The following is a 144,179-nucleotide window of genomic DNA, read 5'->3' as shown; positions in this document are numbered from 1 at the left end:
ATGTTATGAACCTCTGTCCATAATTCTTCAGGCACACGACCAAATCTAATCCTTTGAATGTATTTGTCACTTCCACTGTATAATTGTAAGGGATTTGATTTAGGTCATACCTGAATGGTCTAGTGGTTTTCCCTGCTTTCTTCAATTTAAGTCTAAATTTTTCAATAAGGAGTTCATGATGTAAGCCACAGTCAGCTCCCAGTCTTGTTTTTGCTGACTGTATAGAGTTTCTTCATTTTCAGCTGGAAAGAATATAATCAATCTCATTTTGATATTGACCATCTGGTGATGTCCATGTGTAGAGTTGTCCCTTATGTTGTTGGAAGAAAGTGTTTGCTATGACCAGTGTGTTCTCTTGGCAAAACTCTGTTAGCCTTTGACCTGCTTCATATTTTACTTCAAGGTCAAACTTGCCTGTTACTCCAGGTATCTCTTGACTTCCTACTATTGCATTCCAGTCCCCTATGATGAAAAGGACATCTTTCTTTGGTGTTGGTTTTAGCAGGTCTTGTGGGTCTTCATAGATCTTTCAACTTCAGCTTCTTCGGCATTACTGGTTGGGGCATAGACTTGGATTACTGTGATATTGAATGGTTTGCTTGGAAGCGAACAGGGATCGTTTTGCCATTTTTGAGATTTTACCCAAGTACTGCATTTTGGACTCTTTTGTTGACTATGAGAGCTACTCCATGTCTTCTGATGAATTCTTGCCCACAGTAGTAGATTTTATAGTCATTTGAATGAAATTCACCCATTCCAGTCTATTTTAATTCACTGATTCCTAAAATGTCAATGGTTCACTCATGCCATCTCCTGTTTGACCACATCCAATTTACCTTGATTCATAGACCTATGATTCCAGGTTCCTATGCAATATTGTTCTTTACAGTGTCAGACTTTACTTTCATCACCAATCACATCCACAATTTGGCGTTATTTTTGCTTTGACTCAGCCTCTTCATTCCTTCTTGAGCTATTACTCCACTCTTCTCCACTATCATATTGGGCACCTACTGACCTGGGGAACTCATCTTTCAGTGTCATTTTTTTTTTTGGCCTTTTCATACTGTTCATGGGGTTCTCAAGGCAAGAATACTGAAGTGGTTTGCCATTCTGTTCTCCAGTGGACTATGTTTTGTCAGAGCTCTCCACTATAATCCATCCATCTTGGGTGGCCATACATGGCATGGCTCATAGTTTCACTGAGTTAGACAGGGCTGTGATCAGTATGATCAGTTTGGTTAGTTTTCTGTGATTGTGCTTTTCATTCTCTTTGCCCTCTGATGGATAAAGATAACAGGCTTGTGGAAGCTTCCTGATGGGAGGGACGGGCTATGTGGGAATCTGAGACTTTCTCGGGTGGATGCGGCCATGCTCAGTAAATCTTTAATTCAATTTTCTGTTGATGTTTGGGGATGTGTTTCCCTCCTGTAGTTTGGCCTGAGCCAAACTATGGTAGGGTTAATGGTGGTAAAGGCAACCTCCTTCAAAAGGACTGTTGTAGTCAAGGCCCCCATCCTGCAGCTTGCCACTGTTGACCCACGCCTCCATTAGAGACTCCTGGACACTCACAGGCAAGTCTGGCTCAGTCTGTTGTAGGGTCACTGCTCCTTTCTCTTGGGTCTTGGTGCACACAAGATTTTGTTTGTGCCCTCCAAGAATCTGTTTCCCAGTCCTGTGGAAGTTCTGTAATCAAATCCCACTGGTTCAAAGTTAAATTCCTTGGGGTTTCTCAGTCACTTTGCCAGGTCCCCAGATGTGAGAATCTGTTGTGGGCCCTAGAATTTTTGCAACAGTAGAAGAACTTCTTTTATGTAATGGTTCTCCAGTTTGTGGGTCATCTGCTTGGCAGCTCTGTGGCAGGGTGACCTCCTCCAAAAGGATTTATGCCACACGTTGTGCCTCCCAGGTCTGCTCTAGCCAGAGCCCCTGTCCCCGTGGCAGGCCACTGCTGATCTGTGCCTATGCAGGAGACACTCAAACACTCAAAGGCAGGTCTGCTTAGTCTGTTGTGAGGTCTCTGCATCCTGATGTGCACAAGGTTATGTTTCAGCCCTCTGATTGTCTCTGGCAGGCATGGGGTTTGATTCTAAACATGATTTCGCCCCTCCTACCATCTTGTGGGGATTTGCCTTTGCCCTTGGATGTGGGGTATCTTTTTTTGGTGGGACCCAACACTCTCCTGTCAATGGTTGTTCAGCAGTGAGTTGTAATTTTAGAGTTCCCACAGGAGAAGATGAGCACACGTCCTTCTACTCTACCATCTTGATATGAATCCCATGGGATGCTCTATACCCTCCCATTGACAATGACTACCCACACTCCTTTCCTGTGCACCAAGCTCTTTCTTATCTATTTTACCTTGTCCATATCAAAACAGGATGTGGACATGTGATTGACCCTACTGTGAATGGTTTGGAAACACATCTTCCCAAGGCATTTCTGCTGAATTTCAAGCAATTGCCCAGTAGCTGGTGCTGATTTACTAAATACTCTAGTATTACAAGATTCTAAATGTTCCTTTGGCATGTACTACCCTACATGCTTCATGTACCCAAAGATCTCCATTCTCTTCATTCCCTTCACAAAAGCGTTGTGCTTGGGTGACTGTCAAAGTACCTGAATGCTTCGACAACACATCTTTCCAAGGGCTTTCTGCAGCAGTTTAAGTAATCCTCCAGTAATGGCTCTGCTCCAATAGGCTTTTGAGTTATGGGAGACTCTAAACATTCCCATTGATGTCTACTTCCCTAGCTTCCTTGCTGTGCCCTAATAGTTCTTTTCTTTTTCTTCCTTTCCCTTCACACAATAAGGTGTTTTGGGGTGAATATCCATGTCGATGAAGGTCTTGGCAAAAACTCTTCCCAAATGCTTCCTGTTGCTGTTCAAGGAATCCGGCCTAGGTGGCACTGCTCCAATAGGTTTTCCTTTGATTCAATAGCTACTGCCTCACATTGACATCTGGTCTACCCACTCCCTCCCTGTTGAACAAGACCTCGTTTCCTGTTGTTCTCTTGCGCATAGTATAACTGGCTGTGTATGGATGAGTCTTCATGTCAGTGAATGACATGGCAATACCATACTTCCATGGCTTGTTGAAGTAGTAGAAGTAACCCACCAGGCAATGATGCTCTTCCATTAAATTTTTGAGTTCTGCAAGGCACTACAGACTCACATTGGCATTTTCTTCTCTCACTCCCTACTAGTAATCAAGACCTACTTTGTCTTCTCTTGCTGGTATTAAAACTGTCCATGCTAGATGAGTAACCCTGTGACTGAACTGCTAGGCAAAAAACAAAAAACTACTCGAAGGGCTTTCTGATGTAATTCTAGATTACACTATTATATGGCACTGCTCCACTACATTTTCAAGCTATGGGATGCTCTACACTCTCCTGCTGACATAGACTATCCCCGCTAACTTCCTGTGTACTGGGCCCTCTCTCATCTGTTTAATCGTAACCATATAAAAACTGGGTCTTTTCAAGTGATTGTCCTGCTGTTGAATGCTTCAGAAACACATCTTCCAGTGGGATTTCTGCTGAATTTTGAGGCATTCACCTGTAGATATCATCACTCTACTAAGTTCTCAAATAGTGCAATTTTCTAAACGTTTCTATGACATCTACTGCCATACATCCTTCCTGAGGTGCAAGATCTCTATTCTCTTCTTTCCCTTAGCAAAACGGGCTGTACTTGCATCACTCTCCAAGTCTCTGAACGCCTTGGTTACACATCTTTCCCAGGGCTTTCTTTTGTCATTTAAATAATCCACCAGCAGATGGCTCTGCTTCACTAGGATTTACAGTTATTGGAGACTGCACTTTCCCTTTGACATCTACTTCCACCACTCCCTTCCTGTGCCCTGATAACTCTGTACCTTTTCTTCTTATGCACTTCACACAGCTAGCTGTGCTTGGCTGAATGTCTACAGTGATGAACGTCTTGGCAACACCTCTTCCGAAATTCTTTCTGCTGCAGTTCAAGCAACCCAGCCTTGGTGTCCCTGGTTCACTAGGTTTACTGCCTCACATTAGACATCTGGTCTACCCACTCCCTCCCTGTGCAACAACATCTCCTTTCCTGTAGTTCCTTACCCATGTGGTAACTGGCTAGGCACGGGTGAGTCTATATGTTGCCAAACAAATAACAGCACAACACTTCCACAGCTTGTTGAGATAAGTGGAAATAATCCACCAGGAAATGACACTGCTCTATTAAGTTTCCTAGTTCTAGGAGGCACTAGAATCTCACACTGACAGCTTGTCCTCCTACTCTTTACTAGTGCTCATGACCTATGTTCTCTTTCTTCCCCTCTTTGTATCAACACTGTCTGTACTGGATGACTAACCCTGTGAGGGAAATGCTAGGTGAAAAAAGCACTGGAAGGGCTTTCTTATGTAGTTCCAGAGATCCACCAGCAGATTGCACTGTTCCACTATGCTTTCATGTTATGGGATGCTCTACATCTTCCCATTGACTTTGACTTTCCCACTTCTTTCCTGTGCACTGAGCTCTCTCTTATCTATTTTAACTTTTCCATATATCAAAACAGGCTGTGAATGGGTGATTGTCCCTGCTGTGAATGGCTTGGAAACACGTCTTCCTGAAAGGTTGCGATTGGGAGCCGTGTGGTACAACCTATTCAAGCCGTGTGGTACAACCTATTTGTGACCTCCAGAGGAGAGGATTTCTTTCCAGGGCCAGAGACCAGGCTTGACCACTCAGACATTTTTATGTAGTCAAGTTTTATTAAAGTATAATAGAGATAGGGAAAGCTTTTTGACATAGACATCAGAAGGGGACAGAAAGCATGCCTGCTTGCTAGTTTTTAGCAAGGCATTTAATGTCTGTTAGTGAGCTTCTAATCAGATAAGTGAGACACCTCTAGGCTAAGAGAGTTTCACCAGGCCCCTTTTCCACAATATACATTTTTAAGCTAGAATGGCATGAGGTGTGTCATCCCAGCCATAAAGCAGTTGATATGAATACTGGTTTGTTGAGCCATTATCAGCCCAAGGTTTGAGAAAAAAAAATCTGCTAATTGCAGTTTATTTCCCTGCCACTTAGGGACCTCTGGCCTACCTACTGAGGCTGTTAACACTCTCACTCCCCCGTTTTCTTTTAGGAGAATTATGTTGCCAGGGGAACGGGTCCATGTTCTTATTCCATAACTGCTTCTGAACTGGTAAGGGGCATCATCCCTCAGTTGTTGAGGCAACATTTTCTCCTAACCCTCATATTGAGGGTCTGTGATCCAGGGGCCCCAAGTGGTAGTTGGAGGAAGCTGTGGCACTTGTAGGAGTTCGGACAACCATTTGTAACTTAAAAGCCTTCATGCGGCTAGAAATAAATCCAACTACACAGTTACAGATGCAGGGAGCAAACAGCAAAAACAGAACAACCAGCAAAGTTAAGTCACTTTATGTATGTAGCTAAGATACAAAGTGTTACACCAGTCCATTTTAGGGTTGTTAGATGTCATCAGATTAAGAAGATGCACCACATGTGATAGTTGTTGGCAAAGGTAGTCACAGACTTGGAGAAGTCCTTTCCCTGAAGTGGAGATGCCCACCAGGGGAAAGCTTTCACTGATGAGGAGTGGAGCGCTCTGCAGACCCAGCAATTAGACCGATTGTGGAATGTGGTTTAGGAATGAGCACAGGACAGGAAGGTGTTGTCTTGAGGGTCAAACAGCAGACTCGGGAATTTTGAAGTCAGCAGAAGCAGGCCCACATAGATTATCAGGCCCATTTGAGAAGTAAAAAGTAAGAAGTAAAAGTAAAAAGTAGAGAATAAAGACATAAAATGACATCACTTAGTTTGGGTCAGGATACACCCACAAATCAATTCCTGGAACCCTGACAGTTGTGGGAAAAGAAAGAACAACCTGGTAAGGGACTTTCAAGAGGAGCTCAAGAGGTTGCCTCCCAGATCCCAATTTCTTTACCTCAGTTCCTGGCTCAAAGAGCAGCTTGTTTGCCTAGAGGCCAGGTCAGGAGTCACCTTCTGTAGTTCTTATAATGTCTGCTGAAAAGCTGAAAGTTGAGTTACATAGTTAATATCAAGGCTTTAGGAAAGCCCTGGTGTAAGCCTTTAAGAATTTTTTCATTGAGTATTTTCAGAAATTCTTAATCATCTGCCCTCAGACTATAACCATCCTTTATCAGTACTCTTTGTTCCACTTTTTTATATCTTTCTAATTCTCAGTATATTGCGGTTTCCTGTTGAACAGGACCTGTCCAGATTAAAGGCGTCTGTAGTGAAAGGGGTTAATTAAAGTGCCACTTTTCTGGCTTGGCTGTAAGTCAGCTGATTACCCTGGGCTACTTTACTCTGGTCCTTGTCTCCTTTGTAATGCATAGCAGCTACTTCTTTAGGACAATATACATCAGTTAAGTCTCTCATTCTCTTTGAAATGTTTAATAGATTCTCCTGTTGCAGTTTTAAACTGTCTTTCTGTCCATATTGCAGCATGAGCATGTAAAGTCAAATAAGTGTACTTAGAATTAGTATAGATATTTACTCATTGCCCTTTGTTTAATTCTAGAGCTTTGCTTCAAAAACCTGTTCAGCCATCACCACAGTGTAATCTGCTTTCTACTTCCCATCCTGAAGAAAAGAACTGTCATCTATAAATGTTTCCATGTCAGAATTGTCTAATGGGGTATCCATCAGATCTTCCCGAGCTGCATAGTTTAAAATTAGAAATTGGGAACAGTCATGATCAGGTGTTTCATTTTCCTTCTCAGGAGGGAAAGTGGCAGGATTTAAGTTTCCACAAGCTTTAAGCTTAGTTATTGGTCTTTCTAACAACAATGGCTATTTAAGAAACTGACTGTCTGTCATCCAAACATTAACCTTAGAGTTTAAGATTCCACTCGCATCATGAAAAGTCAGTACAGTAAGATTTTACACTGTTGGTGGGAATGCAAGCTAGTACAGTCACTATGGAGAACAGTGTGGAGATTCCTTAAAAAACTGGAAATAAAACTGCCATATGACCCAGCAATCCCACTCCTGGGCATACACACCGAGGAAACCAGATCTGAAAGAGACACTTACACCCCAATGTTCATTGCAGCACTGTTTATAATAGCTAGGACATGGAAGCAACCTAGATGCCCATCAGCAGACAAATGGATAAGAAAGCTGTGGTACATATACACAATGGAATATTATTCAGCCATTAAAAAGAAAACATTTGAATCAGTTCTAATGAGATGGATAAAACTGGAGCCCATTATACAGAGTGAAGTAAGCCAGAAAGATAAACACTGATACAGCATACTAATGCATATATATGGAATTTAGAAAGATGGTAACGATAACCCTATATGCAAAACAGAAAAAGAGACACAGATGTACAGAACAGACTTTTGAACTCTGTGGGAGAAGGTGAGGGTGGGATGATCTGAGAGAACGGCATTGAAACATGTATATTATCAAGTGTGAAACAGAGCACCAGTCCAGGTTGGATGCATGAGACAAGTGCTCAGGGTTGGTGCACTGGGATGACCCAGAAGGATGGGATGGGGAGGGAGGTGAGAGGGGGGTTTAGGATGGGGAACACATGTAAATCCATGGCTGATTCATGTCAATGTGTGGCAAAAACCACTACAATATTGTAAAGTAATTAGCCTCCAACTAATAAAAATAAATGGAAAAAAAATAAAAATTAAAAAAAAAAAAAGATTTTGCCCATTAGTAAAGTTAAGAGTTTTAGGCACTAATAAAGCAATATCTGAAATTACCCTTAAGTTCTTTATTTAGATAAGCTACAGGTTGTTGGTGAGGCCCTCGGAGTTGTGTCATAACTCCCAAGGCTATACTATTTCTTACAGTAACAAACAAATTAAACTCTGACCCTGTGGGCAAGCTCGAAGTGGAAGCTTGCAGGAGAGCAGTTTGAAGAGCCTTAAAAGCTTTTTGAGTGTCTGGAGACCAAACCAGCTTGTTGGGTTGGACTTGTTAAGTTTTAGTTACAAGTTTATATAAAGGCGAGGCAAGTTTCCCATAACCCAGAACCCAAATGTGACAATAGCCTGTGAAGGCCAAAAATCCTCTCAATTGTCTTAAAGTCATAGATAGGGGATGATTTAGTATAGGCTTAATTCTTTTGGGACCTATGGCCCTCATCCCTTATAGAAGAGAAAGCATCCTTCAAATCAATGACTGAAAAATATTTGACTCATTTAGGAATTTCAGACTATAGAGTATAAGGATTAGGCACCATGGGGTGTAAAGGATCTACAGTCTCATTTATTATTCATAAATCTTGAGCTAGTCTCCATTTATCATTTGACTTCTTTACACCCAAAATAAAGAGTGTTGCATGGACTATCACAGGGAATTAATAACCCCTGCTCCTTTAAATTCTCAATGGTGGGCTTTAACCCTTCCTTAAACTCCGGTTTCAGTGGATACTGCTTTTGATGTGGAATTAAGCGTGCGTCTTTGAGCTTAACAATGACAGGAATAGCATTTTGTGCTCGACCCTGTTTTTCCATCAGCTCATACTCTAAGATTTGCATTTTGTTCAATTAATTGGAGAGAAAGGGAGGGCTCCATATTCATGAAAACAGAAGCATGGACCTTGCTCAGTATATCCCTCCTCAAAAGGGGTGAGGGAGACTCTGGCATGATCAGAAAACAGCACTAATGTGAAAATAGCACTGAGTCCCAGTTGAAGCTTAGAGGACAACTGAAATAATAACGTTTGGCTTGAACAGACAGTCGCATCATGGAAGTGAATTGGGGAGAAGTGGGCCAGGGGATTCAGCAAGCACAAAGTAAGTTCCCCTGGTGTCCAAAAGAAAATCAATGGATTGGGTCCCCACAGTTATTAATACCCGGGGTTCCTCAGGTGTAATTAGGACAGGAAGTTGTTTGGGGACCCCCGAGCACCTTCAGTCCTGACTGTCTTGAGAGTCTGACCCCTGGGACCTACACCTCTGGGGGCAGTCTCTCCTCCAGTGTGGCTGCTTGCAGACTGGACATGGAGCCAGGGCTACTTAGATGCTTGAGGTCAATCTTGCTTGAGGTGCCCTTCCTTTCCACAGTAATAGCAAGTCCACACCTTTTCACCTTGGTCCCTCTGTGCATTTTTCTCAGGCTGTTTAAGAATAGTTCTGAGAGCCATGACAAGGGCTTCTGCCTCTTTCTTGGTCTTTCTCTACCTTTATTTTTTCTCCTCATATTCCCTGCCATAATAGACTGCCTGAGCCAGTTGAAGTAGATTATCTAAAGACTGATTTGTTCCATGTGCCTGTTTTAGTAGCTTACGGTGGATATCTCAAGCCGACTGAGTGAGAAATGTATCTTTTAAGATCACTCTTCCCTCTTTGCTTTTGGGATCAATCTCAGTGAATCTGTGAAGGGCTTCCCTCAGTCTATCTAGGAATTTACCAGGTGCTTCCTTCTCTTCTTGTTCTGTGTTTGCCAATTTGGCATAGTTTAAAGTCTTAGCACATGCTCACCCGAGTCCTTCAAGAATACATCTGACAAAATGACTCTGATCCCATCTTCCTTTAGCCGTGTTATAGTCCAATCTGGTTCTATAGTTGGGACTGCCTGATTCCTAGTGGGGAGGGTGGCTATCTCATTCTCCCTCTTCCCTACTGATTCATTACTAAGCCATTCATCTCCACAGGCAACAGCTTTCCCTAAAACTCAAGTTTTTGAGTCAGGAGTTAGCGTCTGTCCCAGGATATACATCACATCCTTCCAGGTAAGGTCATAAAGCAGAGTAACACCCTTAAAAGCTCTAATATATTTTTCTGGGCCCTCCAAATAGTCTCCAAGATCCTCCTTGATTCTTTGTATTTCTTGATAAGAAAAGCACTTATTAACTCTCATAGATTAATTATTTCTCCCAGTGGGTGCTTCATGAAGAGAAAATAGCTTGTGTAGCTGTTCCTCAGCCTCTCTGACTGCCCTTTGCATATGATCCCAGGGATAGATTGGAGAAACCTGTTTTTCTTTATCTCTTTGTCTCCTGTCTTCCATCTCATCCTGTATTTCACCCTTAGTTTTAGTTGTCTGGGCTTCCCTTACTTCTATTGTCTGAGTTTCTATTGAAACCAGAGTACAGTAGGAAGACAGGAGGGAGCTAAAGGTTTCATATCCAAATCTAACCCTTAGGACATAAATCTGGCATGTCTAGTAGAGAGAAAAAGGGCAACACACATGCTACTTCTACCAAGGACCTGTCAATTATGAAACTATTGTAATTAAGAGATCCTCTAGCTGGCCACTGTTAGCCATCCTCCAATGAATACCGTGGCCATGCAGTATCACATAGGAAGATCAGGCATGTCTTCTTTAAGCTCTGGGGATCAAATCTATCCCAGTTTTTCAGGATACAGTTCAAAGGAGTGAGGCTGGAATTGTTATCTCCCATCTGTAAGAGAGAAAACAGCAGCAACCAGTGCCTTTTTTTTCTACAGAGGCACCCCTCCCAGCTCTAGATGGGAGTGGAGACAGGTCTTCCACCTAAGCTTCCTTCCCTGACTGGAGTTAACCTGTCTCTTACCAGTGCAGGTATCCCATTACTGTCCCTCCCTGTTCTACCAACGTGGTGGGGTGGAGATGCATCAGGGGTAGACCTGGTGGCATCCCAGACTAATATTCAGTTCCTCACCATTAAAACCTCTGATGTCACCCAAGGTGCAATCAGAGTAACCTTCCAGAATGCCTCCCAAGCTAAGACTGCTAGGGAAACGTTCATCTCTTGGGTGCCTGTGTATGACCCTGAGTATATTCCTGACCACAATAAGACCAGTAAATCATAAAGGGGCAAACATAAAACCAAGATGTTCCTTCCAAGTGTCATCACACCAGTATAAGTGATAAAAAGATGATGAAGGGCTGGCCAGTGAGGAAAAAGTGATTTTGGTCCTTGAGTTATTAGGGCCAGTCCTTCCAGTTCATTCCCACAGAGTCCAGAGAAAGAATATCTAAGGAGTTGGGACAAAAGCCACTGGATAGCCTCCTCTGGTCCACTAAGAGCTAGTGTTACCAAAGGAAGAAGCCTGCTGTACTTCCTATCTGAGTAACCTTTAACCTGAGAGACGCTCTTGGAGGCAGAGCTCCATTTAGCTTCCGAACATGCTCCTGTTTTAACTTTCGACTTTTAGCAAGTCTAGGTGCTTCCTGTCTACCAATCCAAGTTTGGGACCTAAGTAACAGAATACAGTAATAGAATAGATCACAAGTCTCTTGAAAGTCTACGATCTGACAGATTAGGTTAGTAGTTCTAATTCTCAGGCAGTTATGAAATGGCCAAAGAGATTGGAAATTTTTACTGAGAAAGGAGAGTTCAGTTCACATGCTTCATCCATCTCTGGCCACTCCCCCAGAGGAGATATTGGGTGCTTCTTGACATTAGCAGGTTGGCATAATCCCCCAATAGGGTTTCTGCCATAAGCTGCATGAAGTCACTGTGAAACCACAGTTTAGGATACAGCTCTTGTTTTGCACATGTGCGTCTTTTCCAATCAATCACACACACAAGCACACCGTAGAGTTCAAGCACACAGCAGAAAATGCATTTGCTAGAACAAAGAACTAGAGCTCCAAGTATCCTTACCTTGTCTTGAAGAATCCTGGATGAACTCCCAAGATGAAAGGTTGCCGCTATGAGCCATGGACAATGCCGGGATTCTTAGCCTCCAGAGGAGAGGAATTCAATCTGGGGCCAGTGGTGAGGTTTGCTTGTTCAGAGCTCTTGTGTAAAAAAGTTTTATTGAAGTATAAAAGAGATAGAGAGAGTTTCTGATATAGACATTGGAAGGGGGCAGAAAGAGTGCCCCCTTGCTAGTTTTTAGCTAGGAGTTATATACCTATTAGCAGGCTACTAATTAGGGAAAGGAAATGTCTCAAAACTGAGAGAGTGGCACCATGCCCCTCACCCACAATCTGCATTTTGAGATAGCATTGGCACAAGGTGAGTCATCTCAGGTCATAGAACAATTGACATGAATCTTGAAGAAAGGCAGATTTACAAGCAAATACATAATTCATTAACATAGCTTAAGAAAAAGCATTTCCAAAAGAAAAATGAATTGGTTATCTCAAGGTTTTGGAAAAGTTAAGTTCAGATGGAACCAGGTGTCATCATGACAACACGGAAGTTTAAAAGTAACCTCCTTTTAATTTTTCATACATAAGGAAAAGAAACATCTGACACTTGCAGTCTATTTCCTGTGCTTGGGGACCCCTAGCCTTCCTGCCTGTTACCCTCTCAGTTCTCGACTACTACAAGGTTCTAAATGTTCCCATCACATCTACTGCCATACATCCTTCCTGTGGTGCAAGATATCCATTCTCTTCTTTCCCTTAACAAAACATGCTGTGCTTGCCTGACACGCCAAGTCACTATACACCGTAGTTACACATCTTTCCCAGGGCTTTCTGTTGTAATTTAAGTAATCCACCAGCAGATGACTCTGATTCACTAGATTTTCCAGTTATGGGAGACCCTACACTTTTCCCTTGACATCTACCTCCATCACTCACTTCCTGTGCCCCAATACCTATCTACCTTTTCTTTCTTTGCCACTCACACAACTGGCTGTGCTTGGCTGAATGTCCATGTTGATGAAGGTCTTGGCAACACCTCTTTCCAAATGCTTTCTGCTGCAATTCAAGCAATCCAGCCTCAGTGTCACTGCTCCACTAGATTTCTGGTGATAATGCCCTTTAACACCTCACATAGACATCTGGTCTACCTACTCCCTCTCTGCCATAAGGCCTCATTTCCTGTTGTTCTCTTGCCCATATTGTAACTGCTGGGCAAGGGTGAGACTCCATGTTGCAGAATGACTTGACAACAAAACACTTACACGGTACCTTGAGGTAGTGGAAGTAGTCCACTAGGAAATGACGCTGCTCCATTAAATTTCCGAGTTCTAAGAGGCACTACAGCCTCACATCGACAGCTTGTCCTCCCACTCCCTGCTTGTGCTCAAGACCTACCTTCTCTTTCTTCACTTCCTCCTATCAAAACTGTCTATACTGGATGACTAAATTGTGCCTGAAATGCTAGGTAAAATAAACACTGGAACAGCTTTCTTATGTAGTTCCAGAGATCCACCAGGAGGCGGCGCTCCTCCATTACGTTTTCGAGTTATGGGATGCTCTACACCCTCCCACTGACATCGACTACCCCCACTCCATTCCTGTGCACCGAACTCTCTCTTATCTATTTTAACTTGTTCATATCAAAACAGACTATGGATGGGTGATTGTCCCCACGTTGAATGACTTGGAAACACATCTTCCCAAGGGATTTCTGCTAAGTTTCAAGGAATTCACTGGGAAATGGCACTGCTCCACTAAATTCTCAAGTACTGCAAATTTTAAATGTTCCCATTGACAAGTAATATGCCACCTCTGTCCTGTACCCCAAGATCTCCATTCTCTTCTTTCCCTTAACAAATGTGGCTGTGCTTAGATTACTGTCGAAGTCTCTGAATGCTCTGAGAACACATCTTTCTCAGGGCTTTGTGCTGTAGTTCAAGGCATCCTCCAGCATTGGCTCTGCTCCTCCAGGTTTTCGAGTTATGTGAGACTGTACATGTTCCTATTGACATATACTTGCCCAACTTCCTTCCTGTGCCCCAATAGTTCTCTTTTTCTTCCTTTCCTTTCACACAATTAGGTGTTTGTGGGTGAACGTTCACTTCAGTGAATGTCATGGCAGCACCTCTTCCCAAATGCTTTCTGTTGCAGTTCAAGGAATTCAACCTAGGTGGTGATGCTCCACTAAGGTTTCCTTTGATATCACTATCTACTGCTGATAGCTCATAATGAACGATGTTGGATTCATGAGCTTCAAAGAAGATTCCAGCTATGGGATCAGAAACCAGGCTTGATCATTCAGAGTTTTGTGTGGCAGAAGTTTTACTATGTGAAAAAGGACAGAAAAAGTTTCTGACATAGACATTAGAAAGGGGTCAGAGTGCCCCACTCTCTAGTCCTATCAAGGCCTTAAATGCTTTTACCAGACCCAATCCCACAACATACATCTTAAATTAACAAAATTAGAACTACCAATAGAAAGGTATTACCAGACCCACTTCCACCCACAACATACATCTTAAGATAACAAGACTAGTCAGAAGGTTCTTGTTAAGATGGAGAAACATGTTCTCAAGCAAGATACATTGTTGTTATATAATCATTAGTATAAAGCTTAAGGAAAAACATACCCTTGAGCAAGATGAATTGTTTTGTTGTGTAATCATTAACTCTGGGCTTAAAGAAAGTTGGTCTTATAGATTGTTGTCTTAACAACTCAGAGTTTAAGACAAAACATCTTATATGTGACTCAGACAAAGCAATGTAGAAAAAACATTTGTCCCTTTCTCCTTTTTGAGAGCCCTGTACCCCTTTCTCCCCCTTGGGGACCCCGGACTTCTTATCAAACTATCTGAGAATTAACTCTCTCATTCTCCCCTTTTTCTTTTAGAGAATATGGCTGCCAAAGGAAAAGGGGCATCACTCTCTTTCCATAACTACTTCCTGCTTGGAAGGGGTATTGTCTCTAAATTGTTGGGTTCAACACGCAGCCCCACACGGTTTTGGTGCTCACTGCTTTTGTCTAGGGTAAGATAACATCGAATTTTCAATCCAGTAAACTCCATTGCCATTATTCAAACAAAAGAAATACTGGAAGATATTATTAAATTTTAGGAAACAAATTCTGGGAAACCAAACAAGGGATTTTGTGCTTTACAGTTCAATGCTAACTCTATTTGCATCAGGGCTGAACTAACGCCCCAAGAGGTTGTTAGGAGAAATTATCTTGAAATATGTGTTTAAATGAAAGACAGGATTAAAGCCCTCGTCCTTTACAGAGTGACCTGGTTCAAAGGAAGTCCATTTAGATGTAATGAGTGGATTTACATGAGTTCGTAGATTTACCCAGAGTCAATCTGAAATCTTCCCTCAGTGTACTACTTTAATCAATTCACCGGGAAGGCTTTTCTAAATAATTAGATGAAAAATAATAGAGTAACACACACCTTTCAGTTCAGTTCAGTTCAGTTGCTCAGTCGTGTCCTACTCTTTGTGACCCAATGGAATGCAGTACGCCAGGCCTCCATGTCCATCACCAACTCCCAGAGTTTACTCAAACTCATGTCCACTGATGTGGTGATGCCATCCAACCACCTCATCCTCTGTTGTCCCATTCGCTTTCTGCTGTCAATCTTTCCCAGTAACAGTGTCTTTTCAATTAAGTCAGTTCTTCACATCAGGTGGCCAAAGTATTGGGAGTTTCAGCTTCAACATCAGCCTTTCTAATGAATATTCAGGGCTGATTTCCTTTAAGATGGACAGGTTGGATCTCCTTGCAGTCCAAGGAACTCTCAAGAGTCTTCTCCAACACCACAATTCAAAAGCATCAATTCTTCGGTGCTCAGCTTTCTTTATAGTCCAACTCTCACATCCATACATGACTACTGGAAAAACCATAGCCTTGACTAGATGGACTTCTGTTGGCAAAATAGTGTCTCTGCTTTTTAATATGCTGTCTAGGTTGGTCCTAACTTTCCTTCCAAGGAGTAAGCGTCTTTTAATTTCAAGGCTGCAGTCACCATCCGCAGTGATTTTGGAGCCCCCCAAAATAGTCTGTCACTGTTTCCACTGTTTCCCCATCTATTTGCCATGAAGTGATGGGACCAGATGCCATGATCTTAGTTTTCTGAATGTTGAGCTTTAAGCCAACTTTTTCACTCTCCTCTTTCACTTTCATCAAGAGGCTCTTTAGTTCTTCACTTTTTGCCTTAAGGGTGGTGTCATCTCCATATCTGAGGTTATTGATATTTCTCCTGGCAATCTTGATTCCAGCTTGTCCTTCACCCAGCCTGGCATTTCTCATGACGTACTCTGCATATAATTAAAATAATAAGCAGGGTGACAATATACAGCCTTGACGTATTCCTTTTACTCTTTGGAAACAGTCTGTTTTTCCATGTCCAGTTCTAACTGTTGCTTCCTGACCTGCATACAGATTTCTCAAGAGGCAGGTCAGGTGGTCTGCTATTCCCATCTCTTTAAGAATTTCCCGCAGTTTGTGGTGATCCACACAGTCAAAGGCATTGGCATAGTCAATAAAGCAGAAATAGATGTTTTTCTGGAACTCTCTTGCTTTTTTGGTGATCCAAAGAATGTTGGCAATTTGATCTCTGGTTCCTCTGCCATTTCTAAAACTACCTTGAACATCTGGAAGTTCATGGTTCACGTAAACCTCCAAGCCTGGCTTGGAGAATTTTGAGTATTTGCCAGCATGTGATAAGAGTGCAATTTTGCAGTAATTTGAGCATTCTTTGGTATTGCCTTTCTTTGGGATTGGAATGAAAACTGACCTTTTCCAGCCCTGTGGCCACTGTTGAGTTTTCCAAATTTGCTAGAATATTGAGTGCAGCACTTTCACAGTATCATATTTTAGGATTTGAAATAGCTCAACTGGAATTCCATCACCTCCACTAGCTTTGTTCATAGTGATGCTTCCCAAAGGCCTCTTGAATTCCCATCCCAGGATGTCTGGCTCTAGGTGAGTGATCATACCATCATGATTATCTGGGTCGTGATCTTTTTTGTATAGTTCTTCTGTGTATTCTTGTCACCTCTTCTTAATATCTTCTGCTTCTGTTAGGTCCATACCATTTCTGTCCTTTATTGAGCCCAACTTTGCATGAAATCTTCCCTTGGTATCTCTAATTTTCTTGAGGAGGCCTCTAGTCTTTCCCATTCTATTGTTTTCCTCTATGTCTTTGCACTGATCACTGAGGAAGGCTTTCTTATCTCTCCTTGCTATTCTTTAGAACTCTGCATTCAAATGGGCATATCTCCTTTTCTCTTTTGCTTTTCACTTCTCTTCTTTTCACAGTTATTTGTAAGGCCTCCTCAGACAGCCATTTTGCTTTTTTGCATTTCTTTTTCTTAGGGATGATCCTGATCCCTGTCTCCTGTACGATGTCACTAACCTCTGTCTGTAGTTCATCAGGCTCTCTGTCTATCAGATCTAATCCCTTGAATCTATTTCTCACTTCCACTGTATAATCGTAAGGGATTTGATTTAGGTCATACCTGAATGGTCTAGTGGTTTTCCCTACTTTCTTCAATTTAAGTCTGAATTTGGCAATAAGGAGTTCATGATCTGAGCCACAGTCAGCTCCAGGTGTGTTTTCTTGCTGACTGTATAGAGCTTCTCCATCTTTGGCTGCAAAGAATATAATCAATCTGATTTTGGTGTTGACCATCTGGTGATGTCCATGTGTACAGTCTTCTCTTGTGTTGTTGGAAGTGGGTGTTTGCTATGACCAGTACATTCTGTTGGCAAAACTGTATTTGCCTTTGTCCTGCTTCATTCTGTACTCAAGGCCAAATTTGCCTGTTACTCCAGGTGTTTCTTGAATTCCTACTATTACATTCCAGTCCCCTATAATGAAAAGGACATCTTTTTTGGGTGTTAGTTCTAGAAGGTCTTGTAGATCTTCGTAGAACCATTCACCTTCAGCTTCTTCAGCATTACTGATTGTGGCATAGACTTGGATTACCGTGATATTGAATGGTTTGGAAATGAACAGATATCATTCTGTCATTTTTGATATTGCATCCAATTACTGCATTTCAGACCCTTTTTTTGACTGTGATGGCTACTCCATTTCTTCTAAGGGATCCTTGCCCACAGTAGTAGATATAATGGTCATCTGAGTTAAATTTACCCATTCCAGTCCATTTTAGTTCACTGATTCCTAAAATATCGATGTTCATGTGCATCTTTACTATTTCCTTTTGACCAATCAATGAGCAGAAGGTAAATAAGTCGGCAGGCATGTGAAGACTGAGACACCCATGGCCCTTTAGACCTGTGGTTCTGGCCTTCAGCTACAAGCTGAGGATCACGTGGCAATGAAGGTGATTAAACACTACGGTGGTAGACCCCTGGCTGACTCACATAAATCCTTTAAACCAGCAATGTTTCTTAGGATGAATGCACTAATAGAAAAATGATTCACAAAAGATGCGACAGAGAAATAGCTTCTGTGACAAAATCTTTCCTCTTGGGGCAAAGACAAATGATCCTGTCAGCAAACCAGCTGCAGATGTTACACGCATGGTCAGGTGAGGCCTGGCTAATGCATTCATCCACAGACTTATCCCAGGGCTCTTTATTCCAGAACTGCGGGCCTGGCTGTAAACAGTTTTCAGGGGTTTAAGGGAGCCTAGAAGGTTGAAAATTACTCAATGTGGAATGTCCTTAGCATTGTTCTGTGGTCACTGAGAAGACCTCAACCATTGACATGTTCAACACCAGCCTGTGAGTAACGAGAAAGGGCTTAGGGTCAGCGGGCTTTGCAGAAGCTTTACTGAACACCAGGGCAGCTTGCATCATTCCTTAAGAAGTCTGTTTCTCTCATAGTCACTTGGACTCCTGTTCAGAAGCAACTCCCCCAACTGCACCCACACAGACCAGGAAAACTTCACAGCAGGTATTAGAGCAGCCCCATAAGGAAACATGTGGCTCAGGCACAAGAGAACTTATTAAAACCACTCCACTCTGATGCAAACACCCCTAGCCATCATGGAGATGTGATGCAAGAGTGCAGGCTAAGCAAAGCCAATAAGGACACGGTCGAAGGAGAGGAGGGAGAAGGTGAGATGCATGGGAGAGTAACATAGAAATTTACAATACCACATGTAAAATAGATAGCCAATGGGAATTTGATGTATGACTCGGGGAACTCAAACAGGGCCTCTGTGACAGACTGAAGGGTGGGATGAGGAGGGAGATGGGAGGGAGGGGACATGCGTGTACCTATGGCTGATTCTTGTTGATTTATGACAAAACCACAGATTCTCTAAAGCAATTACCCTTCAATTTTAAAAAAAATTCTTAAAAAGTCCATAAGTACTGAAAACTTAGGGCTTTGGTGTTTATAGAAAAAAAACATGCAGCATAGTGGATTTGACTCAAAGGCATTTCCACAAGGCAGGACTTTAGAACACCCTTTCCTGCAAGGAGAGGCTCCAGGGTTCACCAGTCGATGAACCACTTACCACCTTACCACAGAAAGAATTGGATGCAGTGTTGTTTTTTAATCACTAAGTCATGTCTGACTCTTTCATGACCCCATGGTCTGTAGCCCACCAGTCTCCTCTGTCCATGGAATTCTCCAGGCAAGAATACTGGAGTGGGTTGCTATTTCTTTTTCCAGGGGATCTTCCTGACCTAGGGACTGAACATGAGTCTCCCGCTTTGACAGTCAGATTCTTTACCACTGAGCCACCAGGAAAGCCCCAATACAGTATATTGTACAGCTGCATCTTTAAATATGGATGTTTCATATGCACACACAGGTAGCTAGAATGCAGGTGGCCCTACTTTTGGTTCCCTCAGGGTCACATCCTAAAATAAGAATTCTAGAGCAAGTAGTTTCCTTGGGAGATGTGCTTTGCAGAGGAAGGATGGAGAGCTTCCATAGAGATAGGAAGGGAGCCAAGAAAAGGTGCGTTTCAAATAAGATTAAGGGAGCTTAACCCTGCTGGAGAACTCTGCAATCCTATGGAGGGTTACCTGAGTTATCATGTTTGAGGTTGAGGGAGCTGGGGTATTTATACTCCAGTTCCTATGGGTCATAAAGCATCAATTCCCTGACATTTTCAGTCTGTCCTGAGCACTGACAAAGTAGGTTTCAGGCACGAGGGAAAAACCTCCAAGCCACTGACGAGATGTTAGCAGTTTAATGTCTGGCTGGTATGTGCCACAGCCATGAGGCAGAAAGGACATGGGCAGGATCTGCCACACAGGTCTTCCTCAGAAAATCTCCCAAATATTAGGCCAGGAAACAGAGCTTTTAGGCAAACATGTTGTTTCTCCCTAAGTGTATTTTTCTCCCATTTCCTTCAAGCAGATTCCCATCTCCATTTTCTGGAGTTTCATCACTAGGAAGAGGCAAAGGTCCAAAAGAAGAAGCAGGTATTAGTTTGCTAGGGCTGTCAGAACAAAGTGTCACAGACTGGGTAGCATGCAGAATAGAAATTCATTTTCTTTTCTTAAAAAATAATTTTCTTTCTTTCTTTATTTTTGGCTGTGCTGGGTCTTTGTTGCCGCACAGGCTTTTCTCTAGTTGTGGCATGTGGCGGTTACTCTCTAGTTGTGGAGCACAAGCTTCTCATTGTGGTGACTTCTCTTGTTGCAGAGCATGGGTTCTAGGGCACACAGCCTACAACAGTTTCAGCCCTCGGGTTCTAGAACACAGGCTCAACAGTTGTGATGCATGGGGTAGTTGCTTCATGGCATGTGGGATCTTCTCAGATCAGGGATCGAACCTGTGTCTTCTACATTAGCAGGCAGGTTCTGTACTACTGAGCTACCAGGAAAGCCCCAGAAATTCATTTTCTGACAGTTTTGAAGGCTGGAAGTCCAAGAGTAAGGTGTCAGCAGATCAGGTTTCTCCTGAAGCCTCTCTCCTTGGCTTGTAGATGGTAGTCTCCATCCTGAATCTTCAGGTGGCACCTTCCCTGTGCATGCCCAGCCCTGTGTCCCTTTATGTCTCCAAACTTCCTCTTCTTAAAAGAACCACAGTCAGAATGAATTAGGGCCCACTCATATGACCTCATTTAATCTTAATTACCTTTGTAAAGTCCATATCTTCAAACGGAAGCACATTCAAAAGTGCTAGGGTTAGGGCCTCAACATGTGAATTTGGAGGGGGACACAAAATTCAGCCTATGACAGAGAGTAATGAGCACATTCATCACTTAGATTTGTAAACTTTCTGTTAAGAAGGAAAGCAGTGTTTTTACCAGGCTCAAGCAAACAATTACAGGCAAAAAACAAATAGGTGGAACTTTAACTGCTGTCTTAATTTGGAAGAGACCTTTCATGAGTTCCTTGGGATCTCATGTCAGGATGGGAGGATCACCTGCAATAATACCAGCCTTGCCTTTCAGTAAATCTTAGCTCTATTGTGTTAAATCATGAAAAGCAGAAATGCTAAGGACCTAACAGAAGCAGAAGAGATTAAGAAGAGGTGGCAAGAATACACAGAAGAACTATACAAAAAAGGTGTTTATGACCCAGATAATCAGGATAGTATGATCACTCACCTAGAGCCAGACATCCTGGAATTCAAAGTCAAGTGGGCTTTAGGAAGCATCACTACAAACAAAGCTAGTGGAGGTGATGGAATTCCAGCTGAGTTATTTCAATCTTAAAAGATGATGCTGTGAAAGTGCTGCACTCAATATGACAGCAATTTTTGAAAACTCAGCAGTGGCCACAGGACTGGAAAAGGTCAGTTTTCATTCAAATCCCAAAGAAGGGCAATGCCAAAGAATGCTCAAACTACTGCATAATTGTGCTTATTTCACATAATAAGGTAATGCTCAAAATGCTCAAAATCCTTCAAGCTAGGCTTCAACAGTATGTGAACCGAGAACTTCTAGATGTATAAGCTGGATTCAGAAAAGGCAGAAGAACTAGAGATCAAATGACCAACATCTGTTGGATCATAGAAAAAGCAAGAGAATTCCAGAAAAACATTTACTTATGCTTCATTGACCATGTTATAAAGCCTTTGACTGTGTGGATCACAACAAACTGTGGGAAATTCTTAAAGAGATGGGAATACCAGACCACTTTCTTTGCCTCCTGAGAAACCTGTATGCAGGTCAAGAAGCAACAGTTAGAACTTGACATGGAACAATGGACTGGTTCAAAATTGGGAACAGAGTATATCAAGGCTGTATATTGTCACCCTGCTTGTTTAACTTCTATGCAGAGTACATCATGTAAAATGCCAGGCTGGATGAAGCCTGAGCTGTAATCAAGATTGCCAGGAGAAATAACAATAACCTCAGAAATGCAGATGACACCACCCTTATGGTAGAAAGTGAAGAGGAACTAAAGAGCCTCTTGATGAAAGTGAAAGAGGAGAGTGAAAAAGCTGGTTTGAAACTCAACATTCAAAAAATGAAGATCATGGCATTCGGTCCCATAATTTCATGGCAAATAGATTGGGAAACAATGGAAACAGTGATGGATTTTATTTTCTTGGGTTCCAAAGTCACTACAGATGGTGCTGCAACCATGAAACTAAAAGACACTTCCTCCTTGGAAGAAAAGCTATGACCAACGTAGACAGCAAGGTAAAAAGCAGAGACATTACTTTACTGACAAAGGTCCATCTAGTCAAGGCTATGGTTTTTCCAGTAGTCATGTATGGATGTGACAGTTGGACAAGAAAAAAGACTGGGTGCTGAGAATTGATGCTAGCCCAGCTCCTCCTGGGCTAGATCGTGCTCTCTCTGTGTGTTCCAGCCCCCTTGCTCCCTGTGGTTTGCACCCACTGACCTCACTTCTTCAAGTTGCCTGCCAGGGCCCTGGTGCAGCAGGGATGCTGTCACTTAGCTGAGTCTCATGGTGAGTCAGAGGACTAAAGAGGTCAACAGGTTCTGTGCTTAAATCTTGTCACTGTGATTTAACTACCTGTTACCTTAGCTTCCTCATCGGTTAAGTGGGTGTATATAGTATACTCAAATCTATAGGAACCACTCAGTATGTGTAATTTGCTTAGCTTAGCATCTGGACCCATGAGTTCAGTTCAGTTGCTCGGTCATGTCCAACTCTGCAATCCCATGAACTGCAAAACACCAGGCTTCCCTGTCCATCACCAACTCCTGGGACCTGTTCAAATTCATGTCGATCGAGTCAGTGATGCCACCCAAGCATCTCATCCTCTGTCACCCCCTTCTCCTCCTGCCTTCAATGTTTCCCATCATCAGGGTTTTTTTTCCAATGAGTCAGTTCTCTGCATTAGGAGCCAAAGTATTGGAGCTTCAGCTTCAGCATCAGTCCTTCCAATGAATATTCAGGACTGATTTCTTTTAGGATGGACTGGTTGGATCTCCTTGCAGTCCAAGGAACTCTCAAGAGTTTTCTCCAACACCACAGTTCAAAAGCATCAATTCTTCGGCCTTCAGCCTTCTTTTTGATCCAATTCTCACATCCATACATGACTACTTGAAAAACCATAAGTTTGTCTAGACAGGCCTATGTTGGCAAAGTAACGTCTCTGTTTTTTAATATGCTGTCTAGGTTGGTCATAGCTTTTCTTCCAAGGAGCAAGTACCTTTTAACTCCATGGCTGCAGTCACCATCTGCAGTGATTTTGGAGTCTAAGAAAATAAAGTCTCTCACTGTTTCCCTTGTTTCTCCATCTATTTGCCATGAAGTGATGGGACCAGATGCCATGATCTTAGTTTTTTGAATTTTGAGTTTTAAGCCAGATTTTTCACTCTCCTCTTTCACTTTCATCAAGAGACTCCTCAGTTCCTCTTTGCTTTCTGTCATAAGGGTGGTGTCATCTGCATATCTGAGGTTATTGATATTCCTCCCACCAATGTTGCTATGTTAACTGCTTAAAAACAGCTGCTTAAAAACAGTCCCCAGAACCCCAGAGGGACATAATAGCGGCCTGGAGACAAGGTGGCATGGAGCACATTTTTCTGACCTTGTCAGCCAATGGTAAGTCCCAAAAGCAGATGAAAGACTCCAGCATAATTTTCCTGGTTCTCTGCCCCATAACATCTTTGTGCACCAAATTTATCCCAGCCTTTCAACTCATGGAACCCTCCCTGTTGTCCTAGCGACTGTGTAGTTACTACATCCAGCATATAGATATGAAAACTGAGGCTGGAAAAGGGTCATCACTGGCTCAAGATCTAAAGCCCTGGCCTCTGAGCCATGACACCACAATGTCAAGGACAAACCAAGGCAAGGACACTGATCTGGGCTGCTCAGCCCTGTGCTGCGAGACTGATGGCCAAATGCCCTCATGGGTAAGCGAGGTACCTGGAGGGTCACTGGGGCACAGAAGCCGGGGTGGGCAAGCAAGTGACAGCTGACAGAAAACCACAATTTTGCTCAGGAAAAACCTGGCCTTTGCAATTTAGGGTCCAGGTTAATCCTAAGAATCTGGTAAGCTACCAAGCATGCAGCAAGTGAGGCTCGGGTGCCACTCCCTAAAGGCAGGTTTCAGTCTTGTCCAAAGTTAACACACAGACTTCTTTGAGACAGAGGGAGCCACCCAGCAGGGCAAGCAGCACCAGCAGCAGCACAATGGCCTTTCCCCTCATCTCCTCTACCTGCATTTCCTATCGGTGCCTGAGAAGTATGCTATGAAAGCAAGTCAACCAGGTGAGCCTAATGCTGCTGAGCTTCCGGTGTCATTCCCTGTATCTCAAAACCAGAGACTGCTGAATCACATTAACACTCCAGAATTGTGTGGGTGGACCCAGGTTTTCTGGGGCTGTACTTGGAGACCACACAGGGCTCCAGATATCCTGAAACAAGACAGTGGGCAGGTTTCCAGAATTACAAATTAGTGAATACTCGTGCTTGCCAAGGGTCCTTCCTTATTTTAACTCTAGGTTCCACCCATTTTTACCACAGAAGACCATGGTTGGTACCAAAAGATTCCACATCCTGGAGCAGTTTGGCAGATGGTGGGGTGTGTCATCATTCAGGTTGACCTGGGGCTGGCTCTCAGTCCTGCCTGCCCCAGGAAGGGCATCCCTGCAGGCTGAAGGCTGGAGGAAGTTAACACATCCAGTACCCCTGGGCCTCCATCAGTCCTCTGAAAATGTTGGCTTTTATTGGGGCTAGGATCACTTGTTCCTAATGCTTTTGTCCAAAAGCCTTGGTGGCCACAAGAGTCAAGGGATTTAGAAATCATTAATAGGGACACAGATATCATCAACACCCAGGCAGGGGCTGGCAAACACACTGACATGGCTTCAGTGAACCATGTGACTGTTAATACCAAGTGGGCTACATAGAGAAAATTTGGGACACTATAAATAGCTTCTTGGTATCATTCACTTTTGGTGTGACTACCAAAAGGATTTTGGTCAAGCTGGTGAAAACACTTGGCTGCTGAAGTATTCTGGGTGACGGAATAGTGGAAAGCAGATCATCGGCCTGGGGCAGCAGGCAGATGTTGACTCCTGCACAGTTTAGGGAAGAGGCTCCCAGCTTTATGGATTCCTGGTCCTGCTACAGCCCCCAGTTCACAAAGCCTGTCAGTTTGACTCAGCTCACACTGCCTTCTGTCTCCAGGGGCCACTACATACATCTTTGCTCAAAATCCACTGATGGCCCTCAAGTCCCAACCCAGACCACATCCAATAAGACCTTTGGGACTGGAGGCCAATGGTGTCCATGTTCTCCTCCTTTCCTAATTGGAGGCTCTTCACTGTCTCCCTGTCTCCCAGCTGCAGGCTTCAAGGAACACGCCTGCATTCCCACTCATTCTGGGGAAAGCTCTTGGAAAAAGAGATGCCTCTTCAAACACTATTTGTACTAGGTAATTTCTGGTTTACAGATTGCTTTCGTGTGAGTCATCCTGTGACTTCTCACTCCCTTCAGATACACCAACAAATAGGATTACTCCTAATGGGGACATTTCACCCTGTGCTCATCCTTCAGATAAAGAAATGGAGACTCAGAGAGGGTGTGATTTGCTGTGACTCAACACTCTGGCAGTGGCGGTGCTGTGGATCAATCCAGGTTTGAGATGGCAGAGCAGTGTTTGCTTCCTCCGCCACTGCCTCTGTGGAGGACCAGAGCCTGCCCAGCCTACCTGGGTAGTGCTGCACATACCTGCATGCAGCCTTGCCTCTGCCGGCAATGGATGAAACTTCACAGCACAGCAAAGTCTCTAGGAATCCTTTACCAAAATTCCCCCTGGGGACTTGAACAGATGGTGTCAGGCTGGGGACCCTCCACAAACTCACCTGCTCCAGCTACACACCTGGGTTCAGTTAGTTCCATGGGTCTGACCCTTCTGGGGGCCCTCCCCCCATTTCCCAGTCGAGGAGACCCTCTTCACTCCAAGCCCCAGCCCACAGGGCCCTCCAGGCTGAAAAGCCCTCCATGGTCCCTCAGTGTGAGTCAGGGGTTGGCTCCCCACTCCTCATGCTCCCCAACCTCTGCCTCGTTTCAGGCTCTGCACTTTACAGGTCTGCCTGAAAGATGCACTCCAGCCTCCCACCCTCCAGCCCTGAGTGATGCAGGGTGAGTGGACAGCTTACACCCTGCATGGTGGAGGAGTTTCTTGCAAGATGGGTGTCCTTGGACTTGAATGCGCTTTGCCTTGTGAGGTCTGGCACCCCGACCTGCCCTCTCCCATCAGGCTGTGCTTACAGCAGGGCTAGCAGATGGCTAGGTGGCCAGTGCACTGGAAGCAGTTCTCCTGCTCAACCCAGCAGTTGTCTGATGGAAAAGATGCCAAGAGCCCCTCCCACCAAGCTGCGTGCAGGGCAGAGTATGGTGCCACCCAAGCAAAGGCACTTGGAGTCCTGTGTGTACACACAGCCACCACTCAGTCACCAATTCCTGGTTTCAGTTCTCCTGCTCAGTCAGTAGCGATCACGAGGCCTCAGGCACTGTGAGGGCCTGACCACCAGGGCCCACTGTGGACACCTCCAATGCCTGTCCGTGCTCTGTATCTCCCGATGGGCTGGCAGGAACTGTCAGGTCAACATCGCAGGTGAAGGGATGCTCTGCCCAACCCTGCCTGCTCCCTGTCCCCTTGGTGGTAGGTCCCCAGCCAGACTCTGGCACCAACTACCACCCCCACTCCTGCAACTTGTGGGAACAGCCTAACGAAGGACCCATCCCAAGAAGGCTGGCCCTGGAGTGGTCTGAGGAGAGGTGGTGAGATGGGGCCTTGGTACAGGGTTGATGTCCCCTGCCCCACTGGTTATGAGGACCCATCCTGGGGATAGTCAGGGTGCACTCAGCCCTGGGCTCAAGGACACAGTCCAGCTGCTAGAACTTTCGCTGGGCTGGCAGGGGGAGAGGAATTTCCTGGCAAGTGAGAAGATCCAAGTGTGTGGAACTTGGGAGGAATAGAGGGGAGTGACTTCTTTGCTTTGCTGTCCACAGGGGGATGACCAGCTTAGGGTTAAGAACAGTAAGAACCAAGTGGGGGGCAGGGTCTCCCCAGTAGCTGACAAAGCTTCAAGCAGTGGACAAACATCAGCCCAGGATTCGACAGGAGTGGCTGAATCTCAAGGACACTGAATGTTCTGCCAAGGCAGGCCTGACCCGCTGGCATAGGAGGTCCTCTTGGAAAACATGCATCCCTGACACGAGGGCCAGGGAGACCAGGAGGCAGGCCCCAGAAGACTGGGACATCTGAGACATCTGTGAACTTCTGAGCCTGCAGCAGCAGCCAACCCACCCCATCCCATAAAGACCTGGTGTCCCCTCCCCACCACCAAGGGAGCAAACGGGACTGGAGTCCTCCCTCACAGGTCCCCTCCATCCCAGGAAGCAGGGGAGCTGGCTGCCCCGATCTATGGCAGGACCCACAGAACTACCAGTAGGAGAACCAAGGAACCACAGGAAGAGTTGGTCACCTACTGCCCAGCCGCCAAGCAGAGCGAAGTCACCACACAACAGAGGCCAGGCTGGCTGGGCCTGGTGATGGAGGAGACTGACAACACCCCCTCCCCCTGTCCCCACTGCTCAGGGACTGCAGCAGAGATCATGTGGTTTCACTGAGCAGCCAGGAGCCAGGGACCATGATCAGGGTTTCTGCCACCCAGGAGTCCAGACTCACAGAGCAGGGCAGGTGGTGAGTAAAACGCTGCTTCCAGGAGGCTCGATAGGTGGGCAAATGACCAAGGTACAGTTCAAAACGACACTGAGGCCAAGGGCAAGGCACCCCAGTAAACAGGTCTAGATCCCTCATCCAGGTTCAGCCCCCAAGCCAGTTCTCAGGTCTGGAACTGAGGAACAGGGTTGGGGCGGGGCCCTGGGAGAAGGATGCTGCCACACCACAGCAAACAGACATGTGAATGACCCCAGTCCCTCCCAACAGGACCTTGGGCTCTGTGTCGGTGACTCCACACAGGGCGGTGGGACCATCAGAGGGGTGGAGGTTGCCAGATTGGGTCAACTTGACAGTGATGTGAGAGGCCCAGTTAACTCTGACTCTGCAGCTGCTTCAGGAGGACCCTCTGGGCTGGGGTTTCTGAGCACAGGGAGTCAAGGGGCAAGGGACATGGGGCCAGTCCCGATGATTCATCCATCGGTCTTGAGCTGGGAGAGCCTGGAATGCAGTATCCCCCAGAGCCAGGTGCAGGGCTTGGTGAGACATCTGTTGAGGAGTCCTTCAGAACCTGGGGGAACATGTAATGTGAGGGAAAGATGGTAAGCCCAAACAGAAACCCTGTATGAACTCCAGTAAGTAAAAGAAATGCACAGAAAAAGAAGGGGGATACTCGCCCCGCTCACAAACTGGAGAACCTTCTCACTCCTGGGGGCACCTCATGGGCGTCCTCTGCTCCTGACTCCTCACACCCTCTCTGCGCTTGGCCAAGTCACCAGGGTGGGCATGCAAGTACTCAAAGAGTAGCTGGATGGGGCTCCCGCCCAGAGCACAAGAGTCCACTCACTGAAGTCCTCTCACCATGGGTATGGGATAGCAATGTGCACTCCAGACCACCTACCCTGTTCATTGATCTCACAAACAAAACAGCTGGACCCATTCAGTGGGCTGCAGCCTGGTTTCCAGAAGCTTCCTCCAGCGGTGGGGGGCCTGGTGCCTGGGTAGTGGCCAACCTGCCCAGATGGAAGAGCATGTAGACCCCAGAGCTTGGGAATAATGGACACATGCAAACCAGCATCTCCCAAGCCTGGGTCAGACGTGATATAAAGGCCTGTGATGTGAATGTGAGTGAGGCAGCGCCAGAGGGTCACAGAAGCTCCTGAGGTCTACCTGGGCGGTATCCCATCCTCTGGGCTGGCAGCACCCAAGTAGCAGCAGTAGAGTGGCCCCCTGTCCACAGGTCCCATGTGTGCCGTGTCCTCTCAAAGAACTGCAGCGGAACTGAAATGAAATCAGAAACACATCCGGTTCTCAGGCTGGCCCCTCGATCTGGGCCATATGGAGAGGGGCTCAGCCAACAGGAGCTGCCCTTGGGACAGAGGGGAAGGCTGGCCAACCTCCTGAACCTACACGGCTGCCCCTGAACTTGTCTGGCATGTGGGAGTCCAAGGCCCAGAACTAAAGCTAGCCAGGGTCTGAAGGACTGACATGGATGTGAAGGAGCCCTCTCTGACGGGCAGAGTGCTGGATGCCAGGAAAGCGTCACCTCGGAGACTGTTTGCCACAGGTGCCAAGCCTGGGGGTGGATGGCAACCCCTAGACAGAGATCCCGAGGGACACACACTGACCTCTGGGCACTTAATGGTTCCAAGAGACCAAGCGAATACTGAGTCCGTTGCTAGCCGCAAATAGAAGAGGACAAATCTGAAACACAAACAACCAGGGTGGGATAAGCACCCAGACCCCAAAAGAAGTGTCCACAACTCAGCATAAAAAGGACACATAGCTCAATGGAGAGGTGGGCAACAGGCATTTCAGAGAGGAAACCACATCGGCCAAGGAGGACATGAGGGAAACTGAGAATCTGGGTTGAGTCCATCCCAGGTCAGTGCTGCCTACAAACGCACAGCAGGAGAAAAGTGGAACCCTCACCAAGCCTCAGAGACCCAGGTAGGGTGGGAGGCAGCACTCCCCGTGGCTTGGTCTGCACATCTTGGCACGTGAGGAGAGCTGGGTTCAGCAGCAGGGAAGGGATGGGTGTGGAGAAATGCCACAGAGCAGGTCCTCACAGCTGCCCCCATCAGCAACCACATGTCATAGGTCTCCAGTTTACTGGGCAAGGTCTTGTTCGAAACCAGGATTTGGGAAGAACAGCAGTAGCCCACCCACCATTCACAGGACTCTCCCTCATGATGTGAAACCAATAGCGGAAGGTTCTGGTATTGGTTCTGGGGTGTCTGGAGGCAGCTGGCAACCATACTTGGGGTGAAGAGCAGGGTGCCAGCATGAGGGAGTCGGGTGTGGTGATCACTCGGGTCCCTACAGTGCTGAGGCCTCAAATCCAGGAGGCAGCCTTTGCCCCTCAACTCGTGGCTGGAAGGCTTCTGCAAGGAGAGAGCAGGCTGCTCGCTGGGAGAGAAAGTTCTGCTCCAATTCAACATTTCCACGGCAGCAGTTGTGTGGGTACCCAGCTAATGGGAACCAGTGAGATACCAACCCTGCCTTCCTGGGACTCGGTGACCCTCAGGGGGTCCACATTCGTGCACATCAACCACAGCCTGGGAGGACGAGGGGGGCAAAGGTGGCAACAGGAAGATGCAGGGTGCCCCAGAACTCCCAGATGAGAGGACCTGACACTCAGGCGGACAGAGAAAGGGATGTTACAGTTGTGCCTGGAAGGAGGACAACAGGTTTTCAAGGCAAGAGGAGCCAGCGGTCTAGGGGTGGGAACTGCATGAGCTGAAGTGTGGGGTCCCATGTGTGCTCTGCACAGACCACAGGGCCAGCACAGCCACCTGGAGTGCTGGGTGATGAAGAAGGAGACCTGGGACCACTGGAAGCCACACACCCCCCCACCAGGGCAACACAGACAGGTTGGGGCTTAAACAGGAGAGGGCTTGGCTGCACTTTCAATCTGGGGTTGACAAGGACAGATGTGTGTGCAGTGTGACACAGAACCGATGGTGTGCAATACCAGCTGTAGGAGAAGAAACAAGAGGGATCCAGTCCAGTGGGGAGCCTAGGCTGATGACACTGGCCCCTGGCCATGAGGTCTGAGCTCAGCTATACCAGTGGGAACATGAAGAGGAGCATTTACTCTAATCAGGCACTTGCGAGGCAGGGACACAGCAGGGAAGGCAGTGGTCAGGAACAGAGTCAGGTAGCTACCCTGGGTGGGCTGAGCTCCGAGACGAGAGGAAGAGGAAAGGAAACAGTTTTGAAGGCAAAGCTGCCTTTCTCTGGGACATCTGAGGTCCCAAGGGCAGCAGGAAACACAGTGAGGATTTTCCTTGTCATCTGCAAAAAAACAAAAACAAAAACACACACAAAAGGACTGTTACTCAGCACTGGGCCAGCAGTCCCAGGGTGGCTTGGAGGGGAGCCGGCCCAGGCTTTCAGCCCAGAGATGGGGAACTCCGCCCAGAGGCTGCACCTCCCCCCGCTTACCTGGCCCCTGGGGTCCACTCTGAACCACAGATGCAGTCCCTGAGGACACTGGGTTGCAGTCACTTTGACTTTTGCTGAGTCTCGCAGACTGGACGCCTATGGCAAGGGCTCAAAAGGGCAGTCTAGCCTCTGCCATGGAGCTGGACATGCCCAGCCTCCGTGGGTTCCCCAGGGCCACAGCTCCATCCCTGTCAGCTCTGCCCCACTCCCCTGGTGGCTCTGCCCCAGCCGCACCTCAGCCCCGCCTCACCCTGCTGGTGGCTCCACCCCACCCCGCCCCAGGCCCGCCCAGAAGCTCCTCCTCACCCAGTTCTTTCCCACACTTCAGCCCCTTACTCCTTGCCCTGCTCCTCCCACCTGTGCCCCTCTCTTCTGCCAGGCCGCTCACTTCCTGGTCCTCCTCCAGGTCCCGCTCCAGGTTGCAGGTCTCAAGGCTCCTCCTGGCCTGGCCTTCCGGATGTCTCAATTTGTGGCAGCTCCTATTTCTTTTCCTAGTGGACAGGGCCGGGGAGAGAATGCGCTTTTGTTAGCACGTGCGTGTTTGTCTAAATGCGTACCTGCATGCATAAGTGGATACGGGAAGCCATACACACCCGAAAAGAGGGGCTGCAGGGTTTGTGGGTGTGGCGCGGTTAAGGCCAGCCACTGAAACCTGTCAGCAGTCTCGGGTCCCAGTGGCGGACCAATGTCCTGCCGACTTGCCACAGCCCAGCCATCCCAAAGTGGCCTGCTACTCACGGCTTGCAGGAAGGCAGGGCCTGCTTTGTGCGCAGACAGTACCTCCAGGCAGGGGTTTCCAGGCTCTGTGACCAGGAGCACCTGCCAGGCAGCTAAGCTGCACTTTCTGGTCCCCTCCACAGCCACCGTCCCCGCCCACCATCCTTCCATGTGTGCATCCCAGCAATGCCCTGGGACACATGAGAAGACACCTGCAGACCTGCCCTAAGCTTCCTGCTCCGCCCCCGGACTGTGACCTCACTGGAGCCCCACCTGCCCACGGCGAGCCGCCCAGACCCGGGCTTGACCCTGCAGGGCTCAGCTGCTTGTCCAAGGTTCCCCTCCTGGTGGGGCCCAAACATGAGACCATGGAGGACAGCCGACTGACTGTGGCAGCTTCCAGATCCTTCCAGAGTGGCAGTGTGAGGGGAGGAGTCATTTTTTCTTCTTCCTTGCAGGGTCTCCTGGGCTGTAAATCACCTTCACTCCTGGGGGATGGGTTTCTTTGCTGTGGGCAGAGGCATCCTGGGGCCCCTGTCCCAGCCACGTGAGGACAGGCCAGCTGCTGTGATGAGCAGTACCCACCCTGGAGGAACCTACACGTGTGTTTCTTATCAGTTGGGCCCTCCTGGGTCCCCATGGTCTCAGGCACCTGCTGAGGAGACCGTGGTGGTTTGTTGTCCAGCACTGCTGTCTTGTCACAGGAGATTTTCTCCCTGTTCTTCTGGTCCTCATTCAGATACGCCCAGACAAGCAGGTGGAAGAGTGTTTTCTCCTCTGGCCACCAAGTAGGCACCCTCTGCTTTGAGAGGTAGGAGCACTTGCAGCCCCTTCTTGCTCAGGGATCCCACCCACACAGTTGAGATTCCTTGGCACCCAGGAGGAAGAGGTTGGGTTGGCTGAGACACTGAATGGCGGAAACTGGGCAAGCCTGGGATCCAGTCAAATACCCCAGTAGAAGACAGCAATTGCCATGCCCCAGGGGTCAACCAGGCTCCCTGATAATTAACCCAGACCCAGTGAAGAGAGTAACCCTTTGTCACGCAGCAGATGGGCAATGGTTCAGCCAAATGATGATGCTCAGGGCCAGCTAGTGTGTGAGGACATGGCACCCTTGCTTGTGGTTGGGGGAGTGGACACGAGGGAGCCTTTGCAGAAGATCATTTGCTGGTGTGTGTCAGCACCTCGGATGTGTGCCCTGTTCCCCGGGCCTCCTCCTGCATGGCTCTTCAGTGAGTGTGTGGTCACGTCGAGGGGCAGAATGAGTTTTCCCTTCCCTTCCATCAGGAGAGAAGCATCAGTAACTTGTGGGACCCCTGACACTGGGAGGTGTAAACAGACCCCGTGTAAGGGTGTAAACAGATGTATGAAGATGTGCAGATGCGGAGGAGTGTGCCTGAGGTGCTGGGAGTGGAGAAGCCATTCCCCTACTCCCCGTTTTCCCCTGCAGAGAGATATCTCGACAGGGCTGACCCTCTGTCTTCATTTGCCGGGAGTCACATCAGGATCGTACCGGATGGCTCAAACTATGAACCGTGTTGGTTCAGGAGGCCGGCAGCTGAGGTCGAGGTGTCAGCTGACGTTGGCTCTCACGAGGGCTATGAGGAGAGTCTGTCCCATCTCTTCCCCATTGTTTCCAGGGCATTGTTGGCCATGGTGGATGTGTATGGGCTTGGAGAGCTCCACCTTCCTCTTCACCCCAGTTCTGTGTGCCTGTCTGTCTCTAACTGTCCTTTGTATGGGGACAGCCATCCTGTTAGAGGAAGGTTCATTCTAATGAGCTCACTTGATCTCCATCAGCTCTGTGAAGACCTTTACTTTGTCTGTAAGGTCACGTTGAGGTACTTGGGATTGAGACTCCAGCACCTGACTCTGAGGGGACATGATGTGACTCTTCACACCCTACAAAGGCTCTGAGGTAGGGACACATGGAATGTTCTAAGGATGGAAGGATGGCCTTTATAGCTACTGGGGATGAATCCAGGGGCGAGGAGAGCAGGCCGCCAGGGTAGGAGCCAGATCACGTGGGGCCTTTGGGCCTGTGAGAACTGTGACCCTTCTGTGCTCGGGGAAGGTTCTAGGCCCAGGAGGTTCTAGGCTGGGTTCCTCTGGGACCTCATTCCTGTCCTCACTGCCTTGTGGAAGCGGAGGCTCCCTGCTAGGTGCTGAGACTCTGCTGAGGTTCAGGCCTGTGGCTGTGCTCCTCTGCCTTCCCACCATACAATAAGCAGAGACCCCACTCCAGATACAAGTATAAAGGTGAGTATGGATTGCCTGTTGTCAGGTCCCCTGCAGTCATGGGCTATCTCTCTATCCCTTGGTGCCTCCTCAGCCATCGAACGAGGTGACAGTAACCTAGTGGGTTATTTGAGGTTTGAATTCTGTGATCCCTGCCATCCCAGGCCCTGGCAAGGACACGGAACGTGCCTGTTTCAGTAGATCCTGCTCTCCTTCATTCTTTCTCTAGGCTCTGGGCAGGGGCCAGGGCATCTTCTGACAGTGGAGGAAGTGGTTCAGGAAGGACTGGGAGGAAGGGGGCTCCCAAAGTCATGGGGAAGACATGTGGCAGGGCTGTCTGAGGTCCAGGGTGGCCCCAGGGCCGAGGCCAGATTGGTTAGCACGGATCTGCATACAGCAACCCTGGGCTGAGATGGGGGATGCAGAGCATGGGTAGGGATGGGGCTGGGAGCTGAAGGGTGGGGGAAGCCAAGCCCAGGACTGGGCCTGTCTGTGCTGGGAGAGGACCAAAGCCTGGCCACTGGGCTTTAAAGCCAGGGGACCCACCCTCTCCTCAGTGCTCCCAAGGTTTTGAGCCCCTCTGTCTTGGATCTCACCTCGTGCCTCTCTCCTGTTATTCAGCCCTCCTTCCCAACCTCCCCACAGACTGCATGTGATGGATGGGTCCTCTGGGTCACCACCCTCCTGTCAGCAGACCACGTGGAGATGGATGGAAGGAGCCAGCCCTCTGTGACCCTCCCCTCTGTGTCAGCAGTCGTGGAGGATGCTCAGACATGTGGGGCTGATGTCCCGCCCAGGGCTGTGAGCTTGGAGGCTGCTGTGTCAGGCTCCTGACCTTTGTGGTTCTGTGTTTCCACAGCCACGTGAGGCCCTGGGAAATGAAGTTCAGCTGTCTGTCCTTCTGACAGCCTTATGCAGGTTTCATCTTTCATCACATGGGTGTCAAGACCTTGTAGACGTGGTGGCGGCCCATGCTATGTGGACCTGACACTGTACCCTGGCTGCCCACATCAAGCACTGGGACTGGGAGGATGTGGCCTGATGGGAGCTGCTGGAGCAGAGCCTGGGGATGAGCCCCGCCCAGATCTAGGCCTTGATGTGGGACAGGGACAAGTTCAGCCGTGGAGTGATTGCTGGCAAGTGACGCCCTGCCCCGTGCCACTTGCATGGCCCCTGGTGCTGCCCTGGATCTCAGCTGGGGCTGTGCTTGTTTGTTTTCTGTTGAACCGGTTGGTGAAGGGTGGGGGTGGGGCTGAGGTTTCCTCAGTGGGGCAATGAGTGTCCCTGGGCTGGGAAACTGCGGCCCAAGGTCCCTGACCACCACTGTGGGCCTCAGTCCGTGTTGGTGCTCTGAGAGGCAGAGGCGTGTCCAGGTCCGCACGTGGCACTTGTCTTTCTGTGTGTGTCCCCATGTGTGTGTGTGCCCAGCAGGGATCATGAGAGGCTGCACAGCACCCAGCCTGGGTTCCCCACCCCCACTGCCTACAGCCAGGCCTGAACAAGTCTCCTGACTCCCCAGGGGTGAGGCCCCACAGCAACACCTGTCTGCTGGTAAATCACCTGAGGACCTGATATCTGCAGGCTACATACTGGGGCCTTCCTGCTGTGTCTCCGCAGCCTGTAGTGGTCAGACTGAAAGCTGCCCGTGTCCTTGTGGGTTCGTGGAGTACCAGGCCTCTCCCTTTCATTTTGCTTCCTCCCTCGCTTGGCCTCGCCCCAAATTCCCTTTGCTGAGGTGAGCCCATCTGAAAGGCTCAGCCAGAGGATCAAGTTCACCCTGGTTCCCCTCCAAGATATGGTCTTAGTCACTAGTAGGCATGACTGTGAATCACCTTGTTCTCCTTCTGTGTCCTGTCTTGCACACAGGTCTCGTGGACATTGGGGTCACTTTGCTGTGCCCAGAAAACCTAGCTCCCAAAGAGGTGTAGAAATGGGAGAATCAAGCCCTGCTGCCCGACTTGTGACAGAAGTACCTGACTGCGCTTGCCAACCCCCGCTGGCTGCTGCAGCCCATCCCAGGGAGGGCTGGGAAGGACATCTTCCAGGTGGACATTCCCGAGCACCTGATCCCCTTTGGGCAGGAGGCCTGTCCAGACTCGGCTCTCAAGTGGAAGGTGACCAAGAGACCAACTCTTGGTGACACCATCCAGTTGCCATCGTGCCCTGGACATGCCCATCTGGTTTGGTCTGAATCGGCCCCGCCCTTGGGTGCACTACCCACTTGGTGTGGGGCTGGGTGACAGGACTCCCCTCATGCAGTGCTGCTCTGGACTCAGCGAGAGTCTGCAGGAATTTGACCTTTATGAAGAGATGGCGTCGCCACTTGTTTTGGCCCTGCTGGGTCTGGGTGGTCGAGAGAAATGTGTTGTTAGGAAACTGGTTACTGGTTTTCCCTCTCTGTTCTGGTCCAAACTCCCTGATGTTTGGAATGGTGTCCAGGGGGTGATGAGGAAGGCTGGGGGCTGGGCTGAGTGTGAGCAGCCAGTGAGGCCTCTGGCAGGTGGAGAGGCCCACAGGCCCTCAAACACGCTGAGGTGTGTCCTTGCAGGTGACCCTTGCCCTGCTCTAAAGTGTCCCTTGGCTCGCAAAGTGTGTGTTGGTCACAGTGTCTGGCCATTCCCAGTCCAAAGACAGGCTCCTAAATACAGCTGTGAGGGCAGAACGACAAGGGCTAGTGTTCACCCTGTGGAAACCTTTTGGGTTTGGGGTCATGTGTTTGCAAGGCCCTTGATGGGTGGGGTGACCCTGCTTTCTGGTGGGCCTCTTCTGGAGGCCCCTGGATCGGGAGTTGGAGACAGATGCTCAGTGGCTAATCAGAAGCTTATGGCATCATGGGAGGCCTAGGAGGAGCCCCTTCTGCTTCAGGTTGCATGACTCATGGAAGGTGACATCCCCACAGTCAGGAGCTGGACAGGGTCTTCTGCTGTGTGGCAGGCAAGGCCCAGGGACCAGCCTGTGCTGGGCTGGCCTCAGCACTCGGCTCAGGAGCCACACTCTTGGCCGAGGGTGTGGAATGCTGCTGCTTCAGATGAAAACAGACCATGGGGACAGGACTGAGGCCTGCCTGGGGCATGGGCTTCCAGCCTCATCTGGCTTACCCAGTGCCGTGTGTGAATAGCATGGACAGATAGAAAGAACACAGACTCACAGTTCTTATTCGATTCTTTATTTACTCCCATGGAGTTTTGCTGTACTTTATTAGAGCCGGAAATCTATTTTTTATTACAGGAGAGTGCTTTTGAGCATCCCTGGGATCCTGGCAGCTCAAGGATTGTGGTTGTTCTTGAACTGCTCACAGAGGGCACATTTGTAATCTGAGGACTCCTCCTGCTCCTTCTCTGCCTCAGGGACCTCATTTTGGGCCACAACTGAAACAGCCGCCATCATGATGGAAAAATAGGTGTTGTACATAGTCATCACTGAACCATAACCTGGGTACTCTGGGGGGCTCTCGGGCAGTTCCCCTGCACTGTCCCTTCCAGCAGTAGCCGGAGGTACACATGTGGTGTTATTGGACATGCCCTCGCCACTGGGGCCACCCTGCTCACTGGGGAGATGGTTTGCCCCAGCCCACATAGCTACACTGCCCATAAACCAAAGGCCACAGAACACAAATGAGCACTGGCCAGGGATTCCGTGAGCAGTTGGCATTCTCTTCTGGGCCTTCTTGTCAGCATCTTGGGTGGATTCATGATGGAATCAAGGAAAGCATCTGGTCACCACTGCATGCTTCTTTCTCTTTGAGGTCGTTGTTGCGCTGGTGATGGGCTGAGCAATTATTGTGGGGTCACCGTTCCTCCAGATGTTCTGCAGGAGGAGAGGCTTGTCTCTCTGAAAGTTGGAGTTGTGATAGATCTGAAAGGAAATGAATCACTTTAGCCATCTTTGGGGAGAACAGCTGTTCCTTGCTGGCCCCCTCCCTGCCACCCTCCCAGCTTTGCCTAACTATGAAGACAAGGTCTCTTCATTCCTGGCAGGTTATGAGGTCTTAGCGAGTGTGCTCCCTAGAGCTCCCCCAGGGCCAGCCTCACTTGAGGTGTTACTGGCCCTCCCTGACATCAAGTGGCCTCTCAGGGTCTGGAGTCACCCCTGTGGATCCTGTCTAAGGGGGTTCGTGGAACATGATAGGCCCTGCTTTCTCCTATTTCCTTAACCACTCTCTCACAAGAAAAAACTCTCCTAAGAAATGAAACCTGTCCAGGACTCGGCTTGTCAAGTCTAGTCTCCCTGGAAGGGCTTTCTACATCACCATCATCTTCTTCCCTGCAGAGCGACCCAAAGGGTGGATTTTACTGAACCCATACAGGTTCAGTTCACAGATGAAGCTCTTGATGCTGTCTGTCTCAAAGATCTGGTTTGTGCCTCTGCACTGGAGGACCTCCATCTGGAAGAGATCTGCCTTGATGACCACCATGCCTCCCTCATCGTTCCAGCACACAGAGGTGAAGGCCGCATCCTCCACGATCATCCAGAGCTTCCTGGGGAAGGACAGCCCAAGGACAGCGTTGTTCTCTTCCTCATTGGCCATTTCTGGGTTTGGGCCCTGTGGGGTTGGGTTGTCTTGGGAGCCCGGATCTGGGCACACGGGTTGGTCCCACTGCTTCTCCAAAGCCTCCCCTGAATCGACGTTTGGATCCAGGGAGATATCAGGGTGGTACCCTGCTGTGGACTCCCCATCAGGTGGTGGGGCCAGTGGGGCTGTTCATGCCTCATGGGAACTCTGACTAGCCATGGAGTCAGTCTAGCTCACGAGCATTCTCTATCCAAGCAGTGAATGGTCAGGGCAGAAGGGCCTCAGACCAGGGTCAGGGTGCCCCATAAATACTCTCTGGAGATTCTAGAATCTGGATCGTGGGCCAAGCAGCCAATTAAGTGGTCAGCTTCCTTAATTGTCATGATGTCACAGACGAGATGTAGAGAGGCAACCCTGGCCCAGTGTGGGGGAAGGGGTCTGGGGATAGAGATGGGATCCCCAGCTTCTCTCTTGTCTGAGAGTAGAAAAAGTCTGTTTCAGGTTGCCTGCAAAGTCTCCCATCTGCTGCCAGGCGCCTTGTTTCAGGGGTCCAGGCCTTGGATGGGTTGACAAATGTGCCCCTGGCCCCACCCCCCTCCCTATCAACTTGCAGGCCTGTGGCTGGCTTTTGCTGAAGGGCCAGACCCTGGCAAGTTCTGGCTCGGCTACCACTGTGAGAGATCCTCAGGGGTCAGATGGGCCCCTGGCGACTCTCCCTCCCAGAAGATGGGATCCATAGCAGGCTGGTTGGCCTAGCCTGAGTTGGTGGTCCTGCCCCACAGCAACCCCACCAGCCGTTGCCTTGCCCCTCTTCTGGCTTTGGTCTCTTCCGGCTGGTGCTGCAGGGTTGGTTGGTGCCACTCAGATGGCCCCAAAGTCCTGTTGTCCTGCCCCAACCACTCCCCAGGTCGAGCTCTCCCCAGAATAGGGCTGTGCTCGAGCATAGTGGGAGCGACTTCCTGTTCCCCTTGATTGTTCCCCAGGCACCTGAGACACAGACTCCCCAGGACACCATGTGGGAGGGCACAGCCAGGCTCTCTGCTGAGCTTGCAGCCTCCCGAGCTCTGCCCACCCCCAGACGGCATCCCACTGCAGATCACAGGCTGCTGTCTTCAGTTTCCATTTCTTCCCATAAAGACTGCTCTCCTGGCCCTAGAATGCTCACTGGGAACACCTGTGTGTGCTTTTCTTATTCCCCCGCCCAGAGCCTTGGATTCAGCCTGCCTGGAGGCTGCCTCAACATTACTGTTTCCTTCATCGGTGGGTTGGTTAGGCTTCTGCTACTCCTGGTCCTGGCCTCCCACGTCCAACTTGGGTGTCTGTGGATACCTGCCGTTTGAAGGACTTGATTGGGAGCTCAAGGTACAGCCTGTTCTATTGAAAATAAGAATTTCACTGGTCCTCTTTGAGTCCAGTTCTGATCTTCCCCGCCCCCGCCCCTGGCCCCACCACCACTGTGGACATGTTCTGTCATACCCAGATGGCAGGTACATCGAATGATTTTGTTGGCTCACTGGTTAGGCGCCTTTCAAGGGGTGTCCTTTACAGATACTCACTCCCAGGGACATGTCTGACCTGTTGAGCTAGATGTGACCAGAGTAAGCCCCTGTCTACCTGTATATGAAAATGGATGAGAGTCCGCGTGGGGGAGTGAACGAAACCCCAGTAAGAGTCACCTGTCTTCACCGCACATGGGTGATAGGGCACTGCGTTTGGAGATGCGTGTTCTCTGTCCTTTGTGGGCCACTCTTCTTCATAATTACTGTGTAGGGAACAGATGCACCTTGGAAAGGCCCGTGTGTGAGGACCCTAGGGCACTGTCTCCCTAGAGACAGTGTCCCCCCAGTTCTGCCACTCAGCAGGGTCATTTGCCCTGTGTGAGGGCCACTGCCTGGAGTGTGAAAGGGGAGAGCTAAGAGGGTGTGGAAGAGGCTCTCCCAGGGGCCTTTCAGCCTGAGGGCTAGAGGCTAGAATGGAGCTCACAGGCCTCAACCTGTCCTTGCTCCCTTGCCTTTGCACTCCTAAACAGGTTGAAAAAGCATTCCTTCAGGTTGGTTCGTCTGACTGGGACATGACCCTAGAGGCTGTGATCATTGGTGGGGGCCTCTGGTGGCTCCTCTGAAGGGGACTGAAGACCATGGTATCTGTGGGCAGCCTGGCTAGGTGGCCTTTCCTGCCCCCACCCCACCCCCACTTGGGGCCCCTCCTCAACCCCTGGGTTCCGAGGGAGCTGCCTTTTCTGGTCCCCCTCCTCCAGTCACCATGTGGGCCCTGGCAGGGGGTTTGCGTGGCACCGAGGAGTTTTTGTCAGCTGTGGCTCAGGATACTTGTGTTGTGTACACACAAGCCCCCATGACATCCAAGGCCTGCCCGTCTCAGCCTGGCTCTCCTGCTCTTGCACTTGGGGTCCCTGCCCCAGTGTCCACAGCCCAGAGGCCCTCCATCTGCTCCTCACCCTCACTGCGGCTGCAGAGACCTGAAGCCTCTGGGATATGCCCGTGTTAACTTCCCTCCTGTATTGGAGGAGACTCCTGTAGGGGCCTTATCCCAGTGGACACTGGGACCATAAGATCAGACCCTCCGTCCCTCCTGCTCGGTGAGGAGCTGGTCAGCCTGGCAGGTTCAGTTGGGCAGGAGGCACCACCCTCACGCAAGAGGCACTGGGACTGGACAAAGACGTCGGCCCCCAGCAGAGTCAGTTCTCAGCAAACCATAGAGCAACCCCACAGCGCTTCTGATTCTCCTCATCCACTTCCTTCCGCGGACCTGCTTTTTGTCACCTCAGAGGCATCGTGTAGCACTGAGAAGTGGAAGGCATGAGAAGTTGAATTTCAGGTGTTTTCCTGGGGTGGGTGGAAAGGGAGGGGGCTCCAGAGGAACTGAGACCAGGGCTCTGGGCCCACCCTGGCTCTCACTAGCACGTGATCCTGGGAAGATGCCCAAGCCCCATGGCCTAAGTTCTTGGTCTCTGAAGCCAGCCAGTTTGAGGAGCCCATATGGGATGCAGGATGTGCCTGAAGGACGCAATGAAGCTGGCAGGGCCTGGCAACTGTTGGCACTGAGATGGCGGGGCAGGAATCTCTCACACTGTTGCCCACAGACACTCCTCCACTCTCCACTGTGGGAAGGAGTTGGCTGCTTTGTGGTCCAGGGCATGTCACAGAATATGCACCTCAATAGGATGTGGAATAGCTAATCAGCCAAACATGATGATTCATAAATAAAATTAGGTAACTTTTCCAGTTAGACCATAGTGAACCACAGTATTTTTTGCTCAGTCGTGTTCAATTATTTGAGACTCCATGGACTATATAGACCATCAGTGTCCTCTATCCATGGGATTCTCTAGGCAAGAATACTGGAATGGGTTGCCATGCCCTACTTCAGGCGATCTTCCTGACTCAGGGCTCGAACCCAGGTTTCCCACAATGCAAGCAGGTTTTTATCCTTTGAGCTACCCCAGAAGGCCCATTTCCAGTTACAGGGCCTGTTAAATTTGGGGGTTGAGTGTTCCAGCAGGAAAAGCAAGAACCATTCTTTGCCTCTGCCCCAGCTGGTCTTCCATCCAAACCATTATATTCCTACATTGCAGCCCCAACAAACATCAAGTGTTTGATTAACGGCCAATTACAAAAAGAGATAATTTAAAGCTTATTAACACCTTGGGTTCTGGATCTCTGGTACCAGGAAAGAGAGGGTAGTTCCATAGATTGCTTGGGCATCACTTCAAGGGAGTGCAACCAAAGTTCTGCAGGATTCCTTGCAGATATGGGGTGGAAAACACCTCCTTTACCCCTGTGGTCAACAGCAATGTGAGAAGAGCCAGGACCCCTTCCTTCCTGCCCCAGAAAGAGATCTCTCTGGGGTTTATTCAAGATGCAAAAGGACACCTCACAGCAATGATCCCTTTCAGACTTTCCAATCACCCCCAAGACACAATGCAATACTGAGGGGTGCCACTACCCAGCCTCATCACAATCACCTCTCACAGAAGGAACCCAGCTCTCCAAAGCCCCAAACCACCCTGGCTCAAGCACCAACCCCGGGGTGCTCTTTCTGGAGCCCCACCGCCCCGCCCCATGTTGCCTTGTTCTGTGGGGCTAGGGGACATCTCTCCAACTTCCCTGTGTGACTCTGGCTCCTAGACCAGCACTCTAGGTGTTGGGGGTGTCCTGCTTCTCCTAGTGTCCCCACTGTTAACACGGCCTTTCAGGGAGCAGAGGCTCTATAAAGGTCTTTGGAATAAATGAGCCAGTGGGCAGGGGCTCAAATTCATTGTCTGCTACTTCCTTAAATAACCCAGACAAATCCAAATAAACAGAGATAACTTAGTTTTTGAGAAGATACCCAAAAAGGACAGATACATGAATTCACTATGATCACCTTTATTATTATCTAAATCTTATTCCATCAATATTGCTGCTAAGTAAGCTCACGTTTCCAAAACAGTTGTTATTCCAATTCCAATGTATCCCTCTCAGGGTCACAAAACAAAATGGAAGAGTGCCCAATCTCTTTTACAAAAGAGCAAAAGTATTGTACTTGAACTGGGTAACCACAAACACATTTTGATCTTCATCATTCACAAACTAAGACATCAAAGGTTACTTAGCCTTCTATTAAACTATCAAAGTTTGGAAATTTTCTAAAGAAGACAGAGATGAATCTCCATGTCATCGAAGAGAAGAGGAACCCAAAGATGCTACACACCAGTTCTCCCAACTAGCCCGGTCCCTCATTCTGAGAAAGTTGACCACTCCATCTTCAATCACAGAGGGAAGGATCACCTGGCTGCTGCTCTGACTCAGGCCCCTTTTTCCTCCTCTCTTGCCACCTCTGCAGACAGGGGTGGGAAGACCCTCAGAGCACTTTGATTGACTCTGAGCAGAAATGCCATGCCTTGCCACTTGCTGGTCTCCACATAGGCCCAGGGACCCCGCAGGAACTCATAGCGGGCAGGGTGGCTGCCCTCCCCAGGGGTGGAGAGGCCGAGGGGGATGCAGCTTCCCCCACCTCAGCCCCCAAGAGCTGTGCCTCCACTGGGCCCTGGGCCTTGCCTGGGTCCTGAAGGTCTTACTCGGGCTTGCTTGGCTTCTTAGCTCACTCATCTTGACCATGAGTGCAGTGCCTGTTATCAAACCACAGATAGGAGTGATACAGGAGGACAGATCAGTACCATGGGCCTCGGCTGAGAAATGTACCTGGAATGGTCTGACACAGGCCACTTTAAAGTCTCCTCTTGAGGGGTCCCCTCAGTCTTCCCTCAGGGTCCTCACTTAAACTCCTTCAGAACTTAAGAATCTCCTCTCAAATCTCTGAGGCCCCATCCGTTATATCAAGCCTCCAATGTCCCTAAGACCTTGTGCTCATGCAGCCACCAGAGTTGCCCGGGGCTGACAGCAGGTCTGGGACCTGTGGGGTTCCCTGTGTCCTCCCTCAAGGTCCTCATCTTGAGCCCTGGCAGGTCCGGGGATGCCCCTTGTGTTGACCAGAGGCGGGACCCTCACACCAAGGCCATCACTGCACCGAGACCCTCAGGGAGAGTCTGTGGACATGACATCAGGGCTCCATGCCCAGAGTTTCCCAGAGCTGAGAGGATGCACCTGGCCGTCCTCAACCCTCCTTCTGCTCTTCACATTGACTCTCAGCAGGTCTGGATACCATTCTCTCACCCGACATTGCTCCCCTTAGAACCAGGCTCTCCCCAGCCAGGACCTCTGAGAGGCAAGTGGGAGTAGGGAGCTCATTTCCACGACCCTGCCTGGTCTCCTGGAGCTGAGAGCATTGATGACCTGGATGTCCTGTGTCCCAGAGCCCCCCTCAGTGTTCAACCTTGACTCGTAGCACAACTGGATTCCTTCAGTCTGCTGACCTGAACCTGAGCACCTGACCCAGGCCCTCACTTCTCCCCTCCCATCAGGATCAGTAACGTCACATCTGGACGCTGTTTCCCCTGGTCCCCCAGGGCTGTTGGGAGGGTGGCACATGCATCCCCTGAGGGACCCTCAGTCTCCTCTGGTTCTCACCTCAAGTCTCCACAGGACATGGGCCCCTCCGTCTGCCCACCTGTGGCTGCACCCCAAAGACCAAGCCTCTGACTCCTTGAGTTCACTGAGGAAGTGAGGGGGCATGGGGTCTCAGCCTGATAACCCAGACCAGGGCACCCAGGAGGCCCAGTAGGGGTGGAGTTGTATTCTAAGGAAGGGCCCCTCTGTTCCGGGGTGCCTGGACCCCCTCGTCCTCACTCAGGAGGGGGCCTCGTTAACCCTTGAGAGAAGGCTTCAGTCCTAGCACAGATTCTGGATGGGGCCTGCTGCTCCCATGACCGTGGGGCAGTACATGGAACCACTCACCTTCCCATGGGAGCCCCTCAGTGGTCACCAGACTTTGTAAACTTTTGTATAAAAGATGCTGTTTTAGCTGAAGAGGGTGAGGAGTGGCAGATGAGTTAGCAAGAACTCAGGTGCCTGGAGATGGCCTTGGGCCCTCAAAGTGACTTTAGACTCCCACTCTAAGTGTGGGTGTGTCCTGCATCTCCCAGTGTCCCCACTGCTAACACAGGGCCTTCCACAGAACAGAGGCTCCATGAAGGTCTATGGAATAAATGAGCCAGGGATCAGGGAGCTTATTAATCTCATCAATTTTCTCCTACTTTCTTAAATAATATCCAGCAAAATCCAAGTAAACAGACATGGCTTAGCTGTAGAAAAGGACAGACTAAAAGTATAAGAAGCAAGAATTCACTACAATATATATTTTTTAAATTTTCTAATTCTTCCACCAACTGTATACTGCTAAGTAAGTTTACATGTGCAAAATAATTGTAATTCCAATCCATGTTATCTTGCTCAGGTTTTCAAAATAAAATGGAACAGTTTCCAATCTCTTTTAGAAAACAGCAAAACTCTGGTCCTTAAACTGGGTAAGTACAAATACAAGTGTGATCAATATCATTCACAAAGTTAGACATTGAAATTTATTAAGCTTTCAGCTGGAAAAAAAAAACATTTGAACAATTCCTAAAGAAAACAGAGATGAATCTCCATTTCATTGTAGAGAACAGGAACCCAAAAATGCTACACACCAGGTTCCCCCAACTGACCTGGGCCCTCACTGCTGAGAAGGCTGATCGCTCCCTCTTCAATCACAGAGGGAAGGATCATCTGGCTGCTGCTCTGACTCACGGCCCCTCTTCCTCCTCCCTCACAACCTCTGCAGATGGAGGTGGGGGGAAGACCCCCTGGAAATCCTTCTGTTGTCCCTGAGCAGATACTCTGTGACTTGCCACTTGCTGGTCTCTGCATAGGCCTGGAGACCCCGCAGGAACTCATAGCGATCAAGGTCACTGTCAGGCACCTGCCGGTTTTCCAGGTAACCATCCCACACCCACACGTGGCTCTGCAGTTTCCTGGCCTCCTTTAAGACAGAGTGCTCCTGCCCAGGACACACCCCCATAGTGCTGAGTGTTTCCCAGATCACCTCCTCAGGGGCACAGTCTCCATTTCAGATGATCAGGCTGAGGACCAGCACCAGGAGCCTGGCTTTGCTCACCACAGGCTAAGCTTTGTTTCTGTCATGCAGAAATCAGCCTCTTCCAGCCTCCCCATCTCATCCCTGTTTGGCCATGGCACCTCCCTTCGTGAAGGGACAGAGCAAGGGAGCCCAGGGGATGAAGGGGCCACTGAGGACCCAAGATGAGCACTAGGCCAAGGGAGGCTCAGGCACAGCTGGTGGGAAGTGAGTTGTCCATGGATGACTGGCTCCCCAGGGTCTGCCCAGTTGGGCCTCCAGGGTCACCCTTACCTAGTTGGAACAATTGTGAGGCAGGCCCCCTCTCTGAGACACCCTGTCTGGTTGACTTGCATTTCCACTCTCCTAGACACTGTCGCCTGTGCGGCCCTGGGGACAAAACTAAACCCATGCCTCTGGAGCCGCCTGGCCTCTCCTCTGGTGACCCGGGCATGCATGGGGCTAGAGACAGTTTGACTGTCCAGGGCCAGCCCATCAAGGCCATGCTCCTTGCTTCCAATCCTGTGTGACCTTAGGCTGCTGCCTCTGTCCGGCCCAGGAGGACGCATGCTTAGCCACTTCACTCTGCAGACATCAGTTAAAAGCCACCAAGGACTGAGCAGTGGGAGTGAAGTACCTCATGGGTCTCTTTTGATGTCAGGCAGCCTTGACTTTGTAAATAAAAGTTGCCTTTTGTGACAAGCAGATGACTTGAGATTGCAGTCTGCCCAACTCTGCTTTCTCTGTAGATTCACAGGTAAGCAGATGCCACACATGCTGAGGTTTCTTGAGAACATGGTTTTTAAATAGCAGCATCTGCATGTGATTCCAGGTCAGGAGGCATACGAAAGTCAAGATGAAAAAGCAAATGAAACCTTCTGAAATTTAAGGTGTTCCTCAGGCAGCGAACCTTCATAAGGGGCTGCGTTTTGACTTGGAAGTGAGCAGCCTGGTCGGGTGTCATGGCAGCTCAGTGCTGGGGCTGACACAGCCGTGGCCTGCACTGCCCCGTGTCCTTTCTCAGGGCCTCCTCTGCCTGCAACAGATTGCCAACAATAGAGACCCAGCCTTCCGGTTCCAGTGGACTGGTGTGTGTGCTCTCCCCTCACCTGACCTCAGAGCCCTTGTCTCTGCACCTCGACCCTGTAGGGCTATTTGCTATGCTCCTCAGGACAAATACTCTTAAAAGAAACCACGTTATAAACTGGACACGCCAATGAGCAGAGTCTGCTGAGGTGTGACACACTCAGAGTGCTCAGCTGAAAAATGAAAAGAGAAACAAGAAAATGTCACCAGATGCAGGCCCTGCAATGAAGCCAAACCTCGGGCCTGCTGTCCAGACACCAGCGAGCCTACAAACTGAACACCAGCAGACCTTGGGCAGGGACCACAGGCTCCAGCCCTGTGTGTCTCAGGACAGTAAGGGCTCTTTTGGGGCCCCTGACAAGGGGAGGCCTAACTTCTCATCTGTCAAGTGAGGAGCCTCCTGAACAGTGTCCCTGTGCCCATGAAGACACTTCACCAGGCTCTTGTCAAGCCCTTGATGGGTCCTTTTAATGAGTGGGTGCAGAGCGTCTGAGGGGCTTCTCCGGGTGTGTATGAGGTACCCTCATTGTGCCAGGGGTGGGCGGCAATCTGTCTTGCCTTCCCAAGCAAGCAACTGCCTGAGGGGACTCAAATGCTCAGCCAGGCCCAGGATGGAGGCACTGAAGGTGTGTGCTGGGCAGGAAATCCCTCGTGTTTTCAGGCTCTTAATTGCCATGTAGTGTTCTGACCACAGGGCCACCTCTATCTGTCTGAATAGGGTGCATGTTTGGGGTCCTCTGGGGGCACATCTGAAGGGGGTGGGGATTATGGGAAAGAATGGCTGGAGATTATGGGAAAGAGGGCCTGCCTGAGCAGTAGTAGAAGGGGTTCTGGGCCTGACCAGTCAAGGTCATGTTGGGGTCTGGCCCACCAGCCATGACGGACATCCAGGTGGTGGACAGAGGCACCATTGTGGCCACTGGGAGCTGCCCAGGGAGGAGGCTGAAGATCTGGATGGGCAGAGAAGAGGGGAACCACCATGGGAGGAGCCATCTGGGCAGGAGGACAGGTGGAGCAGAGCCATGGGCCCTCAAAGGGCAGGACCACCTCATCAGGACAGAGACTAGAGAGACTGGAGCCTGTGTGCACTTGGGCTGCCAGGCATCAGTACCCATCAAGGGGGATGGGGCTGCTATCCCCGGACAAGCAACAGGGGTGGCATAGGTCCTGGCCAAGGTGGTAGCGGGGGCGAGTTCCAGGTGGCTCATGGTCCCCTGGGCACCCTCAGGGCAGCGTGACAGGCCGTCCTGTGGCTGAACAGTTCTGGGCACAGGAGGGATGCCCAGGGCTGCCCGCCTGCCGTCCATCCGTTGAGACACAGACTTAACGCCCTCTCTCTTCATCTTCCCCAGGAGGTGTGGGCTGTCTCTCTTAAACAGGGGACTGCAGCAGCACTGTAACTGGGGTTTACCAAGAGAGAGAATAGCAAAGTCCGAGTCTCAAAAGGCTTACCGAAACCAGCACCCTCCGGGCTAGGGCCCTGGGTGTCCTCACCCAGCCATCCCCAGGCCTCTTTGGAGAAAGAGGGACCCTGTCCCACAGGAGGCAGTGCCCCAGCTTGCCCATCCTCGACACTCACTAACTCACCATCGTCTTTCTTGGAAAATGACTCAGAGCAGCCCAAGAGTATCCGTACAAGGCCCAGAGAGAGGAGTTGGCATTTGCAGCGGGCAGACTTCAGAAGCTTCTCTGCTTTCTGTGCACCTGTTGACCCCTGGCCTGCACTTCCTCAGCTGACCAGGACACTTCCCGGGAAAGGACCTGTGCTTCCCTGCACTAAACTTCTGCTCCACAGCTATGGGGTCATGTGCTTAGTCACTCAGTCGTGTCCAACTCTTTGCGACCATATTGATGAGAGCCTGCCAGGCTCCTCTATCCATGGGGATTCTCCCAGCAAGAATACTGGAGTAGGTTGCCATGCTCTCCTCCAGGAGATCTTCTCAACGGAGGGACTGACCCCAGGTCTCCCGCCTTGGAGGTGGATTCTTTCTAGTCTGAGCCTCGAGGTAGTCATGGTGGCACACAAACCCCTCCCCCACCTGCCTCCACCCCGGGCCCATTTGTGCCCTGGCTGGAGGACAGGAAGGTCCAGCATTTGAGCAGTGTCATCTCTTTCCCCAGTGCGACTGCGATCTACAGCCCCATGTTTCAGTGATATAGAGTGACACCCGGCCCCTGGGTATCGTAACCTGATCCCTACTGTGCATTCAGCTCACCTCCATCATCTCACGCAGACATCCCCACCGGAGAAAGAGAGGAGGGGCAGTGACTTCTTTGTGGTAAGAAAACTTATGCTCTCCGCATCACAACTCCCCACCACAGCACGCAGCACTGGCAGCCTGGCAGCCATGCCAGTCCCCAGTCCTGTCTTTACACACAGCTTTCCCGGCAGGCCTGCCACTGTCCCTGGCGGCCCTGAGGTTGGCACCCACCCTGCCCCCAGGGCCTAGCAGGTACTACCCCGCCCTTACCTTGTTCAAGACACAGACAGGAGGCTCCTCTGTGAGCAAGGTGGTCAGGTAGAGGGAGATGTGTTGACCTGGCATAAATGGAGGTGGAGAGGTCTGTGTACTGACCTGGCATGGATGGAGGTGGGGTGGTCTGTGTGCTGACCCATCATGGATGCAGGTGGGATGGTCTGTGTGCTGACCTGGCATGGATGGATGTTGGGCGTCTGTGTACTGTCCTGACATCTATGGAGTGGTGTGGTCCGTGTAGTGACCTGGCATAGATGGAGGTGGGGTGATCCATGTCCTGAACTGGCATCTATGGAAGTGGAGTGGTCTGTGAGGTGACCTGGCTGAATGGGGTTTGGTTGGTCTGTGTGCTGACCAGGCATGGATGGAGGTGGGGTGGTCTGTGAGCTGACCTAGCTGGATGGTCGTGTGGTGGTCTGTGTGCTGACCTGGCATGGATGGAGGTGCGGTGGTCTGTTTGTTGACCAGACATGGATGGAGTTTGTGTGGTGTGTGGCTGACCTGGTACGGATGGAGGTGAGGTGGTCTGTGAGCTTCCCTGGCATGGATGGAGGCTGGGTTGTCTGTGTGCTGACCTGGCATGGATGTAGGTGTGGCAGTGTGAGTGTTGACCTGAAATGGATGAACGTGATGTGGTCTGTGTGCTAACCTGGCATGGATGGAAGTGGGGTGGTCTGTGTGCTATGTTGGCATGGATGACTCTGGCAGTCTGTGTGCTAACCTGGCATGGATGGAGGTTGGTGGTCTGTGTCCTGCCCTGGCATCTATGGAGTTGTATTGGTCTGTGTGCTGACCTGGCATGAATCGAGGTGGGTGTTATGTATGCTGACCTGGCATGTTTGGAGGTGGGTGGTGCATGGCTGACCTGGCATGGATGGAGGTGGAGTGGTCTGTGTGCTGACCTGGCATGGATGGATGTGGAGTGGTCTGACTGGTGACCTGGCATGAATGGAGTAGCAGTGGTATGTATGCTAACCTGGCATTGATGGAAGTAGGGTGGTCTGTGTGCTGACCAGGCATGGGTGGATTTAGGTTGGTCTGAGTGGTGTCCTAGCATGGATGGAGTGGGAGTGGTCTGTGTGCTGACCTGGCATGATTGGAGGTGTGGTGGTCTGTGTGCTGAGCCATCATGGAGGGAGTTACATTGGTTTGTGGGCTGACCAGGCATGGATGGAGGTGGGGTGGTCTGTTTGCTGACCAGGCATAGATGGAGTTGCGTTGGTCTGTGAGCTGACCTGGCTAGATGGTCGCATGGTGATCTGTGTGCTAACTTGGCATGGATGTAGTTGGGATGGTCTGAGTGGTGAGCTGGCATGGATGGAGCTGGGGTGATCTGTGTGCTGACCTGGCATGGATGGAGGTGGGGTGGTTTGTGTCCTGACCTGGCACATATGAAGGTGGGATGGTTGGAGTGGTGACCTGGCATGGATGGAGGTGAGGTGTTCTGTGTACTGACCTGGCATGGATGGAGGTGGGTTGGTCTGAGTGGTGACCAGGCATGGATGGAGGTGGGGTGGTCTGTGTCCTGACCTGGCATTGATTGATGTGGGGTGGTCTGTGTGCTGACCTGGCATAGGTGGATGTGGGGTGGTCTATGTGCTCACCTGGCATGGATGGAGGTATGGCGGGACCAACATGTGTGTTCCTAAGTGACAGAGTTGAGCTGTGTTTGGCTGGTGGGTGGGTGAGCAGTTTGATTATCAGTCAGGGAGGTGACATATACTTGGTGGTAAGAGAGTCAATTCGTAAGCAGCTTGATAAGAAGTCCAGGTTCCCCGAAGAGGAGAAAGGGGTCTGGGGCTCTCGAAGCGGAGATATGGGTCTGGAGTTCTCAAGGAGGAGGAAAGGACAAACTTTTTTTTCCCTCTGCATTCCTTAGTCTTTGACACATAAAACGTTTTTTTCTTTAAGTCTGGAACCGATGATACACAACAAACAACTCAGTTTAAACTCAGTACTAGGGATTACATTACAACAATGTATCTAGCTTGAGGACAGTTTCTCCTTTCTGAAAACCTTCTGGCTAATCTTGTTATCTCAAAATGTAAATTATGGGAATTGGTCTAGTAAGATCTTTACAGCCTTGAGACATGCTTTTGATTTATTGTAATAACTAATTTAAAAAGTATATAACTCCCTTGCTAACACTATCAAGGGAGGCATTCTCAGCCCCCCATCTGATGTGTATGTCAGAAGCTATCTCTTTCCCTTTTCTTACTTTGATAAAACTCTGCTACACAAAAGCTCTTGAGTGATCAAGCCTGGTCCCTGGTCCCGAAGCTAAATCTTCTTCTTCAGAGATCATGAATCTGACATCATTCACCTTAAGCTATCAGAGGTGGGTTTGATTTTTCTGCTTGACCCCTTGCCCTTTGTAAATGAGAGACCAGCTTTTTTTTTTCTTTCTAAGACTACCTCTGAGAGACCAGCTTTATGTGTGTGTGAAGTGAGTATTAATTAGCAGCAGTCACTCTGACTCTCATTTTCTTAAACTGAGAGCATCAAAATTATTCTTGCAGTGACTTGCATTAGCCTCAGGAAGCTCCACGCCTTGGCTCCACACTTTGCTCTTCGTTCAGGGAGGTCTAGTGGGTCTGACTGGCAAGCCCTGGGGAAAGTGTGTGGAGTTCAGTGCTGACAGTGCTTTAGTGCCATGTATTGGTCCGTTCATTTACTCTAATGTGTACTTGGCAAAGCCATTATGAGATGTTCTTGAGATTTCTTATTCTCCTAGTGATTGATACAGTGTAGCTTGGAATAGATTCAGAAATCAGTAAGTGGAACGTACTCTGTACCTGTCCTTTTTTTTTTTTTAACAGAGTTTTATTTCATTTTTACTTGGAGGATAATTACTTCACAATATTTTGATGGTTTCTGCTATACATCAACATGAATCAGCCATAGGTATACACATGTCCCCTTCTTCTTAAAAACCTCCCTCCCACCTACCTCCCCATCACACCCCTCTATGTGTCACAAATTGGGGTCCCTGTATCATACAGCAAATTCCCACTGGCTATCTACTTTACATGTGGTAGTGTATATGTTTCCATTCTAATCTCTCAATTCATCCCATCCTCTCCTTTCTGCACTGTGTCTACATGTCTATGTCTCTATGTCTGCATCTCCATTGCTGCCCTGCAAGTAGGTTCATCAGTACCATCTCTCTAGACACCCTATATATATGCTAATATATAATATTTGTCTTTCTCTTCATGATTTACTTCACTTTGTGTAGTAGCCTCTAGGTTCATCTACCTCATTAGCAGTGACTCAAATGTGTTCCTTTTTATGGCTGAGTAATATTCCATTGTGTATATGTACCACAGCTTCTTTAGCCATTCATCTGTTGATGGACATCTAGGTCACTTCCATGTTCTAGCTATTGTAAATGGTGCTTCAGTGAACCATGAGGTACATGTGTCTTTTTCAGTTATGGTTTCCTCAGTGTATATGCCCAGTAGTAACATTGCTGTGTCATATGGTAGTTTTCTTCCTAGTTTTTGAAGGAATCTCCATACTGTTCTCCATAGCAGCTATATCAGTCTGTATTCCCACCAAGAGTGCAAAAGGATTCCCCTTTCTTCACACCCTCTCTAGCATTTATTGTTTGTGGACTTTTTGATGATGGCCATTCTGACTACTGTTGGATGGCACCTCACTGTAGTTTTGATTTGCATTTCTCTAATAATGAGCAATGTTGACCATCTTTTCACGTGTTTTTTAGCCATATGTATGTCTTCTTCGGATAAATGTCTATTTAGGTCTTCTGTCCACTTGTTGATTGGGTTGTTTGTTTTCCCATTATTGAGCTGCATGAGCTGCTTGTATATTTTGGAGATCAGTTCTCTGTCAGTTGTTTCATTTGCTATTATTTTCTCCCATACTGAGGGCTGTCTTTTCACCTTGCTTATAGTTTCCTTTGTTGTGCAAAAACTTTTGAGTTACGTAGGTCCCATTTGTTTATTTTTGTTTTTATTTTCATTACCCTAGGAGATGGGTTGTAGAGGATCTTGGTATGGTTGATGTCAAAGAGTGTTCTGTCTATGTTTTCCTCTACAAGTTTTATAGTTTCTGGTCTTACATTTAAATCTTTAATCCATTTTGAGCTTACTTTTGTGTATGGTGTTAGAAAGTGTTCTAATTTCATTCTTTTACATGTAGCTGCCCAGTTTTCACAGCACCACTCATTGAAGAGACTGTCTTTTCTCCATTGTATACTTTTGTCTCCTTTGTCAAAGATAAAGTGCCCGTAGGTGTGTGGATTTATCTCCAGGCTTTCTATTTTGTTCCCTTGGTCTATATTTCCATTTTTGTGCCAGTACCATACTGTCTTGATGACTGGAGCTTTGTAGTGTTGTAGTAAAGTCTGAAGTCAGGACGGTAGACTTTGGTTGATTGTGGTGGCTGATGGTGATGGTCGATTCCTCCAGCTCCATTCTTCTTTCTCAAGATTGAAAGATTTCTCAAGATTTGACTATTCAGAGTCTTTTGTGTTTCCATACAGACTGTGAAATTATTTGTTGTAGTTCTGTGAAAAAGATACCATTGGTACTTTGATAGGGATTGCATTGAATCTATAGATTGCCTTGGGTAGTATAGTCATTTTCACAATATTGATTCTTCCAATCCAAGAATGTGGTGTGTCTCTCCATCTGTGTCATCTTTGATTTCTTTCATCAGTGTCTTACAGTTTTCGCATATAGATCTTTTGTCTCTTTAAGTAAGTTTACTACTAATTATTTTATTCTTTTTGTTGTAACAGTAAATGGAATTGTTTCCTTAATTTCTCCTTCCAAGTTTTCATTGTTAGTGTATAGGAATGCAAGGAATTTCTGTGTATTAAATTTATATCCTACAACTTTTGTAAATTCATTGATTAGTGCTAATAATTTTCCGGTGGCCTCTTTAAGGTTTTCTATGTCAAAAATCATGTCATCTACAAACAGTGAGAGTTTTACTTCTTATTTTGCAATCTGGATTCCTTTCATTTCTTTTTCTTCTCTGATTGCTGTGGCTAGGACTTCCAAAACTATGTTGAATAGTGGTGACAAGTGGGCACCCTTATCTTGTTCCTGATTTTAGAGTAAATGCTTGCAATTTTTCACTGTTGAGGATACTGTTTGCTGTGGATTTATTGTATATGGCCTTTGTTATGTTGAGGTATATTCCTTCTATGCCCACTTTCTTGAGAGGTGTTTTTTTTTTTTAAATCATAAATGGATGTTAAATTTTGTCAAAAGCTTTCTCTTCATCTACTGAGATGATCATATGCTTTTTATCATTCCATATGTTAATATGATGTATCACATTGATTGATTTGTGTATCTGGAAGAATCCTTGTATCCCTGAGATAAAGCCCATTTGATCATGATGTATGATCTTTTTAATGTGTTGGATTCTGTTTGCTAAAATTTTGCTGAGGATTTTTGCATCGATGTTCATCAGTGATACTGGCCTGTAACTTTCTTTTTGTGTGTGTGGTATCTTTGTCTGGTTTTGGTACCATAGAATGAGTTTTGGAGTTTTCCTTCCTCTGCAATTTTCTTGAAGAGTATTGGTAGGATAGATGTTAGCTCCTTTCTAAACTTTTGGTAGAATTCATCTGTGAAGCCATGTGATCCTGGGCTTTTGTTTGTTGCAAGATTTTTTATTACAGTTTTCAATTTCCATGTTTGTGGTTGGTTTGTTCAACTTTTCTATTTCTTCTTGGTTAAGTTTTGGAAGGTTATGCTTTTTTAAGACTTTTCCCTTTTTCCCCCAGGTTGTCCATTTTATTGGCATATAGTTGCTCATAGTAGTCTCTTATGATTTTCTGTATTTCTGTTTGTTGTTGTTGTAATTTATTTTTCATTTCTAATTTTATTGATTTAAATATTCTCTTTTATTTTCTTGGTCAGTCTAGCTAACAGATTGTCAATTCTTGTTTATCGTATCTTCTCAAAGCACCAGCTTTTAGTTTTATTGATCTTTGCTATTGTCTCCGTTTCTTTTTCATTTATTTCTGCTATGTTTCTTTTTTGTTTCTTTCTGCTCATTGATAATTTCTTTACTTTTACTTAGGATTTTTGTTGTTGTTCTTCTTCTTCTTCGAGTTGCCTTAGGTATAAGATTAGATTATTTGACAGTTTCTTGAGGCAGTTTGTATTGCTATAAAGTTCATTCGTAGCATAGCTTTTACTGCATCCCATAGGCTTTGCCTTGTGTTTTCAGTGTCATTTATTTCTAGGCATATTTTGGTTTCCTATTTGATTTCTTCAGTGGTATGTTGGTTATTCAGAAGCATGTTGTTTAGCCTCTATGTGTTTGTGTTTCCTATAGTTTTTTTTCCTGTAGTTTTTTTTCTCCTGTAGTTGATGTGTAATCTTACAGAGTTGTGGTCACAGAAGATGCTTGAAATGATTCCAGTTTTTAAAAATCTGCCAAGGCTTGATTTGTGGCCCAGTATGTGATCTGTCCTGGAGAGTGTCCCATGTGCACTTGAGAAAAAAATGAAATGTATTGTTTCTGGATGAAATGCCCTATAGGTATCAATTAGGTCTAACTGGTCCAATGTATCATTTAAAACCTGTGTTTCCTTATTAATTATCTGTCTGGATGATCTGTCCATTGGTGTGAATAGGGTATTAACATCTCCCACTTTTATTGTGTTACTGTCAATTTCTTCTTTAATAGTTGTTAGCATTTTCCTTATGTATTGAGATGCTCCTATGTTGGGTGCTCATATATTTCTAATTGTTATATTTTCTTCTTGGATTGATCCTTTGATCATTATGTAGTGTCCTTCTTTGTGTCTTGAAATGGTCTTTATTTTAAAGTCTACTTTATTTCATATGAGTATCGCTATTCCCTCTTTCTTTTGGTTTCCATTTGCATGGAATATCTTTTTCCAGTCCCTCACTTTCAGTCTGTATGCATCCCTGGGCCTCAGGTGGGTTTATTGTAGACAGCATATATGGGGGTCTTATAAAAACAAGACTTGTAAAAACAAAACAATGGCTGGTCCATTCAGCCAGTCTGTATGTTTTGGTTGGAGCCTTTAGCCCACTTACATTTAAGGCAATTACTGATATGTGTGATCCTGTTATCATTTACTTTATTGTTTTGGGTTTGTTTTTGTAGGCCTCTTTTTGTGTTTCCTATCAAGAGAAGTTCCTTTAGCATTTGTGAAAGAGCTAGTTTTGTGGTGCGGAATTCTCCTAGCTTTTGTTTGTCTGTAAAGCTTTTGATTTTTCCTTTGAATCTGAATGAGATCCTTGTTGGATAGAGTAATCTAGGTTGTAGGCGTTTCCCAATCATCACTTAAGTATGTTCTGCCATTCCCTTCTGACCTGCAGAGTTTCTGTTGAATGATCAGCTGTTAGCCTTATGGGGATCCCCTTGTGTGTTATTTGTTGCTTTTCCCTTGCTGCTTTTTGTGCTTAATTTTTGTTAGTTTGATGTCTTGGCATGTTTCTCCTTGGGTTTATCCTATGCAGAATTCTGGACTTTGTGGACTTGGGTGGCTATTTCCCTTCCCATTTTAGAGAAGTTTTCAACTCTAATCCCCTCAAATATTTTCTCATGGCCTTTCCTTTTGTCGTCTTCTTCTGGGAACTCTATGATTTGAATGTTGTTATGTTTAATGTTGTCCTGTAGGTCTCTGAGACTGTCCTCGTCCCTTTTTGTGCCCCCCAATTATTTTTATTAGTTGGAGGCTAATTACTTTACAATATTGTAGTGGTTTTTGCCATATATTGACATGAATCAGCCATGGATTTACATGTGTTCCCCATCCTGAACCCTCCTCCCACCTCCCTCCCCATCCCATCCCTCTGGGTCATCCCAGTGCACCAACCCTGAGCACTTGTTTCATGCATCCAACCTGGACTGGCAATCTGTTTCAAACTTGATATGTCCTCGTTCCTTTTCATTCTCTTTTCTTTATTATGTTCTATTTTAGTTATTTCAACCATTCCGTCTTCCAGCTCACTTATCCGTTCTTCTGCCTCAGATACTGTGTCGATTTGCTCCAGGGTGTTTTATTTTTCCTTTATTCTTAATAGAAGGATACTTGCCTTACAATATTGTGTTGGTTTCTGCCATGCATCCACATGAATCAGCCATAGGTATACATATGACCCTCCCTCTTGAACCTCCTTCCCACCTCTCATCCCATTCCACCCCTCTAAGTTGTCACAGATCCTAGTTTGAGTTCCCTGAACCATACAGTAAATTCCCACTGGCCATCTATTTTACAAATGGTAGTGTATATGTTTCCATGCTATTCTCAAGATTTTCTCCTTCCACCCACCCTGTCTCCATAATTCTATTCTCTGTGTGTGTCTCCTTTGTTGCCCTGCAAATAGGTTCATTGGTGCCATTTTCTAGATTCCCTATATACGTGTTAATATATGATATTTGTTTTTCTCTTTCTCACTTGCTTCACTCTGTTTAATAGGCTGTACATTCATCTACCTCATTAGCACTGACTCAAATGCATTCCTTTTTATGGCTGAATAATATTCCATTGTACATATGTACTACAGCTTCTTTATCCATTCATCTGTCGAAGGACATCTAGGATGCTTCCGTGTCCTAACTATTGTAAATAGTGCTGCAGCGAACACTAGGATACATGTGTCTTTTTCAAGTATGGTTTCTCCAGTGATTTTTAATCTCAGTTATTCCACTGTCTGTTGTTGATTGTTTATTCTCTAATTCTTCAAGTTCCTTGTTAAACATTTCTTGCATCTCCTTAATCTGTGTTTCTAGTCTATCCATGCCTCCATTTTACTTCCAGAGTTTTGCATCATCTCTACTGTCATTCCTCTGAATTCTTTTTCAGATAGATTGCCTATTTCCTGTTCAGTTGTTCAATCCTGTGGGTTTTAACCATGTTCCTTCATCTGTTGGATGTTTCTCTATCATTTCATTTTGTCTAATTTACTGTGTTTGGGATTTTTTTTTTGTAGGTTGAAAGGCTGTATTCCTCTTAACTATGGAGTCTGCCTCCCCTGAGTGGGGTTGGACCAATGCCTTGTGAAGGTTTCCTGCTTGGGGGGATTTGTATTTGTGTTCTGGTGGGTGGAGCTAGATCTTGTCTTTCTGAAGGGCAGTGTCTGGGTCCAGTAGTGTGGTTTGGAGGGTCTGTGGGTTCAGTATGGCTTTGGGTAGCCTGTCTGCTGACATGCAAGGTTGTGCCCCTATTTGGCTAGGGGTGTTTGGCGCTACAGCTTTCTGGCTTTTGGGTGTGGCTTAGTCTTAGTGTTGAGATTGAGGCTTTTGGGAGGGCATGTGCCTATTAATGTCCTATGGGGCCAGGAGTTCTCTAGTACTTGAAAGTCCTGGAGTCATTAGCCATCAGCCATTTCCTTCTCCAGGAGATCTTCCCCACCAAGGGATCAAAGCCAGGTCCCTTGCATTGCAGGGAGATTCTTTACTGTCTTAACCCCCAGGGAAGCCCCTAGAGAATGCCTCACACCAATTAAATATTCAAAAAATATGTGTTGAAAATGAACAGTATAGTCATGAATAGCAGATATTGATTATCATGATGATTATTGTTGTTATTTCACAAGTCTTTGCTGTCAGATTATAGCAGGGATGTGTATAGTAGGATGTAGGAACACGGTACAATTTCCAACTGTGTGTTCATCTGAAAGTTTCTAAGGGTGATGGCAAGTACTCAGTTACCTTCTAAAGACAATGACAGGAGTTTTCATTGCTTTGTATTCTCTCTCTCTCTCCCTTTCTCAACCTTCCTTCACTTTCTCATCTACTTGTTGTTGGGTAGTGGCTAAGTCATGTCAGTCTCTTTGTGAACCTATGGACTATGGCCCACCAGTCTCCACTATCCATGGGATTTCCCAGCGCCCTCCCCCCCACCAAAAAAAAAAGCCAGGTTTGGGGAAAGAGCACATTGGCAGAGACCTCTGAGGACACAGGGATGGGAAGGCCCTCCAGGAGGGGATGCGGGTCAGAAAGCTTTGGGTTTACCCGAGGTCTGGGCAGGAACCACAGCTCCCAGGCTTGGCCGTGAACACTTCCCAGAACCCCTTCTCCCTGCCATCTGTCTGCTCTGCCCCACATTTGCCAGGAGCGCTGGGGTCTAGACTGTGGTACTTGCTGGGCTCTAGATACAGCTGTCTGCTTGCGGGTATGTGGGAGGGGTGGAGTGCTCTTAACAGCTCGTTACAACTCTGGAAAGTGGGACCAAAAGGCTGGGGTTAATCTGGCTCCAAGGAGCTGAAGGATCTACATCGGTCTCAGGGCCAGAGGCCAGACCAGAGCTGCTGGAGAAGGAGCCCAGAGGATTTCTTGAAAAACTTGTGAAACTGGTTACTAGGAAGCAGCATTGAAAAGACTACAAATGAAACCCTGATATAAACTAAAGTGTGAAACAAATGTAAGGTATTGTTTTCACTGGTGTTTTGTAGAAAGCTGGATTAAATGTGTTCCATAATCAACACATTTACCCCAGAACTTTCAGTTACATTTCCAACACACAGAATCACAACTTCATGGAAGGTATTTTCCATTTTCACAAAAATGGGGGGTGACATTTTGCTGGGAAGGAGGCTTGAGCTGGAATGCCTGGCACCAGGACATGTGAAGGCTTAATAGTATTTGTTCCCAAGTCCCTGGAGGCCTGGATCCCACTGGGGAATCTGGTCTAAGACAGAATAAAGCAGACAGTAAACATTTAAAAAGGGTTCAATGCTGGGCACCCTGCCAGGCTCTCTCCAACACACCCGAGTCAAGCAGTGGGACCCAAGCCAGGTTAGGCTCCAGGGATGGGGTAGCAGCCCCAGTCAGGGAGGCCGGGGGCAATAAAGTAGGCACTGGTTTTCTTTCCTTCTTTTTAATATCATGCCTGTGCTATGTTGCAGTATAGTCGATTTGCGATGTTGTGACTGTTGTCATCATACAGCCGCCTGATTCAGGTATGATGAATCTATGGGAGATCTATAGCCTCTGTTAGATTTTTTGCCCTAGAAGTCAAGCAGATGGCTGAGTATTAGGTCCTTGTGGATTATGCATGTGAGATTCAGGTTTTGTGTATATAGTGAAAGATTATTTCTGTGGATGCTCTCCTAGAGTTACACATTTCTGGGTTAGGGATACAGATTTCTGTGTTTATGCAGAAGAAAGGAAGAAAGGGTCCCTGGAAATTCACCATGGGCATCCTGGAGGTTCAGCAGAAGGCAGGCCTCAGGAACCTTGTCCTGGAGTTCAAGGTGTAGGTGCAGGCTGCCACCCTTTAGAAGGAGGAGGTGCAGTTCACCAAGGTGCTGGCAGCCTCCAACCTGGACCCCTCAGCCCTGACCCTCATGTCCCGCAAGCTGAAGGTAGGCCTTCAGGGCTGCAGTGGGGGCTCCATCCCTCCAGTAGAGGACCTAAGTCAGCCTTGGGAGGGGCAGTTGTGGTTTTCTGGCCAGAGCACCCAGGCCATGGTCTCCCGGCTCCAGTGTCTTCAAGGTCTCCCCAGCCCCTCCCTGGCCTTCCAGCCATCCTAGCCCAAGTCCACTGCCCACTGCAGCTTGAACTCTTAGCCGAGGCCACAGTTGCCATCTGCCTGGACACTAAGATGAGCTGGAAGAGGCCATGGCAGGAGAGGCAGGCACACAGTGGCCTGTGTGGCAGGTGCTGGGAAGGCTTCCCCAGGCGGCACTTCTGAGCACAGGCTGAGCATCTGTTTCCTGGTGCATCTGTGGTGATCTGTGGCACTCCCCTGGGCAAGGCTGTCCCTGTCGCTGGGCACTGCCAGGAAGGGACAGATGAGGCCTCGGTGCCCAGGAGCCAGAAGGCCTGACTGCACCTGGCAGAGACCCTGCTTGGAGCTGGGCCTCCTTCTTCTGCCCCCTAACCTGGAAGATGTCACAGAAAGAGTGGGTGATGTGGACAGGGGTCTCTGCTGTAGCCAGGCCGGGCTCTGGGGTCCTGGCCAGCAGGGTGACCTGAGGCAGCCAGCCCTGAGGCTAGGTCCCCGTGGGGTCTGCGGGTGGACACACACCAGGGTATTGCTCTGAGGCCTTCCCATGGCATTACCTCCTGTGTGGATGTCCCCGCGGTGGAGCCAGGCCATGCTTCCCTGACACCCTCTTCTCCTCGAGCATTCTGGAATCGAAAAACAGCACCATCAAGGACCTGCAGTATGAGCTGGCCAAGGTCTGCAAGGTGCGGGAAGCCCCCATCATTCCCTCACCCAGGAGCTTCCTGATCTTGACGTCTGGTGCTGACCCAGTTTGAGGCCCTCTGTGCCCACCCACGGTCACTGGGCCTGCGTGTGGCTTGAAGTCTCTGCTGCCACTGCCCAGTGCACATCCTACCTGGTGTCCTGGGCAACCCTTGGTCTGGGTGCGTGTTGCTAGCCTGCCCTCTGGGGCTGTTGTGGGGGGCATGGGGGCCTCTCTGCTCCCTCAGGTGAACACCCACATCCTCCAAGCAGGGGCAGTTGGGGCTCTGGCCTTTCTCAACCACTCACAGAAACTTCCTGTGCAGTGCTCTGACCCTGTTACCATCTGTCCCGTACCGAGCATCCCCAGGTCCCTGGCTGAGCCCACAGCTCTGTCAGGCTTGGCCTGTGGGGACACAGTTGCAGTGCTGCCTGCAGAGAACAGACACCCCACAGGTGTGACTCAGACACGAGCCCTGGGTCTTGGAGCCCCGGGTTAAGGCAGTGCTGTCATGGGCCCTCACTCTGTGGTGACCAAATGCCCCGGCCTTCCCTGCCCATCAGGCCCTCCCTGGTGCCCTGAGAACACCCATATGTCCTCGCACAAAATTAGGGCCATGCACTGGGTGCATGTGGCTCCTGGGAGAACTTCCATAACCCACATCTGATTGTTGGGAGGGCTGAACCTCAGAGAAGGAGGAGGGCTGGGGCCCAGCCCCTGAGTTCTCCTGGAGCCCAGCCCTTGCTCAACCTTCCCTCTTAGTACCCAGTACTTTGTCTTGACTGTGTTGGGGACAAGGGGTCCCTCTAAGATTTCTTCCTGAGTCAGTCCAGGCTTTCAGCATGTAACATGCTCTGTTCTTGAAAGCCTTACCACCACCTTGTGAAACGTGCCCTTTGAAAAAGAGTGGGGGGTGGGGGGACAGAGATCCTGCCTGCATGGGTCCTGCCAGCACTGTTACCCAGATCTCAGCTTTTCTTAGAAGGGGGAACAGAATAGATGGTGACAGACATGGCAGAGAGGGTGGTCCCCAGGAAGGCAGGGATGGTGAGCTTGAGTGACAAATGTCCAAGAGGATCAGGAACTCTGAGTGCATCCCCTCTTCAGCCTCTCCAGTCATGAATCAGGGACATTACCTGAGGTCCCACACATGAAGTGGTTGGGGAGCCCCCTGTGAGGTCCTTAGACTCAGGCCGAACTTCTTCTGGACAGTAGGGAAGCCCCTGGCTATCATCCAGCTGAGCTGGAGAGTGTCTGTCACCTGTTCACCCAGACCTGCACTCCTGGGGGTGGAGACTCAGTGACTTCAATCCACTTGGCTTCAAAGGGTGGCTCCTTCCATGGGGTCTTTCTTTGATGGATTTGGTCTTGAGGACGCCAATCACCGGGGTGTGTCCTGATTTCTGTAAATCATCCCTTGGTGGGTCTTGTGCTCTAAAATGCTTTACATGCCTGTTTGCACAGCTAACTGCTGGGTAAACACTCTCCCTAAGGCTGGAACATTAAGAAGATGGGTGAATGCAGGCTTTTGCTCACTTTGACCTGTCACAGACCTCTCAGAGGCCATTCACGGGTGAGTGCAGGCTCGTGGTTGCTCTGGCCTGTTACAGATCTCTCAGAGGCTATCCATTGGGTGAAAGCAGGCTCGTGGTCACCCAGGCCAGTCATAGACCTCTCAGAGGCCATCCGCTGGGTGAATGCACACTCGTAGTCACTCTGGTCTGTCATAGACCTCTCAGAGGCCATCAACTGGGTGAGTGCAGGCTCATGGTCACTTTGGTCTGTCATAGACCTCTCAGAGGCCTTTGACTGTGTGAGTGCAGGATCGTGGTCACTCTGGTCTGTCACAGAGCTCTCAGAGGCCATCCACTGCATGAATGGAGGCTCATGGTCACTCTGGTCTGTCACAGACCTCTCAGAGGCTGTCCACTGTGTGAATGCAGGCTCATGGTCACTTTGGTCTGTCACAGACCTCTCAGAAGCCATCTGCTGGGTGAATGTGGGCTCGTGGTCACTCTGCTGCACAGTCTCCACAGGGCTGTTGAGAGGCACTGTGTGACTGCCCCAGCTGGGGGCCACTTATTGCATTCTTGCTGCCCTCAAGCTAGGTATGGAGAAGGCTAATCCCAATGAGAAGTTACTTTCAGACTTCAGCTCACATCCTGTGAACTAGTATTCCAGCCTAAGCAGGTCACTTGGGGTTTCCTGTGTTAGTGCTCACAGCTCCCATCCCCTAGAGAGCATGCCTGATCTGGGGACACATGTCCTCTGCTGCTAAAGTGACATTAAACTGTGCTCCCAGGGATGGACCACAAAGGGTGATGGGAAAACTTCTGCCCTACTTGCTTGGAGGCCCTCTGCCCCCAGCCCCTGCCTTCTCCCCCACTCAGGCATGGAATGTGGGAGAGCAGGAGGGGGAACCTGGGTCCCCAGTGAGACCCTCTCAGCAAAGCTGGGCCTTGGTTGGGCTTGGAGGATGTGACCGAGAGTTTGCTGGACAGGATGCCACATTTAGAGGGCCTCCTGCAGTGTAGGTTTCAGGGTTACATAGCAACTAAATGCAGAGCAGGGTGGCTGAGCTGATGGATGTGGATCCTGCAGGCTGAACGTTGAACCCTGAATATTGGAAGACTGTCTGGAGTCACAGGACGTGCTTGCTGTCTCTGCTGAGATGATCTCAATGGGGACCCAGGTTCCCCCTCCTACTCTCTAGAAGCCGTCAGACTGAAGCCACTCCCCCCAGTAAGCCCTGAGGAAATTCGGGGAGAAAAAAAATGCCTGCTTTCTAGCAGCCATCAAAGTGCAGCCACTCCCCATGGTGAGCCCTGAAGAAACTTGGGAAGGAGAAGAATACCTTCCCTCTAGAAGCCATCAAACTGAAACCATTTCTCATGATGAACCCTGAGGAAACTCAGGAAGGAAAAGAATACCTGCTTTCTAGCAGCCATCAAAGTGCAGCCACTCCCCACTGTAAGCCCTAAGGAAACTTGGGAAGTAAAAGAATACTGCTCTTTAGCAGCATCAGACTGCAGCCACTCCCCACTGTGAGCCCTGAGGAAACTCGGGAAGGAGAATACATTCCCTCTAGAAGCCATCAGACTGCAGCCACTTCTCATTGTGAGCCCTGAAGAAACCTCGGAAGGGGAAGAATACCTGGCTCTCCATCAGCCTTCAGACTGCAGCCACTCCCCATGGTTATCCCTGAGGAAACTCGGGAAGGAGAAGAAAGGATACTGATCCCAGGTGGTAGGGTGTGTATCACAGGAAATGATTTTGGTGAGATGGCTGGTGCATCTTCCATACATAGAAAAGTGCTAAATTCCTTAACTTTAGATGCTGCATCCTGGTTTTGAAATCCTAAAAAATTCTTACTGAATAAAACATAACTGTCAACACCTAGGTTATAAATATTTTTATGTCTACACATATGAAGTAGAGACTTTGAAAGAACAGCAAAAGAAGACAGATCTTAACATTTGCAACACTGACACCAGTGGTAGATATTCCCCAAAGATGCAACTCATGGAGCAATTAGAACAATCATCACTCCTTTTTCCATAAGATTGTGGAATGGACAGTGACACTGAGGAATTGTTATAGGGAAGAACAAAATCTGACTCCATGTTGAATGTTTTACTTTAACCTTTGTTTCCTGTTGGTTTGTTCACTACAGGGATACTGTTCATACATAATGGCCTGCCTCAGGAAACGCTGACCTTCTGCCTTTGTTCAGGACCTGTCCACCTGTGGATGGCAACAGGAAGGGAGAAAGTACCACATCTCCTCCTGAGACTGGCCATTCCAGGAGATATTTGCCAGATTAATGGCCTTTTTACTTTATTTCCTCACCTCCCCAGCTCTGTGTTCTATAAAAGATACTGGCTTCCAGATTGTGACAAGACAGTTTCTTCAAGATATTAGTCTGCTATCTTCTCAGTCTGCCAGCTTTCCAAGTAAAGTCATATTCCTTGCCTCAGCACCTCACCTCTGATTTATTGGCCTGTTGTGGGGCAAGCAGAGTGAGCTTGGACTTGGTAATACTCCCACATGCCTTGCAGTCAGAAAATCAAAACATAAAATGGAAGCAATATTGTAACAAATTCAGTAAAGACTCTGAAAATGGACCATATCAAAAAGATCTGAAACCAAAAACCAAAGGGAACTCAGTGATTGTCTGAAATATTTATAAAGGCGTTAGTGCCCCTCGTGCCCATACCCCCTGAAGCCACACTGGAGAGTTTGGCCGTGTCTATTCAGGATACCCTCTCTGGACCCCAGGTGGAGGTGCTCTGCCCCTGATGCCCACCTGGGTCTCAGGCGGTAGAAGAGACACAACCTAGGGAGTCTCTGTCTGGTCCAGGGGAGTGTCACACCAGCCACCCTCTCTCCCTGCCCATAATAAATAAGGAGGGTTTTCAGCACCTGGGCAAGTGATGTTGTGGGCACCTGGACTGCCTTGTCCTTGTGAAGTTTGATGTGAAGACAACACAGAGAGAGAACCAGCCAAGAAGGATCCAGTGAGGAGGAAATCCCTCTTCACAGGGACCCTGGGAGACCCATGCACTCACTCTTCTCACCCTGCTCTGACTTTTTGGAACTGGCCTTTGTCATTCTCTGAGTAGGAGGTGGAAAGGACAACCCAGTCTCTCTTACACCTCCAGAGACCCAGGTGGGCACTAGGGGCAGCAGCATCTCCACCTGGAGTCCAGAGAGGGTGTCCTGAATGGACAAGGCCTAACCATTCAGTGAGGCTTGCCCTTGTCCATAGTGCACTGACCTGCTGCAGGGTCTCGGGTTCCCTGGCATCCAGTTCGCCCATCTCCAATCCCAGCTTGAAGTGTCTTGGGAGACACTTGCTGGCAGGCATTCAGGATTAGAAAGCTGCATGCCCAGTGAGAAGAAGCAGGAGGGGCAGGGGTCCAGCATGGAGTGTCCAAGGCCCCTCTGCTCCCCCAACCCAACCCTGCCTGCCATGGCCTTTCTCCCCTTTAGTATGTGACTTTGGGGCTGATGTTGCCAAATGCCTTCCTCTGGAAGAGAAGGCTCCATGACCACAGGAGGGGTGGAGGTGAAGAGGTGCTGTAGCCCTAAAGGAATCTTGAGAACTAACTTTCCTGAGCCCTGAACATACTGCCTGTTAAATCTGTACCAACCGAGGCCAAGATCCAGACAGATTCTGTGTGGAAACACTTTTCATGTCCAATGAGAGAACCAACTGAGGCCAAGATTTGGACAGATTCTCTGTGGAAACACTTTTCATGTCCAACAAGAGAGAGCCAACTGAGGCCAAGATCTGGACAGATTCTCTGTGGAAACACGTTTCATGTCCAACAACAGAACCAACTGAGGCCAAGATACAGGCAGATTCTCTCTGGAAACACTTTTTGTGTCCAAGAAGAGGACCAACTGAGGCCAAGATCTGGGCAGGTTCTCTGTGGAAACACTTTTCATGTCCAACAAGAGAGGATTTGTTAATAACCCACAGCCGAACCCTGAGATCTGGGGCGTGTTGTAATTGTGGAAACTGCAGGGAAGGTGTTTGAGAGGCTTCTTCCCAGGCATCTTCCTTGAGGCCCCCTGAAGTTACTGGTCCCAGACGGGGAGCACTCGCGCTTCTCTCCTTACTGCAGGCTGTACAGTGCCCCCAGCCTCACAGCCCCACTCTTCCGCCTCCCTCTGAGTTCAACAGAAACCTCCCAGTCACAAGGCCAAAGCACAGTCTTCTTGGTGAGCAGAACAGAGGCTGGTGGGAAGGTGGGTGGAGGCTGAAATCTTTTGTAGAAGAAAAACACGCATGTGCATTCCTGTGGGTGGTGGCCAGATGCTGCAGTAATTGGTGTTCCCTACACATTTGTGGGTGGGTTTTAGTTTCTGTATTTTCTAAAATTTCTTTTTTTTAAAAAAAACTGCATGTTATGAAATTTTTTTTTGCTATCAACCACGAGAACTTGCAAAATAAAATCTTTAAGGTTTTTTTTTTTTTTTTTTTTTGCTAAAATGTTACAGGAGTTTTCTCTTGGTGAGAGATGAACAGCCTCCTACTTTTAAATATTTATTTAATTGGCTGCACTGGGTCTTAGTTGTGGCATGCAGGGTCTTCAGTTGCAGCATGAGGGATCTAGTGCCCTGACCAGGGATTGAACCCGGCCCCCCTGTGCCGAGGTCCAGCCCCGGCAGGACCAGGAATACCCAAGGGATGGATGAGTGGCGTCAGCGAGGAAGAAGACAGACAGACATACACACACAGACGTTGTGTAGAAGAGGTAGCTTTTTTTTTTATTATTATTTTTAGGATAGCTCAGTTTTTATAGAATGAATGTTACCTCTCCCTTAAATCACCACATATTACATCAGATATTGGTTTGTGCGTCTGTCAATGTTTTTTTTTTCCATGTTTTTCCCCTAAGCATTCATCTAGAACGTTTCCGATAACAGGGTTTATACTTAATGTCCCGTACATAGTCTTCTTGCCTCAATGGCCTAACATTCTTACTCTAACAAAAACAATGTTCCACAAATCTCAGGTATAATGTAAATTCTTTGGACAATAAAACAATACATGGGAAGGGTCACAGTAACATGTTTGACATTTCTGAAAATAGTACCATGAGAAAAACCTGATATTTTTCTTTACCTAAAACCACAAAATCTCAATTTACAACGATTAACTATTAAACAGCAAAAACACCTCTAGAGCAGCAAAACACCTCTATTAATAGTAAGATAATGGCAGTAAAGCTGGTTAATATAAATCTTCTATTAAAATCCTACATACCCCATTTTCTAATTTTACAAAAATACCCATAATATCCCATGTTGTTTAAAGAAAGGGAAACAATGAACAAATAGCAGCAAGGAAATAGCAATAGTGAAAACCCTTTCAAACAAGGAGCAAGTAAACTAAAGCAGTATATCTACTTCTAAGTCTAAATACCTCTACTCTTTTCTATTCTAGAACATTATAATATTTTAAGCAAGCAGCCAAACTATACCTGTGGCCTTTTCTATTGTGACTTGATGTTTATGGTCGTGTCCTGAGCCAGAGCAATCTTGAGCATTTCCAAAAAGGCTTGGACTTTTCCAGCGAGGCCTTATTACTATATATTATCATTTCCAAAAATTAATAGAAAGCCCAACAACAGTAAGACAGAAGGAAGAAAGGGACATACCGGGCCCCTGGGACAACCTTGAGGGGAAGAGCTGCCTTGCAGGTTCCTCTCTCATTCCGTGACCTTGTCCCCGGGACAACCTCAAGGGGAAGAGCTGCCTTGCAGGCTTCTTTCTCATCCCGGCAGCTCCGGAGGGGACATATTGGGCCCCCGGGGCAGCCCCATGTGAGGAAGAGCTGCCTTGCAGGTTCCTCTCTCGTCCCATGACCTTGTCACGGACTGGGTGCATCCCGGTGGCTCCCAACATCTCCCCCTTTTTCATTTTTTAGAAGAGCAGAATGGAGTTCCAGAGAGACCTCTTTGATGCTCTTCGTCAGGATCCTAACAATGCAGGGAAGTAGAAGAAATAAAATTACAACTATAAAAATAGATGCCACAATTCCCAAGATAGACGACAGCAGGTTATTGTGAGAGACAAAATCTGAAAGGCTAGTAAAAAAATCATTGGCAGTTTGAGCAGTGGAAAAGTCAAGGTGAGATTGGTCTATGTCTTTGATTTCCTAATGGAGCTTGGTTAAATCTATACTAGTATCAGAACTATTCCAAATCCTGACAATGTGATTGTGAACTTGGTCCCAAGAATATGAAGAATCATTAACCTTTAAAGGAGTAACACAAATCCATCTATATTCTGCATGACATTTAAGAGACAGACACACACACACAAAAAAACAACAAAAAAAAAGAGACAGACACGTAAAGCCTGAAGCTCAGTGCCTATATGTAATACAGCTTCTTCTAAAGCATCTACTTTAGCTTCTAATTTTCTATCAATAGTTTCTTGAGTAGCAAGAGTAAGTGAAACGTTCTTAGATAGATCATTAACATGCTCAGCGGTATGCACTTGCTGTGAAAGTGAAACTGTGGTAACAGTAACTGAGGCTATGGAGGCTATCAATGCAGAGATCCCTAAAATTAACAGTCCAATCAACCTACGAGGTCTAAGCAATTCTTTAACTTGCTGTAGAACTAGCAATCCGTAATTATCATACCAGATACCCGTAATATTGACTGGTATCATAAGATAAGGAGGTCTTTTAAGAATAACAAAGGCTTGAACATTAAAAGAAGAAGTTATACAGGTAGATAATATGCATTGATCACAAGTTAATATTGTAGGTCCTCCAGTGTAATTAGGATATATTTGCAGTTTGTTGGAATCATTAGTATACATGAAAGCATAAGGTGATGGTAAACAAGCCTGAATATAGTACAATATAGTTCTATTGGGCCGAGTTGAAAGTATAGAGCTGGTTGCTGCTACAGCTCTCCGTAAGTCAGGCTGCCAATGTACGTGCCCGTCCCTCCGGTATGTTAGCATTGGAGGGACTAAGGCATTGTTGTGCCATCTAGAGGCAATCACTGGCCAGGGCACCACTGAATTTTTCCAATTTACAAATCTGTTGGTATAATTTTTAAGTTTTAGGATCATATTCAGGATTCGGATTACTCCAATCATTTATTGTAACATTTCCACCTCCAGCAATTGTATAATCAATGAGAGAGTCATAAGTACACAATTTCCATGGTGGGTACCCTATATCATAATTAATCATATTCCACACTTTATCAGATTCATTAGATGGTTTAGATGGAGGTCCTGAACACTTAGAATAAGGTGGTGGAGCCTTGTCTTTAGTTTGACTATAAGGATCCAAGATTCCCGGCAATCTCAAGAACATCGACCAAATATATCTGGCCTTTTGGCCATTTGCTGGTGAGTCAGTTAAAATTGCCTTTTTAGAGGCTCCCACACAGCCGACTTTAGACTGTGTATTCATCATTTTTTTAGTCTCATTGTGGGGAAAATTAAAGCAAATTGGTGGGTTACTAGTTAGCCCATAATACGTAAAATTAAAATTAATTGTATATTTCCCCGTATGATAAGGAGAATAGGATCCACCAAGCACTTTAGGTTTATCAGAAGTTACCCTTATTGGCATTTCATCCCAAGTAACAACCTGTAAAATTGGTGGATCTGGAAAATAAGCCCAATAAGCATCATGAGAAGAGACCAATATTACCTGACATGAAAGTAGAGCCAAGATGGCAAGGAAGTGGTTTTCAGCAATAACTGGAATCTTTCGAGATTTTACTATGATCCATGGCGAGATGACAGAGACGCTTGACTTGGCCCCACGTTGTGTGGCTTGAGAAGGTCGTTGATGCAGCCATGGTCTTTTATGATGATACTGAGATGACATTCCCACGAGTGATAGGCGGGCCAGCTGATCAATGAGAGGATCTTCAGGAGGTGGTGTAGATGCTGAGCTGGATGGAGGGGATTCCTTGGCGGCGGTTGAGGGGATGGCAGTGGTGGCAATTTCCTTTTCATCATCCGAGGCATCGGGGGCCGGTAATTTCTTAATGGGTTGTTGGACATGTCGAATTAATCTATCTGGAATCCACAAGGGAGAATCTGCATTCTGTGGAAAAACACAAGCATAGCCTCTACCGCTGGTTAATAATACATCAGGTCCCTTCCATTTTCCAGAAAGAAGGTCCTTCCAGCGCACCAGAGGCTTTGGGTTATTGTGTTCCAGATTCCAATGATGCAACATGGCTGTATTACCTTGTAGATCAGTATTGAGATTATTGAGCACGAACAGGGCATGCTGCAAAACATGATGAGGGGAGCTGTACTTAAATTCTCCCTCTTGTAATTTAGTAATTTGAATTTTTAAGGTTTGGTGAGCTCTCTCTACTATAGCTTGCCCTTGAGGGTTATAGGGAATTCCTGTAGAGTGGGCAATGTTAAATCTAGCACAGAAATCTTTAAATGATTTGGAAGTATAAGCAGGAGCATTATCGGTTTTTAAAGCTTTAGGAATGCCTAAGTAAGAGAAGCAGGTAAACAAATGCTGTACCCCATCTTTGAAGGCTTCCCCCGTTCAGGCAGTAGCCACTATGGCATGAGAACATGTGTCTACAGTGACATGTACAAAGGACAATTTACCAAAAGACTGAATGTGAGTAACATCCATCTGCCACAATACATTAGGGAGTAGGCCTCTCAGGTTAAGTCCAAAGGTCAGAGAAGGCAAGGTTGTAGGGCAATGGGCGCAGGCCCACACTATTTCTCATGAAGCCTCTCTTGGAATTTGGAATTGGCATCTTAACACTGAGGCATTTTGATGATGCTTTAGCTTTTTCTAAAGCTGTAGCAGTGTAAGGTTTGGTAAGAGCATCAGCAAGTTCATTATATGCATGTAAGGGACCAGGTAATTTAGAGTGCGCTCGAATGTGCCCTACAAAAAATGACTTACTTCGGCTCTAAATCTGCTGCTGCAGTTCAGAGAGCAGCTGGAAAATAGTGGTTTTGTTTTCTGGCAGTACTGCAGTCTCGATATGGGGGAAATAGCCTTACCACATATTGTGAATGAAAAAAGAGGTTAAACTCATGATCTGCAAACATTGCAAAGGCAGCAATAACGGCCCTTAACTCCGCCTTTTGAGAAGTTTCTCCTGTTAATATAACCTTAGTAATATTTTTAGTAAGAATAGCTGCTTTTCCATTAGATGACCCATCTGTAAATATATTACAAGTTGTTTGCAAAGGCTTATTTTTACAAAGCACTGGAAAGATAACTGGGTGCTTGGACATGAATTGTAATATAGGACTGGAAGGCATATGATGCAATACCTGACCTGAATAGCTGCCTAAAGCTATCTGCCAATCTGTATCGAAGCCTACCAAAGAATCCAATTGCTCTTTTGAATATGGTACAATAATCTCTTGCGGCTCCTGACCAAACAGTTTTATGCTTTGTTTGCGTACCTTGACAATCAAACTAGCTACAAGCCCAGGATATGGGGCCACAACCGTTTTAGCAGTTGCAGGCAAATGAATCCACTCTAGGGGTCTGTTTTGCCAAAACACTCCTGTGGGAGCCACCGCTGTGGGAAGCAGTAACAACTGCCAACTTTTTGCATAATCTAATCTGAGAACCTGAGACTGTCGCAAAGCCTGTTCGACCAGGGCCAAGGCCCCTTTTCCCTCAGGAGTTAGAGCTCTAGGTGAAGAAGGATCAGCATCTCCTTGCAATATATTAAACAGAGGCTTCAATTCTGCAGTAGTTAATCTTAAAAAAGGCCTGATCCAATTAATATCTCCCAATAATATTTGGAAATCATTTAAAGTATTTAAGTGGTCAGTCCTCAGCTGTAAAGGCTGATGAGTGACTGTTTCTGAATTTAAGAGTCTGCCTAAATAGGTTATTGGAGGATTAACTTGAATCTTTTCTGGAGCAATTTTAAGTCCCTCACTCTGTAAGGCTTCCTCTAATTTTTGCAGAGCTTCGTGCAAAATAACTCTATCTGCATATGCCAAAAGTATATCATCCATATAATGTATCAAATAAACTTCAGGATATTGGCTTCTAACACGTTGAATTGCTTTATCCACAAACTTTTGACAAAGTGTAGGACTATTTTTCATTCCCTGAGGAAGTACTTTCCATTGATATCTCTGATAGGGCTGGTTAAAATTCATTGAAGGTAGGCTAAATGCAAACCTCTTCCTGTCCTGTATAGTCAGAGGGATGGTGAAAAAACAATCCTGCAAATCTATAACTATCACATTGTACCCTTTTGGGACAGCAACCGGGGAAGACAGTCTCGGTTGCAGAGCCCCCATATCTTCCATGGTAGCGTTTATTGCTCTAAGGTCCTGCAGCAATCTCCATTTCCCAAATTTCTTTTTTATAACAAATATAGGGGTATTCCAAGGGCTATTAGAGGGTTCTATATGCCCTGCCTCAAGTTGTTCTTGTACTAAGGCTGTGGCTGCTGAGTTTTTCTGATGTTAATGGCCATTGTTCAACCCATACTGGGCTTTCTGATTTCCAGGTGATGGGGTCAGCAGTACGAACAATGGCCTCCATTATAAATTTGGATATCCTAAGCCCAATCATTGATTATTAACATGTAGTTCTACAGGGTATAACCTGCCCTGCTGGTTTTTTCCTAACCCTTTCTGAGGATCATATTTCATTTGCAGCATTTGAGCTGATACTTTTTCATCTGGGCTATACAACAAAATTCCCATTTGGGCTAAAATATCTTGTCCCCATAATGTGAGGGGGAGAGAAGATATTACATAAGGCTGGAAGGTGCCCTGATGACCTTCTTCTTCTTGCCAAGATAATATTTGTGAGCTTTTCACCACCGAGGGTGCTTTCCCTGGACCCACAAGTTTATTAGCCGTGGTTTGTGTGGGCCAAGAATTAGGCCAGTCTTTGCCAGCTATGCAGGAAACGTCTGTTCCAGTGTCCAGCAATCCTACCATGTTTTTACCATTAAGCTTTAATGTTTTCATAGGTCTTTTCTGGGTAATTTCTTGTACCCAGAATACAAGGTCACTAGAGCCAAATCCTTTGTTTCCCCTATCTGCCTGTGTGGCTGTGGATCCCATAGAACAATAAGGCAAAAGTAATAATTGGGCAATTCTTTGATCTTTATGAATTTGTTGCGTTTTAGTGGGGGGTGAAATCATTGCCTGTTTCTCCAGTATAATCTGAATCTATGACTCTGGGAATAACAGTAAGACCTTGAAGAGAAAGCGAACTCCATCCCAAAACAATTTCCATGACTCCTTTTGGAAGGGGTCCCTTAACCCCTGTTGGTATTCTAACCACGGGTGAATCAGGAGTTAATATTGTTGGGGTGGTGGAACGGAGGTCCAATCCTGCACTCCCTGGGGTTGCTCGGCAGAGCTCTGAGATGGAACAAAGGGGATGAACGGGTTGAGAGAAGTTGCCCCTATCATTGTCGGGGTCTGGGGCCCATACATAGAGCAAGCCTGTTTCAATTCCTTTAGTAACTTCATAGGTAAGGGCTCCCAGACTGGTTCATCATCCTCAAACTCACCAAACACTATTAGAAAGCATGCTGAAATAGTAGGATCCTCATCGGCATCTTTCAACCTCCTATGAGGGTAAGGTGCTCCATTACCAGCATATGGGGGAGGAGGAGGAGCTGAAGGAGGTCTAGGTGGTCTAGGAGGTCTTGGACCAGATTTAGGAACCTCTAGCTTTAAAGGATTTTTAAGAGTGGCTTAGGTTGAGGCTTTGCCACAGAAAAAGTACAATCTCTCTCCTTCTCATAATATCTAGCTGCAGCTTCTTCCAAATCTTCCTCATCTTGAGGGCTCAATTGATCATCATCATCATTCAAGCATGCTGCAGCCATCATCTCCCTAAGTTCTTTGCAACCTTCTTGTTTGGGATCCAAATTATCTTTTTTGGATGGAACTCTTTCAACCTCTGGGGTAGGGTCAAGTGCATCCCTAATTAAATTCCAGAGAGAAAAAGTCTCAGCTGGAATACCCTCAGGGCCATGATATGAATAATACTGTTTAAGTGTTTCTCCCACCTTATGCCAGGTGTCCATACTTACGGTGCCCTCTTCAGGAAACCAAGGGCATTGCTCTTGTACAAAAGAAAAGAAAGATGATAAAGTAGACCTGGAAACCTTAATTCCTCTCTTCATTAATAAATGCTTAATTATATCAATAAATAACTGTCTTTCCTTAGATTCTCTGTTACCCATGTTCTGAAATCTCTAATAAAGGTCTCTAATAAATATCTCACTGTTCACCCGTCTCACCCTACCTATCCTATGCAGGGGGGTCTGTAGCACCCTAGGTGAAGTCCTGGCCACCCCGAAAATGAAATATTAAGGGGCTTACCCTTTGGGTCCCTGTTCGTGGCGCCACCTGCTGAGGTCCAGCCCCGGCAGGACCAGGAATACCCAAGGGATGAGTGGCGTCGGCAAGGAAGAAGACAGACAGACATACACACACAGATGTTGCGTAGAAGAGGTAGCTTTTTTTTTTATTTTTAGGATAGCTCAGTTTTTATAGAATGAATGTTACCTCTCCCTTAAATCACCACATATTACATCAGATATTGGTTTGTGCTTCTGTCAATGTTTTTTTTTTTTCCATGTTTTTCCCCTAAGCATTCATCTAGAACGTTTCCGATAACAGGGTTTATACTTAATGTCCCGTACATAGTCTTCTTGCCTCAATGGCCTAACATTCTCACTCTAACAAAAACAATGTTCCACAAATCTCAGGTATAATGTAAATTCTTTGGACAATAAAACAATACATGGGAAGGGTCACAGAAACATGTTTGACATTTCTGAAAATAGTACCATGAGAAAAACCTGATATTTTTCTTTACCTAAAACCACAAAATCTCACTTTACAACGATTAACTATTAAACAGCAAAAACACCTCTAGAGCAGCAAAACACCTGTATTAATAGTAAGATAATGGCAGTAAAGCTGGTTAATATAAATCTTCTATTAAAATCCTACATACCCCATTTTCTAATTTTACAAAAATACCCATAATATCCCATGTTGTTTAAAGAAAGGGAAACAATGAACAAATAGCAGCAAGGAAATAGCAATAGTGAAAACCCTTTCAAACAAGGAGCAAGTAAACTAAAGCAGTATATCTACTTCTAAGTCTAAATACCTCTACTCTTTTCTACTCTAGAACACTATAATATTTTAAGCAAGCAGCCAAACTATACCTGTGGCCTTTTCTATTGTGACTTGATGTTTATGGTCGTGTCCTGAGCCAGAGCAATCTTGAGCATTTCCAAAAAGGCTTGGACTTTTCCAGCGAGGCCTTATTACTATATATTATCATTTCCAAAAATTAATAGAAAGCTCAACAACAGTAAGACAGAAGGAAGAAAGGGACACACCGGGCCCATGGGACAACCTCGAGGGGAAGAGCTGCCCTGCAGGTTCCTCTCTCGTCCCATGACCTTGTCACGGACTGGAGCTCAGAGTCCTAGCCTCTGGACCAGCAGGGGATGCTGCAGTGTCCTACTCAAAAAAAATTATTTTTGGCTGTGCTGGGTCTTCGTTGCTGTGCGGGCTTTTCTCTGATTGTAGGGAGTGGGGGCTACTCTCTAGTTTCTGTGCTTGAACTTCTCACTGTGGTGGCTTCTCTTGTTTGGAAGCACAGGCTCTAGGCACTTGGGCTGCAGTAGTTGTGCATGGACTGTTGCTCCACAACATGTGGGATCTTCCCAGATCAGGGATTAAACCCGTGTCTCCTGCATTGGCAGGCAGATTCTTAACCACTGCACCACCAAGGAAGTCATTCCCTTCCCCACTTCCTGCCAACCTCTTGCTTTAAAAAAAAAAGACTAAAAACAACCTGTTTAGTAAATTTTCAGGAGTCTGAGTTCAGAGGTCTGTGGTGTCATTCTCCCAAAGGGTTCACATACTGGTTGGGCTCATGAGTCTGGCTACCAAGGCTGGTCTGGTGGGTGAAGACAGGCTTGGCCTCGGTGCTCTGCCCTCACCTACTCACCCAGGGTCCCTGAGCCCTGGCAGCCAAGCAGAGCAGCACACAGGTGGGGCTGATACAGCTGTGGGGCCTCTGCGGTCAGAGTGGAGTGTGCGGTGGAGGCAGGTGGCTGTCCTGTCACCATGACTGCTACTGTCCTGTGTGCCTGTGCAGGGCAGTCACGGTGTCAGGTGAGGCCTGGCCACTGTCATGGGGACAGGATGGGACCTCAGACAGCTCACACTCCCACTCCCCCCACCTCAGTTCCACTTCAGATCGTGGCTTGTGGCTGCTGGCAGCTCCCCAGGGCTGGGAGGCTGGCTAAAGCACCAGCACCAGCCTCCTTGGTCAAAGTCAGCTGAGACCCCAAGCTCTGGGGTCACACACCACCACTGCTGCCATACAGGTAGTCCCACTTCTGTGAGAGAGGGCCTGTGCAGGGCTGTGGGTGATGGGTGATTTGGGGGTGTTGTGGGCTGGCCCAAGAGTCAGCTTTTTGAGGGGAGAGGAGGGGAGGGGAGGGGAAGGAGAAGCTTTGAAATGCTCAGGCTTGCAGGGGATTCCAGTCCCAACTCTGGTGGGAGGTGCAAGTGAGAAGCCCCTATAAGTTTCTGGGTCCCCACCGTATTTCAGTTGAAGCCTCTCTGCCTGCACCAGCTGTAATTCCCCCTCCTGTGGACCCTGCCTAAAGCCACAGATGGGAAGTTTACGTGGCTTCCCTTCCTGTAGAGAAACCAAGCCATAGACAAACATGTTCCTTTAAGAAAGCAAGAAAGAAACGAGAAAATAATAGTGGGTAGTTATTACTGACACGGTTCATGTAGAGACACTTCACAAGCCTGACACAGGGAGGGGACTGAGGGTTGTTGCCCCCAGTTTTGGAGTTAGCACCTGCCCCCGCCACCCAACCCCGGCCCATGGCTCACTCTCCCCTTGGTATCTTCTGGTGACCGGGCAGAATTCAGCCTCCTGAACATATTCTGGAAGGATCAGGACAAGGCAGAGGTCATTCACAGAGGGGAGGGTGTAGTCAACTCTTAAGAACGCCATTGCCTCCACTCTGTGTCAAAGCTCAGTTCTGGGTCTAAGCAAGCGTGGCTTCCTGGTGTGGTCACCACATCCACTCACCGAACGGGGGCGGGGGGTCGCTTTGTGTCCATCTTGTCCCCACGTGCAGCCTAGTCACCCCTGGGACCTGTACTGTGTGTGTACCTGCTCTCCTCACAGCGCACCCTGTGGTCCATCAGACTTCACTCATAAAAGGGAAGTGTAAGAATGAACTATTCCGTAGTTAAGAATTTCAAGGTTGCAACAGCATTGACCAAAGCACGTGGGCACAGGTGGAAGGCCCATGCATTAGAGAAGCTGCTGTGTGGGCTTCGAGGACCCTCCGTGTGGGGGGTGGGATGGGGGCTGGACAGGGAATTTCCTGTACACGTGACTCCAGGCTCTGTTCTTGGCGGGGTGGGGGCAACTGTCGGCACTGCCTGTCTGTGTGGAGGGGCTCTGGGGCTGCCCAGCTCAGCAGGAATGGCAACAGTGGGAAGGCAGGTCACCCTCCCTTAGCATCCCTGACCTCACATGTCCTCATCAGGGCAGCCAAGTGCCTAAACGACCCCTTCCTTGTCTAGCTCTGAAGACCTGGAAGATGTAGAGGCTGAAGGACATGCAGAAAACAACATTCTGTAAAGCAATTATCCTTCAATTAAAAAATTTAAAAAAGATTAAAGAAAAAACACAAAGAACAGCAACGGTGGGGCTTGCATTCTCAGCCAGCCTCTGCCAGATTCTGCCTGTGCTTATAAAACAGACCAAAACGCTGGTGGCTCCCACCCTCTATCACAGATGAGGATAGACACACAGAGGGGTTAAGCATCTTGCCCCAGGTCACACAGCGGCTGAGTGAAGGGCTGAGAACTGGACCCCTGTGGTCAAACTAGGAATCCAGATGCTGTGATGACCCTGAGGGAGTGGGAAAGACACAGTGAGGGAAACCAGATGGCCCAGGCTGAGCCAGGGACACACACATGCACACACACACACACACACACACACATGCATGTCCTTTACCTTTGAGGCTACAGAAGTCAGAGGAAGACAGAGAGCAACCAGGAGAGGCCAAAGGAGACTCGAGGTCTATAAGGAGGAGAGGCCACACTTCCCAGGAGGCCAGGGTTTTCTCTTCCCTGATGAGTCTGTCTCAAACACAAACTCCTCTCCTTGGACCCAGGAACTGACTGTCCAGTGACCTAACTGAGTTGGCTCCAGAATCAGGCCTTCCCAGGGGTTCAGCTACCACTGAAACCCACGGCTGTCAGTAATAAGGGGGGAATGAGGACATAGGCTGGGCTTCAGATTTGTTTGGAGACAAAACGTATTAGGAGTACAAAAAAACCATGAAGGCAATTGACATGAATATTTCCAGAACACTTAAGAAACCCTGCAAACATAGGCCTTCTCTTGTGTGTGTGTCCTCTGGTGTGTGTTGAGACTGTATTGGTCTTTATCTAACTGGCTTACTTCACACTGAAGCTTTGCACACACATTCCACAAACACAGGGCTTTTCCCGTGTGTGTGTCCGTCCTCCGGTGTCTAAAGAGATTTGACTTCACACTGAAGCTTTGCCCACACTTCACACAAACAGAGGGCATCTCCCCTCTGTGTGTCCTCTGGTGACTGATGAGTTGGGACTTATACTGAAGATCTGCCCATATTCCCCACAAACATAGGGCTTCTCCTCTGTGTGTGTCCTCTGGTGTGAGATGAGACTGTACTGGTGTTTATCTATCTGGCTTACTTCACACTGAAGCTTTCACCACACTTTTCGCCAACACCAGGCTTATCCCGTGTGTGTGTCCTTTGGTGTGTGATGAGACTGTTTTGGTGTTTATCTATCTGGCTTATTTCACACTGATGCTTTTCCCACACTTTCCACAAACACAGGGCTTCTCCCGTGTGTGTGTCCATCCTCCGGTGTCTGGTGAGATTTCACTTCACACTGAAGCTTTGCCCACACTCCTGACAAACATAGGGCTTTTCGCCTGTGTGTGTCCTCTGCTGCTTGATGTAACGGGACTTATGACTGAAGATTTGCCGGTATTCCCTGCAAACATAGGGCTTCTCCTGTGTGTGTGTCCTCTTCTGTGTGATGAGACTGTTTGGTGTTTATCTATCTGTCTTACTTCACACTGAAGATTTGCCCACACTTTCCACAAACACAGGGCTTCTCCCGTGTCTATGTCCATCCTCCGGTGTCTGGTGAGATTTGACTTCACACTGAAGCTTTGCCCACATTCCCCACAAACATAGGCCTTCTCCCCTGTGGGTGTCTTCTGGTGCTTGATGATATGGGACTTATGACTGAAGATTTGCCCATATTCCCTGCAAACACAGGGCTTCTCCCGTGTGTCCTCTGGTGCTTGATGAGATGGGATTATGACTGAAAATTTGCCCATATTCCCTGCAAACATAGGGCTTCTCCTGTGTGTGTGTGTCCTCTGGTGTGTGATGAGACGGTATTGGTGTTTATCTATGTGCCTTACTTCACACTGACACTTTGCCCACACTTTCCACAAACACAGGGCTTCTCCCTTGTGAGTGTCCGTCCTCTGGGGTCTAATGAGATTTGACTTCACACAGAACCTTTGCCCACACTCCCCTCAAACATAGGGTTTCTCCCCTGTGTGTTTTCTCTGGTGCTTAATGAGATGGGACCTATGACTGAAGATTTGCCCATATTCCCTGCAAACATAGGCCGTCTCCTGTGTGTGTGTCCTCTGGTGTGTCATGAGACTCTATTGGTGTTTATCTATCTGGCTTACTTCCCACTGAAGCTTTGCCCACACTTTCCACAAACACACAGCTTTTCCCGTGTGTGTGTCCGTCCTCTGGTCTAATGAGATTTCACTTCACACTGAAGCTTTGCCCACACTTCCCACAAACACAGGGCATCTCCCCGGTGTGTGTCCTCTGGTGCTTGATATGATGGGATTTATGACTGAATATTTGACCATATTCCCTGCAAACATAGGGCTTCTCCTGTTTGTGTGTCCTCTGGTGTGTGATGAGACGGTATTGGTGTTTATCTATGTGTCTTACTTCACACTCACGCGTTGCCCACACTTTCCACAAACACACGGCTTCTCCCTGGTGTGTGTCCGTCCTCCGGTGTCTAATGAGACTTGACTTCACACTGAAGCTTTCCCCACACTCCCCACAAACATAGGGCTTCCCCCCGGGGTGTTTCCTCTGGTGCTTAATGAGAAGGTACCTATGACTGAAGATTTGCCCATATTCCCTGCAAACATAGGGCTTCTACTGTGTGTGTGTGTCCTCTGGTGTGTGATGAGACTGTATTGGTGTTTATCTATCTTGCTTACTTCACACTGCAGTTTTGCCACACTTTCCACAAAAACAGGGCTTCTCCCGTGTGTGTGTCCTCTGGTGTCTGGAGAGAAGTGACTTCACACTGAAACTTTGCCCACACTCCCCACAAACATAGGGCTTCTCCCCTGTGTGTATCCTCTGGTGCTTGATGACATGGGACTTATGACTGAAGACTTGCCAATATCCCCTGCAAACATGGGGCTTCACCTGTGTGTCTGTCTTCTGGTGTGTGATGAGACTCTATTCGTGTTTATCTATCTGGCTTACTTCACACTGAATCTTTGACTACACTTTCTGCAAAAACAGGGCTTCTCCCGTGTGTCTGTCCGTCCTCCACCGTCTATTGAGATTAGACTTCACACTGAAGCTTTGCTCACAGTCCCCAGAAACATAGGGCTTCTCGTCTGTGTGTGTCCTCTAATGTGTGATGAGACTCTATTGCTGTTTATCTATCTGGCTTACTTCACACTGAAGCTTTGCCCACACTTTCCGCAAACACAGGGCTTCTCCCGTGTGTGTGTCTGTCCTCCGCTGTCTAAAGAGATTTGACTTCACACTGAAGATTTGCCCATATTCCCTGCAAACATAGGGCTTCTCCCGTGTCCCCTAGGTGCTTGATGAGATGGGGCTTATGAGTGAAGATTTGCCGATATTCCCTGCAAACATAGGGCTTCTCCTGTGTGTGTGTCCTCTGGGGTGTCATGAGACTCTATTGGTGTTTATCTATGTGGCTTACTTCACACTGAAGCTTTGCCCACACTTTCCACAAACACAGGGCTTCTCCCGTGTGTGTGTCCGTCCTCTGGTCTAATGAGATTTGACTTCACACTGAAGCTTTGCCCACACTTCCCACAAACATAGGGCATCTCCCCTGTGTCTGTCCTCTGGTGCATGATGTGATGGGATTTATTACTGAAGATTTGCCCATATTCCCTGCAAACATAGGGCTTCTCCTGTGTGTGTGTTCTCTGGTGTGTGATGAGACTGTATTGGTGTTTATCTATCTGGCTTACTTCACACTGCAGTTTTGCCCACACATTCTGCAAACACAGGGCTTCTCCCGTGTGTGTGTCCTCTGGTATCTGAAGAGAAGTGACTTCTGACTGAAGCTTTCCTCACACTCCCCACAAACATAGGGCTTCTCCCATGTGTGTGTCCCCTGGTGCTTGATGAGGTGGGACTTATCAGTGAAGATTTGCCCATATTCCCTGCAAACATAGGGCTTCTCCTGTGTGTGTGTCCTCTGGTGTGTGATGAGACTCTATTCGTGTTTATCTATCTGGGTTACTTCACACTGAATCTTTGACTACACTTTCTGCAAACACAGGGCTTCTCTCGTGTGTCTGTCCGTCCTCCACTGTCTATTGAGATTAGACATCACACTGAAGCTTTGCCCACACTCCCCACAAACATAGTGCTTCTCTCGTGTGTGTTTCCTCTGGTGCTTAATGAGATGGGACCTATGACTGAAGATTTGGCCATATTCCCTGCAAACATAGGGCTTCTCCTGTGTGTGTGTCCTCTGGTGTGTCATGAGACTCTATTGGGGTTTATCTATTGGGCTTACTTCACACTGACGCTTTTCCCAATTTTCCACAAACACAGGGCTTCTCCCCTGTGTGTGTCCTCTGGTGATTGATGAGTTGGGATTATGACGGAAGATTTGCCCATGTTGCCTGCAAACATAGGGTTTCTCCTGTGTGTGTGTCCTCTGGTGTGTGATGAGACTGTATTGGTGTTTATCTATCTGGTATACTTCCCACTGAAGATTTACCCACACTTTTCACAAACACAGGGCTTCTCCCGTGTGTGTGTCCGTCCTCTGGTCTAATGAGATTTGACTTCACACTGAAGCTTTGCCCACACTTCCCACAAACACAGGGCATCTCCCCTGTGTGTGTCCTCTGGTGATTGATGATTTGGGACTTATGACTGAAGATTTGCCCATATTCCCTGCAAACATAGGGCTTCTCCTGTGTGTGTGTCCTCTGGTGTGTGATGAGAATGTATTGGTGTTTAACTATCGGGCTTACTTCACACGGACGCTTTGCCCACACTTGCCACAAACACAGGGCTTCTCCCGTGTGTGTGTCCATCCACCAGTGTCTAATGAGATTTGCCTTCACACTGAAGCTTTGCCCACACTTCCCACAAACATAGGGATTCTCCCCTCTGTGTGTCCCCTGGTGCTTGATGAGATGGGATTTATGACTGAAGATTTGCCGATATTCCCTGCAAACATAGGGCTTCTCCTGTGTGTGTCCACTGGTGTGTGATGAGACTGTATTGGTGTTTATCTATTTGGCTTACTTCACACTGAAACTTTGCCCACACCTTCCAAAAACACAGGGCTTCTCCCCTGTGTGTGTCCTCTGGTGTCTAAAGAGAAGTGACTTCTGACTGAAGCCTTCCTCACACTCCCCACAAACATAGTGTATCTCCCCTGTGTGTGTCCACTGGTGCTTGATGAGATGGGACTTATGACTGACGATTTGACGATATTCCCAACAAACATAGGACTTCTCCTGTGTGTGTGTCCTCTGGTGTGTGATGAGACTATATTGGTGCTTATCTATCTGGCTTATTTCACACTGACGCTTTGCCCACACTTTCCACAAACACAGGGCTTCTCCCCTGTGTCCTCTGGTGATTGATGAGTTGGTAATTATGACGGAAGATTTGCCCATATTCCCTGCAAACATAGGGCTTCTCCTGTGTGTGTGTCCTCTGGTGTGTGATGAGACTGTATTGGTGTTTATCTATCTGGCTTACTTCACACTGAAGCTTTGCTCACAGTTTCCACAAACACAGGGCTTCTCCCCTGTGTGTGTCCTCTGGTGTCTAGAGAGACGTGACTTCTGACTGAAGCTTTCCTCACACTCCCCAGAAACACAGCGCTTCTCCCCGGTGTGTGTCCTCTGGTGTGTAATGAGACTCTATTGGTGTTTATCTATCTGGATTACTTCACACTGAAGCTTGGTCCACACTTTCCACAAACACAGGGCTTCTCCCGTATGTGTGTCCGTCCTCCGGTGTCTAATGAGATTTGACTTCTCACTGACTTTTGCCCACACTTTCCACAAACACAGGGCTTCTCCCGTGTGTGTGTCCGTCCTCCGGTGTCTATTGAGATTTGACTTCACACTGAAGCTTTGCCCACACACCCCGCAAACTTTGGGCTTCTCCCCTGTGTGTGTCCTATGGTGCGTGATGAGACGGGACTTATGACTGAGGATTTGCCCATATTCCCTGCAATCATAGGGCTTCTCCTGTGTGTGTGAACTCTGGTGTGTGATGAGACTGTATTGGTGTTCATCTATCTGGCTTACTTCACACTGAAGCTTTGACCGCTTTCTTCAAATTCTGGGCTTCTCCCGTGCGTGTGTCCTCTGGTGTCTGGAGAGAAGTGACTTCGCATTGAGGCTTTGCCCACACTCCCCACAAACATAGGACTTCTCCCCTGTGTGTGTCCTCTGGTGTGTGATGAGACTGTATTCGTGTTTATCTACCTGGCTTACTTCACACTGAAGCTTTGACCACACTTTCCACAAACACCGGGCTTCTCCCATGTGTGTGTCCTCTGGTGTGTGATGAGACTGTATTGGTGTATATCTATATGGCTTACTTCACACTGAAGCTTTGCCCACACTTTTCACAAACACAGGAATTCTCCCGTGTGTGTGTCCGTCCTCCAGTGTCTAAGGAGATTTGAATTCACACTGAAGCTTTGCCCACACTCCCCGCAAACATACAGCATCTCCTCTGTGTGTGTCCTCTGGTGCTTGATGTGATGGGATTTATGACTGAAGATTTGCCCATATTCCCTGCAAACCTAGGGCTTCTCCTGTGTGTGTGTACTCTGGTGTATGATGAGACTGTATTGGTGTTTATCTATCTTGCTTACTTCACACTGCAGTTTTGCCCACACTTTCTGCAAACACAGGGCTTCTCCCGTGTGTGTGTCCTCTGGTGTCTGAACAGAAGTGACTTCTGACTGAAGCTTTCCTCACACTCCCCACAAACATAGGGCTTCTCCCGCGTGTGTGTCCTCTGGTTCTTGATGAGATGGGACTTATGAGTGAAGATTTGCCGATATTCCCTGCAAACATAGGGCTTCTCCTGTGTGTGTGTCCTCTGGTGTGTGATGAGACTGTATTGGTGTTTATCTATGTGTCTTACTTCACACACACACTTTGCCCACACTTTCCACAAAAACAGGGCTTCTCCTGAGTGTGTATCCTCTGGTGCTTGATGATATGGGACTTATGACTGAAGATTTGCCCATAATCACTGCAAACATAGGGCTTCTCCCGTGTGTCCTCTGGTGCTTGATGAGATGGGACTTATGAGTGAAGATTTGCCGATATTCCCTGCAAAAATAGGGCTTCTCCTGTGTGTGTGTCCTCTGGTGTGTGATGAGACTGTACTGGTGTTTATATATGTGTCTTACTTCACACTCACACTTTGCCCACACTTTCCACAAACACAGGGCTTCTCCCTTGTGTGTGTCCATCCTCTGGGATCTAATGAGATTTGACTTCACACTGAAGCTTTGCCCACACTCCCCACAAACATAGGGCTTCTCGCCTGGGTGTTTCCTCTAGTGCTTAATGAGAAGGTACCTATGACTGAAGATTTGCCCATATTCCCTGCAAACATAGGGCTTCTCCTCTGTGTGTGTCCTCTGGTGTGTGATGAGACTCTATTGGTGTTTATCTATCTGGATTACTTCACACTGAAGCTTGGTCCACACTTTCCACAAACACAGGGCTTCTCCCTTGTGTGTGTCCGTCCTCTGGTCTAATGAGATTTGACTTCACACTGAAGCTTTGCCCACACTTCCCACAAACATAGGGCATCTCCCCTGTGTGTGTCCTCTGGTGCTTGATGAGATGGGATTTATGACTGAAGATTTGCCCATATTCCCTGCAAACATAGGGCTTCTCCTGTGTGTGTGTCCTCTGGTGTGTGATGAGACTGTATTGGTGTTTATCTATCTGGCTTACTTCACACTGCAGTTTTGCCCAGACTTTCTACAAACACAGGGCTTCTCCCGTGTGTGTGTCCTCTGGTGTCTGAACAGAAGTGACTTCTGACTGAAGCTTTCCTCACACTCCCCACAAACATAGGGCTTCTCCCGCGTGTGAGTCCTCTGGTGCTTGATGAGATGGGATTTATGACTGAAGATTTGCCCATATTCCCTTCAAACATAGGGCTTCTCCTGTGTGTGTGTCCTCTGGTGTGTGATGAGACTGTATTGGTGTTTATCTATGTGTCTTACTTCACACTCGCGCTTTGCCCACACTTTCCACAAACACTCGGCTTCTCCCTTGTGTGTCCATCCTCCGTGTCTAATGAGACTTGACTTCACACTGAAGCTTTGCGCACACTCCCCACAAACATAGGGCTTCTCCCCTGGGTGTTTCCTCTGGTGCTTAATGAGATGGGACCTATGACTGAAGATTTGCCCATATTCCCTGCAAACATAGGGCTTCTCCTGTGTGTGTGTCCTCTGGTGTGTGATGAGACTGTATTGGTGTTTATCTATCTGGCTTACTTCACACTGAATCTTTGACTACACTTTTTGTAAACACAGGGCTTCTCCCGTGTGTCTGTCCTTCCTCCAGTGTCTCTTGAGATTTGACTTGACTTCACACTGAAGCTTTCCTCACACTCCCCACAAACATAGGGCTTCTCCTGTGTGTGTGTCCTCTGCTGTGTGATGAGACTGTATGGGTGTTTATCTATCTGGCTTACTTCAGACTGCAGTTATGCTCACACTTTCCGCAAACACAGTGATTCTCCCGTGTGTGTGTCCTCTGGCGTGTGATGAGACCGTATTGGTGTTTTTCTATGTGTCTTACTTCACACTCACACTTTGCCCACACTTTCCACAAACACTCGGCTTCTCCCTTGTGTGTGTCCGTCCTCCCGTGTCTAATGAGATTTGAGTTCACACTGAAGCTTTGCCCACACTTTCTGCAAACACAGGGCTTCTCCCCTGTGTGTGTTTTCTGGTGTCTGAGGAGAAGTGACTTCTGAATGAAGCTTTCCTCACACTCCCCACAATCATAGGGCTTCTCCTGTGTGAGTGTCCTCTGGTGGTTGATGATATGGGACTTATGACTGAAGATTTGCCCATATTCCCTGCAAATATAGGGCTTCTCCCGTGTGTCCTCTGGTGCTTGATGAGATGGGACTTACGCGTGAAGATTTGCCGATATTCCCTGCAAACATGGGGCTTCACCTGTGTGTCTGTCTTTTGGTGTGTGATGAGACTCTATTCGTGTTTATCTATCTGGCTTACGTCACACTGAATCTTTGACTACACTTTCGGCAAACACAGGGCTTCTCCCGTGTGTCTGTCCGTCCTCCACTATCTATTGAAATTATACTTCACACTGAAGCTTTTCCCACAGTCCCCAGACATAGGGCTTCTCCCCTGTGTGTGTCCTCTGGTGCTTGATGAGATGGGACTTATGAGTGAAGATTTGCCGATATTCCCTGTAAACATAGGGCTTCTCCTGTGTGTGTGTCCTCTGGTGTGTGATGAAACTGTATTGGTATTTATCTATGTGTCTTACTTCACACTCACACTTTGCCCACACCTTCCACAAACACACGGCTTCTCCCTTGTGTGTGTCCGTCCTCTGGGATCTAATGAGATTTGATTTAACACTGAAGCTTTGCCCACACTCCCCACAAACATAGGGCTTCTCCTGTGTGTGTGTCCTCTGGTGTGTCATGAGACTCTAATGGTGTTTATCTATCTGGCTTACTTCACACTGCAGTTTTGCCCACACTTTCCACAAAAACAGGGCTTCTCCTGTGCGTGTGTCCTCTGGTGTCTGATGAGACTGTACTGGTGTTTTTCTATGTGTATTACTTCAAACTCACGCTTTGCCCACACTTTCCACAAACACACGGCTTCTCCCTTGTGAGTGTCCGTCCTCCGGTGTCTAATGAGATTTGACTTCACACTGAAGCTTTGCCCACACTCCCCACAAACATAGGGCTTCTCCCTGGGGTGTTTCCCCTGCTGCTTAATGAGATGGGACCTATGACTGAAGATTTGCCGATATTCCCTGCAAACATAGGGTTTCTCCTGTGTGTGTCCTCTGGTGTGTCATGAGACTCTATTGGTGTTTATCTATCTGGCTTACTTCACACTGAAGCTTTCCTCAACTTCCCACAAACATAGGGCATCTCCCCTGTGTGTCTCCTCTGGAGCGTGATGTGATGGGATTTATGACTGAAGATTTGCCAATATTCCCTGCAAACATAGGGCTTCTCCTGTGTGTGTGTCCTCTGGTGTGTGAAGAGACTGTATTGGTGTATATCTATTGGGCTTACTTCACACTGAAGCTTTGACCACTTTCCGCAAACACCGGGCTTCTCTCGTGTGTGTCTCCTCTGGTTTCTGGAGAGAAGTGACTTCACACTGAAGCTTTGCCCACACTCCCCTCAAACATAGGGCTTCTCCCCTGTGTGTGTCCTCTTGTGCTTGATGAGATGGGACGTATGACTGGAGAATTCCCATATTCCCTGCAAACATAAGGCTTCTCCTGTGTGTGTCCTCTGCTGTGTCATGAGACTCTATTCGTTTTTATCTAATTGGCTTACTTCACACTGAAGCTTTGCCCACACATTCCACAAACACAGGGCTTCTCCCGTGTGTGTCCATCTTTCGGTCTAATGAGATTTGACTTCACACTGAAGCTTTGCCCACACTTCCAACAAACACAGGGCATCTCCCCTGTGTGTCCTCTGGTGCTTGATGTCATGGGATTTATGACTGAACATTTGCCCATATTCCCTGCAAACATAGGGCTTCTCCTGTGTGTGTGTCCTCTGGTGTGTGATGAGATTCTATTGGTGTTTATCTATGTGTCTTACTTCACACTCACGCGTTGCCCACACTTTCCACAAACACACGGCTTCTCCCTGGTGTGTGTCCGTCCTCCGGTGTCTAATGAGACTTGACTTCACACTGAAGCTTTCCCCACACTCCCCACAAACATAGGGCTTCGCCCGGGGTGTTTCCTCTGGTGCTTAATGAGAAGGTACCTATGACTGAAGATTTGCCCATATTCCCTGCAAACATAGGGCTTCTACTGTGTGTGTGTGTCCTCTGGTGTGTGATGAGACTGTATTGGTGTTTATCTATCTTGCTTACTTCACACTGCAGTTTTGCCACACTTTCCACAAAAACAGGGCTTCTCCCGTGTGTGTGTCCTCTGGTGTCTGGAGAGAAGTGACTTCACACTGAAACTTTGCCCACACTCCCCACAAACATAGGGCTTCTCCCCTGTGTGTATCCTCTGGTGCTTGATGACATGGGACTTATGACTGAAGACTTGCCAATATCCCCTGCAAACATGGGGCTTCACCTGTGTGTCTGTCTTCTGGTGTGTGATGAGACTCTATTCGTGTTTATCTATCTGGCTTACTTCACACTGAATCTTTGACTACACTTTCTGCAAAAACAGGGCTTCTCCCGTGTGTCTGTCCGTCCTCCACCGTCTATTGAGATTAGACTTCACACTGAAGCTTTGCTCACAGTCCCCAGAAACATAGGGCTTCTCGTCTGTGTGTGTCCTCTAATGTGTGATGAGACTCTATTGCTGTTTATCTATCTGGCTTACTTCACACTGAAGCTTTGCCCACACTTTCCGCAAACACAGGGCTTCTCCCGTGTGTGTGTCTGTCCTCCGCTGTCTAAAGAGATTTGACTTCACACTGAAGATTTGCCCATATTCCCTGCAAACATAGGGCTTCTCCCGTGTCCCCTAGGTGCTTGATGAGATGGGGCTTATGAGTGAAGATTTGCCGATATTCCCTGCAAACATAGGGCTTCTCCTGTGTGTGTGTCCTCTGGGGTGTCATGAGACTCTATTGGTGTTTATCTATGTGGCTTACTTCACACTGAAGCTTTGCCCACACTTTCCACAAACACAGGGCTTCTCCCGTGTATGTGTCCGTCCTTTGGTCTAATGAGATTTGACTTCACACTGAAGCTTTGCCCACACTCCCCACAAACATAGGGCATCTCCCCTGTGTCTGTCCTCTGGTGCATGATGTGATGGGATTTATTACTGAAGATTTGCCCATATTCCCTGCAAACATAGGGCTTCTCCTGTGTGTGTGTTCTCTGGTGTGTGATGAGACTGTATTGGTGTTTATCTATCTGGCTTACTTCACACTGCAGTTTTGCCCACACATTCTGCAAACACAGTGCTTGTCCCGTGTGTGTGTCCTCTGGTATCTGAAGAGAAGTGACTTCTGACTGAAGCTTTGCCCACACTCCCCACAAACATAGTGCTTCTCTCGTGTGTGTTTCCTCTGGTGCTTAATGAGATGCGACCTATGACTGAAGATTTGGCCATATTCCCTGCAAACATAGGGCTTCTCCTGTGTGTGTGTCCTCTGGTGTGTCATGAGACTCTATTGGGGTTTATCTATTGGGCTTACTTCACACTGACGCTTTTCCCAATTTTCCACAAACACAGGGCTTCTCCCCTGTGTGTGTCCTCTGGTGATTGATGAATTGGGATTATGACGGAAGATTTGCCCATGTTGCCTGCAAACATAGGGTTTCTCCTGTGTGTGTGTCCTCTGGTGTGTGATGAGACTGTATTGGTGTTTATCTATCTGGTTTACTTCCCACTGAAGATTTACCCACACTTTTCACAAACACAGGGGTTCTCCCGTGTGTGTGTCCGTCCTCTGGTCTAATGAGATTTGACTTCACACTCAAGCTTTGCCCACACTTCCCACAAACACAGGGCATCTCCCCTGTGTCTGTCCTCTGGTGCTTGATGAGATGGGACTTATGACTGAAGATTTGCTGATATTCCCTGCAAACATAGGGCTTCTCCTCTGTGTGTGTCCTCTGGTGTGTGATGAGACTGTATTGGTGTTTTTCTATGTGTCTTACCTCACACTCGCGCTTTGCCCACACTTTCCACAAACACACGGCTTCTCCCTTGTGTGTGTCCGTCCTCCGGTGTCTAATGAGATTTGACTTCACACTGAAGCTTTGCCCACACTCCCCACAAACATAGGGCTTCTCCCCTGTGTGTTTCCTCTGGTGCTTAATGAGATGGGACCTATGACTGAAGATTTGCCCATATTCCCTGCAAACATAGGGCTTCTCCCGTGTGTCCTCTGGTGCTTGATGAGATGGGACTTATAAGTGAAGATTTGCCGATAGTCCCTGCAAACATAGGGATTCTCCTGTGTGTGTGTCTTCTGGTGTGTGATGAGACTTTATTGGTGTTTATCTATATTGTTTACTTCACACTGCAGTTTTGCCCACACTTTCCACAAAAACAGGGCTTCTCCCACGTGTGTGCCCTCTGGTGCTTGATGATATGGGACTTATGACTGAAGATTTGCCCATATTCCCTGCAAACACAGGGCTTCTCTCGTGTGTTCTCTGGTGCTTGATGAGATGGGACTTATGACTGAAGATTTGCTGATATTCCCTGCAAACATAGGGCTTCTCCTGTGTGTGTGTCCTCTGGTGTCTGATGAGACTGTATTGGTGTTTTTCTATGTGTCTTACTTCACACTCACGCTTTGCCCACACTTTCCCCAAAACACAGCTTCTCCCTTGTGTGTGTCCCTCCTCCGGTGTCTTGAGATTTGACTTCACACTGAAGCTTTGCCCACACTCCCCACAAACATAGGGCTTCTCCCCTGGGTGTTTCCTCTGGTGCTTAATGAGATGGTACCTATGACTAAAGATTTGCTGATATTCCCTGCAAACATAGGGCTTCTCCTGTGTGTGTGTCCTCTGCTCTGTGATGAGACTGTATGCATGTTTATCTATCTGGCTTACTTCACACTGCAGATTTGCCCACACTTTCTGCAAACACAGTGCTTGTCCCGTGTGTGTGTCCTCTGGTGATTGATGAGTTGGGATTATAACGGAAGATTTGCCCATGTTGCCTGCAAACATAGGGTTTCTCCTGTGTGTGTGTCCTCTGGTGTGTGATGAGACTCTGTTGGGTTTATCTATGTGTCTTACGTCACACTGAAGCATTGCCCACACTTTCCGCAAACGCAGTGCTTCTCCCGTGTGTGTGTCTGTCCTCCGGTGTCTAAAGAGATTTGACTTCACACTGAAGATTTGCCCATGTTCCCTGCAAACATAGGGCTTCTCCTGTGCGTGTGTACTCTGATGTCTGATGAGACTGTATTGGTGTTTATCTATCTGGCTTACTTCACACTGCAGTTTTGCCCACACTTTCTGCAAACACAGGGCTTCCCCCGTGTGTGTGTCGTCTGGTGTCTGAAGAGAAGTGACTTCGGACTGAAGCCTTCCTCACACTCCCCACAAACATAGGGCTTCTCCCGCGTGTGTGTCCTCTGGTGCTTGATGAGATGGGACTTATGCATGAAGATTTGCCGATATTCCCTGCAAACATAGGGCTTCTCCTGTGTGTGTATCCTCTGGTGTGTATGAGACTCTATTCGTGTTTATCTATCTGGCTTACTTCACACTGAATCTTTGACTACACTTTCTGCAAGCACACGGCTTCTCCCGTGTCTGTCCGTCCTCCACTGTCTATTGAGATTAGACTTCACACTGAAGCTTTGCCCACAGTCCCCAGAAACATAGGGCTTCTCTTCTGTGTGTGTCCTCTGGTGTGTGATGAGACTCTATTGCTGTTTATCTATCTGGCTTACTTCACACTGAAGCTTTGCCCACACTTTCGGCAAACACAGGGCTTCTCCCATGTGTGTGTCTGTCCTCCGGTGTCTAAAGAGATTTGACTTCACACTGAAGATTTGCCGATATTCCCTGCAAACATAGGGCTTCTCCTGTGCGTGTGTCCTCTGGTGTGTGATGAGACTGTATTGGTGTTTTTCTATGTGTCTTACTTCACACCACGCTTTGCCCACACTTTCCACAAACACAGTACTTCTCCCTTGTGTGTGTCAGTCCTCCGGTGTCTAATGAGATTTGACTTCACACTGAAGCTTTGCCCACACTCCCCACAAACTTAGGGCTTCTCCCCTGGGTGCTTCCTCTAGTGCTTAATGAGATGGGACATATGACTGAAGATTTGCCCATATTCCCTGCAAACATAGGGCTTGTCCTGTGTGTGTGTCTTCTACTGTGTGATGAGACTGTATTGGTGTTTATCTATCTGGCTTACTTCACAGTGAAGCTTTGAGCACTTCCCGCAAACAACAGGCTTCTCCCGTGTGTGTCCTCTGGTGTCTGGAAAGAAATGACTTCACACTGAAGCTTTGCCCACACTCCCCACAAACATAGGGCTTCTCCCCTGTGTGTATCCTCTGGTGCTTGATGAGATGGGACTTATGACTGAAGATTTGCCAATATTCCCTGCAAACATGGGGCTTCTCCCGTGTTTCTGTCTTCTCGTGTGTGATGAGACTCTATTCGTGTTTATCTATCTGGCTTACTTCACACTGAAGCTTTGCCCACAATTTCCGCAAACACAGGGCTTCTCCCCTGTGTGTGTCTGTCGTCCGGTGTCTAAAGAGATTTTACTTCACACTGAAGATTTGCCCATATTCCCTGCAAATATAGGGCTTCACCGGCGTGTGTGTCCTCTGGTGCTTGATTGTATTCGACTTATGACTGAAGGTTCTGCCCATATTCCCTGCAAACCTAGGGCTTCTCCCGTGTGTCCTCTGGTGCTTGATGATATGGGACTTATGACTGAAGATTTGCCCACACTCCCTGCAAACCTAGGGCTTCTCCCGTGTGTCCTCTGGTGCTTGATGAGATGGGATTTATGACTGAAGATCTGCCCGTATTTCCTGCAAACATAGGGTTTCTCCTGTGTGTGTGTCCTCTGGTGTGTCATGAGACTCTATTGGTGTTTATCTATCTGGCTTACTTCACACTGAAGCTTTGCCCACACATTCCGCAAACACAGGGCTTCTCTCGTGTGTGTGTCTGTCCTCCGGTGTCTAAAGAGATTTGACTTCACACTGAAGATTTGCCCATATTCCCTGCAAACATAGGGCTTCTCATGTGTGTGTGTCCTCTGGTGTCTCATGAGACTCTATTGCTGTTTATCTATCTGGCTTACTTCACACTGAACCTTTGCCCACACTTTCCACAAACACAGGGCTTCCCCCGTGTGTGTGTCCGTCCTCTGGTCTAATGAGATTTGACTTCACACTGAAGCTTTGCCCACACTTCCCACAAACATAGGGCATCTCCCTTGTGTGTGTCCTCTGGTGCTTGATGTGACGAGATTTATGACTGAAGATTTGCCCATATTCCCTTCAAACATAGGGCTTCTCCTGTGTGTGTCCCCTCTGGTGTGTGAGGAGACTGTATTGGTGTTTATCTATCTGGCTTACATCACACTGCAGTTTTGCCCACACTTTCCACAAACACATGGCTTCTCCCTTGTGTGTGTCCGTCCTCCGGTGTCTAATGAGATTTGACTTCACACTGAAGCTTTGCCCACACTCCCCACAAACATAGGGCTTCTCCCCTGTGTGTTTCCTCTGGTGCTTAATGGATTTGCCCATATTCCCTGCAAACATAGGGCGTCTCCCGTGTGTGTGTCCTCTGGTGTGTGATGAGACTCTATTGGTGTTTATCTATCTGGCTTACTTCACACTGAAGCTTTGCCCACACTTTCCACAAACACACGGCTTCTCCCTTGTGTGTGTCCTCTGGTGTCTGAAGCGAAGTGACTTCTGACTGAAGCTTTCCTCACACTCCCAGCACACATAGGGCTTCTCCTATATGTGTGTCCTCTGGTGTCTGATGAGATGGGACTTGTGATGAAGACTTGCCCACACTCTCTGCAAACACAGGGTGTTGACCTATCCTTGCAGCCTTGCCCACACTCTCTGTACTTAACTCTTATAATTCCTGAGACCCCTGCCCCCATGAGTAATTTGCCTGTGTCCTCTGGATTCATTTTCTGGCTTGTGATGGCCTCTTGTGTCATTCTCTCCTGCACCTCAGAACCCCTCATTTGTCATTAGGGTGAGTAGGAAGAAGCCCTTGAAATCCTCTTCAGTCTTATCCAACGTTTGGGGCCTTTCCTTGGCCTCTCGACCCTCCGGTTTGTCACTCCGGTTGTGTGTACCAGAGTATCGCTGCTGCTGATTTTGATTGCCTGTGCAATGATCTTCTGGTTCGAGGTGGTCTCTTGCAAATGGGTCTCAGGAGGATGTGAGAGGGGTGATTGCCTTGGACATGTTGACTGAAGAATTTCTAACTGGACAGCAGGATACACATGGGTGGATCTTGGGCTTTCAGCTGCTCAAAGAGGCAGCTTTTAGTCAATAGCTGGTTTGCCATGGTAAGGCCTGCCCAACTAATCATCTTAGTGTTGATGGTGCATGATTTTTCTCCTATCAAGTGTGTCTTTACAGTCCGCTTTTCCATTCCATTCTTATTCTCTACATCTACAGAAATCCAGGAAGCTTGTGTCAAAGGCCTTTTCTACATATCACCCAGACTAGGGACCTGCAGTAGCATCAGAGGCAGTGTCTTTCCTGATAGAGGTGGATGTGCGGGGACCTTTCCTTGCGTGTAAGTATATGAAAAGTCATGTCACAGTGGCCCCAGGTATTTTACCCTACTGAGAGATAAGGCTCTTGATGACTTAGGTGGAATCTTCCTAAGTGGCTCCCTGTGAGGGGAAAGGGTCTATGAAGTTAGGGGCACCTGGCCTGGAGGTCTCTGCATATGGGAGGCAGCACAGGGGGTGGTTAGAGCAGGTGTGAGTAAAGCTGAATTTGAGGCTCCTTGTTCAAAGAGCAGCCTGTCAAAGAAACCACTCTGCAGGAAGTGGGTTTCAGACTGGACGAGACCCAGTGGCCCAGGTCCCACTGACTACAGGTCTCTGGCTCCTGCTGCCCCAGTTGGTTCACAAATTGCTCCTCTCTCAGTTTTCCATAAATCAGAAAATAGACATGTCCTTTCTCAAACCTCACCAGTATTCATACCTCATGTATTTCATTCATTCTTAGTCTATTTAACATGCACTAGGAAGTCCTGTTTAAAAATAAATCTCACAGCAGGATCCTCTTTGACCCACCTCCCAGAATACTGTAAATAAAAGCAAAAAATAAACAAATGGGACCTAATTAAACTTAAAACCTTTTGTACAACAAAGGAAACTATAAGCAAGGTGAAAAGACAGCCTTCAGAATGAGAGAAAATAACAGCAAACGAAGCAACGGACAAAGGATTAATCTCAAAAATATACAAGCAACCCCTGCAGCTCAATTCCAGAAAAATAAATGACCCAATCAAAAAATAGGCCAAAGAACTAAACAGACATTTCTCCAAAGAAGACATACAGATGGCTAACAAACACATGAAACGATGCTCAACATCACTCATTATCAGAGAAATGCAGATCGAAACCACAATGAGATACCATTACACGCCAGTCAGAATGGCTGCTATCCAAAAGTCTACAAGCAATAAATGCTGGAGAGGGTGTGGAGAAAAGGGAACCCTCTTACACTGTTGGTGGGAATGCAAACTAGTACAGCCGCTATGGAAAACAGTGTGGAGATTTCTTAAAAAACTGGAAATAGAACTGCCATATGACCCAGCAATCCCACTTCTGGGCATACACACTGAGGAAACCAGATCTGAAAGAGACACGTGCACCCCAATGTTCATCGCAGCACTGTTTATAATAGCCAGGACATGGAAGCAACCTAGATGCCCATCAGCAGATGAATGGATAAGGAAGCTGTGGTACATATACACCATGGAATATTACTCAGCCATTAAAAAGAATTCATTTGAACCAGTCCTAATGAGATGGATGAAGCTGGAGCCCCTTATACAGAGTGAAGTAAGCCAGAAAGATAAAGAACATTACAGCATACTAACACATACATATGAAATTTAGAAAGATGGTAACGATAACCCTATATGCAAAACAGAAAAAGAGACACAGAAATACAGAACAGACTTTTGAACTCTGTGGGAGAATGTGAGGGTGGGATATTTCAAAAGAACAGCATGTATACTATCTATGGTGAAACAGATCACCAGCCCAGGTGGGATGCATGAGACAAGTGCTCGGGCCTGGTGCACTGGTAAGACCCAGAGGAATCGGGTGGAGAGGGAGGTGGGAGCGGGGATCAGGATGGGGAATACGTGTAAATCCATGGCTGATTCATATCAATGTATGACAAAACCCACTGAAATGTTGTGAAGTAATTAGCCTCCAACTAATAAAAAAAAAAATAAAAGAAAAAAAATAAATTAAAACTAAATCTCCAGCCAGACTCTTCACACCCTCACTCCCATGCATCTTGAGCCAGCCCACTCTCCCCTCATGTCTGGCAATGAACTGACCTCTGAGGGGACTCCCCATTGCTGTCTCTTCCCAAAAATGAACCTAAGCATCGTCTTAGCACAGAGAACATGCCGCTTGCAGCTGAAGGCCTCATGGTTGTTCTGTATCACCTACGAAGACCCCTGGGGCCTGCACATGGACACACGAGCCCTGAGGCTTCAGTGTTCCATCCAGCCTCCTCCCTCTCCCTCTGTGCTTCCTCCTGTGACCACTGGCATGGCCTCTCTTGCCGGCTCTGGGGCCGCAGCACTGGCTGCTCCCCTGCCTGGAATCCTTTCCCACAGGTGTTGTCTCTGCAGAGACCCTGCCCCACCATCCTCCACCACACCCCACCCTCTGCTCATGCTGATCCAAGGCACTTTTCCTGCACTGGTTTTCCTCAGAGCACCAGTCCCTGTCTGGTATGAAGCCCATGCTGCCCCAAGGCAGTGGTTCTGTCTGTTTCAGGGCGTGGAGCCCTGTCTGGCACAGAGTATGAACTCACATGACAACAAACTGAAACAGTAACTGAATGCAAATCACTACACGCATGTCACTAAGAAATGTGGGGGAAATGAGGAAGAAACGGGTAAAGGGGAGAGAGCTGGTAGGTGCTAGAAAACTTGTTTTTGCTGCCAAGCCTTTCAGCAGAAGGTGATGTTACATATTTTTTTGCATGAAATATTGAAAATCAGAACATTTTTAATATAAAAGTTTTCCCTAACAGTCATATGAAATGAATAAAATTCTGAGGCATTTTAATTGCGACTTGACTGACTTTGGATTGTACTCTGCTTCAGAATCGGGCCAGGGAGGCTCCCTAGGATGGGGTGGGGTGCTGGAAGAGGGGTGGCGCTCACCTCTCCTGGCTGCGAGCTTACTCTTCCTCCTGCTGTCACATTTGATGCCGAGTTCCTGGCCATACTCATCCCTGTACCAGACCAGCAGCTCACAGCCCAGCCTGACCACCTGGCAGGTTTGGTAGAAGATCTGCCCATAACACTGCAAGGCCACCAGGTTCTGCTCCTCATCGTCCCAGGCACAGTTCACATACCTGGGGTCTAGGCTGGGAAAGAGAAAGAAACCACAGGTGACGAGTCCCCTCCTCTGTTGGACCATGACCAGTTCCTTGCCTTCAGGCTCTGAGGCCGTCATGACTCCCACAGCCACTCATGGGGACTTTTTGTTCACACCTTCGATCATGCTGTGTGAATTCCTATTTCCAGATCCTGTTTCTGGTCCTCTTCCTAGCTGGAATGCTTTTCTCTCCTTACCTAACTAGCCATTTTCCAGAGCCCAGCTCCACACTTGTCTCCACCTGGACTGTGGCCTCCAGCTCCTCTAAACTCTAAATTAAGTTCTCTTTCATTCCACAGGACTTGGTGCTCCTAGGCTAGCACGCACCCCTCAGCACTCACCCCAGCCTGCCTTCTCTCCTGAGGTTTTTCTCCAATCTCCCCACCTGTATCCAGGGTCCTATTCACTTGCCCACCCCCTCCCACAGAAACTTGGAGAGTGTTCTGACATAGCTTGAGACATACAACGGGAATACTTTATTCACTTCCACATGCCCTGATGAAAGGAGAGGCCCTCAGAGAACGGCCATGCTCACGGCCATCCTGCCCCCCATTCCTTGCCAGGCCTCAGGGACCACTTCTCACTGGAACTGAGCCTGGAGAGGTTGTTGCCCACATGGACTCAAGGTCTCCTGTGTTAGGTTATCCTGGTTCTATTCAAAAATAGAAAAATTAAGGTTACTATTCCTAAAATCATTTGGTTAATGTCTGTCTGCAGTATGTTCTCCAAAAGGACATGGGTTGTGTGATCTACTTCAGTAATGAAGTTCACTGTCTAAACTGGGACATAAGGTGCTTTGCAGTGTCAGTTAAGTGAGTTAAAGTGTCCCTGGTGAATCTAGACTCAAGTTGTTTTCAAGTACCTCAGTTTTCTTGAGCATAGACTTATATTTTGAGGGCACATGCTATATTTTTCTTTCTTTATTTCTAATGTCCTTTGAAATGAAAGAGCATGATATGGAGGGAAAACAGGAAAGATGATGTGAAAGCTATTGAGGGAGACAGGGTGAGAAGGAAAGGGGTGTGGGCTTGAGGGAGAAGCGACGTCTATGAACTGCAGACTCACTGCATTCACCTCATTCAGCTGGCCACAGATGTCTCCTATCCATTCACATACTCACATCAGTTTCTCCCTTTGGTGATCTGAATGTCAGAAAAGAAATACAAGCTTTCTTCTCTCTTTTTTCTTATAGAAGGTAATAGAAGAACCCAAAGAAAGGCAATGCCAAAGAATGCTCACACTACCGCACAATTACACTCACATCACACGCTAGTGAAGTAATGCTCAAAATTCTCCAAGCCAAGCTTCACTAATACGTAAGCCATGAACTTCCAGATGTTCAAGCTGGTTTTAGAAAAGGCAGAGGAGAAAAACAAAAAAAAGGCAGAGGAACCAGAGATCAAATTGCCAACATGCACTGGATCATCAAAAAGCAAGAGAGTTCCGGAAAAACATCTATTTCTGCTTTATTGACTATGCCAAAGCCTTCGACTGTGTGGATCACAATAAACTGTGGAAAATTCTCAAAGAGATGTAAATACCAAACCACCTGACCTGACTCTTGAGAAACCTATATGCACGTCAGGAAGCAACAGTTGGAACTGGACATGGAAAAACCGATTGGTTCAAAATAGGAAACAGAGTATGTCAAGGCTGTATATTGTCAGCCTGCTTATTTAACTTACATGCAGAGTACATTATGAGAAACACTGGGCTGGAAGAAGCACAAGCTGGAATCAAGACTGCCGGGAGAAATATCAATCACCTCAGATATGCAGATGACACCACCCTTATGGCAGAAAGTGAAGAGGAACGAAAAAGCCTCTTGATGAAAGTGAGAGAAGAGAGTGAATGTCGGCTTAGAGATCACCATTCAGAAAACGAAGATCATGGCATCTGCTCCCATCACTTCATGGCAAATAGATGGGGAAAACACTGGAAAGAGCGGCAGACTTTATTCCTTGGGGCTCCAAAATCACTGCAGATGGTGATTGCAGCCATGAAATTAAAAGATGCTTACTCCTTGGAAGGAAAGTTATGACCAACCTACATAGCATATTAAAAAGCAGAGACATTACTTTGCCAACAACCGTCCGTCTGGTCAAGGCTATGGTTTTCCCAGTGGTCATGTATGGATGTGAGAGTTGGACTATAAAGAAAGCTGAGCGCCGAAGAATTGATGCTTTTGAACTGTGGTATTGGAGAAGACTCTTGAGAGTCCCTTGGACTGAAGGAGATCCAACCAGTCCATCCTAAAGGAGATCAGTCCTGGGTGTTCATTGGAAGGACAGATGCTGAAGCTGAAACTCCAATACTTTGGCCACCTCATGCGAAGAGCTGACTCATGGGGAAAGACCCTGATGCTGGGAGGGATTGGGGGCAGGAGGAGAAGGGGATGACAGAGGATGAGATGGCTGGATGGCATCACCGACTCGATGGACATGAGTCTGGGTAAACTCCGGGAGTTGGTGATGGACAGGGAGGCCTGGCGTGCTGCGATTCAAGGGCTCGCAAAGAGTCGGACACGACTGAGCGATTGAACTGAACTGAAGAACTATTTCCCTCTGCTGTCATTGGTGCTCTTCAGCCTGCATGGATTCAACTGCCAGTGGGACCACATGGTAAGCTCCTTAATCATCATTCCAAGTCTGAGTCTATTGGCACATTGAAGGCAAGGGCTCCACAAGTGAGGAGTCACTTCTGTATGCCCGTACCACCATCTCCCACATCTCCTCTGATCTTTAGATAGAAGTCCTGTGTGCCTGCACCACTGTGTCCCACCTTCCTCTGATCTTTAGCAGTCCTGTGTTCATGCCCAGGGCACACAGTACACAGGGCCGACTGTGTCATTGCCGACCATGTCATCACCATGTGCATCCTTGCATGTAGATGTGGAGTAACTCTCCACCACACACAAGCGATTTGAGGCCAGAGGACAGGGAAAGAGGGTTATTCCTCACAAGCCAAGGAGTATCCACTCTTGGCGACCTCTTCATTGTCTGTGATCTGGCTCTCACAGGGGCCAAAGTGCAGGCCCAGAGGAAGATCGGAAGCCTCGTTCCATATTCCAAGCCCAGCCTCAGGAATGCCCGAGAGTCTGAAACTTAACCTAGAGGGCAGAGTGAGGGCTGAGTGGTTCGCATACCCCTTCTCCAGTGCAGAGTCCTTTACAAAGGTTGGAGCAACATGGGTAGCACAGCTGTCAATGAAGAATTTCTGACACTCCTCACAATCTGGAGGCTAGAGCAACAGGGACGAAGGGAGGTATAGTGATGTTGCTGGTCATAAAGACCTTCAGAAAGAAATGGGGCACTCACGGCATTTGGTCTCGATCCTGTACCCAAAGTCATAGAGGAAGGGGATGATTGGGGGACCAGATGGTGAGGTGAGGTTATCGGACCGAGGCCTCATAACCCCTTCTCCGTGAGTGGGCCAACAGGGTCACTCACAGAGGCAGTCATCTTCCTGGGGCTCGCTGACCTCTTGGCACACGTGGCTTTTTCTTTCTCGTAGACTATCCCTCTTCACTCCAGTCTCCTTTCTTCTGAGTTCTAAGATGGAGAACAGAAGCTAAGCAAGGCTGGTAGGGTCTGGAGAGTTAGTCCCTGTTTTATCAGAAAGTGTGAGATCTCCTACTTGTCCACCTATACACTTCGGGAAAACTTTTTCAATTTTTCAAACTTTTACATTTTTTTCCCAGCTTTCTTTTTTCGCCATTTATTTTTTTAGCTGGAGGCTAATTATTTTACAATATTGTAGTGGTTTGGCCATACACTGACATGAATTTTTACGTTTTAATGTTCCCTTATTCATTTTGGCCATGGCGAATGGTTTGTGGGATCTCAGTTCCCTGACCAGGAATGGAACCCACACCTACTGCAGTGGAAGCACGGAGTCTTAACCACTTAACCACCAGGAAGTCCCTTCTCTATACTTTGTTTCTTGTCCCTTTAACTACTGGTTCAGGAGACTGAGGCTCCACACTGATCACAGATGCCCAGTTCAGTGTTAGCTTCCTGCACTTCCTGTCAGTAGGTTTAACTGCCCAACCTTCTTACTTAGGAAATAGTTCACTGACACATCTACTCAGAAAATAGATGTTGAGGGCACATGACACATAAGGCATTGAGCAGACGTCTGGGCATAAACACTAACAAAGCATGGTCCCTATTATCACAGCTGGATTTATTGAACTACTTGTATGTGTCAGCACTTTTGCATTTAATGTAATGCTTTCAAACACTGTATGACTTATGTATCCTTATCTTTTTGATAAGGATGAGCAAGCAGGACCTCAGAAAATGTGTAAGATTTTCCCAAGGCCCCACTGCTAACTTCATGTCTCAGATCAGTCCACCTTAAACCCACACCTACCCAACGTCCACGCCACACATCTAGGCCATAGTTATTCACTTTTCTACAGGGATTAGAGGAACTCTCCACATTTTCTCTTACCGACTTTTTGTCTGGGGTGTTGTCCAGGGGTCCTTGCTTCTCTGGGAGGGGGCACTGGTTTCTGAGCCTGCTCAGAGCCACTTGTCTTCAGCAATTTTTCTGCTTTCGGCAATTCCTTCAAACTAGATAGCTTACTTGATGGGCCCCTGGACATTCCCTTCCATCTGAGTAAAAGACAACACGCATTTCTTTAGTTCTTTAGGACTTTAAGAAGTGTTTTCACATGCATGACTTTAGTTAAAGCTTTGACAATTCTTGGAGATACCTGGTGGAGGGGGGGTCTGAACACTGGTATATAAAAAAGGGACCTAAGTGGGTAGTGAATCAAAACTAGCATTCATATCCTAAGGTTCTTTCCCTTCAGCTTTCTGCATAAAATTGAGAGCAAGGCAGAGACAGTAGCTGGAGGTCAGGGAAAGAAGAGGGCAAGGGCTCACAGAGAAAACCGAGGGGTTTTCTATTAGTTAGTGGACCTTTGATGGACGAGGAAGCATGAAAAATTACAGGGGACAAAAACACATCTGAAAAATACGGTGACAAAGTAGTGAGATCGAGAAAAGACGATCGGCAGAAACACATTCAGACAATAAAGAAAATGAGCTGAAAGTTGCAGGTTGCTATGTCCTAGAGATAATGTTTGGAATTAAAGTAGCTGGCCTCATCAACTCTGCCTGAACAAGGTTGTACGACCAGCTGGTTCTCAGTTTCTTCATCCATAAATTGGTATACATGCTAATTCTTAATGTGATGGTGGGCAGGAAAGTTAATAACAGTCAACAAATCATTGTGTGAGCTATTTAGTACAGTATGAATGTGAGCGTACACCCCTGCCATCAATATATCCCCTCAACTGCCTTGATATTTGAAGTCTACCGCGCAAATGTTATCTTCAGCATTCCTTGACCTTCTCATTCTTAGATGAATGTTTAAATGTGGAGTCACTCGTTCACAAAACATTCAGGGGGCCCTCAGGGGCTTTGAGCTGGTCCTGGACTTCTGAGAATTAACGGGTATGGCCTAGGCTCTCAAAGCTCACAACACAGGGGCAGGCTAAACAAATGATTCCAAACAGGAGAGTTGCCTAATCAGAGCTCAGAGGAAGGAGTTCTTACTTCCTCCTACAAGAATGAGCACTTGAAATCATGTCCAGATGATGAGTTTCTACTCAAAAGCGGGTAACCTATGTGAAGTCCTTCAGTTATTTTCTCATTTGTTGTTTTTCAGTCATAAACTGAGTCTTGTCAGGGCTGCGAGTTGCTTCCTCTTATTGGAGTGGGAGGCTCTGAGGTAGGGATCCTGTTGCCCTCTTCATCTTGGACCATCCACTCTACAAACTGCCCAACATGTCCTTAAGCTTCCCTTATTCAGATGTCTTAGCATATCCCTCACTAGCACAGCAAAGAAGAACTGAAGTTGAAAAATTGAAAACATCGCTCAGATGAATGATCTAAAGATGTGTGAATAAGATGTATGAATAAACTTTAGAGACCTAGGGAAGTTTTAACCAGTTTATAAGGGGTTTAGAGAAGGTGCTTTGGATTAGATTGCACTACCAGTGATACACAATCAAACATTAGAAATTATGAGAAGACCCTGATGCTGGGAGGGATTCGGGGCAGGAGGAGAAGGGGATGACAGAGGATGAGATGGCTGGATGGCATCACGGACTCGATGGACATGAGTTTGAGTAAACTTTGGGAGATGGTGATGGACAGGGAGGCCTGGCATGCTGCAATTCATGGTGTCGCAAAGAGTTGGACACGACTGAGCAACTGAACTGAATTGAGCTTTAAAAAATCCTATTTTTCATAAAACTGTTATCACTACTGTGAAAGAACAAAATGTTGGCAAGAAAGAGCTCCTCACAGAATGACAAGCTAAGCCCGTGTCCTCCAAGTGCTGGGAGAACCGAAGTGGCATTTAAGAGGAAATGACCAACCAGGCACAATAGGAAGGCAATTTAGGTTTGGAGGAGTACAATATTCTGATGACTTCCAGAAGTATATAACCCAGTCCTTCCCTAAAATATCCTCTGACATATTTAAGGCACAGAGACCTTTGACTCTTCTAACAGGATAAACATTCTGGCCCTTCACTGGTAGTGTATGTGTTAAGTGTCATTACACAAGAAACAAGTGCCAGCACAGTCCAAATTCCAGGCACGGCTTTCCTATCACTGTTACAGAAGAGTGAGTGTATGAAACAAGTATTAGTAATTCTGTTTCACTTTTGCTTAAGTCAAAAGAACCTGAGACTGTGTTTGGTTAGCAAATCCACCCTTCTAGCGACAGAGAGGTCAAGACACTAAGGTGATAGACACCTAAGCAAAAAAATATGCCTACGACCAAAATTCAGATGGAAATGCAATGGTGCACATGACCATAGGTTCAAGAGTCCATAATACACAGTGAGGATGCTCAGTTGGTGCTTTCAGCTACTAATCAAAACTTCATGCTTTCCTGGGTTTGGGGCCATGATGTCAAGCAGTCCACTGGATGGCGTTTGACCCGGAAGAATAAAGAGAACACAGGTGAACTGAAAGTGTGTCTTACTGAAACACGATCTCAAAACGAGCAAAGGATTGCTTTTAGATGGGAGTTTAAATGATGCCCTTCTTTTGAGGTATTCATAAGTACATTGCAAACTGAGAACATTTTAGCCTTCCTCATACCCAGTGAGGATAGTATATAAGAATACAGATCCAAATCCCACTCCCAAAAGGAACTAAGGAGGATGAGAGGAGCCCAGGTGTTATCATGTCACTCTGCTGCTTAATTTTCTACCACTCATAAAAGAAAAGCTTCCCAGGTGGCACCAGTGGAAATGAACCTGCCTGCCAATACCAGAGACATAAGAGATGCAGGTTCGATCCCTGGGTTGGGAAGATCTCCTGGAGAAGGGAATGGCAACCCACTCCAGTATTCTTGCCTGGAGAATCCCATGGACAGAGGAGCCTGGAGGACTACAGTCCGTAGGGTCGCAAAGAGTCTGACATGACTGAAGTGACTTAGCATGTAAAATAAGGTCCACACCCCTTCCTCTGATATTCAGGGTCCCTCTAAGTTGGATGCAAACCCCCATATATTCTCTATTTACACCATGATCCCATTTATTGTTTTCCATGTTGGAAGACTTCTGTTTCACTGCAGGAAATAGGGCTGAATATTTTTTGTTGAGTTGTAATCTGTGTGACAAGTTAGCCACAGTTAACAGTGATTTCTGGCTGGTTATTTAGGAGATGATCCAAGTGCTAGCTTCCTCTCTTCCTTATTTCTGCATCTGAGCTCAAGAGAGGAGAAAACCTGACAAACACTACTTCAGCTAGGTGATCAAGGTAAGTATCAATGGTGATAAATCATGTTGATAGTATGTACCCTTGATATGATGTGATAAGAATGGCACTTTGTCTCTCTTGTCTTCCTCCCCAAAACTCATTACCCCAGTTAAATACTTTGAACTAACTCTTCTTTTTATGATGACCAGAGGTTGGTTTTTATTAGATATTTTTCTGTATCAACGTATATCTGATTTTTCTCACTCAATCTGTTCTTGTAATAAGGCAATCCTGGGCTTATGCATTCCCAGGTCCATCCCTCATTCCTCCTTGCTCTGTTCTAGATTATACAGGGGCCGACTCCGGCAGGTTGCAATCAAACCAGCCAACAGTTGGCTGCCATTGTGGTTCAGCTAACCAGAAACACCAGCAAGAAATTAGAATCCTGGAAGACAGAGCAGTCAAAGATTTTTCTCCTTCCTCTGCATCAGGTGGCTTGTCCCTCAATGGTTCCATATTCTTCATGGCTCCAGCCATTCAACCATGAAATTGGCCCATCATGGCTCTGGATCCTGTTGAATCCAACACTCAGGTTCCAGTAACACTATCTCCTTTCTTTGTCCTTCCATCCTAGAGGTGAGGAATTTCCTCGTTTTGTTAATAACTGGATTTCCCAATTCTCTCCTGCTTGGCTTCCTACCACTTTCGTAACCAACCCCTTGCATCAAGTTCCCTCCAAGTTAAACATTTACAGTGGTTTCTATTCTCCTGGACAATCCTTGACTGTTGCATGCAGCCAATTATAATGACTGATCTTCTAGTGTTAAACTCCTTTGCATTCCTGGCATAAATCCAGCTCTGTCACCAGAAGTTAATGTTTGTCTCTTCTGTAATTAATAAAAATAACAATAATAATAAAACAAAATGCCCCTGGGCTCTGAAACTTTCACCAAATGATGTATCTTTCATCATCATCTTCACAGTCTTCTCAAAAATAATTTTCACACTCGCTAGTTTTGGGGCATATATTGAAAAATTCTAATAGCATATGTAATAGAGTGATTTAGTCAACTTGTAAAAAAAATTCAAACAATATAACATGAAGTTAAATAGCATGGCTTGTGCAACAGAGCCAAAACGGTACTCAAAGGGAAATATATAGCCTTAAATATATGTATTAGAAAAGAGCTCTTTAAATCACCCAAAAAATTCAAGAAGCTAGGTAATGAACATCATAGGAAACCTTAAGTAATAGAGGGTAGGAAATAATGGAGATAAGTGTAGAAATAATGAATTAGAAAGCAGTAAGGCCAAAAAACAAACGCCAATTTGTTGAAAATATTTATGAAACAGACTTTAAAAAAAAAATATGACCAGATACTAAAGAAAAAAATAACATGTAAAAAATGTAAGTTAAATCTTTATAAACTATAGATGCAAAAGATATTTAAATGATATAAAAACACAGCAAAAATGTTATATGACTCCCTCAAGATAAGCAAATGGTGGACAAAGAAAAGTTTCTACATATGAAAGTATTTCAGGTAATAAACTAAAACTGAATGAGAGAATTTGAAAATTACCCCTCTGCAACCTCCAATGGGTAAATGAAGGTGAGGATCACCAATGACTGCCAACTCAGCACAAAGGACACCAAATACTATGTTCTTCTTAATGGAAGCACATGGCGTCACCTAGGTAGCAGGCTTGTAAATAAACAAGTTAAGCTTCTACCTGTAACTAGCAATTTAAAGAACTGTTGAGGGGCCAAACGTGTTAAATGACATCAAACTGTTTCATTCAACATAATCTATATTATGGAAGACTTGAAAAATACAAAACCTGCTTTTTTTCACAACAATAACTACAAGAAAAAAGATGATGCAGGGGAAACCTATTGATTAAAAAAAGACTTAAGGAACATAAAAAAACCACAATACATAGACCATATTTGTGATCCAAACAAACTAAAAAAAAATTACTGTAGAAGGTAAATGTGAAAAGTTATTAGATATTTGCTCTTGTTAAAACATTTAAATTTTTGGGAATGATCATTGTTTTGGGTTTATGCTTTATAAAAGATTCCTTGTCTTTGAGAAATGCATACTGACATACTTAGAGATGAAACATCCTGATGTCTTGGACTACCTTCACATTAGTCCATTGGCAGAGATGTGGGGAAGGTGAGGGTACCTTGGAACCAGACCAGCCATGTACTGAAGATGATTGATGCTGACTGCCAAGTATATCGGCAGCTCTCTACTGCTATATGTGTTCTCTGCTGCTATATGTTTTACAGTATCTGTTATAATAATAAAGTTTTATTATAAATATCATGCAATTATGTTTGAAATTCTGGGTGAAATGGACAGTTTTTTTTAAAAAGACCAAATCAGTCCATAAGAATTAGAAAACTTTACACAATACAAACTTTAACTGTAGTCAACACCCAAGCTACCTCAAATGTTCCAAGACAGGCAGTCTGGGTGGCCAATTCTAGCAATGATCAGGGAAAACTAATCTCCATCTTATGTAACCTCTTCTAAAGCACACACAAGAAAAGTGGGAAATTATTTAACTTATTTTTCCAGACTAGCTCTCCTCGACTATAAAACCAGATGAGTACCCCACTCCTACCATGAAAAGAACACTGAGCAAAGTTCACCTACAGAGTAGCAAATATCCTAAGCAAACTGATAGCATATTCAGTATAGCAGTGAATTACATGAACAGGTTATGGCTAAAGAATGAAAATATGATTCAAACTAGAAAATAGCTCAATTGTAATTCTCCACAATAAAATTTAGGGGGAATCATTGAAGCATGTCAATGGATGTGGAAAAAGCCTCTGAAATCAATTCAACATGAGTATGACTTTTAACAAATTGAGATTAGAAAGGAACTTCCATTTCCCAATATCTACAGCAAGCATACTGAAATGTGAAATATTCAATGCATTCCCACTGAAGACAGGAACAAGTCAAAGAAGCATGCTCTCCCTTGAACAATGCAAAAATTCACTGGAACACAGAGTTAGAACTGTGCATATCAAAGGAAATAAGAAGTATGAATATTGAAAAAGATAATATTTTGTGACAATACGGTCATCTACATAGGGAATTCAAAGAAATTCATACATGGAATACTTGAATTAATAAGAGACCAGAAAAAACTTTGTATGGAAGATTACTACAGCAAAACCAAGAGCCTTGCCACACACACAAAGCACTATTTAGAAGATGTAATTTAAAAATGCCCCATTCACAACACCAATTCAAAAATTACCTAAGAAGGCTAACAAAATATATAAAATTTTAATAGAGGCTACACACAAATTTGTAGATAGGTATAGGTTAAAAAAAAGTCTCAAATAAAAAGTCTCTAGCAGTATACCATATTCATTTATTGGGGAAAGCTGTTATAAATATGTCAAGTCTGCTTAAATTATTTATAGATTTAGTGCTTTACATGTAGCACTCAAGATGGTGGTGAAGTGTAGGCTGCTGTCTTCTGTTCCCAAAATCTACCCAGGCAAACTAGAGAAGAGAAAATGAAGCAAATGAAAAGCACAATATTAATCACAAAAGCTAAACAACAAAACATGAGAAGCCTCTGGAGGAGACTGAATTCAGTGTTGAACAGCATAATAAAATAAAATGCAGGAGGAGAGAGTGGGGGAGTTTCTGGGGTTCACAGTGTGAGAGATTCCTGCCCCGCCATCACAGGACCAACAGCCGCCAGGCCCTGAGAGCTCTGTTCTGTCTCTCAGACACATCCTGCAGCCCAACACATGGAGCTCCTCACACCCGCTCGCCTCCCAGATGAAGAACTGAGGCCACGGGGCTTGGGCATCTTCCCAGGACCACAGGCTAGTGAGGGCCAGGGTGGGTTTAGATCCCTGGTCTCAATTCTTCTGAAGCCCCCACCCTTCCCACCCACCTCAGGCCAAGGCCCAACCTTCCCACTTCTCAGGCCTCCCACTTCTCAGTGCTACACGATGCCTCTGAGGTGACAAAAAGCAGGCCGGCAGAAAGAAGGGAACAAGGAGAATCAGACGTGCTGTGGGGCTGCTCTGTGGTTTGCTAAGAACTGACTCTGCTCAGGGCCAGCGTCTATGTTCAATGCCAGCGCCTCCCATGTGAGGGCAGTGCCCTGTCCCTGCTGCTGCCATGGGGCCTCCTGCTGAATGGAACCTGCCAGGCTGGCCGGCTCCTCGTTGCTGCCCCTTCTGAAGGCTGCACAGGAGGATCTCCTGTCCTTCCCTACACAAAGCATTCCGACTCCCTGCAGAAGTCCTCTGGCTGTCCCAGCCCTCACTTCAGAACCCCTCTGACACCTACAGTCCCTTTGCTTTGGGTAGTCACCTTTAGACACCTGGAAATCCCTCTGGGCAACTTCAGCACATTCTCCAAATGTTTTCCCATTAGGTATGTGAGCACTCTGATTTGCTACATAATCAGCTGGTTCTTTGGATATAAACCTGAAGTTAAACAGAGGGATTTTTAACCCCCCCTGACATTTGCAGCCACATTTTAATGGGGTGTCTTCTTTGAAACTGGCCACCGAACACATGCCCAGATGAATGAGCTTACTAGGTGGTCAAAACCCAAAGCCTCCATCCTACGCAGTAGATGAGGAAGAACCACAGAAGTGGAGCCAAGGTTTTCAAGGCTGAACTCTTGAAAACTGTGGGATCCTCCTCTGAGGTGAAGAAATAGTTCCTTGGTAGCTCAGGTTTTAAAAGAAAAAAAAATAATTAGCCAGTCTTCCTTGGCTTCTTGTCCAGTATCTGACACACAGGAAGGTCATGGTTGTCAGCATGCCTAATAATACCTGGGCAGGTGCTCAGGCAAGTCCAGTTGTGTGCAGGCAGCCGAGACTCCCAGGAGAAGATAGCCTTGCATCAGAAGGAAAGAGATCATTCTTAGCTGACTGACGTTACAGTCAGTATTACAGTCAGGAACGCAACAGAAATGTGCTATGTGGTGACGTGCAAATCCACCTGACTGACATTTACATGCTCCTCTTAAGATTAATGTGACATGTGTTTGAAAACTTCTGCCGTATAGGAGGCACTTAAATATCCGGAGGGTATCAAGGCAAATCTGGCCTTCTCAGAAACTTTTCCATGAAACGAAGCAGCTAGTCATAACAAATGATAATAGCCACTCTTAACTGAGCACCTACTGTGGATCACTGTATGAGAGAGACTACAAGTGCGCATCCAGATCTTGTCTTCCTTTCCTCCATCCCAGACACAGGGGACGCTACATTCCCTGTCCACTTGTAGTTAGGAAGGGTCATGAGACTAGCCATTGCCATTGATATACAAGCAGGAGCATTGGTGGTCACGTCTGGAGCCAGTATGCCATTTCTGTGATTTCTCTTTCACTCAGCAGCAAACATGGCAATCCAATGGTAGAATTCCAGAATGGAAACAGCATGGAAACTTGGGCCCCCTGAGATCAGAGTTAGTGTTAGTCGCTCAGTCACGTCTGACCCTTTGCAGCCCCATGGACTGAAGTTCGCCAGGCTCCTTTGGGATTCTCCAGGCAAGAATACTGGAGTGGGTTGCCATTCTCTTCTCCAGGGGATCTTCCTTAACCTGAATCTCCTGTCTCCTTTGCTGCAGGCAGTTTCTTTACCGTCTGAGCCACCAGGGAAGCCCAAGTTGAGCCATTCAAATCTCAGCTTTTGCCTGTTGTGTCAACTAGCAGTTACTTTAGCTGATACACAGCTACTATTTTGGCTTCCCTGATGGTTCAGATGGTAAAGAAACCACCTGCAGTGCAGGAGACCCGGGTTCAATCCCTGGGTCGGAAATATCCCTTGGAGAAGAACACAGCAACCCATTCCAGTGTTCTTGCTTGGAGAATCCCACGGACAGAAGAGCCTGGCGGGCAACACCCCATGGGGTCTCAAGGAGTTGGACATGTCTGAGTGACTAGTACTAACTAATGAACATGTTGTTAGAATTACTTATGTATTGTAATTACAATGATAATAGTGCATGCACTCTTCTTGAAAAAACTTTTAAAACTTCAGAGAAATCATATTTTTCCCTCTACAAAGTTTCTTCAAAATTCAGCCCTGTCTTCAGAAATAACCACAACTAACAATTTGGTGTGTGTAATTTTAAAGCTGATTCTATACTTTCACACATAATTCTTCATGAGCCTGAGGTGTGGGGGCTGAGTAAGACCATGATATGGCAGTAACATGTGACAAGCTTTATATGGGCAGTACTTTGACAGGATGGCATGTGAAGGGAAGACCCTCACAGCAAGAGATCTTGCAGAGATGATGGCAAAGGCTCACCACCCAGAAGGCCAAGAAGCAAGGAAAGTCCCAGTGGAAAGGGAATCGGAGAATGAAGTCACCTTCCAGCACAGTGGGGAAAATCTCTGGGTCAGAGAGCTCTAGCTCTGACCTAGACCCTGACCTCTCCACCTCAATCCCAGGAGGATTACAAGCCCCTGGGTGCTCCAATGAAAGAAAAGTTAATGTGTGGCATTATCCACAGCACCTACTGACCACTCTCAAGAGGGGTAAGGTCATACCAGCAGGTACAATAAAGGCTATGGGCATTCATTGGAAAAGACCGATACTGGGGAAAACTGAAGTCAGGAGAAGGGGACAACAGAAGACAAGATGGGATGGAGAGGGAGGCAGGAGGGGGGATCAGGATGGGGAACACATGTAAATCCATGGCTGATTCATGTCAGTGTATGGCAAAAACCACTACAAAAAAAAAAAAAAAAAAAAGATGGTTGGATGACATCACCAACTCAATGGACATGAGTTTGAACAAACTCAAAGAGATGAGGACAGGGAAGTCTGGCATGCTGCAGTCCATAGGATCACAAAAAATTGGACATGGCTGACTTACTGAACAACAGTGGACATTTAGGGAAAAAAATGCACCTTGGTCCTCAGTGCATTTGAGAGTCAATTTAGAACATGGACTATGGAACCAGACTGGCAGGATTCAAACCTCCCTCCTCCCACCCACCCAGTGATCTTGGGCAAGTTACCTCTAGGTTCAGTTTCCTCATCTGTGTGTATGTGTGTATGTGTGTGCGCACATGTGCACTCAGTTGTGTCCGATTCTTTTTGACCACATAGACTGCTGCCTTCCAGTATCCTCTGTTCATGGTATTTTCCAGGCAAGAACACAGGAGTGGGTTGCCATGTCCTCTTCCAGGGGAATCTTCCCGAACCAGGGATTGAACCCACATCTCCTGCATTGCATGTGGATTCGTCACACTGCACCACCACCTGGGAAGCCCCTTCCTCATCGGTAGAATGCAAATAGTCGCATCTAATACAGAGGCTTGTAGTGAGGTTTAAATTTTATACCAGAATCTGCAAGGTACATAATTAAGTGCTATGAAGTGTTAGCACTGATTTTAATTTAAATACAAGGAACAAATTACGTGTTCTGCCTATGAGATATGTGTATAAAATGACTATACGTTGGCCATACTGGTATAACTTGGAGCAGAACGTGTTTCTCAATCAACAGTCTTATTTCCAGCAGAGGAGAGTGTTAAGCCAGGCCTGAAGTATTACAGCTCAGACACAGGAAATGGGCAGACTTGTTCTTCTGTGAGAGGGAGTCACCAGGGTGGGATTCGATCCCTGGGTTGGGATGATCCCCTGGAGAAGGTAATGGCAAATAACCAGTCTGGTATTCCTGCCTGGGAAATCCCATGGAAAGAGGAGCCTGGCAGGCTACAGTCCATGGGGTCGCAAAGAGTCAGGACTCAACTGATCACACACGCATGCATCAGGGTACAGGGTGTAACTGAAAAAGAATGAACTTCCAGTTTCTCAAGTCTAAAAAGCCAATGAGACCCTGCCTGAGTGAAGGGTGGCTGAAAGGAAGAGATCAAGGCAGAGAAGACTGATCCAAAGCCTGAGGATCACAGGAAGACTTGGGTGAACAGTCAAACTGGCACAACCAGTGAATCACTCTGACTGCGGTAATTGAAACAGATTTCAAGGAGATGAAGAAAGTGGTGGAACGCTGAAGAAAATATCCCAGCAGCCAAAGCCCAAAATAAGGCAGCCCCAGTACTCCGACAGTAAATATGGAAAGAGGGAATGTAGCTGCCAGTTATTTCATTAGAGGGAGAAAATGAGAGTCTTAGAAACAGCCTAATGAGAAGAATTTTAAATGAAATAAAAACTTAAGATAAAAGGATTAAAAAGAAGGTTAAAAAAATTCAACCACTAAGAAAGGCAAAAGTTGGGGAACATGACTGGTTTTCAGAAAAAAAAAAATCAGTACTCCTTGGGAAAATGGCTGATTTGGAGCCTGGAGCAGGAAATCGAATAAGATACGCTTAGAACAACTTGCTCTGGAAAGCAAGAAAGTTATCAGAGACTACTAGGGCCTTTTAAGAAGAATGCAGGAGATAAATATAAACTGAGCTTCAAAAAAATACTGCCTTCAATGGATTGAAACAAATATATTAAGATCTACAAGATTTTACTGATACTGAAAAAAAAAACTCACTGCCCTATGAATTAATAGCAATAATGAATCTGTGCTAGTTCAGTTCAGTTCAGTTGCTCAGTCATGTCCAACTCTTTGTGACCCCATGAACCGCAGGACGCCAGGCCTCCCTGTCTATCACCAACTCCCAGAGTCCACCCAAACCCATGTCCACTGTGTCGGTGATGCCATCCAACCATCTCATCCACTGTCGTCCCCTTCTCCTCCTGCCCTCAATCTTTCCCAGCATAGGGTCTTTTCAAATGAGTCAGTTCTCCACATCAGGTGGCCAAAGTATTGGAGTTTCAGCTTCAACATCAGTCCTTCCAATGAACACCCAGGACTGATCTCCTTTAGGATGGACTGGTTGGATCTCCTTGCAGTCCAACGGGCTCTCAAGTGTCTTCTCCAACACCACAGTTCAAAAGCATCAATTCTTTGGCACTCAGCTTTCTTTACAGTCCAACTCTCACATCCATACATGACTACTGGAAAAACCATAGCCTTGACTAGACCGACCTTTGTTGGCAAAGTAATGTCTCTGCTTTTTAATATGCTATCTAGGTTGGTCATAACTTTCCTTCCAAGGAGTAAGCGTCTTTTAATTTCAAGGCTGCAATCACCATCTGCAGTGATTTTGGAGCCCAGAAAATAGTCAGTCACTGTTTCCACTGTTTCCCCATCTATTTGCCATGAAGTGATGGGACCAGATGCCATGATCTTTGTTTTCTGAATGTTGAGCTTTAAGCCAACTTTTTCACTCTCCTCTTTCACTTTCATGATGAGGCTCTTTAGTTCTTCTTCACTTTCTGCCACAAGGTTGGTGTCACCTGCATATTTGAGGTTACTGATATTTCTCCCAGCAATCTTGCTTCCAGCTTGTTCTTCTTCCAGCCCAGCGTTTCTGATGATGTACTCTGCATATAAGTTAAATACACAGGATGACAATATACAGCCTTGACATACTCCTTTTCCTATTTGGAACCAGTCTGTTGTCCCATGTCCAGTTCTAACTGTTGCTTCCTGACCTGCATACACGTTTCTCAGGAGGCAGGTCAGGTGGTCTGGTATTCCCATTTCTTTCAGAATTTTCCACAGTTGATTGTGATCCACACAGTCAAAGGCTTTGGCATAGTCAATAAAGCAGAAATAGATGTTTTTCTGGAACTCTCTTGCTTTATCAATGATCCAGCAGATGTTGGCATTTGATCTCTGGTTTCTCTGCCTTTTCTAAAACCAGCTTGAACATCTGGAAGTTCACGGTTCACATATTGCTAAAGCCTGGCTTGGAGAATTTTGAGCATTACTTCACTAGCGTGTGAGATGAATGCAATTGTGTGGTAGTTTGAGCATTCTTTGGGACTGCCTTTCTTTGGGATTGGAAGAATCTGTGCTAACTTGTCCCTATAATCACTCAGCTGTAATCTGGAAGTACAGTTCATGACATAAAAAACTGAAGGCCCACAGAAATAGCTAAACCATGATTTACTTGCATTGGTATCACTGTCCTAACCAAGGGGCTAACCACATGACCCCAGGTATTTACAAGTCACCCACTGGTTTGATACACACTGCTTGTGTTTTCCTCTTTCCTTCAAACACTTCTGTTATGGACTAAATATTTGTGTTTCCCCAAAATTAATATGCTGAAGCCATAAGCCCCAAGATGATGGTATTTGGAGGGCCTGTGGGAGGTACTAAGGGTGAGAATAGGTCACGAGGGTGGTGTCTCCATGAAGGAATTAGTGGCCTTATAAGAAAAGGGAGAGAGATTGAAGAATCAGAACAAAAAAATTCTAAAATTTATGTGAAAACACAAAAGACTCCAAATAGTCAAAGCAGTTTTTTAAGAGAGAGGACAAAGCTACAGGTATCACACATCCTGATTTCAAATAATTTATATTGCAAAGTTACAGTAATCAAAACAGTATGGTACTGGCACAAAAACAAAATAGAGAACTCAGAAATAAACCCACGCTTATATGGTGCATTAATCTATGACAAAGGAGGAATATACAACAGGGGAAAGCTACAACTAAAAGAATCAAACTGGACCACTTTCTCATACCATATACAAAACAAACTCAAAACAGATTAAGGACTTACAAACATAAGATCTGAAACCATAAAACTCCTAGAAGAAAACATTGGCAGTACACTCTATCAGTCTTAGCAATACTTTTTTGGCTCTGTCTCCTTAGGCAAGGGAAACAAAAGAAAAAATAAACAGAAGGGACTACATCAACCTAAAAGGCTTTTTTTTACAGTGAAACAATCCATCAAGAAAACGAAAAGGCAGATTACTGAATGGGAGTATGTAAATGATTTGCACATGATATACCCGACAAGGAGCCAATCTAAAATATTCAAAGAACTCAGGCAGCTCAACGTCGAAAACAAAAAAAAACCCGTTAAAAAAAAGGGCAGAGGACCCGAAGGGACATTTTTCCAAAGAATGCAGATGACCAACAAGCATATGAAAAGATGCTCAACATCACTAATCATCAGGAAAATGCAATTCAAAACCACAATGAGATGTCACCTCACACCTGTCAGAATGACTATCATCAAAAAGACAACAAACAACAAGTGCTGGTGAGGATACAGAGAAAAGGGAATCCTCCTGTACTGTTGGTTAAGGTTATAATTGGCACAGCCACTATGGAAAACAGTATAGAGATCCCTCAAAAAATTAAAAATAAAACTACCATATGATCCAGGAATTTCACATGTGGGTATTTATCCAAAATAAACAAAAGCCCTAATTGGAAAAGATATATGCACCCCTATGTTCACTGCCATGCTATTTACAATAGCCAAGATATGGAAGTAAGTGAACTGTCCACTGACAGATGAATGGATCAAGAAGATGGGGTATATACATATAATGAAAGATTACTCAGCCATTGAAAAAAATGAATTCTTACTATTGGTGACAACATGGATGGGTCCAGAGCATATTATGTTAAGTGAAATAAGTTAGAGAAAGACATACTGAATGACCTCACTTACATGTGGAATCTAAAAACCAAGACAAAATGAAAGTAGACAAAGATACAGAGAATAAACAAGTGATGGAGGTGGCACAAAACAGGTGAACAAGATTAAGAGGTATAAGCCTCCAATTATAAAATAAATAAGCCATGAGGATGTCATACACAGCATAAGGAATATGGTCAATGAATACTGTAATAACTTCATATAGGAACAGATGATAACTAGACTTACAGTTATTTTCCAATGTATGCAAATACCAATCAGTAGGTGGTACACCTGAAACTAACACCATGTTTATGTCATCTATATTTCAGTTTAAAAAAAAAAGAGAGAGAGAGAGAGAGATCTCTTTTCCTCCACAGGCACCAAGGAATGGTCACGTCAGGACATAGAGGGAAGGTGACTGTCTACCAGCCAGGAAGAGAGTTCTCACCAGAAACGAAATATGCTGGCACCTTGATCTTGCACTACTCAGCCTCTAAAACTGTGAGAAAATACATTTCTGTTGTGTAAGCCACCAGGTCTATGGTATTTTGTTATGGTAGCCTGAACAAACTAATACACATTTCACCTATTTTTCTCTTTCAAACCCTTTCCAATTCCTTTGATGGGAAGGTTCCACAATCGCAAAGGTGGTTCCAGAGCCAAAGAGGGGAAAACAGTTGAAAATTATGGATTTTTCCAATGTTGGAAAATTTGACAATCTTTCCCCAATTAAAAAAAAAAAAAACTAGCCATGCACTTACGAAATGTGTTTGGAATGTCGCAAGGAGAGCTAATGCAGTATTAGAACCAAAGAAGGGTGAATAAAGTACACCTTATTTGAAGTAACCACATTCGGAATAATTGATTAGAGCAAATACGTATTTTGGCAAGGTACACCACAACGTCATCCCAGTCACGGGGAAACACACGCCTCTATGTAGATGAACACTCCAGATCTATTTACACAGAAACCCTGGGCAATCCTCCTCACAGACTGCCTGGCTGCCCTCATGGTGTCAGCATTCTGTGCAGTGAAAAAGTTAACTGTCAAGTAGAACAGGAATACAATTTGACCTACTTTCCCCTGGACTCCTGGAAAGTCTCTAACTCTGATTTTTGTGTTTATTTAGCTATCATATTTTTGGGACACATTTCCTTGCTTGCTTTGCAGGCAATCCCGTACCCCACACGGTAAGGTCATTTGCAAGTAATTCCTAAACTCCCCCGGTCATTTGACCTAAAGATGTCCCATTACTGCTCAGCTCATCCTCAAAACATCCTTCTGAGATAGATCACGTACAGTCACCTCTATGTGGGAAGAATTCTCAGGGAAGGAGGAACACAGCCTAGAAAGGCCAAAGACTCAATGGTCAGTTCAGACCCTTTCCAGCCCAAAGGAAGCCATACCAAACCCAGTGTTTCTCCCTAACCCTCAAGTTTCACAAACCTATCTTTCAAGAGCTGAAAGTCCCCCAGCAAGATGTTTTAAGGCAGACAACTAAGACTTCTCTTTAAAATTATAGACCAAAATATCGGCCTTTTGGTACCTTCTCGATAAAGTTTCCTTAATGCTGCAAGATTTTTTAAAAGCTAAGTAAAACCCCTCAAAGGTGCCCAAGGCCCTGTTGAGCAGGAACACCGAACAAGTCAGCAGGGCCTGCTGAGTGACTTAGAGATCCCAGGCCGTCCCGCTTTTCTTAAAACATGTCTGCCTGGCTCGGGCCATTAGATGTACTTAGAACCCAACGAGGGACACTCCTCCGCCATGAAATCCTGCGGAACACACCAGCAGGAAGTCAATATTTAAGATTCTGGGGGCGTCGCCGAGAACAAAGTGCTGGCGACTGGGGAGCCCAGGAGCTAGAGCTCGCCCCAGAACTTCCAACTCCGGCGTCTGTCCCCCGGCCATGGCGGCGGCCAGAGCCAGTGTCGGTGCTCAAAGTTGCAACGAGGCATCCGACAGCAGTGCACACGTCTCCTGCCTCCTGCAAACTGAGGTCCCGCATGTGCGGCCTTGGGTTCCTTGTCGGAGCAGGGCCCGCCATTAGGCACCGGACACGTGTAGCTCCCCATCTGGGGACAGGCAAACAGCCCGTCTTCGGGCGATGCTCAGGGTCCCGCCCCAAGAATCCAGGCGCACTTGGGCTAAGTCAGATGCATCTAGGGGAGACGGAAACCGCCGCTCCACGAGGGCACCCCACGACACCGCCTTCCGGCGCCTCTCTTCTGCCTAGGGCTCCACCCCCGACACCTCCCCAACTTCCAGATGCCCCCCTCGGCCTCCCCGGGGGGGTGGGCGCGGGCTCCACGCGCGCGCCTCCCATGCCCACTCCGGCCACTCACCGGGCCCACAGCGGCGCCGCACTTCCTCCCGTGTGAGCCCGCTCCGCAGCAGGGCCAGCAGGTCCCGCAGGCGTGGGCGCGAAGGCACTGGCAGCTGCTCGAGCCCCGACTCGCGCGCGCTAGGGCTGTGGCGCAGGGCGCCTTCCACCGCGGCCAGGGCCCGGCTCTCGCATGGCGGAGGCATCTTGACGGAGCCCACGGCAGTCCTCGTGCCCTGACGGCGGCTGTAGCGCCGGCGCCTCATCCCCGCGCTCGCCTCCACGGGCCGTTCGCGCCTTCGCCAGGCAGCAAGAGGGCGCGACACCGGCTCGGGCGCTGGGTGCGCTGCCAGCCGCTTTGCAATGGCGCGCGCCGCGGCTTCTGCGAGGTTCAGCCCCGTGCGCCTCCCTGCCACGCCCGGCTGCGCCCGGCCCGCCGCCTCCCGGTCACGCCCCTCACGCCCCGCCCTTCCGGGCGCCGCCCCGCCCCACCTCAGCCCCGCCTGGCCTGGCCACACACCACCCAGCGCTGCCCGGCACTGCCCTCGTTGCTTCAGACCTCCCCCTGAGGATCCGGCCCAGGCAGCCACTCTCTGAACCTTGAGCAGCTTCTCTTCCGCAGGTGCAGGATTCCCAGAATCCACCACCAAACCCACTCCACTGCCAGGCCCGTCCCTTTAGGCTGAAAAGTCCGGCCTCATCCCCTTTTCCTGTATATTGGGCTTGACCTGAATTTCAACCAAGTGACCTAGGAAGTGGGGAACACCACCACCCCACCTGGGCCCACAAAGTGTTTTTTTTTTTCCCTTCACAGCCTGCCGCTGTCCATTGGTCTTCCCTGGTGGCTCAGACAGTAAAGCGTCTGCCTACAATGCTGGAGATCCCTGGGTTGGGAAGATCCTCTGGAGAAGGAAATGGCAACTCACTCCAGTATTCTGGCCTGGAAAATGCCATGGACGGAGGCGCGTGGTGGGCTACAGCCCATGGGGTCGCAAAGAGTCGAACACGACTGAGCGACTTCACTTTCTTTCACTTTCACAGCCTGGCCCCAAATCGTAATCACTATTCCACGAAAGAGTTTTCACCCAAGAACTTCAAAATTAGGTAAGCTCTGTATTCTGCTACAAGTCAAACACCACTGAACTAGAATTGCCCCCACACTGTCCACTCTTTGGTACATTTCATCATTAAAGTCTAAAACTTTTGTTCATTATGATAGGTGCTGGGCAAAATAGATGCAAATCTGGTGACCTGGAGGTGATTCTCTGTAAACAAATTGGAACCCGACCTTCCCTGAAAGCTGATGCATGTCGTGAATGTCCTTGGTAAAGCCTAAAGGCCTACTGTGGTGTGAATCATTGTTCACACCATTCCAGGAGGCAGGAACAGTGGAGCCCTGGCAGCGAGACTTCCAAAAGAGCCCTAACGTCCAGATGGCTATGAACCTTCACATCCCAGATCAGTCTGTCTTCAGCAAAGGGCAGCCAGTGATTTTACTCTTTATCAGTAGGATGCAGGGCCCCTTTCTTTGCCTAAGACTTGCAAGAACTGAATAAGCTTACTCACATTAAAAACAATAAGGTTGACAACCAAGGATTACAGGAGATCAGGGCCCTTTGCTGGTTAACCACTGTACCCTCAGCCCTCATATGGCAGATGTTTGGCAAATATATATGGAAATATGGCCATGCAAGGAAGAAAGAAGAATGACCTGTGACCTCTGCCTTCAAGGACCTTAAGACTTGTGGTTGTTGTTCAGTCGCTAAGTCGTGCCTGACTCTTGTGTCCCCATGGACAGCAGCACGCCAGGCTTCCCTGTCCTTCACTATCTCCCAGAGTTTGCTCAAACTTAAGACTTGACCCAGGACTAGATACACATATAAAAAAGCAAAGATATTGTGTTGTAGTCTTGATAATTGTCAAGTGAGTGTGAATAATGAGCACTGCACCTCACAGGAGCAGGGGAATGCTTCTGGCCTGAAACAGGCAAAGAAAAGTCAATGATGGGAGTTTGAGCTGTGCCCTCGAGCTGAGTGCAGAAGATTCAATCAAGCAGAAAAGAGGATGCAGGTCCTTCAAGTAAGAAAGAAAAACATGAGAAAAACACCAGGGTCATAGGACACAGAACCTATTGGACCCTGAATATGTCCTATTGGTGGGACAGGGGGATCGTGTGGTGGAGGAGGAGGAGAAAATATCAGAATAGATGCCTGTGACATATTGGACACCTTACATCCTGTCACCGAAAGCTGTCTGTGTTTACTGGAAAGGGCCCTGCAATAAACTCTATCCAACATTACAGTTTCCAAATACCTATTACATATATTTATTCAAGGCTGAAATTCCACTTGTATGGACCATATCAGAGTGTACTGGCTTATATAATGTTCAAATATTTCTTCTCCCTCTGGTAATTAGGCATTACTCTGAGCCCCAATGTCATGGACTTCCCTCCTAGCTCAGTCCGTAAAGAATCTGCCTGCAATGCAGGAGACCAGGTTCAATTCCTGGGTCAGGAAGATCCCCTGGAGAAGGAAATGGCAACCCACTCCAGTATTCTTGCCTGGAGAATCCCATGGACAAAGGAGCCTGGCATGCTACAGTCCATGGGGTCGCAAGAGTCGGACACGACTGAGCAACTTCACTTTCTTTCACAGTCTTACACTGACATTCTTGTCTACCTACTCATTTCCTGTTGCCCAAGACCTCGTTTTCCTTTCCTTCTTGCCTTTATCAAATCTGTGCCAGATGGCTGTACCTGTGACTGAAGCTCTAGACAACACAGTACTCTCAGGGCTTTCTGATATGCTGCAAGGTGTTCACCAGAAGTCCCTGCTCCACTAGGGTTCTGATTAATACAAGGCTCTATAGCATCACATTGACACCTCCACCCCTCAATCCATTTCTTTGCCCCAAGACCTCTATTCTCTTTCTTCTCTTGCACATAACAAAACTGGCTATGCCTGGGGGACTGTCCATGCCTCTGGAGGCTGTGGCAACACATCTCCCCCAGGCTTTCTGATGTAGTTCAAGGAATCCACCAGTAGATGACACTGCTCCATTAGGTTTTCCAGTGATATAAGGCTGCACAGCCTCACATTGACATATATTCTATCCACTCCCTTCCTGTGCCAGAAGACCTCTCTCCTATTTTTTCTCCTGCCCTTATCAGAACTGGCTGTGCCCAGTTGAGGGTTCCTGTCACTGAAGGTCTTGGCAATACAACACCCACAGAGCTTTCTGATGTAGTTTGTGGAATCCACCAGCAAATGGAGCTGCTCCACTAGGATCTCAAGTTGTATGAGACTTTACAGCCTCACATTGACATATGATCCTCCCACACCCTTCCTGTGTCCCGAGACCTCTCTTCTTTTTCTTTTCTTGTCCATATCAATGCTGGCTGTGCACGGATGATGGTCCCTGTCACTTAAGGCCTTGCAAGACATCTTCCACAGAGGTTTCTGTCATTGTTCAAGAAATCCACTGATAGATAGAGCTGTTACACTAAATTATGAGTTACACAAGGTTCTACACCCTCCCATTGACATCTGCTACCCAAATCACTTTATGTGCCCCCAAGATATCCCTTCTCTTTTTTATCTTTCCCTTAACAAAATTAGCTGGGCTTGGGTGACTGTCCATGTTGCTGAAGACTTTTTCAAATCAAAACACGTCCATTGCTCTCTGATATATACCAAGAAATTCAACAGCACATGGCGCTGCTCCACCAGGTATTCCAGTTATACGAGACTCTACAGCCTCACTTTGACATCTAGTCTACCCACTCCCTTCATGTGCCCCCAAAACTCTCTTATTTTTCTTCCCTTGCCCTTATGATAACTGGCTGTGCACAGGTGACTCTTCCTGTTGCTAAAATATATGGCAAACATCTCCATTGCTTTCTGATACAGTAGAAGTAATCCACCAGCAAATGGTGCTGATCCACTAGATTTTCGAGTTCTATGAGGCTCTACAGCCTCACATTGACATCTTGTCCTCCCAACCCTTCCTTTGCCCAAGATCTATGTTTTATTTCTTCTCTTGTCCTTATCAAACCTGTCTGTACCAAATGACTCTCCCTGTAGCAGAAGATCTGAGAGCACAACACCTGCAAAGCTTTCTGATGTAGATCAAGGAATCTACCAGAAGATGGAGCTCCTTAACTGGATTTTCTAATTATACGATGCTCTACACCCTCCCATTGACATCTACTCTTGCCTGGAAAATCCCATGGATGGAGGAGCCTGGTAGGCTACAGTCCATGGGGTCGCAAAGAGTCAGACATGACTGAGCAACTTAACTTTGTTTTCTTTTCTCCCACTTCTTTCCTGCACCCAACATGTATCTTCCCTTTCTTCTCTTGTGCTTATCAAAACTGTCCATGCTGGATGGCTGTCCCAGTGGCTGAAGGTCTTGGTAACACAGCAACCACAAGATTTTCTGCTGTAGTTTGAGAAATCCACCAGCAGATTGCACTGGTCAACTAGGCTTTGGAGTCATAGGAGGCTCAACCACCTCGCACTGACATCTACCCCACCCACTCCCTTCTGTGCCCCAAGACCTCTGTTCTCTTTCTTCCCTTGCTTCTATCAAAACTGGCTGTACACAGATGACTGTCCTTGTCATTGAATGCCTTAGCAACACAATACTCTTGTCTTTGTGGTGTGGTTCAAGGTACCAGCAGATGTACCAGCCGATGATGCTGCTACTCTAGGTTTTCGAGTTATATGCAGCTTTACAGCCTCACATTGACATCTACTCCCCTCAATCTCTTTCTATGACCCAAGACTACCCTTCTCTTTCTTCGTTGCACATAACAAATCTAGCTATGCTTGGGTGACTGTTCATGTCGCTGGAGGCCTAGGCAAAACATCTCTCCCTGGACTTCCTGATAGAGTTCAAGTAATCCACCCATACATAGTATTGCTCCATTAGGTTTTCTAATAATACGAGGCTGCACAGCCTCACATTGACATCTTCTACCCACTCCCTTCCTGTGCCCAAGATCTCTCTTCTATTTCTTCTCTAGCCCTTATCAAAACTGGCTGTGCAGGGGAGTCAGACCCGGTCGCTGAAGGCTTTGGAAACACAACACCCACCAGGCTTTCGTATATAGCTCGAGGCATCCACCAGCAAATGGCACAGCTCCACTAAGTTCTCGAGTTATATGAGGCTCTAAAGCATCATATTGACATCTGTCCCTACCACTCCCTTCCTGTGCCCCAAGATCTCTCTTCTTTTTCTTTTCTTGTCCGTATCAAAACGGACTGTGCATAGATGATTGTCCCTGCCGCTGAGTGCCTTGAAAACACATCTTCCCAGGGATTTCTGCTGTCTTTCAAGGAATCAACCAGTAGATAGCGCTGCTCCATTACATTTTCTAGTGATATGATGCTCTATAACCTCAAATTGACATCTCGTCTACCCACAACCTTCCTCTGCACAAAGAACTCTCTTATCTGTCTTCTCTTGCCCTTCTCAAAACGGGCTGTGTACGTGGTGGTCTCTGTCGCTGAAGGCCTTAACAACAAAACACCCCCATAGCTCTCTGATGTATACCAAGAAATCCAACAGCATATGGGGCTGCTCCACCAGGTTTGCAAGTTATACGAGGCTCTACAAATTCTCATTGACATCTACTCCCCTCACTGGCTTCCTGTGCCCCAAGACATGTCTTTGTTTTCCTCTCTTGTCTTTATCAAAACTGGCTGTGCAGAGGTGACATTTCATGCCACTGCAGGCCATAGCACCAAAATAACCCATGTCTTTATGATGTACTTCAAAGTATCCACAAGCTGATGGTGAAATATCACTAGGTTTTTCAGTTACATAAGACTCTACAGGAAACTATTGACATCTACTTCCCCCAGTTCCTTCCTGTGACCCAAGACCTCTCTTCTCTTTCTTTTCTTGCCCTTATAAAAACTGGTTGTGCACGGAAGCCTGGCCCTTTTACTTAAAGACTTAGAAACACAACACTCCAACTGCTTTCTGGTGTAGAATTTATCTACCAGCAGATGGCAGTGCTCCACTCAGTTTTTAAGTTCTATGAGGCTCTAGCCTAACTTCGACATCTATTCTTCCCACTCCCTCCCTGTGCCAAAACCCCTCTTCTCTTTCTCCCCTTGCTCTTATCAAAATTGTCTGTGAAGGATGACTGTCCCTGTGACTGAAGGCCTTGCCAACACAACAACTCCAGAGCATTTTGTTGTAGTTCAGATGGGTGGAGTTGGATCTCTTCTCTCTGGGGTGCAATGAAGTGTCCAGTAGTGAGTTTGGGGGTGTCTATGGGTTTGGTATTTTTCAGGCAGGCCATCAATTAATGTTCAGGGCCATGTTCCTCTTTTGCTGGAGAATTAACCTGGTGTGTTGTTGGGAGCCATTATGGGAGATCCCACCCATGACAAGGTCATGAGGAGAAGACCTGAAACGCAAGGCTGTTCAGGCTACAAGGGACCCTCCAGGTTGACCCCGGCCTCTAACCCCCCGTAGCCTCCCCCTCTTGCTGTTGTCTTTGTTCGTCCTGTTGTGGATCTTTGTGTTGCCTGCCGAGAGCTCTCCTGCTCCTCTTTCACTCAATAAAGACCAACATAGAACCCCATAAATCTCTTGGACGCTGGTTCCCTATGAAGGGGCCGGGAATGAAGGAAATGTTTCAAGTAAAACCCCTTTTGCTGGCACTCTGGCTTGTTGGCAAATTCGTACTAATGCACATGACTGCTCAACACCTTAATCATAAACAGCATAAAGAACCTGATCACAAAAGGCCCTGATAGGCACAGAGCCCTTCGGGGGCTGAGAAAGCCCTATTAGAGAACACAAAAATATTATTCTAAAAGTGGTTATTGGATCAACATTTGATTGCTGTTATTGTGCTGAGGTTGTGCAGTAAAAACTATTGTTAATATAGTTAAGGATTTAGAAAAATAAGAGTTTAGCACTAGTGTGGAAACAATAAGATAATTGTTAATTTTAATCAAGAGTGCTAAAACAGAGGCTGCCTCACCAGAGCCACAGAGTCTTTGTGTGGTAAACTTTTTAGATAAATTTAGCTGAGAACTTTTGCAAAAAGGCTGACATCTGCATTAACAACATTGTATTTCTACTATGTTGCAATCTCTGTACCCTGAGACTGCAACTTTTCTGTTTTCTGCTAAACTCAAGGCAAAATAGAACAATAAAGAATAGACTATGGAAAACAGCTTTGCCTTCACCTAGGTCATAAAATGTTAATAGGCCCCCAAGGCCAGAAGATAATGTACAAAGATCCACTAAGAAAAAAGACTCTCATGAACAATGAAGTATGCAGAAAACACCCTGGTTTTGTGAAGGACAAAACTGACGTAATGTTAAACTAAACTTTGTATGCTTATCTTTCACCTCCCCTTAAAAATGTACTAACTTAGGGTATAACGCTGCCAGACTGTGCTGCACATCCTGGTCTGGTTCGTCTCTCTCCCTTTCTCTCTCTCTCTCTCTCTCTCTCTCTCTCTCTCTCTCTCTCTCTCTCACTCACAGATGCCATTCATCCTGAGGGTAGCCCTGGATCCTGCTGGGGCTGGACCCCGGCAGTGTGTCTTGCACTGGAACTTGTTGGCTCTTGAGTGGAGCTTGGTTTCAGTGTAGGTATGGAGACTTTTGGGTGGGCTCTTGTTTATTAATGTTCCCTGGAGTCAGGAGTTCTCTGATGTTCTAAAGTTCTGGAGTTGGGCCTCCTGCCTCTGGGTTATGGTCCTCCTCTTACAGTAGCCTCAAAACATCTCCATCCATACAGCACGGAAGATAAAACCCCTAAGTTAATGGTGAAACAACTCCACAGCCAGGAATACCCAGAGAGATTCACAGAGTTATATAGAGAAGAGAAGAGGGAGGAGGGAGACAGAAGTGATCATGAGGAGAAAAGGGAGAGTCAAAAGTGGAGACAGTAATCAAGCCAGTAATGATATCCCTAAGTGAAAATGGATACTGAAGATTAGATTCTTAAAGGTTAAAAATTGATAACAAATATCAAAAAGCAAAGATTAAAAACCTAGAATAGAAGTTAGACTCTCAAAAATACAATATAAAAAAATATGAAACAAAATCAATCACAAAAGTGAAAAATATATATGGAATTGATTTTTTAAAATAGGGTTTTTTTTAAAGAAAGGTTATAGGCTATAAAATGAAAGTTAAAGGAGTAATAAAGAATCAAAATTTTTTAAAACTCAAAAAATTATAATAGTAAAAATATATCTAGGTATTTCTCTAGAGTTGTTGTGGGCAGTGTGGGGTCAGTTCAGTGTCAAATAATCCCTTATTCTGGCTTGTACTTGTTCTCAAAATGTCTGTAGGTGCCTCTCAAGTGCACAGTCTCAGCATTAACTGCAGGGTTTTAACCTGTTGTACCTGTCACTTCCAGAGCGGTTCCCCCTTTGTTTATTTTGGCTTCCACTGTTAGCAAGTCTCTTCCATGTCTAATTTTTGCCCTTATTTAGGCTCACTTGTTCAGTTGTGTTGTGGGGAGGGAGGGACACTGCAAACAAATACCACTGGCATGTGTGGGGAGTGCTTGCAGTGGATGGATCACACTGGGTTTGCCACAGCCCAAGGCAGCATGTACTTCCCGGGTCCACCCTGCTCAGACTCCAGGGTGCTCTGCAAGGGCACTATCCCAAGTGGGCCCTGTGTTTCATGCACTTCCCAGGTCTAAGCCACTCAGGTTCTCAGGTGCTCCACAGACCCAGATGGGCTATGCGTTTGTGCCCTTCCCTGGTCCAATCCACTCAGGTGACTGGGTGTTTGGTGAGCACAGTGTCTCAGGTGGGCTGTGAATTTTATGCCCCTCCCCGGTCTGGCTGCTTGGTTTCCCAGGTGCACTGTGAGGGTACAGTCCCAGGTGTGCTGTGTGACTCCTCTGGGGAGCTGATCTCAGGCCGTGACACTCCTGGCAGATGTGAACTGTCCAGGATCCCAGGAAGACATGGTTAGCAACTGGGAGCCTGCTCACAGTTTGGCGGAAGATGCAGTCTCTGGGGCCAAGACTGCAGCAGCCCCTTGCCCTCCGACTCTGGCTGTCACACACCTGCCTCTCTGGCTCTGGGGAGGGAGGGCCCTAAACAGCAACTGGCTTGTTCTCCTTGTTCTCTAGGGCACAACCCTTTGTTCTGTGAGCATGCCGGGGTCACCATATGGCATTAGAGCCTTTCATGGGAAAGGTCCCTTTTTTTGTTTTGTTTTGTTTTTGTCTCATTGGCGATCCCTAGGTTTGGGTTGCTATGTCACATTAACTCCCTCAGATTGTCCTCAGGGCATTCAAGTCTGGTCCTTACCCTAAGGACCCATGAATCAGCCCATGCCTCCCTGCCCAGGCCCCACTCACTGCCGCCAGATGTGAACATCTGAGCTGCTTCTCCCCAAATATTTGTGGTTAGGCACGTATTCTGTTTTTTTTTTTTTTTTCCAGTTATGTTGCCCTCTGAGATCCAAAAACTCACCACTGACATGCCTATGAGAGGGTTTTCTGTTGTGTGTAAACTTCTCCTTCTTCACCACTCCCTCCCCAGGATGGGTCTCTGTCCCTAAATCCTCTGTCTCTGTTTTTGTCTTTTATATTTTGTCCTACCTCTTTTGGAAGAGATTGGGCTGCCTTTCCAGGTGCCTGGTGTCCTCCACCAGCGTTCAGAAGTTGTTTTGTGGAAGTTGCTCAACATTCAAATGATCTTTTGATGAATTTATGGGGGAGAAAGTGGTCTCCCCGTCCTATTCCTCTGCCACCTTGGGACCTCCCCGCCTGAAAAAATTCATAAAATAAATAACATTTAGATCTATATTCTCACCCCTGGGACAAAGGCACCTGAACCATGCACATTCAGTCAGTCTTGTCCAACCCTTTGTGACCCCACGGACTGTAGACCCAAGGCTCCTCTGTCCATGGAATTTCCCAGGCAAGAATACTGGAGTGGGTTGCCATTTCCTCCTCCAAGGGATTTTCTTCACCCAGGGATCGAAACTGCATCTCCTACACAATAGGCAGATTCTTTACCACTGAGCAACCTGTGAGCTTCCTCAAAGGCACCAGAGGAGTACTCCTATTGTACACCGTCTGGTCCATCTTCCTGCTGCTTCCTACTATGGTGAGGCTTTCTTTTTTGTGTAAATTACATTTTATTGAAAGTATCTTTCATTCATTGCAGATGCTTTCTGTGTTATGCCACATGTTTTAACATTAAAGGTTAAATTATTTTTTACATGCAAGGGGTGTAAATAGTTTTCCCCACATGGGATTATAAGATGATGACACACCACATGGGTTGTGTCTTTTTAAATTGAATAGCTAGCTAACTCTCTTAATTATATTTCCTCCCAAACCACGAATTGAGTAGTAACTGAACAGATTCAAAGCTGAGAGGATTAAAAATGCAAAACCAAGTCCTCAGATCCAGTTACCAGAGCCCTGCTACATACTGGCTAATCAATACCAGGGAGATGGAAGACATTCTGATAACCCCACTTGGAACATGTATCTCAAGTAAGATAAGGCATATTTTAAATAAATCATAAAAATAAAGACCAGAACTTTGGTGCTTAGAAGGTCAAAGTTAGATTTATTTTAAATGAGAACCATCTAATAAACTCAATCTGTTTGTTACAGCAGCACCCACAATGAACAGAGGAACACAAATATAGACTGGAAAAAGATGCTACTGACCAGTGAAAGGAGTAGGTTGTCTCTACCGTGGAGCAAATCAGCAATGCCCTGGAGTGACCCTGCCGCTACTGTTAATTCCTATCTCTAGAGACCCAGGGAATGGATTTCAACACCAACTTTAGTGATGGCACAGAGAATAGGGGAGAATTGCTGCCTCTACCAGTACCCCACGTCCCTAAATAGAGAAGTACTACTTTTCTGGCTGGTCTTGACAATTAGTTCTGGCTCCACTTTCTTCACAAGTCCCTAGGCTAACCAGTATTGAATTTTTCCAACAACAGGTCCTGAAAAATTGACTATTGCACATGCTATGTACACATAACTATCTCTGTATGCTATGTGTACTAGAAGACTGAAACTGATAGACTGGGTTCCCTCAGTCTCTGGCTGGTGGTTGGGTTTGGTCAACAGTAAGCAACTTCATGGATTCCAAGGATGGGGGAGGGGAGAGGCCAAAGTGTTTAATCTCTACCACAATCCTGAATTGTCATTATTGTCACCAGACCAAACTTGGGTCCATTCGTCCACAGGCAGTCAAGCCAGTATACTAACACCAGTTTGTGGTAAAGGAAAACGCAGCATTTTTTCTAAAGGTTCCAATACAGGGATGACAAGTGCCTCCTACTTTAAAACCCTGAATTCCCCAGAAGCTTGCAGCATAGCATTTTTAAAGGCCAAGTGAGGGAGGCATGTGTCAGGGCCTGTGATCAGCTTGTGCACAATTCTCTGCTTGGCTGGTGGTGATCAATTCTTAGGCACCAGAAGGTCTAGGGGCTGGTGCTTATGATCCTCAAGTAGTTAATTTCTTCCATTTGATTTTGGTGGGTTTAACATCTGAAAAACTCAGGAAATTTGCATCACATAGAATTATCTAAGTACTTCAGAGAGAAACTAAAGTAAAGGATATGGGGGAGGGGTATGGCCCCATAGGGTCCTACTCAGTTCCATTGTGTCTCTGGCAGTGGCTGTGTCCCTTCACAATTGTGGCTGCTGGTGAGTGGCCCTTCCTCTATGAATCTGTAGTGACAGAAACTAGATCGGTGGTTGATGAGAAGTGGGAGGCAGGAAAGGACAGAAGGAAGAAATTACAAAGGGGCCTGAGGAGACCTGTGGGTGATGGATACATTCACTTGATAGTATTGATAGTTTCAAGTGGGCATACATACTTAAATAGTTATTAAATCATATACTTTAAATATATTCCTTATATTGTAAGTCAATTTTATTTCAATAAAAGTGTCTAAAAAATAAAATGAACATTCTCTCTTATCTCATGCCATATGCACACATTTTTTTAGCCAGACCAGGCAAATTCTCTCCTGTGTGCAGACAACTCCAGTGGGCCTACCTGCCTACTCTCTTGGCAGTCCTTTGCACCATGAGTGAGAAGTGCCCAGCCACCACTGCAGCAGGGCAGGGGAAAACCAAAAGTTATTTTGAAATGTGTAACTGATCAAAATGCAAAACTAAAAGAACTCAAAAACAAGGCTTAGGAGGTCTTGGCAACTTTGTAACATGCACAGATTTCTTATATAGCATCAAAAACCATGAACCATAAAGAAAACACTGATAAATTTCACCAAAATTTGAAAGAAAAGTCATCTTTGAAATACTTTGTGATACTTAAAAGGCAAGCCACAGAGTGGGAAAAAATACTTTCAAAACATATATCCCCCAAATGCTTGATATCTAGAATATATCAATATAAAGCCCTCTTATTGTTGTTGTTTAGTTGCTAAGTCACGGCCGATTCTTTTGCTAACTCACAGACTATAGCCTGTCAGGCTCCTCTGTCCATTAGATTTCCCAGGCAAGAATACTGGAGTGGGATGCCATGCCTTCCTTCAGGGAATCTTTATGACCCAAGGATCAAACCCACATCTCCTGCACTGGCAGACAGATTCTTTACCACTGAGCCACCAGTGGAACCCATAAAGCCCTCTTACAACTCAATAATAAATAAACAAGCTAATTTGTTAAAGGAGTAAAAGATTTGAATGGATACACTAAAGAAAATAGATACTGAATGGCAAGCATGCACATGAAAAGATACTCAACATCATTAGCTGTAAGGGAAATGCAAAAGAAATCCACAGTGAAATATCAGTACACGAGGGTGGGATGATTTGAGAGAACAGCATTGAAACATGTATATTACCATATGTAAGGACTTGCCTGATAGTTCAGTTGGTTAAGAATCCACCTGCAATGCAGGAGACCTGGTTCGATTTTTGAGTCAGGAAGATCCGCTGGAGAAGGGATAGGCTACCCTCTCCAGTATTCTTGGGCTTCCCTTGTGGCTCAGCTGGTAAAGAATCTGCCTGCAATGTGGGAGACCTGGGTTCAGTCCCTGGGTTGGGAAGATCCGCTGGAGAAGGGAAAGGCTACCCACTTCAATAATCTGGCCTGGAGAATTTCATGGACTGTATAGTCCAGGAGGTCACAAAGAGCTGGACACAACCGAGCGACTTTTCACTTCAGACGGGCTGGGGAGGGAAGTGGGAGGGGGTTCAGGGTGGGGGACACATGTACACTCGTGGCTGATTCATGTCAATGTATAGTAAAAACCACCACAATATTGTAAAGTAATTAGCCCCCAATTAAAACAAATAAATTAATTTTTAAAAAAGAATCAAACTGCCAAGGGTTGCTATTTAATGTACATCAGTAAGTCAAGTCTACATTCAAGACTGCAGTTGTCCAAGGGAGTGAATACCAAGCAGCTGGAATCACTGTGTGCAGTCTTAAAGGCTGATTGCCATAAGTGAATTGCTCAGTGATTAGTGATATATCCATACAATAGAAAACTACTTAGCAATAAAAAGGAATTAAATATTTATTTGCAACAACAAGGATGAATCTCAAAAATAATATACTTATATGCACACTACTATATTTAAAATGGGTAAGAAAACAAGGACCTATAGTATAGTACAGAGAATTCTGCTCAATATTACATAACAGCCTAAATGGGAAAAGAATTTGGGAAAAAATACATGTGTGTGTATAACTGAATCACTTTGCTGTACACCTGAAACTAACATAACATTGTAAATCAGCTATACTGCAATATAAAAATTTAAAAAGATTAAAAAACAAAACAACAAAAATAATATGCTTAGCACAGGAGGCTAGATTTCATAGTGTATGATTCCATTTATGTGAAGCAGAATAACAAATCTATAATAGCAAAAACAAATGTAGAATGACAGAAAACAGATCAAGGGTGGACTGGGCATGAAGGGAAGGCATTGTCTGGAAGGGGTAGAAAGGAACTTTCTGCTATGATGGAAATATTCGGTATCTTGATTGTGGCAATAGCTACACAGAGGAATGAATACTTTTAACAGAACTCATCAAAATGTGTTCTTATTAGGGTTGCATTTCATTGTATGTTAATTAGGCCTCAAACACAGGAAAACTCTGAAAGGTGGAAGTAAGGACTCCATCAGGACCCTGGGGCTTAAGGAAAGACCTGGCAGTGAACTCCCTGGGTGTTCTTTTTGCCTCTCACATATCCCCACAGGGCACTGGAGGAGCCTGCAATTCAGAACCATCAACAAAGAAAAGCTCCAAGAAAAGCTGTTCCCCTTAGCCAAGGGACTGGGAAAAGGTGGCCTAACAGAGCAGGGCACCTTTTTGACAATAGTCACCTTCCTCCAAGTCTCTTTTCTGCAGTTTCAGCAGGGCTGCGTGGGAGCTGGTCTTCAATCCCCACTTCAACCTCCTCGTGGAAATAAGAGGGCAGGACTAATCAACCCTTTGCTTTTCTACCCACTGTTAGTAGCCAATTATTATTAGTTTTTAGCTTTTATTTTTTAATTAAGTTTTAAGTTAATTTTTATTGGAGTACGGTTGCTTTACAGTGTTTTGTTAGTTTCTCACTGTACAGCAAAATGAATCAGCTGTACATATAAATGTTGCTGTTGTTTAGTTCCCAATTCATGTCCAACTCTTTTGCAACCCCATGGACTGTAGCCTGCCTAGCTCCTCTGTCCATGGGATTTCCCAGGCAAGAATACTGGAGTCGGTTGCCATTTCCATCTCCAATACATATACATATAACCCCCCTTTTTGGATTTGGGTTTCCTCCCCATTTAGGTTACCAGAGCATTGAGTAGAGTCCCCTGTGCTATATGAGTAGGTTCTCGTTAGTTATCTATTTTATACATAGTAGAGTATATATGCCAATCTCAATCTCCCAATTCATCCTACCCCCTTCCCCTCTGTATCCATATGTTTGTTCTCTATGTCTGTGTCTCTGTTTCTGCTTTGCAAATAAGTTCATCTGCATCAGTTTTCTAGATTCCACATATAAGTGATATACAATATTTGTTTTCCTCTTTCTGACTTGCTTCACTCTGTATGACAGTGTCTAGATCCATCCATGTTTCTTCAAATAGCACATTTTATTCCTTTTTATGTCAACTGCCAATCCTGTATCTAGCAAATACAACCTTCAGGAATGAAAGTGAAATAAAGATATTCTCAGATGAAGGAAATCTAAGAGAATTGGTTGCCAACAGACCTACCTTTAAAGAATGGCTAAAGGAAATTCATTAACCAGAGAGGGAAATTATAACACAACAAGGATGGGCCTTTAGGAAAGAAGAGTGATAAAGTGAGTAAAAGTTAAGGTAAATAGAATACCATCTCCTCATGAATTTTTAAGATCATGTTTCATGGTTAAAGCAAAAACTGTACCATCATGTGATGTGAGTTCAATGTGCACAGAGGAAATACTTAAGCTATTTCTATTTAAAAACAGGAGGATAGAGGAACCAAAATGGAAGAAAAATTTTTCTACTTGATGAAGTGATTGAAATGATGATACCAGTAAACTGGGATATGTACACATGTATATTGCATTGAAAACTATAAAATAAAACAATAAAACAAACTATATGAAGAGCTATATTCAAAAGCACTATAAATAAATAAAAATGGAATTTCTAAAAAATGCTCAGGTGTCCTACAGGAAAGCAAGAAAAGGAAGACAGAGGAATGAGAAGCAAGATGAACAAACAGAAAACAAGAAATAAAACAGCAGACTTAAGCTTTAATATGACATAATTACTTTAAATGTAAATGGTGTAGGAATAACAATTAAAAGAAATTAGCAGAGTAGATTTTTAAAAAACATCACCAATGGAGAAGGAAATGGCAACCCACTCCAGTATTCTTGCCTGGAGAATCCCATGGACAGAGGAGCCTGGTGGGCTACAGTCCACAGGGTGGCAAAGAGTCCGATATGACTGAGTGACTTCACTTTCACTTTCAACCCTCAGCTGAGAAGACTTTCAGCTCTTGTGTTTGATATTGATTGTTTTCTTGAGTTCTCAAAGACCTGTGACCATATTTTTTTTAAGTTGCCTGTTTTCTAATTGCATCACTTTACACACTGTTGTCTAATATGTGGTATTTAGAATGCCTTCTTAATTATTTTGAGCAGCCATTGCCTGGATTTTCTTAGCACCTCCTTGGTTTTCTTATGTGAACTCATCTGACAGGGAAATGCAGCTTTTTTGTTTGCCCTCTCTGCATACTGGACTGTCTGAGTCAGTGTTCTAACTAATCCCTGATGGTCTCTGAGCTACTGTTCTACCAGACTCAGCAGTTATGTGCTTCAGGAATTTTTCGGTAGAATTGGTCCTATTAGGAGACTCTTGGTGTCACCTTTGTTATCTTAAAAGCTGGTCCTTTTGCTGAGGCTCTTAATTATTTGAAAACTTGATTCTATTTCAGTTGAAAATTGGCAAGGCTATTTAAAAAATTGAGGGAAGCCATTTAAGAAATTGAAAAGTAATCGCAAACAACATTGGGTAGTTGTGACTTTCAGTTCTGTATCAGTTGAATTTTTGTGCTCTTTTCCCTGTATACATGGTGGTTCTATTTTTCTCCAATAAAACTTTTTATTTAAAAAAAAATAAAAATAAAAAAAATAAAAACCACCACCAAATTCTATGCTGTACACAAGAACCTCATTTCAAACTTTCATGTTGTTTTAAAGATTTATTCATTCTAAGCATAGTTTTATGCTTCTTACACACACACACACACAAAACATGTTTTCTAAATAAATTACAAAATAAAATTACTTTATTTTATAATGAACATAAACAATAGTGAACTTGAAAGCAACCAAGCCTGGAACTGTGAAGGATCTTTTGCGCCATCTAGTTTAATGGCCTCATCATGGAAAACTTAGTTTAACAATATCCTAGACCAACAATTAATTTCTAGGTGATGCTAGTATACTTAAGATGGCAGTAGTCTCATTATTCCTCAAGTCTATCCATTCCCTAGGTTGATCAAAGACAGTTGCAGCCCTTTGGTCTTAATTCTAAACCATGCAATAGTACAGTGGCAATTTCATTCCTCTTAGGCCTGGTAAACTTTCAAGTATTTGAACATGCTGTCATATCTCCTTTTCAAGTCTTTGTTCTCTAAACCAGGTGTCCCCCACCTCCAGGATCTAATGCTTAATGATCTGAGGTGGAGCTGATGTGATAACAATAGGAATAAAGTGCACAATAAATGTAATGCATTTGAATCATCCTGAAACCACCCCCCCCCAACACTGTTCCATGGAAAAATTGTCTTCCACAGAATCAGTCCCTAGTGCCAAAAAGGTTGGGGACTGCTGCTCTAAACTACAAATGTTTCTTTCATCCATTCATCACAAGACATGGATCCAGCTCTTTGATCACCCACATTGCCTTCCTCTGGAAACACTCCAGAAGAATGCTTTTCTTAAAGTCATAAAACAAATCTTTAAGTATTTAAAAGAATTGAAAGTTTACAGAGTTTAATTTCTGACCACAATGGGATCAAACTAGAAATTAATAACAGAAAGATAGCAAGAAAGTCTCCAAATGTGTTGAAAAAAAAACACACTTCTAATTAATTCTCCATAATTTCTACATGGTAACAATGAGCATGTGAAAATGGAAACTAATAAATAAATATATATATATATATATATATATATATATAATTTATAATTGCTCCAAAGAAAATGAATACCTAAGAACATATTTATTAAACATGTACAGGATCTGAATGCAGAAAATTATACAAATTTTGGTGTAAGAAATCAAAGATCTAAATAAATAAATAAAGAGATATACTCATGGGAAATGCCAGATGAGTCATAAACTGGAATCAAGATTGCCAGAAGAAATTTCAACAACCTCAGATATGCAGATGACACCACCCTAATGGCAGAAAGCAATGAGGAACTAAAGAGCCTCTTGATGAAAGTCAACGAGGAGAGTGAAAAAGCTGGTTTAAAACTCAACATTCAAAAAACCAAGATCATGGCATCTGGTCCCATCACTTCATGACAAATAGATGGGGGAAAAAAATTGCAACAATAATAGGTTTTATTTTATTGGATTCCAAATCACTGCAAACAGTGACTGCAGACACAAAATTAAAAGATGCTTGCTCCTTGGAAGAAAAGCTATTGACAAACCTAAACAACGTACTAAAAAGCAGAGACATTGCTTTGCTGACAGAGGTCCATATAGCCAAAGCTGTGGTTTTTCAGTAGTTATGTATGGATGTGAGAGTTGGACCATAAAAAAGGCTGAGAGCCAAAGAACTGATGCTTTCGAACTGTGATTCTGGAGAAGACTCTTGAGAGTCCCTTGGACTGCAGGCATATCAAACAAGTCAATCCTAAAGGAAATCAATCCTGAATATTCATTGGAAGGACTGATGCTGAAGCTGAAGCTCCAATACTTTGACTACCTGATGCGAAAAGCTGACTTATTTGGAAAAGACCCTGATATTTGAAAAGATTTAAGGCAGGAGGAGAAGAGGATGACAGAGGACAAGATGGTTGGATGGCATCACCAACGCGATAGACTTGAGTTTGAAAAAACTCTGGGAGATGGTGAAGGACAGGGAACCTGGCCTGCTGCAGTTAATGGAGTTGCAAAGAGCTGGACATGACTTAGCGACTGAATAGCAACAATAACAACTGTGTTCATGGACTGGAAGATTAAACATATAAATGATGTCAATTCTCACCCAAACTGATCTGTAAGTTTAATGCTTTCTAGCAAGCATTTTGTACCCATAGACAAGTTTATCCTAAAATTTGTACAGATGAGCACCAGCCCTAGAATAGCTAAATAAATGTTGAAGAAAAATAAAGTGTGAGGAATTACTCTAACCAATAGTAACATATACTCTATAGCTATAGTAATCAAAATAGTGTGATATTGGAGAGAGGATGGATAGACACATAGACCAAAGCAACAGAAGAGAGAACATCAAAATATACCCACAGAAATATGCTCCATTGGTTTTTGACAAAGATGAAAGAAAAAAAACTCAAGGGAGGAAGGATAGCCTTTTTAAACAAACTGTGCTCTACCAATTGGGCATTTTTAGTCAAAAATTGAACTTGGATTTAAACCTCCAAACCATACATAAATATTAACTTAAAATGGACCACAGACTTAAATGTGAAATAAAACTTTAAAAAATTTAAAAGAAAATATAGGATAATATCTTTGAGACCTAAGGCCTGGTAAAAAGTTCTGACGTATAATACCAGAGCCATGATCCATAAATAAATTGGACTTCATCAAATTACAAATTTTGCTGTGAGAAAGCCCTTGTTAACAGAATGAAAATACAAGCTACAGATTGGGTGGAAAAATATTTGCAAACCATCTATCCAACAAAAGAGGCATATCTAGAATATATTATATAGAACTCACAAAACTTAATAATAAAAACAAGCAGTTCAATTAGAACATGACAAGACATTTAGCTAAAAAGGATACATGCAGTTTCCCAGGTGGCACTCTTGGTAAAGAACCCACTTGCCAATGGAGGAGACATAAGAGATGCGGGTTTGATCCATGAGTAGGGAAGATTCCCTGGAGGAGGGCATGGCAACCCACTCCAGTATTCTTTCCAGGAGAATCCCATGGACAGAGGAGCCTGGCAGGCTACAGTCCATAGGGTCATAAAGAGTCAGACACAACTGAAGCGACTTAGCATGCATGCACAAAGACAACATACAGATAGAAAATAAGCACATAAAAAGATTTTCACCATTATTAGCCATAAGGGAAATATTGGGTTGGCCAAAAGGTTTCAATGAACATTTTGGCTAACCCCAATATAAATTAAAACCACAATAAGATATCACAATACATCTATCATAATGGCTAAAATTTAAAAAAAATAGTGATAATATCAAAGGCTGACAAGGATGTAGAGAAACAATATATTCAGAAATTGTTGACTGGGAGTGTAAAATGTTACAGCCACATTGGAAATTTTAACTGAGTCTTATGAAACTAAACACGCACTTACCATACAGCTTAGAAGTTGCACTGTTGGGCATTTATCCCAGATAAAGAGAAAATCTTGTTCACACAATAATCAGTGAACAAATATTCACAACAGCTTTATCCCTAATAGTTCCAAACTGGAAACCCTGGTGTCCTTCTTGGGTAGGGGTATACAAATTCTGGTGCAACCATGCCAAGGAATACTAACTTAGCAATAAAAGCAGTGAACTATTGACATTTGACATTTCCAGCAACTTGGATGACTCTCCAAAGAAGAATAAAAAAAAAAAATCCCAGATTGAGTGAAAAAGCCAATCTCCAAAGTGAAAAATAAAAACCAATCCCAAAAAGTTACATCCTGTAAGATTCCATTTTTACAACATTCTCAAAAAGACTAAATTATAGAAATGGACAGCAGATTAGTGGTTGTGAAGCATTAAGGAAGGAGAACAGGAGAGAAGTGGGTGTGGTCAAAAAAGGGCAACATGAGGAATCCTTATAGTTATGAAACTGTTCTGTATCTTGACTGTGATGTTGGATGCATGAATCCACATATGTGATAAAATTGCATAGAACAATTCACAAACAGACATACAAACGAAAAAGTAAATTGGGGAAATCTGAACCAGATAGGCAGATTGTGTCAATATCCTGATTTTGATATTGCACCATATTGCAGTTTTGAAAGATGTGGAAAACTGGGTAAAATGTACATGGGATCTATTTTTTTCTTACAACTGTATGTAAATCTACAGTTATCTCAAAATAAAAAGTTTCATTAAAAATTCAATTGCAGGGACTTCCCTGGTGGTCCAGTAGCTAAGACTCTGATCTCCCAGTGCAGGGGGCTCAGGTTCTATCCCTGAGCAGGGAATTAGATCCCACATGCCACAACAAAGATGGAAGATCCTGTGTGCCACAACTAAGACCTTGGTGCAGCCAAATAAATAAATTTTAAAAATCAGTTGCACTCTGTATATGAAAAGTGAACATGTGGAAACCAAAATTAAACACACAGTACCATTTACAGCCACTTTAAAGGAAATGAAATAGATGACACTCTAACCAAATATGTATAGGGTTGCTGAGTAAGTACAAAGAGGTGGCCCAAATCAGTTCTTTTGTGCTGTTTGGAATATTTTTATATCTTGATCATAGTGGTGGTTGCATGAATCCTGACATGGGATAAAATTGCTAGAGCGACACAGGCACACATACACACAAATTAATGCAGGTTAGAAAAATGGAGAAATCTGAATTGGGCCTATAGTCTAGTCAAGAGTAATATACCAGTGTCAGTTTTCTAGTTTTAATATTATACTGCATCTATAGAAAATGTCAGTAGTGGGGAACCTGGGTAAAAGGCACAAGGCCTTTTTTGTGCTATTTCTGCAACATCCCTGAGTCTATAATTATTTCAAAATAAAATGCTAAAAATAAATGAGATGTGGCCAAGGAGAGGTTTCAGAAATGATTGGAGGGAACAGGCTCTGCACATGAATGAGGCAGGATCCAGTCTAGGGAATAAAAGGTTTCTATGTAGCTTAAGTCTATATTTATATGGCCCCTTCTTTTTCAAATATTTTGTTGTATTATACAAGTAATAGTTACAGATACACAAATGGATATACATACATATACACGGAAAACAAAAAGTATGTCTTTCTTCCTACTTCCTTAACTAGAGTAAATGATGTTCAATAATGTCACATTTATCTACCCTGATGTTTTTTATGCATTCATATTCACGCATGGTTATATTGTTGTGATCCAATAACCTAGTGCCTCTCAAACTCTCTCTTCTCCCCTGATCAGGTAGGTAGGACAACTGCTCAATCAGTGTATATGAATCTGCTGAGTTCCTTAAGCATTTATAAAGATGTCACAGAGATATTCAGTATGACTGTGAACAGGCATTCTGAGAGGAATTAGTAAGGTATTAACTCAGGCCAGCCCTCCTTGTGAAAACTGGGATGAAATCTTCATGAATCAACTTTTGCAGATGGCTTTTTAAAAGTCCTGACTACAATGAAGCATGTACATTTCAATAATTCTGAAAATGTCATGGGGTTTAAATTGGATTTGGTTTAGAAAAAGATTAGATGAAACCAAGAAAGGGCTTTAAAACTCAACAGCAGGTAAAAAGCAATGAATGAGGGCAAATGTATACCTGAGAAGACCTTGCGCAGCATCCAGGGCAAAGAAGGACTAAGAGGAGTGCATAGAAATCACTATGGGATGAAAGGTAAGGACAATGGGGTAAAGACACATTCACGAAATACACATGAAAGGGGGGAAAATGAGCATGTAGGTTTGGTGAAACTCCACAGTGCAGAGTTACCAGAAAAAACATGAATTAAAAGTATAGTGGCTAGCTGGCCAGATTTTCTGCGGAGACAGTGAGGGAAAGGGTATGGTGTAAATGGGTAAAGCGCTCCGGGGGGACCTTCCTTGCAGAATAGCGTATTCTGCAAAAGGATCCCAGGAAGGCAGCACCTTCCAAAGAAAGCATTCAAGCCCTCGGGTTCTCTTGGGAGTCCCGGAGTAGGCGGGGCTTCTCGGAGGGGCGGGTACCGGGGGTGGGGCTAAGTCTTTGGCAGCAGCTTTCTGGTACCCGAAAAGGGGCAGGGCCATACTAGGGGCGGAGCTGCGCAGGCGGTAGCCAACGTGCGTGCCGGCGAGGGGGCGGAGCTGTCCCTGGGCAGCTCAGGTGGGGCCTTGGCTGTGGCGGAGGAGTCATCGGGAGCCAAGCCCCTGAGGGGAGACCGAAGGCGGGGCGCGGCGGGACAGGGCGGAGTGGGACGCGACTGCTGTTGGCCAGCAGCTCCAGGCCTCGCGTCCACCTGTCCTCCAGCTCGTGCTGAGGTCGGTCGGCGGGGCCCACGCGGGCCTGTGTCCATGGCGGCGTCGGGGGCTCTGTCTGCCGCGGCGGCAGCAGCGGCCCTGTCGGGCGTGGCAGTGCGGCTGGCGCGCTCAGCCGCGATTCGCGGCTCGTACGGTGTCTTCTGCAAGGGGCTCACACGCACGTTGATCACCTTCTTCGACCTGGCCTGGCGTCTGCGCATGAACTTCCCCTATTTCTACATCGTGGCCTCGGTGATGCTCAACGTGCGCCTGCAGGTGAGGATCGAGTGAACGCCGGCTACCACCTCCGCCCGGTCGCGACGGCGGGGGCATCAGCATGAAGGATCACGGGTCTGGGGGCCGCCGGGACGCTCCGGGGGACGCGGAAGGGGCGAATCAGGCCTCCAGGCCCTAGACCTCCACGGAGGACGCAGCCACCGAGCCCCGGCTCTGGCCAGCCATGTCGCGGCCGGTGACGAACTGCACTGAAACTCAAAACGGGTCCTTTCCATCGAACTCGAGAAAATTATCTGAATGCAGCCGACCTGTTGCCTCACTTTGGCCGAAGAGGGGAGCAGAAGGAAGAAATTCTTCAGTAGGAACATGAGTGACTGACCCCGACCGAAAAGGTAGGAGGCCAGAGGCTGGACTTGTGGGCTGGAGGGAGGCGGTGGCCATGACATCTAGATGTCCAGGCTGCCGGGCGGTTTGGGATGGACGAGGAAGGGACCTGAGGAAGCCAGCCTGGAAAGTTG

At 46.2% G+C, this 144,179-nt stretch overlaps 2 protein-coding genes and 2 pseudogenes across 2 annotated transcripts in view; 2 read left to right on the top strand and 2 right to left on the bottom strand.

Annotated features, from left to right (window-relative positions):
• Positions 1-34,915: 34,915 nt before the first annotated feature.
• LOC133052616 (EOLA-like protein) lies at positions 34,916-36,606 on the top strand (annotated as a pseudogene).
• Positions 36,607-37,301: 695 nt separating this feature from the next.
• On the bottom strand, positions 37,302-38,769 carry LOC133052262 (heat shock transcription factor, X-linked member 3-like; annotated as a pseudogene).
• Positions 38,770-68,030: 29,261 nt separating this feature from the next.
• Positions 68,031-124,563, bottom strand: LOC133052615 (uncharacterized). The gene is made up of 3 exons (XM_061137543.1): positions 124,556-124,563; positions 120,596-121,233; positions 68,031-71,375 (listed from the first exon to the last, which is right to left on the bottom strand). The coding sequence occupies exons 1-3, from the start codon at positions 124,561-124,563 to the stop codon at positions 71,344-71,346; spliced, it is 678 nt and encodes a 225-aa protein (XP_060993526.1). The 3' UTR covers positions 68,031-71,343.
• Positions 124,564-143,303: 18,740 nt separating this feature from the next.
• LOC133052003 (small integral membrane protein 10-like protein 2A) overlaps positions 143,304-144,179 on the top strand; it is a 3,880-nt gene continuing 3,004 nt past the window's right edge. Inside the window, exon 1 of the mRNA XM_061136720.1 lies at positions 143,304-144,053. Coding sequence (XP_060992703.1) covers positions 143,479-143,715 — 237 coding nt within the window. The 5' untranslated portion in view covers positions 143,304-143,478 and the 3' untranslated portion in view covers positions 143,716-144,053. The remainder of the gene's footprint in view (positions 144,054-144,179) is intronic.

This window comes from Dama dama, chromosome X, assembly GCF_033118175.1.
Source record: "Dama dama isolate Ldn47 chromosome X, ASM3311817v1, whole genome shotgun sequence".
NCBI lineage: Eukaryota > Metazoa > Chordata > Mammalia > Artiodactyla > Cervidae > Dama > Dama dama.
Note: the sequence above shows the minus strand (reverse complement) of the source record. Positions and strands in the feature narration are given on the sequence as shown.

Coding starts and splice junctions, on each gene's coding strand:
- LOC133052615 (XM_061137543.1), bottom strand. Junction 71,376..120,595: donor GCGGCGCCGCTGTGGGCCCG/GTGAGTGGCCGG, acceptor GTTTTTCCACAG/AATGCAGATTCTCCCTTGTG.